Genomic DNA, 126120 nt, shown 5'->3' with positions numbered 1-126120 from the left:
TATGTCTATCATCAGCCAATCAAATTGTACAACTTGTATTCACTCTCCTCTCCCTCCGTCTCCCTTTGTCTCTCTCTCTCTCTCTCTCTCTCTCTCCATCTATCGCTCTCGCTCCCTCAAAGTGCGAAAGAGGGATGCTTACGTCTCTTGGGAAAAAAAGGTTGCCTTCTATTTAATTAAGTGGGTAAAACTTGGTAGTTCCTATGGGGTCCTCCTTGGCATGGAAAGATGTGGGACCCCCAGGCTAGAATCACAGTGCTCATAAATCCATCACAAAGCAATTCTGAAAAGGCAAGAAATCAAGATGTGATATCCAGTCTTCAGTGTGTGTCTTTGCTTCACTGACTCTGCAACTATTTAATTATATGCCCTGATTCTCCTTATCGGTATGATTCAACTCATGTAAAATAATTGTCTCAGATCAGCCTTGATAACACGCTATGCTGAACCAGAAACTATAGTGGGCTGTTCATTCTGAGTCTGAAATGATACATGTAAAAGGCTGTGTGCAGATGAATAAAAGCCAGAGTAGAAGTTAAAATTACCCCAGAAGTGTGAAATACCCCTTTACCAGTTAATTCAATTAATACAAATCCATAGTGAGTCCTACAGTGTGTCATAACTAATGATATATTATTATTGACCCCCATGCAGTAGTAAAACATAGGCAATTGGGCCTTTTTTAATGGCTATATAGTGAATGCCAGAATATACAGAATAACAAGGCATCAGAATCAAATTTATTGTAAAATGGTATATTAATATAGCGACTTACCAATGCATTAAATTAACACATTCACACATACATTCACACGGAGGAAACCATGCGAGGCACCAACCTGCTCATCGGGAGCAGTTAGGGGGTTCAGTGTCTTGATCATGGACACTTTGATGCTAAGCCAGGGGAATGGCTTAGAACCGGGAATGCATCTTAGGATTCCCAAGTGGCCGCTTTACCGCCGACATTTATTTACCGTATTGTCGCATCATGCATTTACAGGTGTAAAAGAGTCGGTGGAGGGGTGGCCACTGGCCTAGCGGTCCAGGTGCATACCACATAGGCTCTAATGCCTGACAGCGTGTCGTGGGTTCGAGTGTATTTATTCATTATTTTCTTTTATTTTTTTGTTTATTTTTTTCAAACAGTTACAGGAAGTGTCAAAAGAGGGAAAGAGCATAGAGAAGACAGTAACAGAAAAAGGAACAGAAATAAGAGGAAGCCACAGTCACATCAAATATACAAACTCCAATATCACACTTGTGGAAAGTAACTAGTACACAGTGATGTAAAGTAACTAAGTAGTAAGTACGTTTACTCAAGTGTTTCCACTTTTCTGTACTTTTACTTTAACTCCACTGCAGTACATCTCAGAGGCAAATTACTCCACTAGCCTCTCGTCTGTGTTGCAATTCATCCATTCGTAACTCTGAGAGTGTGCACACATGAATTCGTAGCCTACACACAGAGAATTTTGAGAATGAACACAGGAAAATTTACACAGCAGTGCTGCGGTAACTCACCATTCACGTTATTGCATTGGCCAGGGCCCACTCGTAGACCGCGAGGGTCCGCAAGTGGCCACCCAAATAATTGGAAAAACACTATGCGATTTTAATGATAACATAACACTAATATAACAAATAAATGGTGGAACACAATGGATTGATTGATCGATCAAATACACATGCTCTGAAAATGCACACCGCCCACCCATCCGACCACCGAACGGCCGCTGTGTTAAGTGGGCAGATGGGTGGGCAGATGGGTGGGCAATGGATGGGCAGACGGGCGGGCCGCGAATGCTTTCAAGTGGATAGTGGAAGCCACTGGGGGCCACTGGGTTTATTGCATAGCCTTCTCGGGGATCTCGAGGCTCAGTAAATTCCAAAAGATTAAGGGGCCCGAAAAGGGGTGCAGCTTATAAATGTGTACAACTCCTCCGAACAAATCGGTCCAAATGTGGAACACAGCCTTGACGGCTTTGTAGGGATTAACCTTTTTTGTTCCTTTGTCATCACATTGTTGGAACTTTTTGAAGAAAGTGCATTTGAAAGCAAAAGGTTTAAGATACAATGTAGGCTACAGATCTACTATGCATATGGACTTAAAAGCCTCGGTGTAAATTCATGAGTGTACAAACGTAGCCTACTGTGCAAATGGAGCAACAGGTCTTTCTTTTCATTGTGGTTCGATTGGTGCACTCTTTTATTTGGACAGGATTTGAACTGTGTAGCTACTATTGGGTTAGGGTTAAATTCAGTGAACCCAAACATTCTTTGGCGCAAATGGTGCCAGTTTCAAATGCATGGATTAGCCTCAGACTTGTAACTCTTATTATGTTCAGATTTTCATCCTCCCTTCATCTGTTTGTTTATTTTTCATTCATTCATTCATTCATTCATTCATTCATTCGTATATTTTTTTCCTATCAATTACTCACCCCATTCATCATTGCATTGCTTCATCAGAGCATTGCTCTGATGAAGGCTCATAGCCAATATGCAATGTAAGCGTTTTTTTGTTGGTGTGTGCCAACAAAAAAGTGGAAATGTTAGTAGGCCTACATTGTCCTGCATTGATTTGAAGTTTTGGATGTGCTACCTTTTTGACATTTTTAATAACTTTTATGTATCTATACTGGACTTTAGGTCTAGCACTCCAGTGAGAAAACTCATTGCTGATGTGCAACCTGTTTTTCTTATTTAAAGAAATATATATCCATGAATTCGAACCTCCATGGGGTGAGTAATCGATAGAAAAAGAGTATCTCTGGGGGTGAACTAGCCTATCTCTTTAAATAGGCTGTCTTTTAAGGCACAGACGCAGGCACCTCCCTGTCAAGTACAGTTTGAACACATGAGTTTCAATGTGCCCACAGCCAGCCGGCAGTGTGGCGACAGACAGCCATTGGTTAAAAGTAGGTCGACTTCTGCAGTGTTCACATGACCTTGTGCTGCAGACTGTTTGCGGTGCTTCCTTCATCGCGTCTGACTCCGGTTGGCCGGCGCTTTGCCTGATGTGAATCATGTGATTGTTATGGTGATGAGAAAAACAACACCCTCTCAGAAGTCTTTACCTTTTTTTTTTTTTTTTTTTTGATATTTACAGCAGTGGTTCTTTAAATTTCAAGGACCCCCGGGTTACTATGCATTAGGCCAGTGGTTCTCAACCTTTTCAGGTCATGACCCCCCGAAATAATCATTTTAACTGGGGACCCGGACCTAGCCATAAATCATAACTACCAGGAGATGTCGCTAATATCCGGACGTTAACGTCCGAATATTAGCGACTTCTCCTGGTAGTTATGATTTATGGCTAACCCGGACCCTCACCTCCTTGACAGGTGTTGAGGCATTACATCGGTTCCACAGCAAAATATTGTGAAAATAGCCGATCTACAAGCTCACAACGCGTCACAACGGGAGGTGTTGTGTGTGTATTGAACTCAAGTCTCCATGGCATGAGTAGCCTAATCAATAGAAAAAAAGGAATTTTGGTGGTGAACTACTCCTTAAAACTGCATCTTTGTTGTGTACATAGTTTATATTGTATATTGTACAGTGTTCAGTGTATTGTATATTGCTCATATAGAATATTGTATATTGTACAGTGTAGGCCTATAGTATATTGCACTCATTGTGTAGTAGTCTACACATTTTATATCGCAACCTGAGCAGTGAATCTTTATAGGCAACCCAATAACACATGGGTGACTTTATTTGTTTAATTGCTTGTTTACCATGCAATGGTCCATTCAACTAATCACAGCGAGACCATGCCTCCGTCCCCCTTGGTCTGAACCAATGAAACGCGGTCCCATCCCTCGGGGGAGGGGTTTGCTTTAGTTCTGACGTCACAGGACCACAGTGTCCGCACATGGAGAGAGAGACGCTCCTCCAGAGTCGGTGGTGTAAAGTAAAGTACATGTACTCAAGTAGTACTGTACTGTAAGTACAATAAGTACAATTTTTAGGTACTTTTACTTTACTGGAGTGGTTCCAATTTCCAATTATGTTACTTCAACTATCAACTCCACTACATCTCAGAGGCAAATTGTGTAGCCTATAGGGCCTAGGCTAACTGTCAAATAGCCTTTTATTTGACAGCCTAACTGTCAAATAGTAGGCCTATTTGACAGTTGGCCTACATGTTACTTTGCAGATTTTTGATTATTATTACAACACATAAACCACTTCAGCCGTCAGCCCTATATTGATTTTGATCACTTTTTGTTTTATATGCCTATATAGTCTACATTTGAAAAGTTGTGAAACGGGACTTTTGGTACCTACTTTAAGTACATTTTGATATCACTACTTTTGCACTTTTTATAAGTAACATTTTGAATACCAGACTCTTGTAAAAAGAGCATAATTCTACATAGCAGTAGGCTATTGATACTTTTACTTAAAGTAAAAACACTTGGGTACTTCCCCCCCCCCCCCCACTACTGCTCCGTAGGCTACACACAGACACACAGACAGACAGACAGACAGACAGACAGACAGGACACAGTACAGCACACAGATCGAGAGGGAACAGTACAGATTAGAAGGAACAGTACAGTCGACCCTCGCCCACCACCAACACAACACACACCGACTGAACGGAGCTCCCAACAACGCTGCGCCTCGCGGAGGTTCCGCCGTCCGTACGAGGAAATAAACGGCCGTTTTTTTCTTTTCCCCAGGAGGATTTTTGGACGACGCCACAACTTTTTATTTCTCCCCCTTTTTTTCTTCGCGGGGGCCCCGTGTGCGCTTCTTGCCCGTGCCCCCCACCCACCACAATAATAATATTAATATAGGCTAATATAAATTAAAATCATGGAGAAAATGGCCAGACCTCTGCCGATAAACCCAACTTTTCTGCCGCCGACGCACGGCGTGCTGAAGTCCCTGCTGGAGAACCCGATGAAGCTGCCCTTCCACCACCAAGAAGGTACCTGTGTCTCTATATCAGGGTTATTAATGCCAAAACTATATGTTTTCATGCATAATTATAGCCTGCCCTACACGAGTGAATATATTCCCGAATAAACAGGCGTTATTACTGTGTAGCTACACAGTAGGCCTAATAACGCCGGTTTATCGATAATATTATGAGCGAGAATACGATAGTGCAGCAGGCTAATATCACTGTTTTGACACTGCTATTAGATGTTAAACTGCAAGATTAACACCATTCTAATTTAACTCGGACAGTGCAAGATGTAAACCAATTAATGTGCATCTTCTCTCGCAGTTAAATTAATAGTTGCTGTAACTCAGTCTATAGTGGATTTTCTGTTTTCTGATTGTTTATTATCAGTAGGCTAAACAACAGACTTGTATTTGACAGATCATAGTGAGAAGAACTGAAGCAGCTGTTCCCTCATTTGTTACTTTTGTATTTCTTTGTAAAACATTTTTTAAAGGAATTTAGAGCCTTAATAGCCTACGGGGACAGATAACATCATGGCGATCTGTCCGTCAGACATTGGCTGTGGACTGTGGTTGAGTGACAAGTCGTGTTATGTGAGATACTTAAATGGTTTCCTATGGAAATAAGCTTATTCTTTTCTAGGATCTCCTTTTAGTAGACCTTGTACCAGTGAACTGTACCGTCATGAAACTGTACTTTTTCCTATGCAAACTTCTTCTAATAAAAGTCTTCAATCAATCAATCAATCAATCAATCAATCAATCAATCAATCAATCAATCAATCAGTCAAGCTTTGAGTATCTTTCAGGAGGCTTTTAAAAGCCGATCGCAGCTGCCTGGGGATCTCTCTAATCTATAGTCTATTATGAGATCGATACAGGCATATTGCGGTGCAGTTATATGGGGCTCATATTCATGTGCTGAGGCATATTAATTTCATATAGCCTAGGGTTTTACTTTTGACAGTAATGGCAGCGAATAGACTGGACTGGAGGTCCATAGGTAGACTATACATATGGCTTCATTAGGGTATTGTCGTTCCGGGAGCTGTCCATAGAGGGCGCCGTTTCTGTTGAACACGCCAGATTAGGCAGCTGTTTTTGATTGTTGACAGTTGATTAGCAGGTAATTAATTGCAAATCAGTACAGGGGGTTCATGGGGGAAATGTTTAAACAAAAACATACTGAGTTATAAAAAATAATAGCTGTCTTTTCAGATGGTAATTGCTGAGTGTTATGTTCAGTGGCAGGGGCGTCACAAGGGGTAGGAAAGTGGGACTGAGTTACCAGGGCCCAAGGTGGTGGAGGGGCCTTAATTATTTCATACTTTAGCTATTGAAAAATAGCAGATATACAAGCTCACAGCGCGGCACCGAGTGCCGCGCTGCAAGCTTGTAGATCTGCTATTTTTGAAAAGTCGTGAAAATGTGTGCAAATCTTTGAATATATGTATTTTTTAAGCGAACATTTGTAACTCAAATTTTGCTTCTGGGGGGTCCCTGGAACTAAATATTTTGAGATGGGGGGGGGTGGGGGGGGGGGGGGGGGGTCCTTCACATGAAAAAGTTTGAGCATCACTGACATAAAAACATAGGTTTCTTGGCACACATTTTCACGATTTTTCAAAAATAGCAGATATACAAGCTCGCTGCGCGGCACTCAGTGCCGCGCTGTGAGCTTGTATATCTGCTATTTTTCAATAGTTAACATTCATGGGGGCCCGCAGTGAATCCTTGTACCCAGGGCCCAGAATTTGGTGTGACGCCCCTGACGGGCTCTTCAGCTCTTTAATAAACTGAACATGCATTTTCAGGTGGGTTGCAAAATGCCAGCCAATCAGGAGAGAATGACCTACCCATTTATTATCAGCTTCACTTTGATAGTATTGCAGTTCCCATGTTGTCTCGTTTCTTTGTGTCACCTCCTGTATATGTGTGTCCCGATTGCCAAAACATTGGCACCCTGGCTTGAAAATTGATTTTCTCTTTGCTAAAGGGATGGAGAGATGGGGAGATCTATTTTACTGAACAAACACTCTGTACCAATGATTACTTTTTATAGCTATTTATTACATATTTTTTTACAAAAGAAAATCACTTACTCTAGGCCTACCTTAATTTTTTTTTCTTTTTCTTTTTACTAGTGTTAGTAATAGTGTGGGAGAAAAGTTTAAATTAAATATTGACTGTTAAAGGGGAAAACCACCCATTTTCAATATTGAACGATGTCATTAATATATCTTAGAGGAGTTGTGTGGAAATAAAAAAAGGTTCCCCCTCTTCTGTGTTGCCTAGAACTGGAGGATTGATTTTGGGGTTTGTATTGTAAAGTACAACTTGATGACATCACACATTGTACTTTACAATATAAACCCCAAAATCAATCCCCCAGTTCTAGGCAACACAGAAGAGGGGGAACTTTCTTTTTAATTTCCACACACTTTTTATTTCCAACTCCTCTAAGGTACATTAATGACATAGTTCAATATTGAAAATGGGTGGTCTTCCCCTTTAAAGGTTTGATATAGCCATACCAATAACAAATGATAAGCATGCTATTACTTAAATTATTAACTAAATCATACATAATGTTTCAAAATGTGCCAGTGGTGCAGAGGAGACATAACAAGCTGGAGAAACACATGCTCTATTACTATATGAAGGCTGGATGCATGTTGTGTTTACACACTGATTGTAAACATGAACCCTAGTCAATAAACAAGGTAGATAATCACACATAAATAGAGTGCAGAGGGAAAAATGTATTGCCTCAAAGAATTGAGCCTCGCATCTGTCTAACAATGTGCAAACTACAGAAACAACATTCTGTACATTTGAAACTATAGGCCTACCAGGTAAACAATGAACCTACTAGCATCTGATTAAATAGCATGCTATCTAAACCAGGGGTCTTCAACAGGGGGTCCGAGACCCCTAGATGGTCCTCAGAGTTACTACAGCTTGTAGATCGGCTATTTTCGGTAAAGAGGTTTGGTATAGAGGGGGAAAAGAGCAGGAAAGGTCAAGTTTATTAAGTATTGATGGTTCAAGTGGTTAAATATCTGAAAACACAAATTGACATGAATCCAAAATACACTGACAATCGTGCGGTCACACAATGAAACTATATGGAATCTATGGAAAGGTTGTGGGGGTCCCTGCTTCATCTCTCTCTCAACTAAGGGGTCTTGGCCTGAAAACGTTGGAGACCCCTGATCTAAACAATATTCTGTAGGTACATTTGAAACTATATAGACAGATATCTTGTGTTGTGTTTATAGACGGTTGCCTCCCCTTTCAAATGAGCACTTGCCCAGTCGGGCAACCTGAAAGCAAACTCTGCCTGCCCCAAAGTTTTATTGACCTGCCGGTGGCAGGTGGGCAAGCCTTAGGGCCCTATTATGATCCAGGTATTATGCCTTATGCCTTAACTTCTTTACCTTTTTTTCACTATTTTGAAAAACATTTTTAAATACTTCAAATGCTGATCTACATCTGCATGTTGTGAACTTGCAGATCAGCTATTTGAAATATTTTAAAAACAAAAACAAAATAGTAAAAAAAGGCAAAGAAGTTAAGGCATAAGGCATAAGACCTGGATCATAATAGGGCCCTTAGTGTCAATGCCTGCATATACAGTATATCTTACTGGCTGCTCTCTCTCCGTTGCCCCAGGCCTGGCGAAGGACAAGGAGAAGGAGCTCAACAAGAAGCTGGAGGATGAGAGCAGCGCCGGCAGCCACCCGCAGTCGGCCTTCCTGGGGCCCACGCTGTGGGACAAGACCCTGCCGTACGACGGGGACAACTTCCAGCTGGAGTACATGGACCTGGAGGAGTTCCTGTCGGAGAACGGCATCCCCTCGTCCCAGAGCCCCCAGGCACCCCTCGTCCCCCCACAGCAGCAGCAGCAGCAGCCCCCTGCTCCCCTGCCACAGGTGGTGGCTGCGCCCCCCGCTACGCCCACCGCCGTCACCAGCCCGTCCGTGGTGGACCTCAGCAGCCGAACCTCCTCCGTTCACACAGGCGGCCCCGTCATGGTGGCGGGCCCCAACTGCCAGCACAGCCCCAGCAGACCAGGTAAAAAGAATGTTCTTATTATGCACGCCGCCACGCGCACGTACACGTACACACACACACACACACACACACACACACACACACACACACACACACACACACACACACACTCTCTCACACGACTTGTGTGGTCATCAGTCAAAGCATATTAGGACGCACTCACACACACACGCACACACACTGTATTATAGGGGATATTCTGCACAGATATGAATACCGGGGAACAAATAGACTAAGTACGGGTCCATTTGGTCCTAGCCACCTGGCATGCACACTACAGCGTTTTCAATCACTGTTCTGTGCCTCCGCGAAACCACAGAGTAAAAAGTCTGAAGAACGCAACGTCACTTTGTAGTTTTCTGTTCTGATGGTTACCGTGTAAAGCATGGGTAGTGACAACTACAAGCATCCTTCTGCCATAGATGCAGCATACTGTACTGTACCTTGTAGCATCCTTCCAGGGACGTGCTGGGCCCCTGATACAGCCCGGGAAAAAGAGTTGGAGAGGCCCTCATTGCGCGCTATAGAGAGGGATCTCTCTCTATAGCGCTGCTGCTACTCGAGGCGTTGTGTGCTTGTAGATCTGCTGTTTTCACTACTTTTGTGCAACAGCCTTGTATGATGAAGCAGGGCTTTGCTTTGCTGTCCGACAATGACGATTTACTTTGTTGGCCGCCCAGCCCCCAAAATGGAATGAAGGCCGACATTTTATTTTTATTTTTTTCCTAATGGCCGGCCTGGACCGGACGGGAATGAACCGGCCGTTCGGGAGTTGTCCCGCTTTTCCCAATGTCCAGCACGTCCCTGCATCCTTCTCCCACAGATTCAGCATACTCTTCTTCTTCTTCTTTCGTGTATCATCAATTCATCATCCTTGTTGATTGTCACAAGATTTCTTGTTACTTGGGGTACAGCAGTGGTTCTCGAACCTTTTTATGTTGTAAAAGATTCATACTTTTCATAGAATTATTAATATTTCCCATGATAAATGGCAGTTATTGCTATGTCAAGAACCCCCAAATGTATATGTATTTGGCTGCGGACTCCCAACTGAAAATATGTTCTGCCGGGGGAGATTTGTGTTAAAACATTCTCAGTTATTCCAAAACGTGTACATTTAAAAAAAATAGCTGATGCACATGCTCACAGCCGGACGCAAAGCGCTGCACGCTTTTAGATCTGCTGTTTTTGAATAGCCAAAGTTTTAAAATAATTATGGTTAAAACTGGTTAAAATCAGTCTGCAATATATTCTGCTATATCACTCTGAGAACCACTGCTGCACTGTGTCTTTGCCAGAGGACCCGGTGACACTCGTCGTTGCCGTGGCGATGGCGAGATGACGCGTGGGCGGTGGAGACAGACAGTCTGCCAGATGAATAACATTATGGCGGCTGATTAAAGACTGTGTGCACAGTAACCAAGTACATCTACTTGAGGACTGAACCATTATTTTATGCTTTAACTATTACAAAAATTGCAGATCTACAAGTCGTTGTCGGGTGAAAACCTTGTATGTCCAAAACCGTTCGTTTTGCATTTATCATTTAAAAAAAGATTTAAACTATAGTGAAAACAGGCGATCTACAAGCACACAACGCCAAGCACACAACGCCTCGCACCGCGAGGCGTTGTGTGCATGTAGATCGGCTGTTTTCAATACTCTTGTGCGACGGCCTTGTATGACGAAGCAGGGCTTTACTTTGCAAAAGAACGTACAGATTTGAAACTTGGAGATACAAGGTTTCCACCCGACAAAGACGATATACAAAAATACATTGTATATGCAGTATATTACAATGTAACTTTTACAATTTTATAATACAATGCAAACAAATACAATATATTAAAAACACACACGCTTCTCGAGGTGTGATTAACGATAACAGTTATTGTACAAAGCTTATTGGCGTGGTTGTTTAGTCCAGCGGGGCCTTTGCGCCTCTGTTTGCTCATAGTGGAGCGTGCGGCAGAACTTATCGCCTTCGGCAAACAGGTGATCCTCAACTTCTGGGAGCAAGGCTTTGCATGACAACCAGGGGAGTGAACAAGTTGTTGCTGTTTGCCTTGCACCCTTCATCTCTGTTCCCTGAGATGTTATCTCTGCCTCCAAGTACTCTCTGACCTTCACCCAAACTATTTCCAGGGGCTGTTTTTTTCCCAGTTGCCTCGGGCTGACAAGCATGACCCTGTGTAGTCCACGCACGGCTGTGAGCCTCGCAGAGCTGTTGTTGGCCTCGGATTTATACACGCAGACAGGGGGCGTCACACCAAATTCTGGGCCCTGGGTACAAGGATTCACTGCGGGGCCCCCCATGAATGTTAACTATTGAAAAATAGCAGATATACAATCTCACAGCGCGGCACCGAGTGCCGCGCTGTGAGCTTGTAGATCTGCTATTTTTTAAAAATCGTGAAAATGTGTGCAAGAAACCTATGTCAAGGACCCCCAAGATGATATGTATTTGGCCACAGACCCCGATCTCAAAATATTTAGTTCCAGGGACCCCCAGAAGCAAAATTTAAGTTAGAAATGTTCGCTTAAAAAATACATATATTCAAAGACTTTCACACATTTTCACAACTATTCAAAGCTCGCAGCGCGGCACTCGGTGCCGCGCTGTGAGGTTGTATATCTGCTATTTTTCAATAGATACAGTTATTATGGCCCCTCCACCTTGGGCCCCAGTAACTCAGTCCCACTTTCCTACCCCTTGTGACGCCCCTGCACGCAGATAGTTGTGCCGTGGTGGTGTGCTGTAGCCGTGGACTTTGGCGTTACAGGGGTATATACAGCCTACTGCACTAGGCTAAAGTTCTCTTAGTGTACTGTTGTAACGCTGCATTTTTGGAAACCACCGTAGGTGATGTTATGAATATTTAGGAACTTTCTGTATTTTCTTTTAGCTAAGCTTACTTTTGTTGTACAACATATATTGAATATAGCTTTTAGATTGGTTATTTCTGTGACTTTTGAAAATCGTTCGACATTTTGGGGGGAACATAACATTTTAAGTTGGTTTTTTTACATATTCTTTTGCCAAAATTAGGGATGCCAGCCGGTTGAAAGTGATCTGAACTGCATACCTCTTTAGTCTGTAGAACAATTTAATAAATCCAAAATGCTCAAAAGCAATTACAATTGACAAAAAAATGAATGTCAAAAATGGTCAAATTGTCTTCAAACTAAGCACCAACTGTTCTTTCTCTGAGCAATAATCCTAAATATCAAAGATTGGTGGGGTTCAAACATTTGGCATAAAGAGCAATGATCACAAAATGTAATATGTTCTGCTGCAAGTCAAACTGTTAAAGTGTCCTGCTTTGCTATTATTTACAGATACAAAGTCAGCCAATGGACTTAATTTTGGCAACATGACCTTTGACCTTGAGTGACCTTGAAAGGTCAAAGGTCACTGGTCACAGCCCGGAGCTCACCTGGCGTTCTTTCTGTCCAAAATGTGGAACAACACAAAGTTCAACTGTCTTTTAGAAAGCAATCATGGCTGTGGCTGGCATAGCCCAGTTCTTCTCTAAAGTGGGTACGTACGGCGTACAGGGACCACCAAGGGTCCTTGAGGGGGTCCCAGGGGCTCAAAATTAGTTAATATAATAATCAGTTCAACCACTTTCACCCTATACACATCGGCTTTTTCAAAAATAACCGATCCGTACAAGCTCAGAACGTGTCGCATCTTGAACAACTCTTGTTCAAATATTGAATATCTTTTACAAATATTTTAACAGCACAGATCCTGGCACAAAATAGTTTCAGATGGGAGGGGGGAGTCTAATCCATATTCATCTGGGGGTCCTTGACATGAACCAGCTAGAGAACCACTGACATAGACAATCTCTTAAGTTTACTGATGGACACAAAGCTGTGGGTGTGTGACAAGATTAATGCAAGTCTGCAACAACATAACGGAATGAATAATTGAATCATTTCACACTTTTATGTATTTATTTTACATTTTTACACACATTTACTTGATATCGTAGGTAGCATTATGATCATTCTGTTGGAAGGCACACATTTTGCATAAGGTCTTTGTGCTTTTGCCAACGATGGCATCTTTACGTCGTGGCTCTGAGGAACCCGCTGCGTTTTGAGTCAAGTCTGTCTTGTGTCGGAGTGGGTTTTCATGATTTAATGGCCACCCTGTCAGAGCTGTTTAGGTTTGTAAGCAGGCCTGAGTAAATCGCTCTCAAGTACAAGCAGTGCCTGCCTGTACACACAAACATGCACGCATGTACTCACACACACGCACACACGCATGCCTCCCCCGTTCAATTCGTTGTGGTGCTGTAAAACCCCAGCCTCCCCGAGCCATCTGTCCTCCGGGCGGGTAAACACAAATAGCTGATCTATAAGCTCAGGACACGCTGCGCTGCGGCGTGTTGTGAGCTTAATAGATCAGCTGTTTTCGTCGCCGCCGTACGTCAGACTATAAATCGAGCCGTAATACTAGCAGGTGAATGAAGCCGCGCGTCTGTCTGACGGTATAGGTTAGGTACATCGTATCCCCAGCCGCGCACATCCGCGGCACGGCAAAACACGTGCTCGTGTGCAAAGATCAGATCAGACCAAACACCTTGTGTGTGTGTGTGTGTGTGTGTGTGTGTGTGTGTGTGTGTGTGTGTGTGTGTGTGTGTGTGTGTGTGTGTGTGTGTGTGTGTGTGTGTGTGTGTGTGTGTGTGTGTCTGTGCGTCTCCTGTTCAGGGGCGTCACAAGGGGTAGGAAAGTGGGACTGAGTTACTGGGGCCCAAGGTGGAGGGGCCCTAATAACTTTAGCTATTGAAAAATAGCAGATATACAAGCTCACAGCGCGGCACCGAGTGCCGCTCTGCAAGCTTTGTAGATCTGCTATTTTTGAAAAGTTGTGAAAATGTGTGAAAATCTTTGAATATACCGGTATGTATTTTTTAAGCGAACATTTCTAACTCAAATTTTGCTTCTGGGGGTCCCTGGAACGAAATATTTTGAGATCGGGGTCCGTGGCCAAATACATATCATCTTGGGGGTCCTTGACATAGGTTTCTTGCACACATTTTCACGATTTTTCAAAAATAGCAGATCTACAAGCTCGAGTGCCGCGCTGTGAGCTTGTAGATCTGCTATTTTTCAATAGTTAACATTCATGGGGGGCCCGCAGTGAATCCTTGTACCCAGGGCCCAGAATTTGGTGTGACGCCCCTGCTCCTGTTTGTGTCATTTTCACGTGAAAAAGGGCACACAATCAACCGTAGGATCTGAGGTGTCTCTCTCTCGTCTGTCTGTGGCAGCAGCAGCAGCAGCAGCAGCAGCAGCAGCAGCGTGTTGAGCCATGTGAGAGACACGCTACTAAGGCTGTTCACTGGAGCCTTGTCCTTGCCCCTCCCCTCCCCACAGGCAAATTCAAAGGAGGGAAAAGGGGGGAAAAAAGTTGTTTTGTAGGCGAACATTTAACGTGGGATCGTTTTCATTGCAGAATTGTATTTATAGAGGGGAAGTGTGCTATTGGGAACTTTTTTCATCAAAAAACAAACAAAAACAATGTAGGTCTATGGCACACACAGCAAATACACATTCGTTTGTATGCATCTGTTGATGTTAATTCAAGAGCTGCGGTCACAAACATGTCTCTAAGACTGTTTGTAATTTTGGGTGATGGGGCTGAATATCTCTCTCTCTGTGTACATTCTCAGAGTTGGATGATATCAATAGTTAGTACTGTTAGTACACTGCTATGCATTATTGTCCTAACTAAACCCTAACCGTAAGGTCCTTACAAATGGATAAAAACAACTAGGATTCTCTCTCTCTCTCTCTCTCTCTCAATACATCTCTCCCACTCTGTCTCTCACTCCCCCCCTCTCTCTCTCTCTCCATCTCCCCCTCCCTCTCTGTCTCTCACCTCCCCCCCCCTCTCTCTCCATCTCCCCCTCCCTCTCTCTTCCTCTCCGCCCGGCCCCTGTAGTTTGTCAGAGCGAGCTCAGAGCAGACCTAGCTCGCTCTCTCGCTCTCTCACTCTCTCTCTCTCTCTCAGCTGAGAGGCACAGTGTGTTCCCTGTGGGTGTGTGTGTGTACACACATCACATGGCTCTGGCCGTGCTCCGGTCACATGCGGGCAGCCACAATATTGAACACAAGCCTGGGAGTACATCTCTCTGCGGTACTCCAGTAAATGTACTTAATTACTGTCCACCCCGGACAGTGGGCAGTGGGCAGACTTTTACTCAAGTAGGGTACTTGTTTATTTTATTATATTATTATTATTATTATTACCCTTATTACTTTTTTGGAGCTGTGTGAAACACAGGCTCCCTATACGTGGCTGTGTGGGTCTGTGTGTGTGTGTGTCTGTCTGTCTGTCTGTGTGTCTGTGTGTCTGTGTGTATGTAGCCTGACTTCGGCGCGTAACTAGTGCCGCACCATTTACGCCACTCGCGCAATATATACATCAAAATGTGCGGCTCGGCCGGGAATGGTGTTCTATTACCTTTCGTTCCGATCCGCCTTACCATGCCGACGTAATCGGCAAAAAACGACGCTTAATTGTCCCCATTGACTTATAATGGGACAATGCAAGAAATCACTTTCAAGTATTTTTCTCTCGTAAACCATAGGAGCTACAGTTTCAAACCTCGGAGAGGAGATTCATAATGATTTTAAGAATGAATCAAAAAATAATTACATCACTCGGCCTCATGGTGGCGCTATAACGGCCCACTTTACGTTTTGCCCCGTAACTCTTGAACCGTGGATCGGAAAATTAAAATTCTTTTTTCCCTGGATTCCTTGGGTCAAGACGCATCTCCCCATATAGGCCACGCCCATTTGCGCCAGGATAGATTTTCCGCCATCTTGAATTTTCTCCAAAACACACTTTTTGCTCCTTTTCCTACATATTTTCTTCAAATGTCACAAAAATCGGTACACATGATCTACACACACACACACACACACACACACACACACACACACACACACAAACACACACACACAGCTCCACTTCACACGGGTGTGATTTTTTGAATACTCACAGAATTCACACCACTACATATCAAAGACAAATATTGTTCTTTTGCCTCCACTACATTTCTAGGAAGGATATCTATTTCAAATAAAATATCCAATCTGCTATTTGCACTGTTATTAGTATTTTTCAAATAAATGTCATATCTACTTATACATTTCAGTAAGAAACCCGCCCCCCCCGTACTGTATCCCTCTGCTCTCACAGACCCACCAGTCCAGTTCCCCTCAGATTTAGCCGACAAATCTGTCATACCTGTCGCTTTTGCGCCGTCGACATTTCACTGTTCCGTAATCCGTATATGTTCGTTTTTGTTGTTTGGGCCGATTTCTGTCAAAGCTGCTAAGCTGTAATAGCACATGACGTGTGCGGAAGTGCCTTTTACACCGCTGAACCCTATAGATCTCTCACTGACTGACTTCACCTTTGTCTTTTCAACCCACGTACTCACGATCCGCTGTTTTGACGATTCCACACTGCCCTTTCACACGCGCCGTTGCGTGTATGTGTGTAGCGCTGCTATTTCGCTCTTTCAACGTTGTGCGAGTGTGTATACGTTGTGTGCGTGCGTGCGTGCGTGCGTGCGTGCGTGCGTGCGTGCGTGCGTGCGTGCGTGTGTGTGTGTGTGTGTGTGTGTGTGTGTGTGTGTGTGTTTGTGGAGCAACCTTCCATGTACACGGAGAGAGAGAGAGAGCAAGCGAGCTGTTATTCTGTCCCGGACATGTTCATACTGTAGTAATATGATTCAGTACAAGCGCACCACTCTTCACCTGGCCTGAATGTTCGCGACCACAACACAGACCATCACACTGATGGACCACCACACTTGATGTCTTACGCGAGTACAACGCAGATTGTAACAAACAGACCTTTGGGAAGCCTTATTGCCCCAATACACAGATCGCACGCACACGTGGGGCGCATTCACATAACTGGCTCGTAAGGCTGCGAAACGCCCCTGCCTATAGCAGCATTACTCCCTTAACTTTTAACTTTCACACTTGAGCAGCTAATGTGAGGGTCAACAAAGTGACTTTCTTCCTGCGTTTAGGTCTGTCCCAGGGTGAGAGACAGTACAGCAGTGCTTAACCGTGAACCTGTATTCAACCCTTGAGCTCGTGACCCCACAAAGGCATAATGCCTCTTCGGTCAGAGACCTAACACCTCTTCCGGGTTATTCCCTTAACGTGGGAGTGGATGGGGATCAATGCATCTGTCTCTGACTGTCTGAACGTACCCACAGTCACACACACATGCAGCGATAACAATCACATTCCCTTCCCCCACCACCACCTCATACTCTGTGCTTTGCTGCTTGTGAGCACACGCTGGCACAGACAGGTGGCTGTGTTGCTTGGCTGACGAGGTCCTCAGCATCGGCGAGCTGTTGGCAGGGGGAGAGGTTAAAGGAGTAGTTCACCCCCAAAATGTTTTTTTTTCTATTGATTACTCATACCATGGAGAGTAGAGTTCAAAAATATTTTTGGGTTTTTGTCACATTCCTAAGACAAAAATTTGATTCGAGTAAATTTACCCCCATTGATTCCGGATGCCATCCGGAACGAATGGGGGTACATTTATTGTTATCACATTTTTGTCTTAGGAATGCGACAAAAAACTAAAAATATTATTGAACTCTAGTCTCCATGGAGTGACTAATCAATGGAAAAAAAGTCATTTTGAGGGTGAACTACTCCTTTAAAGGTTGTGTTGTGGTCGCGAACATAAAAGCGAAGGGGTATTTATTAAGGCCACCGCAAACACAATGCAACATGGCACAGGGGCCTGCACTCAGCAAAACACCAAAAGGGCCGCAAAAAGGGCCGCAAGCTAAAGATGACGGTCCTATTTTGGATGAATTGACAATGATTTTATAACACATTACATGACTATTTTGGATGAATTGACAATGATTTTATAACACATTACATGACTATTTTGGATGAATTGACAATGATTTTATAACACATTACATGACTAGTCTAAAAAGTAAGGAAACACAGAAAACAGACACATTTCCATCTATAAGGCCGAACCTCATTGAACAGAAGGATTGTCATGGAAAGATAATTGATGAAGTTTCTTCTTTTGGAACAAACAAAATGGCAAAAAAGTCTTGTATAAAACAAGACAATCAGAAATGACTTGTCCACGCTGAAAGTAGAAAAAATATATCTTTATTGCTATGACCATGACAGGGCGTATAGACATGCTGCAAGGGCTGCATGCGTCCCACAGGCCACAGGTTGAATAGTGCTGGTTTAGTATTAGGCTTGGGATGAGGGTTAGGGTTAGGATTAGGCTTGAGGTTAGGGTTTTGAGTATTGGTTTTGAGGGAACACAAGTTTAGAATGTAGGCATTTGGCAGACACTCTTTGTCCAGAGCAACTTAGCAAGGCAAACACATACATCAAACACGCAGAGACAGTGTAGTGCCTCAGTAATCAAAACTAGAACCCCCTCATTTTTTCCCTCTCTGCCAAATATAGCAGGTCTACAACCTCACAACTGAGCTTCTGAGTCTGCAGATCAGCAATTTCATGTTGCGTCCCTATTCTTTCTTTGGCCCCAGAATAGGAACGCTAGTGTTTAAATATTTAAGAATCCGCTGAATATATCATAACAAACAGCTGTTTTAGGATCACCACACACTTAAAGGAGTAGTTCACCCCCAACATGACATTTTTTCAAACGATTACTCACGCCATGGAGAGTTGAGTTCAATAGTATTTTTTTTCTCTTTTTGTATTTGTCACATTCCTAAGACTAGGAATGCAACTAGTAAATGTACCCCCATTGATTTCCGGATGGGGAACCAAATACATTTATTGTAATCAAATTATTAGGAATGCAACACAAAACTAAAATAATTATCAAACTCAAGTCTCCATGGCGTGAGTAATCAATATAAGAAAAGTCATTTTGGGGGTGAACTACTCCTTTAATGATCTGTCCTCACTGCTGTGAGGGGTGGGCGGGGGGGATAACACAGGTAACAACAACATTCAAATAAGTATTGGCTTCTTCAAGTATTTCCAGACCTCGCCGTATGCCACGTAATGTAGTCTCGCGTGGCCAGACTGTTGCCTCTGCGATTTGGGAAAATGCTCCCCGGCATACAGTCTGGCAAACCGGAATAGAAATGATGAGTGCGAGATAAAGCGGATGTGACGCAACCGCTCCCTTGGTGCAGTAGCAATAACATGTCCTACTGGAAGCGTTTGTCTCCTTTCAACATTTCTGGGGGCGTTATTTCGTCTTTTTCTGGTGTTGTTGGTGTTACTTCCATGTTGTTTTCAAACGTTTTCTAAAACTATACACCCATAAGAAGAATATGCCGCTCGAATGACTTTGTCTGAGCTATTGTGTTTCTGTTATGTTTCCAATGGGACTACAGTTCAGTGCAGCAGCGGCTACTTCCGATACTCGCCGTTCGGGAGCTGCCGTTCCAGACTCTATATAGCATTCGGAGATTGTGGAATAGTTGTCTGGCTACGCGAGACTACACGTAATGTGACCCGGCCCTTGTCACCGACTTACACATGGAGATATTTGGTCCAACAACACGTCAGCCCCCGGGGCGGTGACCTGCAAAACAAGCAGGGATGCTTGGCATTCTCGGACAGAGAGAGGACACCTCTCTGGTTACCTGGTTGTGAAATATTGCTGTACTGTTTGTGTTGTTGCACAGGCGAGCTTTTCTCAAGCCGTCCTGAAATCGTCACGTGGTTGTTGTGTAGCACCTTTCAACACAGGAGCTTAAACAGGCTCTGTGCACAGAGACCATTATTGGAAAGATATTCCTTCCTTACTTCCTTGCCGGTGATACTGATGAAGGTTCCATTTAGTATAGCGTTTACATTTACATTTCAAGGACCCACCATAACTCTGAGAGTTACACACCCGTAAGGGGCCATTTGGAACCCCCTCAAGGAACCATGAGCGTCCCTGGAGTGGACCATACTTTGAGACCCACTGGTGTAGCAGAGTGTTCCAGTGAGCCGACATGCACTATTCATGGGTTGCATTTGTAGTCCTACACCAGCCATGTTGAGGACCAACACAGGTGTTCTGATTGGCATAGAACATTAGTTCCATGCCAATCAAACAAATTGAAACACCTTTGTTGGTCCTCAACATGGCCATTTAGGACTACAAATGCAACCCATGAATATCAGACTCTGCTTGACCAGAACGGAACAGAGCCTTCATTAGTATCATCGGTAACACCTGTGAAGGAAGTAATAAGCAAGAGGCCCTAAGGAGCCTATACAGAGGCTTAAGGCCTGTCCATAGTATCTCCGAAATGTTCGGTGAGTTGGACTTTCAGACGTGGACATTTTCAAACTCTCATTCGGTATAATGCTTTTCAGAAGTCGCGAGTGACGTCATTTTGTAGTCGAACCGGACCTTTTGACCGAAAAGAGCGGTTTCGGTCAAAGTATGGACAGGCATTTACATTTGTCATCTGACATTCGCCACTGCTGCTGTGCGTCATCATTCTGTGACACACCGGACCTGCCCCAACCTGGCTGAGGCACGCTGGAATTCCGCCTTCTTTTATCTATGCTTTAAATCAAGGAGTAGAGGTCGAGTACTTTGTCCACCACCGCACGTTGCTGCCCGTGGTGGGTTCCTCTTCCACGGTATAACTTATCAGAACCTTCTTTAAAAAGTCCATCAACTGCCTTAAATGTGTTATCAGGACAGTTGGGTGGGCGGTGGGTATGAGGGCTAAGGTGGGGGTGAACTTTGCGACTGCATCCCTATCATTAATCACAGCGGACCGCATACCAAACACTGCCCCATACCTGTGTGTTTTGTCTCTCTGTCTGAAAAGGAGAGGATAGAGAAGGAAAAAAAAGGCTATTTAAAGCTTGTTAGAGAGCCACTGCCTTTGTCTTTGCTTCCCTCCTCGGCTGGCTGGCCGGCAGAAAGAGGAAGAACAGGCTTGTTTGTTGTTGCTGCGGCTGCTCGGGTCACACCCAGGGCAGAGTTCCATACATTTTCCCCCCTGCGCTGCGTTGCGCTGCGCAGGGGCGTCACACCAAATTCTGGGCCCTGGGTACAAGGATTCACTGCGGGCCCCCCATGAATGTTAACTATTGAAAAATGGCAGATATACAAGCTCACAGCGCGGCACCGAGTGCCGCGCTGTGAGCTTGTAGATCTGCTATTTTTGAAAAATCATGAAAATTTGTGCAAGAAACCTGTCAAGGACCCCCAAGATGGTATGTATTTGGCCACGGACCCCGATCTCAAAATATTTAGTTCCAGGGACCCCCAGAAGCGAAATTTGAGTTAGAAATGTTCGCTTAAAAAAGACAAAGACATAGATTTTCACACATTTTCACAACTTTTCAAAAATAGCAGATTTACAAGCTCGCAGCGCGGCACTCGGTGCCGCGCTGTGAGCTTGTATATCTGCTATTTTTCAATAGATAAAGTAATTAGGGCCCCTCCACCTTGGGCCCTAGTAACTCAGTCCCACTTTCCTACCCCTTGCGACGCCCCTGCGCTGCGCTGTGCTCAGCCCCGGCCAGGATATGGCTGGCTGCACGCCACTGCTTAAGCCTCCTTCATAGCTCGCCGTACCAAGGGTGTGTGTCGCCAGGCCAGGCCTGTCACGACTATTACATAACGACCCACACTGACTGTAAACCTATAGCAATCTTCTTTCAGAAGAAGCGGGAGAAATACTAGGGGCCTCTGTTTCCGTCCATGCCTTTCACCTTATCCCACACACATTTTTGAATATTTCAATAGCCGATCTTCAAGCTCACAGCGTGTCGATGTAGACCGGCTATTTGAAGTATTTTAAAATGTTTTTCAAAATAGTCAAAAAAGGCAAATAAGTATATGGAATAAGGGGTAAGGCATGGACAACAATATAGCTGTAGATCTACAAGCTTCACAACACCTTGCGTGTTGTGAGATTGTAGAGCGTTTAAACAATGATTAAGCGTCTCTGTCGGGTGGAAACCTTGTATATCCAAAGTTGTCACTTTTCAGGATTCAAATAAAAAAATTGTAAAAGTTGCAAATCTGCTACTTTTGATGCTTTTGTGTCGTATGATCAAGTAGGGCATTCATTTACGAAAAACACAAAAAGTTACAATATGGAGATAAGAGTTGTCAGTAATTTCTTTGTGTATAATCCATTTCAACATTTCTTTTATTGCAAACAAAAAAAAGGTACCCGTAATTGCCGGACTATAAGCCGCAGCTTTTTTCCCATGTTTTGAACCCTGCGGCTTATACAACGGTGCGGCTTATATATAGATTTTTACAGCTAACGGCCACCAGGGGCGCTCTAGCAGGAAGCAGGAAGGACACCTGCGGCTTATAGTCAGGTGCGGCTTATATACTGTATGTAAACATTTGTTTTTTGTTCTAGCTGGTGCGGCTTATATTCAGGTGCGGCTTATAGTCCAGCAATTACGGTATACAGAAATCATCAATCGCAAAGCCAGTCTACAAGCTGTGCGAGATTGTTGATCTGCAAGCTCGGTGAGCTTGTAGATTCGAATTCTTGTAGGCCTGTAGGCTTGTAGGCCATTCTAGGCGAGTGACACACTGTTGTGTAAATGTAAGCATTATTAGCTTAATCCCCAGCTTCTGCCTCAGGTGTTAAATCTATATGGATGAGGCAGGCTGCAGTCTGACATAATCCGGCTCTTAAAATAGGTGTGCTTGCAGTATGTACTGTAGGTATTAAAGAAAGCCTTCTCTATCATTGAAGCAATGAGCAATACTTTGCAAGTAAACACAGCAGTAAAAAAAATATATATAAGTATACAGTGGCCAAGATAGAGGATATCTCTCAAGTGACGATTTTATATATTTTATACCTTTTTTATACCTCAAAAAAGAAAAGATAAAGTCCCTTACTGCATCAAAAGTAATCAACAAACTATACTATTACAAGTAACACGCCGTAATGGCGAGAAGCGACCGGGGGAAAAAAACACCAAAAAACACACTTATTTTGAAGTCCACCGGCCGGAAGTCAAGCATTGACGTTCGTCTAACTTTCTGCCTGATAGTGTGTCACTACCATCAACTAGTCAAACATAGGCCAAATTGTAAAATTAAAGAAGCATTAACATTGTGAAAATACAACGCTAAAAGGGTGGGGGGTTCCCAGTTCATATGATTATTTTGGGGGGGTCACGGCCTGAAAAGGTTGAGAACCACTGTAATTTACCTCAAACTGGACATCAGAGCAGGAGCAGCTATTAGTAATGAGGAGTAGGGATGGAGCTTGTTAATTTTTATTGATAATATGCACCTTATCGATCCTGCTTATTGAGCCGGGCTTTTACCGAGCTCACTATTGAGCATTTTCTAATATTTTGTGGAAAGATGTGAAATGACAAATTCTGAACAGTACTGGTATCTTTTTTTTGTATTGGCCAGTGGTTGTGTCTGTGAGTTTGTGGCTGACCGCCATCTATGTCTATGAAGATGACAATTGACAAAAGTAACAAATAAGCGTTAAATGGCTTTATAATATGAATAGTACCGTAATAATTTCTTGATCTTGTCTTGATTGTTTAAACATGATTCATGGGCCACTATGCTCAATAATAGGGGTGTAACGATACATTTTAATAGCGATTCGATATTAGTACGATATTAGTTAATTCATGGCGATACGATACGATTCGATTCAATGATTTAAAATCTATTTAGCAAAGAAATTAAATCTGTATAGATAGACCAGTGTAGCTATATGGAATGGAAAGGTAATTAAACCCCTCCTTTAAAAAAATGTCTTCTTAAAAATACTAAATACAATGCACAAGTTGATAGTATCGATACAATCGATTATTTGCACTGCCGATTCGATACGATACAAAATTAAACGATTTTAGCTGTTTTCATTTCGATATACTTCGATTTTTTAAGCTAAAAATGATATTTTGATGCAGTGACTATATCGTTACATCCCTACTCAATAACAAGCTTGATAAGCCCAAAGCTTATTGATACCGGGTACTCAATACATTTTGTTATTGAGTTTGTAGCGGTCCCTTGTTTCGAGCTCCCTCCCTAATATAATGAGGAGTTCAAGGTGAATGAACAGAGGTGATTATGCTAGGCTTGCTATTCGTAGAGGTTGAGAGATTGGAGCCACACTGCTGTCTCTTAAGGCGTAGGGCGATCCACTATGTGTCTTAATTGAACCCTGTAAGAAGCTTGCTGTCTATTTGTGTGCCTTTACGCTCCTGTTTGAATGAATGGCTTCGTGATTAGCTTAGCCTATATCTGGCATGGCCTATCTAAATTATGTCTATTAATAAGAGCTGTGTTAAGTTAATTATGTCCTGGAGAAAGTGCTGGTAGAATCACTCCGGTTGTTTTTAACTTTTAAGTAAGAGTGGTAAGACCACAATGTAGAAATAATACTCTGTTACAAGTAGAAATTCTGTGTTTCATTCGCTTTGCGGGTGGTCAAAAAAATATTTTTTTCTTTTGTTATAAATACAGTATATATTTTTAAACATTTTAAAATAGTGACAATAGACTATATACAAGCTTACAGCGTGTCACGCCGTGTCGTGAGCTTGTAGATCTGCTATTTTCACTATTTTTGTGTGACATTCTTGTACTGTATGATGACGTATGGCATTAACTTATGAAAAAGTAGAAACATGGAGATAAAAGGTTTTTGCCCGATAGCACCGATTTGCAATATTACCAGAGTAAAATGACAGTATGAAAAGTATATTTGTCATTGAAATATACTTAAAGTGCATGCAGAATGGCCCATTTCACAACGCAGTGAGCCTGTAGATCTGCTTTGCTATTTGTCGTAGGACAAAGTATGTTTATAGGCTTAAGTGGTTAAATTCTATTCATTTGCACAGAGTCAAATGTGAAATTTGCACTTTCCTTTCAGTCTGACAGGCTGATAACGATCGCAACCTTTTTCTGGAAGCACCTTCTTTGCTTTTGAGTAATCAATGCATCTTCTTGTGTTCAGAAAACAGACTGGAATCTCACACTATCTAGATAATACAGTATCACAATCATTTTAACCACTTTAACCATATTATTTTATACTTACGCCAACATTTTTAACTCAAATATATAGACACATATTTTCATGATTGGAGGTCCGGCCAACTACATCTTGACATGAAAAAGTTTGAGCACCTTTTGTGACAGCTTTGGATATATGTCCTTTTCTTTCTACTACGAAGGGTAAGGACAAATTCATGCTTGAAGCGACTATTGTCAACCTAACCCTGTCAGCCTTCCATGACCTGCAATTGCAACATCCCAGAACCTGTAAAGTTCTGAGTTTCATTCATTATAACCAGAACCACCCCTGGATTGGGGCTTCCATTCTTAAATATCTGACTTCAGTTTCACCAAGCTCTGACATTCAAGTGAAGTATTAATAGCCTGGTATTACTGAATTGCTACTTGCTACTGTGGCTTTAATACGCTTTAGACAAAGAGAAAAATAAGAATAAATCAACATTATGTCATAAACTGAACCTCCTTAACCTATTTTGGACTGAAGCCGATAGGAAAAATGCCTTCTAAATCCTGGCCTAAGTTTTTTTTTAAAACCCCAAAAGGGGCTCCCTTCCCAAATGGGTTAAAAAAATGAAAAAAAGAAAATGTCAGATCTACAAGTTTTGTGATCAGGAGGGTGTACTGGAAGGAAACAAAGGCAGAGCGTTATGAAATGCATTTCACAGAACACCACTTTTCACTTCGTTTCTAGTAAGTCGCAAAAAAGATCCATTATGTTAGGACAGGCTGCTTCTAGGAGTTACTTAGCCTAATTTTATGCTTCGGTGAAAAGGGGTCCCCTCCTCCTCTCTCCCCCTTTCCACCGAAGCGCACATGATTTCCGAGGAGTCGGATGCTGCCCCATGGCAGTTGTAGCATAGCATTGCCGTGGTGACCAGGGCCATTGAGGTTGGTGTTAATTAAATGACTGGGGTTGGATTTGATAAGAAGCACTTCCACCCACGTCACATTTCCACGTCACACGAGAGCATCAACAGTATAGCAGATCCACAACCTCGTTCCAGCGCGTGGATCTGCTGGCTTTAGAATCTGAATCCAGAAAAATAACTGTTTTGGACAGATGGAGACGTTCAGCAGGCCTGCATGAGTCACTCTGATCTTGTCTTGAGGGACGACGTGTCTCTTTGTTGTGTCGCATCTCAAACCAGAGCCAGACCCTGTGTGTGTCTGTTTGACTGACTGGCTGGCTGGCTGGCTGGCTGGCTGGCTGGCTGACTGACTGGCTGGCTGGCTGGCTGGCTGGCTGGCTGACTGACTGGCTGGCTGGCTGGCTGGCTGGCTGGCTGGCTGGCTGGCTGGCTGGCTGACTGACAGCAGGCTAGCTGTGGTGACTGGTTTGTCATGGTGAGTCTACACTGAGAGACAGAAGAAGTTGCCAGCACTCAAAACACGCTGACGAAGACTAAGGTCGAAACGCTTACGTTTCGTCCTGTCCATAGAGGTAAATAAAACATGTGAAAAGGAAATTCCTTGAGTGCTGGCAACATCTTCTGTCTCTCATGTTATTTTGAGCTGTGCACCAAAAAGATTTCATCTAATTAGGAGTGTTGCTGGCTTTCTGCTCCATTGCAGATATCTCTCTCTACTGAGTCTACACTGAACAGTATGTGGATCAGGTAGACAGGAGCTGCTTGCACATCAACAGCTTTTTGAAAAGTTGCTTTAAAACATAAAATAATCTTGGGCCTTATCTGGAACTAGGCGCTAGACGGCACTAGGTGCAGCTCTGTTGTCATTTTCATGCCCATAGTATAATAATAATATATATATATATATATATATATATATATATATATATATATATATATATATATTTTGCCATCTTGACCTGCTCATTGGACTGAGTGGACTGATTGGTTAGAGTGCCCGCCCTGAGATTGTGATGTCATACCAAAGACTACAAAAATGTGACCCAGTGCCTCCCTGCTTGGCACTCGAGCATCAAGGGTTGGATCGGTGGGGAAGTCCCTGCAACCTAGCGTCATGTTCAGGGCGTGTACTGTACTTCATGCTACAGAAACGGGAGATAAGCTCCTGCCCACATATGGCTACCAAGGCTACATGTCTTGCAGGCCATCTTGCACCCATGGGAGGTATTGCATGGGAGGTATTGCACTGTGAGAATAGTCACTGCGCCCTGCACCATAGAACGATGGTTCTCAACCTGTGGGTCTCGGGTAGCCTAGCTCAGCTATACCATCCACCCATGTTAAAACTAACCCTAGATACTGTAGTTAATTAGCTAACTGCATTAGTATCTAGGCTCGTTATACCAGGCTAGGTCTCGGGACCCCCAGGGGGGTCCCCAAATTATTTTGGGGGCTGCCCCAGATGATTTAACTTAATGTGACACATTGTTTTCTCACTCAACAGTGAACAAACCAACACCAAAAAAGTTTAAGTGTATAGAGGGTATCTACACATTTCTAAAGTGATAATTTAAGGACTTTTTAATGCCTCTAAAATGTCAAATTAAACATTGGACAAATTGTCAAATATTAGAGGCAGAAATTGTGAAAATAGCCGATCTACATGCTCACAACGCCTCGCAACGCTATTTTCGCCATAGAACCGTGTTATACAAAATGTAATGCCTCAACTCTTAGTGCTCGTTAGGGTGGGGTGGGGGATCCCCAGTTATAATATGATTGCCCTGAAAAGGTTGAGAACCACTGCCATAGAAGGTCTAACTAAACACGGCCATGTGTGTTGTGTCTCGCAGTGGAGAGAGGATCTGTTTATGTTGCTTCACTGTCAGGTGATCCGCCCGCCCTGCATGGAGTGTGGGAGTGGACGAGTGGCATTCTAGTGAGGCATCGGCTTGTGTAAACACATCATTATTGAGTCATTAAGCAGGCTAATTGATTAAAACTAATCCTTCTCTGATGTTTGACCTGTGCCACACCAGTGTTCCCTTTGTCTAAGCTTTTTAGGTAAAATCTTTTACGGGCAAAGTCCCGTTTCTGAACAGAAACTGAGGAGGGGGTGGGGGTTACATGTTCTTACCCACTTAAGCCACTTAGGTTTACTTTGTTGGTCAGCAAATTGTGAAAATAGTAGATCTGCGTTTATGGCAATGTATTTGTTTTGTATAAATGGGAAATTTGAACACACACACACACACACACACACACACACACACACACACACACACACACACACACACACACACACACACACACACACACACACACAAACATTTGTATAAGTACGTACATATCAAACGTACAGTATCAGACAGTCTACGGGGGGGATCCCTTCTCTCAGGCAAATCCAGCCGGTCATTGCAAAAGGCAAAGTCCAGGCGGGGACATGCTGTAATGGTCTTAAAGTCAATTTAAAGACAGCATGTGACTGTGTGAGATCAGCTGATGACCCTGTAGTCCATGTCACTGTTTCTCAACGTCCGGTCTGTATCTATATGACTCCCATATATTTAACAAACTAACAAAAAGGAGAAGAAAAAGGTGTCTAAATGTCTAATCTTTTTCAAATTAAAATGGTTGAGAATAATTGCATATTTCTGATCCTGCACTGGTTTTAATGCCTGTGTGGTATCACCACCTGGTGGTTGTCTTGTGCAACTGCGGCATGCAGAGATTTCAGGAAAGAATTGTGGTTCTTTATGTCAAGGACTCTCACATTTATATTCAAAAGATTTTGTTCCGGGAGGGACTGTTCTCTCTTTCTCCCTTTCTGAAAAAAATAATAATACATTAATTTAAAAAATACAAGATAAATTATAGGACAACTTACACAAACAAATCCACCCACTCCTTTACACCAAGTTAATCCTTCTAGCAGATATACAAGCTCACAGTGCGACACGGGGGGCCACACTGCGAGCTTGTAGATCTGCTATTTTTGTATTGTAAGTATTTGAAATATTTTGACCCGATTCTATAAATGTGTTCTAAAATCCTTCTTCTAAATGTGTCTCTCCGTTTTCCAGCTGCGTTGCCGTCGGCCCGGGACTCCCCCAGCCCCATCGACCCCGAGTCCATCCAGGTGTCGACGGGCTACGAGCCCGACCTCGCCGACCTGGCGCTGTCCAGCGTGCCGGGCCAGGAGATGTTCGACCCCCGCAAGCGCAAGTTCTCCGCAGAGGAGCTGAAGCCGCAGCCCATGATCAAAAAGGCACGCAAGATCTTCATCCCCGAGGACTGCAAGGTAAAGTAGTAGGGGGGGAGGGGGTGTGACTCTTTCATTGGTGCGTTGCCCAGTTTGGGCCCTAAACCCCTAACGTTTAAAGGACAACTCCGCCCTAAACAACTCCTAGGCTTATTTTCCTACTTATATTGATCCCAAATGACTGTCCATGGGGTCTATTAGGCAGAAATGCCCCTGTTGTCTAGTTTCCCCTGCAGAACCCAGCAGCCCTCATAGCATAGAGTGGAGCCTATAAGCCTATCGCTTTTACACTGTTTGTTGTGGTCAAAAGTGTGTTTTTTCTTTCATCAATCTTGTTGGCTAAACAGACGTTATGTTGTTATGTTTTGCCAAGTCCCGGAAAAGACTCGCTGTGATTGGCCAGTACAGTCACCTTAATTTGCCAAATGCTCACCCCAAAACATGATTTATGAGATTGTGGTGGCTTGTTTGGGACAACCAAGGCATGGATGTGTTTGTATAGACAACAAGTAACGCAACACATTCATGGAAAAAACCTGCAACAAATAGTGTAAAAGTTATAGACTTATTTGTTCCACTCTATGCTATGAGGGCTGCTGGGTTCTGCAGGGGAAACTGGACAACAGGGGCATTTCTGCCTAATAGACCCCATGGACAGTCATTTGGGATCAATAGTAGGAAAATGAGAAAACTGAAATACATGAAAACTGAAACTGAAACTGAAGTGAAATCACTTACCCTACCTTTAAAGTAAAACATCATAGTACTCCTTCCATCACTGCATGGCATCCTGTTTTCTTCGCTGCCCTTACAACCGTGCCTCTGGTTTGTTTCAGGACGACAGGTACTGGGCCCGCCGCCGGAAGAACAACGTGGCGGCCAAGCGGTCGCGGGACGCCCGGCGCCTCAAGGAGAACCAGATCGCCATCCGCGCCAGCTTCCTGGAGAAGGAGAACGGCGCGCTGCGCATGGAGGTGGGCGACCTGCGCAAGGAGCTGGGACGGTGCAAGAACATTTTAGCAAAGTACGAGGCCCGCCACGGGCCCCTGTGAGGGGCGCCTAGGCCCGCCACGGGCCCCTGTGAGGGGGGCCTCGCCTCGCCATGCCCCCAACAAACCCCCAAACCCCGTCTCTGGAAACCCCCACCCCAACCCCACACAACAACCTCTCTTTTAAAGGTGCTGGAAGTGATTTTGTTTTAGTTAAAATAAGTGATAAATACGTCGATCTACACTCTGATAGTAGTCATTGCTATAGAGCAGAGGTTCTCAGCCTGGGGGCGGGACCCCCAAGGGGGTCCCCAAATAATTTTGGGGGGGTTCCCAGATGATTAACTTAATATGCAACATTGTGTTCTCACTCAACAGTAAACAAACCAACATTAAGTTTAAGTGTATAGAGGGTATCACATTTCTGAAGTGACAATTTAAGGACTTTTTTAATACCTCTTAACATTAAACATTGGCCGAATTGTCAAATCTTAGAGGCAGAAATTGTGAAAATAGCCGATCTACATGCGCATGTAGATTATGCTATTTTCACAATAGAACCGTCTTATACAAAATGTAATGCCTCAACTCTTCGTGCTCGTCAGGGTGGGGAGGTCCCCCGTTAAAATATGATTTTTTGGGGGGCCACAGCCTGAAAAGGTTGAGAACCAATGCTATAGAGCAGTAATTCTCAACATTACTTTTTTGAACCACCGGTTTGATATGCATTTGATACAAATATCTTTATCTGTGGGAATCTATACAGTAACATCTTCCATGTTGATTTAACACAATGGTCCATTAGGACCCCTGGTGGTCCCTGGACAGACCTAATATTGAGAACCAGCGCTGTAGAGTGTTTGTTCAGTAACAGTCCCCGGCCGCCTCTCCAGCTCTGTAGTAAACACAAGTAAACACAAAATACATTTTCAGGTTGGGATTAGGGCTGTCACGATATGGCATTTTACATGACGATTAATTGTCACTCAAATAATTGGCGATTAACGATTTAATTGTGTCTTTGTCGTTGATAATTACATTTCTGTTTGGCTTTTAGGCTTTGAAGTTGTACATGGTAGATATGACACATAACCTAAATATACAAAGAAACGTACTACTTAAAAAATAACTTTGATAGTGGAAATAGCCGATCTACAAGCTCACAACGCGTCGCGATGCGACGCGTTGTGAGCTTGTAGATCTGCTATTTCCACTATTTTTGACTTTTTTTTTTAAATATAAGAACATTTTTCAACATGGAAACGATTATGACGATTATGAAAAATAATCACGATTATGTCCAAAAAAATCACGATTAGACGATTATGTAATAATTGTGACAGCCCTAGTTGGGATGCCGGAGAGAACTCACGCAGCAGTTACATAACAAGTCACATTGGAGGTGACAAAACAAAATGAATGAGCAGATATACATTTAGAACTGGTCAACTGGAAACACTAAAATGGAAGCTGATGCGTGGTGCTTTCCCTCCCGATTGGATAACATTGGTATCCCGGCATAAAAAATGTATTTTCAGATTACCAAAGAGTTGGAGAGACGGGGAGAGCCCTGTTGCTGAACAATCTATAGCAACGATTAATATCAGAGGTTTTTTAGTTTTTAGTTTTTAACCACGAAAACATCACTCACACCACCTTTGACCACTTCGCCTCCAGCTTGAAGGACAATGCCCCCCCCCCCCCCTGCCCCCCCAAAACACAATTCTACATGATTCTGGTATTAATAATTGTCATTTTGAATTGTTTTGAATTCTGTCATGTAAGCTTTCTCGGGTGTTTGTCTCCTCTTCCGTTATTTCCGTGTACCACACTACACGACACGTCATTCAAATAAATAGTCACACACACACACACACACCCACACACACACACACACACACACACACGCACGCACGCACGCACGCACACACGCAATGATGAACCTCATGTTGAAAATGATGCCATGATGTCTGTGGTTTCGTTTCATACCCGTTCTTTTCTTTTCCTTATGTGCGTTCCAGAGCGAGAGAACTCTTCCTCACTCCAATCCCTACTACTATTTAAAAAAACAAGAAAAAAACGAATCATGCTGTGACCGCCTCGTTGTTCTTGACGAGAGCTCCCTCTGTTCTGCCATTTCACTTCACCTCTCTTCAATTAGCTAGCTGTTAAAAGAGCAAAAGGTCCTCTTCTCCACGCCCCAATGTGTCGCGTTTCAGCCCGTTGGTGCCATGGACCTTTTCTCTCAGAACCTTAATGTATACGTCGTAATGCTATGGTGTTGCTTGCCAAAGATTACGGAGCTACAAGTTGTTAGCTTGTAGTTTTTGTGGGTTTTTTTATGGCAAGTTTCACCATCACAAAAACCGGAATCAGTATTCATTTCGTAGACTAAAACTACGACAAAAGTTAGAAATCCAGTAGGACATCAACTAAGACAAGTTATTTGTATGTTTGGTTGCGCGTGTCACGCTCCGAAAATGGCCGATCTAAAGCTCACAAAGTGTTGCAGATGCATTGTGAGCTTGTAGACCGGCTATTTTCGGGCAGTATAAATCGACCATTATGACGGCATCAAGGCCTGCCCGAATAACATGTTGTCGACTAAATCAGCTGTAGATTAGGCGACTAAAATCGTATAATATTTAGTCAACTAAAACTAGACTACAAGTAAAACATTTAAGATGACTAAAACATGACATGATAATTGGTATGCCCACATTTAAAGCACCCTCTCGGTCTTTCTGTCTGTCTGTCCTCACAATCTGACCTCGTCTTAACAAGCTCAAATCTACTTATACGCGGACGATACGTCGTCTTTCTTTATTAAGTATTCAATAATTTTAAATGTTAGTGAAAACTAATCTCATTGTCTTTTTTTCTCTTTTGTACCATCCTCCTTTTATTCGGCATGATTTCTCTCCCGAGTTGTCGATCGCTCTTCATTTATTTTCGTTTTGTTTTCCGTTTCTTTTCGTTCTCTTAGCATGATTAACACGAGTGGCTATTTCTTTTAGAGAAATCGAGTAAGGTTAACAGATGTCTGTTATTGTGTTTTATTATTATTTTTGTTTTCTGTTATGTCTTGCCTACTTTTTAAGATGGCTGAATGAATGTAAAAGATGCTATAATCGGGGTTGGGATGTGGGGGGGGGGGGGGGGGGGGTTTAGGTGGCGTCGTTGTCCAGTGCTGTGGTTAACCCAATCAATTTGTTTACTGCAGACCAAACCGTTCACCACAACAGAGATATGCTATATTGGTTATAATAAGAGATATGTTTATATAAAGCTATTCTATAAGTTGTTCTTTTTTTGTACAGTATTTTTCCTATACTACATAAACTGACTATGTATTTTAAAGGCACAAAAGATCCAGAATATTATTAAAGAATGACTATTCCTCGGAAAAGCAAACAAAACCAGAGTGGTAATTTCGATATTATATTAGGTAGCGATGTGATGGCTTACTAAAGGGGATTTATTATTTTATATTTCATATCGTATTTTTCATAAAGTCACAAAAGCTGGGTGTGAAAATGATTGGAATTATCCAGAGGTAAATCACAATATGCTGTTTTTATTTTAATTTTTTTACCACAGGAGATGAAGACCTCTAAAATAATGTTTTCCGATGGATATAATTATATTAGCCTGTAGCCTATTAAAAAAAATAACAAATACATAAATGAAAACTCTAATTTGAGTTACCAGCTTGCCCCAGCGAGACGTCTGGAGGTGAACGAATGGACCAATTCCAATAATTTGTACACCCACCCTTCTCTTGTGGCCAAAAAGAACAAAACAAAGATTCCCCTTTAAGGTGATGGCTGTTATGAAAACAATGCTCAGTCATGCACGTACAGTATAGGTGCAACCTGACCTAGTGTCGAAAATAGCCGATCTACAAGCCCACAAGGCGCCGCGATATGACCCGCTGTGGGCTTGTAGATCGGCTATTTTAGACACATATAAATCAGGCCTTATGCGCTCACGTCAACTTTGCTGGAGTTCACACATTCTTTCCAAACGAGAGAATGTACAGAATGTTGTTGTTGTTTTTTCTTCTTTTCAGCCAAACTCCAGAAAAAGATTCTTGCTTTTGCTCTCCTTGCAAGAATTCCAACAACTTAACACTGTTTCACATTTTGGTCTTAATTCATACAGTACATCACATAATCAGTTAATAAGCAAACATGAAAAGTGTCTTTGCCTTACTTGAGGTTCATTCTATCAGGCTCTGTTACAGCAGCACACATCTCTGTGTAACTCACTTTGAATCCACCGGATGGATGGATGGATGGATGGGATAAAGGGATTGATTTGTTTTTTGTTTTTCTAGCTGGTGGTATATAACAATGGTTCTCAACCAGTGGTTCGCCAATATCATGGTCAGTATCCTGGAGTCAGTATCATGGTCAGTATCCTGGTGTCAGTATCATGGTCAGTATCCTGGTGTCAGTATCATGGTCAGTATCCTGGTGTCAGTATCATGGTTGGTCAGTATCATGGTCAGTATCATGGTGTCAGTATCATGGTGTCTGTATCATGGTCAGTATCCTGGTATCAGTATCATGGTCAGTATCCTGGTGTCAGTATCCTGGTATCAGTATCATGGTCAGTATCCTGGTGTCAGAATCATGGTCAGTATCAAGATAAATTCATCCAGGATTGATGGCAAATCCCAGCTTAATCTGCAATCTATCCACATACTAAATACTACACGTACACAGTACACAGTATACTGTTTTCAGCCTACTGTTTAGCATCTACTAAGCAGTAGTGTTTCACGGACATAATAAAACATAATTTGGCATACTAAATAGAACAGGTCCCAGAATTGAGTGTAATGATAGGCTTTGGGGTCACTCATTGTCGGCACTCTCTCAATTTTAAATGGTCTAGTTATTATTATGTGTGTGTCTGTGAGTGAGGGAGGGTGGGGAGACACACAGCAATGCCACTTACATTGTAGGTTCACATTACTTTAGTGTGATGCCCCACACAGTACATGTAGTCTGGGTGGTTGAGGGTGTGCATTTATTGCTCCTAACTCTCTCCCTGTAGTGAGCAGGGTGGGGCCTCATTGGTTTGATGATGGCTCATTGGGAGAGCACCTGGGCCCGGTGCCTTCAGGAGGCTATAAAAGCCTCCCTTCTCCAGTCTTCTGATGAGATCCTGGGGACAGACCTACTGTCTCCACCAGCTTCTACTCCAGTCTCCATGCCCCTGTTTAGTTATTTGTAGGAATGGAATATCTTCAGAAATAGTGTCATATCCTGGAATAAATTCCTTACCAAAAGATTTCTTCACCAATGTGTTTGTAAAGGTTAGTAACACATCTCACAAAGACTGAAATTCAGTTTCCCTAGGCCTAGGAGAATCTGTGACAGCTGCTGAAAGTTGGGGTCCCATTAAATTAACTATAGGCCTACAGGATAAAACAAATAAATATGCTTTAAGTAGCATGTGAGGGGTCAAACTAGGGTTTTTATATGATTCTGAATCCATTGCAAGCATTTGTTTTGCACGAAAAACATTCCTTGGTCAAAAAATGGCCCAACAAAACTATGGTTCATACTTTTTCACAGTTTTGTGGGTGCCACCTTCACCCCAAGGAATGTTTTTGGTGCAAAACGAATGCTGGCAATGGATTCAGAGTCATGAAAAATGTCATGTGTGAAAATCCTTGCGAATTATCATTTCTATTCATAATATGTAAAACAAATGCATTTTCCTTGTGTTGAGGGGAAATATTGTGCACTGCTAACAGTTCAATGCAAATGAGGCGTAAGGATTCTAGATAATTATGTTTAATTCATGTCTTTATTGTCATATCAGAAAGGTCATAGGAGGAGCGCTCTTTAATATGCAGCACCTTAATCATCAGCCAGTGGAATAAACAAGAAGCACCCACCCCCCCCCCCCCCCCCACCCCCACCCCTCATCCCCAGTACAAAGGCCAAGACAGTTTGAAGAATCAAAAACAGATTTGTACAAACATTACAAAACACAGTGGTTAAGCAATCAATGCTACAGTACAGTAGATCTCAGAGAGGAGCCGTGATATTTAAAAAAAAAATGAGCCTACATTGTTGAGATTTACAATACGAGCTCCACTATAATAATTGTGTTTGGGGGGTAAAGTAAAAGTTAACCAATGATCCATTTCTTGATTTCAAGACACAGGGTAAAGTATCCGCTAACCGAATCTGTCAAACCATTATGATTCCACTCTAAAAAGAGTGGATCTCAATCTTATGAGTTGCAAGGACCCCCAATTTGATGTGCATAGGCCAGTGTGGTTCTCAACTCTTTCAGGCCACGACGACCCACCAAAATAATCCTATTTCAACTGACAAGCACTTGGAATGTAGGAGTTGACTCAATTACCAGATTTCTATAAAGTACAGTTTTCATATACAGTTTGTTACTTATGTAGTAATGGGTCTTTTACCTCTCTTTTTTGGTATTAAATAAGGTCTTAAATTGTCACTAAATTAGAAACATTGATCAAAACAGGGTTCCCACACATTTTTACCAATTAATTTCCAAAACTTTTCCAGAATATTTAACCCAATTTCCAGGACTATATAACAATAATTCAGCTCAATAACAGGTCGCTTACTCCTATGCGCAATGCCCAAAGACAGGAAATGTATGCCAGTGGTTCTCAACCTTTTCAGGCTGTGACCCCCGAAATAATCATCTTTTAACTGGGGACCCCCCCCCCCCCACCCTGACGAGCACTAAGAGTTAAGGAATTTTGTATAACACGGTTCTATTGTGAAAATAGCAGATCTACATACTCACAACGCCTCGCGTTGTGAGGCGTTGTGAGCATGTAGATCGGCTATTTTCACAATTTCTGCCTCTAATATTTGACAATTTTGCCCATGTTTAATTTGTCATTTCAGAGGTATTAACACAATCAATAACCAAAGACAATGCAGAGACATTTTTTTCCAGGACCTTCCAGGACCCTTGATACATTCCAAAACTTTTCCAGCACTGGAAAAATATTTTTTCTAATTTCAAAATATTTCCAGGAATTTCATGACCGTGGGAACCCTGTCAAAAGAAATTGGTGGAACAGAACTCTTATTTTGGGACCAAAGCTCCATTGTTTACAATGGTTTGTAACGCAGGCTCATACAGACGTGTTGCCACCCCGTGTGGTGACGCAATCCAAGATGTACCGCAGCGTGAATATGGTCAGTTGGGGTTGCCGATTTGCAGCTGCAGTGGCACAGCTTGTGTGGCAAACGCTCAATAAAGAGATGATGTACAGTAAACCACGTAACACATTTCAATGTACGCTTTCTTTTCTTAATGCCCTGCTTCATCATCATACGAGAGTGTTTCACTAAAGCAGTGGATCGTCATTTTCAAATTACGATGAAAAGAAAGGACAAATGTTTTTGGACACGCAAGGTTTCTGCCAGACAGCAACGATACGCATACCGTAGTTTTTCTTTTTATCATATGATAAAAAGAAAAACTATGAGACACACTGCTGTGTGCTTTGCCGTTCTGACCACATACTGTAGGCCGGGGGTCTTCAACGTTTTCAGGCCAAGGACCCCTTAGTTGAGAGAGATGAAGCAGGGACCCCCACAACCTTATCATAGATGATAATTTAATCGTTTGACAGCACAATCAGTGTATATTGGATTCATGACAATTTGGGTTTTCAGATATTTAACCACTTGAACTGTCAATACTTAATAAAGTTGACCTTTCACTCTGTACTTAAGTCTGCTCTTTTCCCCCTCTACACCAAACCCCTTTGCCAAAAATAGCCAATCTACAAGCTCACACTGCCTCGCAGTGCTTGTAGATCAGCTATTTTTGGCTTAAGTTCTCAGAATATGGAACTAGGGTTCAAGTGGTTAATATAAAAAAGGAGAAAAAAAGTTTCTATCACACAAAGATTTGGAGGACCCCTTGTAGTAACTCTGAGGACCCCTAAGGGTCCCGGACCCCCTGTTGAAGACCCTTGCTGTAGACACACTGAAGCACTGTTATACAATGTCACTCTCCAAACAGAGGCTGTCATCTTGTCTTGTGACCTCCATCCCTCTGGCTTCTATCAGTTGGCTTAAAGCTCATTTATACTTGTATGAGGACACTTTTCACATTTAGTCTCCCCCCAACCCACAGCTTAAAATACATTACGGTATGTTTGTTGAGCAACCCGTAGGTCAACGTCGAAGAATCCCATGCCTCCAGCTCAGAATCAGATTATGCACTAAATACACAACAGAATGTGCTAAAGTATTTACAGAAAGGTAAAACTGAAGACCCAAATGTTCTGGTGTTCTTCTTAGCTAGCCAGCTAATACTCGGAAACAAAAATGTGACGTGCATGTTGATGCAACATTAAAGTCATACTGTGTAACAGCCATTTTAGTAGTCTTTTTTGGCAACACCTCTGATAACTTCCATCGACTGTTAAGAACCACGATTCCCAGAATTCAGTTTAAAAAAGCAAACAAGAAAAGCAAAACAAGTACCACTTCAAAATGAATGCTGCGGGGTCCCTAGCACCAAGGTTATTTTGGAACAACAGCGTTTTCAGAAATGGAATGTATCAACTTAAAATAAATTACCGTCTGTGCTTAGAGAAATTGTCACATTTAAGAAGAATGGTTCTTGTGAAAAATATACCAGTGAAAGATTATAGCAAGTGACTTTAGTTTATTTGAAAGTTACACAGCATGACTTTAACAACCCAATGGACCTCAGTGTGAATTACATTTGATCAAGAGAATATCATATTTGATTTTGTTCATATCGCCCAGCCCAACATCCAACTCAAACCAATAACTGACCCAAGTCTACTATCATTTGACAACCCCATTGTTCAGAGACTTCAGACCATCGGACAAAAGGAAAAAAAAGAAGGGGTGCCCGAAGAAGAGGGTGGCGGTCAAATATACCGTCACCTGAATGTACACAAAGGTGGAATGTGACGTCACTACAGCCCATAGCAAAAGAAAAAAAAAGACCAATATCAAACACTGCACAAAATGTCCAGGATCCGTGTGCAGAGGAGAGGGTACGAACAAACTGGAAATCGTGGTGATAAGATTCATTTTACAAAAAAAGTACGCTTTTCTTTTTGGTTCCGATTGAAAAACCAAAAAGTGGTTCGTATACAAAACAGCTTTGAAAGTTAGCTTTTCCGAATGAGGTTCGATTTCACACAGACCGGGGGTTCGTAGGAAAGGAGGTAGCAGTCAGAAAGAAAGACGCCCGACCCCCCCACCACAACGTTAGAAAAAAAAAGAAAAAAAAAAGTAAACAATGCATGGTCTTTTTTTTCCGTAAACTTTCCAAGGTGTTGTGTTTTTAAGTAAGTGGTTTCTCAAACTCTTTGAGGAGGTTTGGTATTTATTGGGGGCCATGTCCACAGAAAGCTTTTTTTTATTTTATTTTTTAAAGCTGGCAGTGCCCGTCTGCCATGCACTCCTATGGTGAAGACACGCTTGGTGCGCTCTCCTTCTAATCCCAGCAGCCCCAGCATCCAGCATTTTCTTTTTCTTTTATTATTTGGGGGGCAAAGAGAGCGCTCTGGGTGCTTCAAACAACAAACAAACAATAAAGAACGCACATCCACTCACTAAACAAAAACCCTGGGCTGGGCTGAGGTCAGAATCCAAGAAGAATAAAGTCCACGTTTCCAGAAAAAAAGAAAGTGTAGTTCAACTTGGCCGTGTCCACAGTCAATTCCACTCACTTTGGAGGATCGTTGACCACTGCCGTGAGAAGAAGTCTGTTCACCATTTCAGCTAAGCCGTTCGTGCCAATAACGCAGCTGACACAACGTTGTTCCAAGCACAGCCAGTGAATGTTGAGCGACATTGGGGTCAATAAAATGCTCCGTGCGAGCGTTACGGAACGGGATGTCCAGAGACCACTGCGGAAACACTTTTCTGTGGACACAGCCCCCCTCAGGCCATGGAAACCCCAGCATAACTCTTGAGAGTGTACAAATGTGTTTTCATCAAGGAAGCAAGCACGACTCCAATTTACAAGAGAAATCTCTAAAAGAGAATATCAGCACTCACGGAACTGTCATTTAAGGCACTTTTATTTAAGTCTATAACTTGGCATATACAGCGCTGATGAAGGCTTGACGCCGAAACGCGTACGTTGTCCTGTTTGCTCAGTGGTATGCCATGCCAACTTATACACTTAAATGAACGTGCCTTAAATGACAGTTCCGTGAGTGCTGGTATTCTCTTTTAGAGATTCTCTCGTAAAAGTGTACAAATGTGTACACTTGTACGCTCTCAAGAGTTAAAACAGACCTGTAAGGGTCCGTTTTTGGTTTCCATCGGTACACTCTCAAAGAGTTACAGACCTGCGAGGATCCAATTGGTACCTAACTATCAATCATTTAGCTGGTGACCTAACTATCAATCATTTAGCTGAGGACCACCGGAGCGAAGGGTGGGTGGGCGGGTACCGGGCGGGCACCGGGTCAGGAGTCGGCGGGGCTCTCGCCGCCCGCGGGGTTCCTGTAGAGGTATTTCCAGATGGCGTAGTAGTGCACGCCGGCCGCCAGCGCCACGAACACGTGCCAGATGGCGTGGGCGAAGGGGATGACGCCGTCCGACTTGAAGAACAACACGCCCAGGCAGTAGATGAGGCCTCCGCACGCCAGCTCCCCGAGACCCTCCGTGTTGCTCTGCAACACAAAACAAACACGCCCAAACGGGTCAGTAGGACTGTCACGATTAGGACATTTTACATGACGATTAGTTGTCACTCAAATAATTGCGATTAACGATTTAATTGTGTTTTTGTTGTTGACAATTACATCTCTGTTTGGCTTGTAGGCTGCACATAGCAGATATGACACATAAATGTCCACTAAATTTACAAAAACTTGACTGACATATTTGACAACTTTATACTTAAAAAAACATGTCGCATCGCGGCACGTTGTGAGCTTGTAGATCTGCTATTTACACTATGTTTGAAAATATATATGAACATTTTACAACATGGAAACGATTAGGACAAAATAATTGTGATTAGACGATTATGTAGAAATTGTGACAGGCCTACGGGTCGTATTATAAATAAGTTTTATAATGCATTACAGATGTGGGCTTAATAATCCAAGTGTTGAACTCCAATAGAAACGCATTGGATATAAGGCTGTCATTTATATGACATCCACAAGGGGGAAGCAGAGATGGCAACATTCCACAGTAATCAGAGACAGACCAGACAGACCCCTATGGGAAAGTACACAATGTCTTCCTCTCATACAATGGTGAAACGTAACCATCAACTCGAGTACTTTTATTTTTAATATAAACTTTACTTCAGTAGTTCTATTTCTTGAAATGTATTCTACACCACTACATCTCAAGGGCAATTATTGTACTTTGTACTCCACTACAATTATTTGATGTTAGTTACCAGTTACTTTGCAGATTTAGATGAATACAAAACATACATTAAGTGAATGAAGATTATTTATTATGGTTTAAACTACCCAGCAGCACATAATTAAGTCAAATTAAAACTGCACCACCTTTACACACTAAAACAAATGCGTCATTTTGCATAATGAGACAAGTTATTTTTTTACTTACACTAACATAGTATTTCTACATTGTGGTATTGCTACTTTGAAGTTATTTCTCTTTCTCTTTTTATGCAACCGGGAGCCAACAGAAGAGGAAGGAAGCAACAGGTGTCAACATGTCATGTCGTGACTGTGGCTGCATGGGTGAGGGTAAAGAAAGAAATAACCAAAACAAACAAAAAAACGAATTAACGTTACCATCGACGTCACGACCGATGCAGGTAAAAACCCCATTGCCAAGTAGAAGGCCAGTTCAACAAGTTTATACCTGCAGGGGAGGAAAAAGAGAAATGTCACATTCAGACACTTGTCATAGTTCAGTGGTTCTCAACCTTTTCAAGCCGCGACCCCCAAAATAATCATATTTTAACTAGGGACCCCCCCACCCTGACGAGCCATAGTTCACCTTTTCCGGTAGTTTTTGCACACGTTGTATTTTACAATCATACAGATCGTCACTGAATTGCTGAAGTCTATTAAAAACTGAGACGCCGGATGTGACGTCCACATAGAATTTAAGTTAAAAAGGTAGTGCAAGAGTGATTCGTTTCTTTTTTGGGGGTTAAAATAGCTCAAATAATTAAAGCTCTATTATATCTGATAATACTCTTTTCTGTAGAGTGTTCCCATCTCTCCAGCTCTTTAATAAAACAGAAAATACATTTTGTTCCTTCCGGTTCGCCCTTCGTCACCATTCACCAATAGATATGGGTATGTAGAAGACCTGGCCCCATGAAGTGAACGGGAGAGGCGCGACTCCCTCTAATACAAGGCTCTGGTAGAGAGACCCGTTACTGAACACTCTATACAGCAATGATTAGTAGGGACAAATAGAGATATTTAACACAAAAGTAAAAAAATAAAATAAAAAATACATACAAGCAGATGCTCTTAATCCAGAGATTTACAATAAGCAAGCTGCTACATCAATACAATAAGCAAGGTAAATACATCAATACATCAACATCAGTACATCAAATGCATAGAAATATCAATCTAGAAAAAATAACGTAGGTAGACCAAATACCTACAAACTACAATTACAAAAGTCAGAGTGTGTGCAACTGTAAATGTATTATGTAACGAATGTGGTTGTGTTTGTGCACTCTCAGATGTACAAACGGACACACTGACACAGAGGATTTCACTGGGTGGCGTGCGGTCACAGGCTAGCATGTGCGCTAGCGGAGATTAGCACTGCTTACGGTGCAAACTGAAGGAGCAGGTGGAGGACTTAGTGAACTCGCTGGACGTTCACACGTTTTGACCAGTGAAGCCGGGGACCACCGGTAGGCCGTGAGGATATTGCAAGTGGGCTCCATTTCATTGGGGAAATAAAACAACAATATAAGATTGATATGAAGAAAAAAATATATATATACACGTGTATGTAAAAAAAAAAAGGCCTTGTGCATACTACATGATTTCTTCTTTAAGCCATGAAAACTGGGAAATCCTCTGTATAATTTTTGATTTTTGCACTGGCTATTCAAAAAGAGCAAATATACAAACTCACAGAGCGTCACTTTGTTCCACACTGCGAGCTTGTACATCTGCTATTTAAAAAATAATAATAATAATAATCTTTTAGGTGTGAGAATCGATTGATTGAAAATTCACTTTTTCAGCCCACCCATCACGCCACTTAGGCTAGGGCTCCACCAAAAAATGAACTGGGGTGAATTTGAACGTCCGACGTTGATGTCGACAGTGGAGCACCCTTCATTAATTAAAACGGAAGTGTTCCCAGCGTTGGCGTTGCCGCGGCGCTCGACACGCCCAGATGGGTTTCAGCCCACCCATTTGACCACTTATGATATAATATGATGACTTTGACACTTTAACTTACTTGTTTTAAGTTAATTTGGGTGCATTCTATTAAGCCTTTATAAGAGAGTATAAGGAAATAACCGGGGAAGCGGGGACTCAATGATCAGGGCATTTTGCGCCCGTGTGGTCGGGTTGCCCCGTTAAATGATTATTTTAATGTTTGGTATTGCACTCCATTATAATAGCATGCAAGCGCAACCTCTAACCTTGTTTTAATAGTTTCTTGGCGGGTGTACAGGCTAAAACAGGTCCCTGCCAATCATAGGGATTAGCAACGCCCACGGAAATGTCCTTGGGGCATTTCTATTTGGTTGGCACGGGCCACCAAGCAATGGACGCTTCCAGGGATTAAGAACAACAGCTAAATAATCTCTAACCATATTTTGCCGATTTGTGGAACAGTGTGAAAGAACCAACAAATCAGCACAATATGTAAAGAAATTCACGTTTTGGTATAAAAACCCATGTGTTCTACAAAGAGATGACCTGTTGAGGAAATAACAGATTGAGACTTAAAGGGGATATTTCACTTTCATTTTATTTTTATTATTTTATCCTCTAATCAGGCTTTTGTGACCACTTTGTTTTTTTGTTTTATTCTGGTGACTCATACTACCCTCCTAATACGTGAGCTAGGGTGTTTTCAATGAATCTATCATGGTTAAAATGTAGTTTGAAGTTGGGTGAATACTGAATCAAGCAACTTCAAATCTGTCTAGGGTGGTCACAAAAGCCTGATTAGATGATACTTCTTTTTTTTAAAGTGAAATATCGCTTTAACCTTTTGCTTATATGAAATTAATTCTAGGGTTTAAAATGTCCATTATTAGTGTGCAGGGCTTGACTTTAGGGCACAGATCAGCAGTGTGTAGACGGGAGTCCAAAATGCGTCACAGCGAGACTGAGGTCTTTAATCCATGCGTTTCTCTGAATGCTGCTCATTGCCAACTGAATACACAGTTTACACACGCCTGAAGGACATGTGGTAATCCCCATGATTGACACTCTACTACTGCACAATAAACACATGTCGTTGACAGCCGTGATGCTACAAAGGCAACCGCTGTGCACAAACCATGTAAAAAAAAAGCAGATTCAACAAAATTGCCTTCTAAAATCTGTAGTTCTCACACTTTTGAGATTTTTCAAAAAAATGCAAACGCACAAGCTCGCAGATGAGATACAGTAGGAGATATATGTGAGCTTGTATATCTGCTAGATTAATTTAACCACTTAAGGGGCGCCCGCTGGCCTGGTGGTCAAGGCGCATACCACATACTAGGCTATGATGCCTGCTGGCGTTGCCGGTTCGATTCCCGATCCGGACGACCTTTGCCACATGTCATTTCCCCGTCTCTCTCCCCATTTCCTGTCGGTCTACTGTCCTATCGAATAAAGGCATGAAAAGCCCAAAAAAAAAAAAAAAACCCCACTTAAACCCTCGATGCTTTGTTAACTTGAACTTTGGCTCTGTACTCTTGTGCCTAAAATAGCCGATCTGCAAGCTAACAAGTCGTGTCGCAGCGCAACACGCTGCAAGCTCTTAGATCGGTTGTTTTCTGCAAATGCAGAAGTTGTGGAAGTTGTGACATGCTTCACTCACTTTTCATGATAGTTGAAAACGTAAATGGTGCCGGCAGCAGCCATCAGCCACACGAACCAGCGCATGTTGGCAGCCAGGGGACCCAGCTCACGCAGATTCAGCCTGAGAAACAACGTCAAAACATCAACATCAAACATGAACCTTTAACACTCTGTCGCACGACAGCCCAAAATATCCCACCTAAAAAAAATGCAAGCGCAAGGTGGGGAACGCTAAAGTCTGAAGAGGTGGGTTTTGAGGGTGATTTTGAACACGGCAAGTTCCAAAAGGGAGTGGGGGGCTGCAACTGAGAAAGGCCTGTACACCCCGCGTTGCGTTTCTTTGTCTTGCAGGAGGTTGGCATAACAAGCTATTTACAGATGTCTGCTGTCAAATGGGGGGGGGGGGGGGGTGTTCCTTGACATGCAAGTAGGGGAGGCTTATTGACGGTATTTCACAAAGCGATAAACCCTGGGAGATGGATTGCAACACCTACCATGAGCTCCCAGTACTTAACCACATGACTTGCCACACATAAACCGTGTGGCAACTCATACGCAGAGTTGGAGGTTCCCGGTATTGAACCCACGACCTTGTGGTCAAATAGCGAGTGCTCTACCGCCCAAGCTACCCGGACACAAAATCCCCCCCCCAAAAAAAAAAAAAAAAAAAAAAGTGGGTCTTACCATGGCGTGTAGGAGGCAGCAATGAAGATGTAGATGACCACCCTGTCACACATGTGGCAGCAGTGCTCTATAGACCTGCAAAACACACACACACACACACACACACACACACACACACACACACACACACACACACACACACACACACACACACACACACACACACACACACATTACTATACTATACTGTACTGTAAAGCGTTTTAACACAAGGAGCAGAAAGATTTTCCTCACAATGTGTTATTCCTCAGATGCTTGATTCTGATTCTATTATACTTGTGGGGACATTTGGTTCTCACAAGCATAGTAATAAAACTACACACAGACACACACACGGACACATACACACACACACACACACACACACACACACACACACACACACACACACACACACACACACACACACACACACACACACACACACACACACACACACACACACACACACACACACACACACACACACAATCACAGCATACCACTTCCTGAAATAGAATTCACTTGATGTCACCGACATGCAAAGTGACAGTACTGTCCCTGTCACAAGACCCACACTAACAAGCCAGCCAGTGTCTACTGTGATTTAATTTAAAGCAACGATTCCCAAACGGTGGGTCGGGACCCATTTTTGGGCTTGTGGGACCTTTTCTGCTATCTTTGTTATCTTTTTTCTGTTTTTCAAAAATGTAAAAAAAAAAGATTTTTTTTTTTTTTTTAAGAATTTCATGAATAATATAAAAGAAATACAAAAATAGACAGTTCGTGTTGCAACGTGTTTTGAGCTTGTAGATCTGCTATTTGGTGAAGAGATTTGGTACAGACAGTAAATCAGACCAGAGTTGCAATAGAGTGTTTTAAGTGGTTGAGAACTGTAGTGTAGACCAGCGATACTCAAATGTGGCCCGGCCCGAGGGCCACATCTGGCCCACCAGCTTAATGTCCTCGAAGTCACGCATCCAACAAGCTTTAAACTGAGCAGATTGGACCTTCCGTTCCAGAGATAAATACATCTTGAAAGCAGCTATGTTTTTTTTTTCTTTTTTTTACTAGTGGCTCTGCCCGACTAATTAGCATACCCAAAATGACATCGTAGGCCTAATGCAAATCAAATGAAAGAGAGATGTAGCCTACTGTAGCATTAGCCATTTGGTAGCTAAACAGTCTGGGTAGGCCTACTCTATTTTAAAGGACCTACACCATGAATTTTCACTTTTTCTATTTTAAAACCTTTTTTTGGGGTCCCACTGGCACCTTCTATCCTCACAAAGTCCTATTTCTGACCATTGTGTCTTTCTCTGGTTTTGGGAAGACAGAGATGAAAAGCTTTCCACGGGTTCTCAGCTGTTCTGAGAGTTGATCCGTGTGACGTCACACGGATTCCCGTTTTTTTGTTTGTTTTTTTCAAAAAAAAAAAAAAAAAAAAAATTCCCAATTTTTTCAAAAAACTTTTTTTTTACTCTAGACTTTTGCGGCAAACTTCTAGTTTTTATACATTATACATAAATACAATGCAGGTGGGGTTGATTGTCTAATGTAGATTAACTTTCTGTAATGTCTGGTCTAGCAACGGTCGCCCTGTGTCATTTGACAGTAGGCCTATAACATACAACATAGGCCTACAGTAGGCTATAATCAGAGCTGCAACATTATCCTATTTTTGTATTGGCCCAATATTAACATTATTTGTTGTCAACGTGGGGTCCGGGGAGGAGTGAAGAGGAGGGGAGGGGGGAGGGGTGGAAAAACCCCACTAGATGCGCCCCTGAGCAAACAGAGGCCGTTTTGGTATTGCAGCTGGAGAGCCTCATTATAGTAGAGCTAGAACAAACAAAAGGAATGGTCAGAGTGTTTGTTGAGGGTTAAAACCTGTCTAATGCCTCATTCACACTACAGATATATAGTTGAACGTTTTGCTTGGTAATTCAATGTAATCTCAATGGAAACCAGCTTTAAAGGCTGGGCGTGTCGGCTGTCCTTGGAATCCAGCCTTTAAAGCTGGTTTCCATTGAGATTACATTGAATTACCAAGAAAAACGTTCAACTATATATCTGTAGTGTGAATGAGGCATTAGACTCAATTTTGAGCATATATTTATACAAAAAATATAGTTTTAAAAGCATGGTGTAGGCCCTTTAAGAAGATTGTTTGATTTTATTTTCCTTAGCCATAACTATCTACAAGTTTATTTTCTGTAAAAAGCCATTTGTGTTGAATGTTGGCCAATTCATAAATAACACTGTGAAGCAATTGATCTTTAATTACAAATTGTGTCATTGACAGAATATAAATGGAATTCCAAGCCAAAAAATAATGCACATTGCACTTGTCTTAAGTTATGTGGAAATAAAGCAAATAAAATAGAGAAGTTATCAAGTAATGTCATTTTATCAACTGGCCCGTGGCCCCTTGACATTGTTGTAATGTGGTCCACGGGTTCAGAAGTTTGAGTATTCCTGACTATCCGATTGACATGATTGTGTTCAGTCATGCACGTCACTTAGACGAAATCTAAATGGTAGGTTATATTTGGCACAACACAGACACAACACCTGCAGACAGTTAATGCCATAAAAGATCAGGGATTATGTTTGAACAGTAATGGCCCGGGACACCATGTACTTTGGGGCCATCTAAAATTGAAACGCTGGCTCCCTGCCTGATCACATTCCTGAAGAAACCGGTTCAGCGGGAAGCACAAGAGATCAGAGATGATTTGGGTCAAATGGTTTCCTCTCGCTCTGTTCAAAGACACGTTGTGCCTTCCGTGTATATTGCAGTGTGGAATCGTTCTTATTGTTCATATAATTAAGAACGGGAATGCATCTGTGTCATGTAACTACTTCATAAATAGCAGATATTCAAGCTCACAGTGTGTCACCAAGTGCCGCGCTGCGAGCTTGTAGATCTGCTATTTATGAAAAGTCGTGAAGATTTGTGCAAATCTTTTAATATATATATTATATTAAAGCGAACATTTTTAACTCAAATCTCTGCTTCTCTGGGGTCCCTGGAACAAAATACTTTGCGATGGGGGTCTGCGGTCAAATACATATAATTCAAGGGGTCCTTGACATTGAAAACTTTGAGCATCACAGATAAAGAAACACGTTTTTCAGAAAACCATTAGGATTTAGAAGACATTTTTAGGTATTTTTCAGTGTGTCCGTCATATAGAAACATTACACATTATGCACAGTAGAATCCTTAGTGTTCATTCTTCCATTTCCATGTAACTTGGCTGCCCATTTTACAGCTTTTAAAAACGGCATAATTGCCGCCTAACAGACACAAGCGGAAATAAGGGAAAGGTGCAAGTGTGGTTGCCTATTTATATTATATATTGTGATGTTACGTGAAGCATGACGAAGATGGCGCCGTTACAGGGCGACACGCTGAGAGCTGCTCTCGCCTTATTGCTTGTCTTAATGTTGTATGTCACTGTCTTTGCACGAAACGCGTCTTGTACGATGACCTATGATCGCCAGACTTTACTGGACATGAGATTTGTTGCTTCAGACGTTTTGATGCCTCGGGATTTGCCGAGAGAGCTACACAACAACAACAACCCGGTTCCACCATGGCGTGGTCACAGGAGGAAGAGGGGAAAGCGAGGTGGCGCTCTAGTGAAGCTACGAGGACGTCCCTCTCGACCACCCATTCCCAGCATATTGTTGGCCAACGTACAAGCGATCGACAACAAAATGGACGACCTCCGAAACCGGGTGCGCTCTCAAAGGGATATAAGGAACTGCTGTGTGTTTTGTTTCACGGAGACGTGGTTGAAAGCTGACGTCCCTGACAGGGCGGTACAGCTAGATGGCTTCTCTGTGTTCCGCACGGACCGTTCCAGGGAAAACACAGGAAAGACAAAAGCGGGCGGTGTTCTGTTTCACATCAACGACTCTTGGTGCACTAATGTGGATATAGTCTCCCAACACTGCTCGCCGGTGTTGGAACATCTAACACTACGGTGTAGACCGTTCTACCTACCCAGGGAGTTTCCTTGTGTGTTGCTAACGGCTGTATACATCCCACCAGAAGTGAATGCATCGGAGGCTATGGACGAGCTGAGCGATGTCATCGGCAAGCAGGAGAATAAGCACCCGGAGGCCATATCAATCGTGGCGGGGGACTTTAATCACTGCAACTTGAAATCGGTGTTGCCACACTTCTACCAGCACGTTAAGTGCTCAACAAGGATCGACAAGACGCTCGATCACTGTTATTCCACCATCAAGGCTGCCTACAGAGCGATCCAACGGCCCCACTTTGGGAAATCTGACCATCGAGCGGTGTTACTTCTACCTGCCTACAAGCAGAGAATGAAGTCCGAGCAACCCAAGGTGAGGTCTGTTCAGTGCTGGTCCATCTAAACTCCAGGGCTGCTTTGAATCGACAGAATGGTCCATCTTCAAAGACTCAGCCACAAGTTTGGATGACTACGCTGGCACTGTCACCAGCTACGTTAAATTCTGTGTGGATAATTGCATCCCAGCGCGAACCGTTCGCTCCTATCCCAACGAGAAGCCGTGGATGAACTATGACACTCGTCTGAAGTTGAGAGAGCGCCGAGCCGCCTTTCAATCTGGGGACGAGGAACGCTATAAAAAATCCAGATACGACCTGAGAAAGGCGATCAGAGACGCTAAGAGACAATATAGGGACAAACTGGAGAACAACTACAGTGGCTGTGACGCACGGCGTATGTGGAGAGGGCTGCAGGCGATTACGGATTACAAACCGAAGCCGGCTGTTATTAACACCTCGGACTCTCTACCGGACAAATTGAATAACTTTTTCGCCCGCTTTGAAACTCACAACACGGACCCAGTCACACCGGTGCGGGGAACACCCGGTGCGGTGGAGCTGCAGGTGACACAACGAGATGTGAGTAAAACTTTCAAAAGCGTTGGGACTCATAAGGCGGCCGGCCCTGACGGGATAGCCTCACGTGTCCTTAAGCTGTGTTACGACCAGCTTTCGGGGGTCTTTACTGACATTTTTAATATGTCCCTGTCATTGTGTGTGGTACCGTTGTGTTTCAAGGAAACCATAATTGTACCCATAGCAAAGAAAAAACCTGTCGCCTGTCTTAATGATTATCGCCCTGTGGCTCTGACCTCTGTTCTTATGAAGTGTCTGGAAAAAATGGTTATATCACATATAACGCACATTATCCCTGCCAATACTGATCCACTACAGTTTGCATACTGTGCTAATAGATCAGTCGATGATGCTATTTCTCTCGCACTACACATTGCCTTGAAACATCTGGAGAAAAAGAACTCTTATGTCAGACTACTCTTCATAGATTATAGCTCTGCCTTTAACACGATTGTACCATCTAAGCTTGTGTTGAAACTCAGGGGTCTTGGTCTTGGCAGTAGTATCTGCAACTGGCTGTTTGACTTTTTGACAGGCAGGCCACAATCTGTACGAATAGGGAACAAGCATTCATCTAAGATATTGACCAGGACTGGAGCGCCCCAGGGCTGCTGCCTCAGTCCCTTGTTGTATAGTCTGTTCACCTATGATTGTGTTGCCAGGTGTGGCAATAATTCTATTCTCAAGTTTGCAGATGACACCACGGTTATAGGACTAATATCCAACGATGATGAGAGGGCCTATAGGAGGGAAATTGAAGAGCTAACCCTATGGTGCCAGAATAACAATCTCTCTCTAAATGTTAGTAAAACAAAAGAGATCATCGTTGACTTTAGGAAGTCTAAAGTCAATCACAGTCCCTTAACCATAAATGGTTCACCTGTAGACATAGTGGACAGTTTCAAATTCCTGGGTGTTCACATAACAAACTCACTCACATGGTCTCTAAACAGCAAAGGTATCCTTAAGAAAGCGCAGCAGCGATTGTACTTTCTGAGGCGCCTCAGGAGATTTGGCCTGAGCACCAAGGCTCTTGTAAATTTCTATCGCTGTACCATAGAAAGTGTTTTGACAGGATGCATCACAGTGTGGTTTGGTAACGTGACTGTTCAAGACAGTAAACAGTTACAGAGAATTGTGAAGAGAGCTGCCAAAATCATTGGCACAGAATTACCACAGCTACACACAATCTATAACACACGCTGTAAGAAAAAGACAGAGAACATCTTAAAGGACAGCAGTCATCCTATCCCGCCCATTCCCTGTTCTATCTCCTCCCATCCAAAAAACGTTATCAGAGCATCTCATCGCACACCACCCGTCTCAGTAATAGTTTTTATGCTCAAGCAATCAGGTTGCTTAACGAAGAGATGAAAGCGAGACCTAGGTAGTCATGTGCACTGTACGCAGTTTTTAAACTGTACACTGTTACACTGTATGGTTTTTGTTGTTTTTGGGTTGTCTTGGGTGACTTGTTGTTGTCTTGTTGTTGTGGGTTGATGTTTTTGTGTGTAATAAGGCTGAGAGTGCTCCTGGCACAAGCATTTCATTGTATGTCTGTACTTGTATGGATATGCATGTGACTAATAAACCTAAACCTAAACCTAAACCTAAACCTCAAATACATTGTATTGTCCAATCCGAAAAGGAACAGAAAAAGTCAATGGACCTTTAGGGTTTTGGGGTGTCTATAATCAATAATAAAATTCATCAATTACTAGTTTTGCCATTGATCGGAATATATATTAAAAAATATATGAGTTAATTGTGGGCTCGCTTTAGCTCCCAAGTATCCTTGCAGTTGCACGTGACCGTTGGCAGCCAATAGCCTTCCTTGGGTACCATTAATACAATGATGGCGGACACCCATACGATGGCCAAACAAAAGCTTAATTTTCGCTCTGATGGAAACCAATGGTGACGTTATCACTTCCCACGCTCCATATTTTCTACGGTCTATGGTCCTCTCTCTCTCACCTCATATGGCTCTTCTTCCAGGTGACCACGTGGAACACGGTGGACACCATGAAGAGGGCACACAGGCCTGCACCGTACACCAACGCTGTCATCCTCTCCCAGCCGTTGTCCGACAGCCGGTGGAGCAGTGACATCCCCACCATGGCCGGAGCGATGAGGACCTATGGACATGTCAGGGATGATGGGACGATAAACGTTTATCCACGATAAGCCTTTATCCAAGGCGCTTTACATAGACCCATTCACACACACACATTCATACAGAGTCTTGCTCAAGGACTCTTCGACACCAACTCTGGGGGAGCCCGGGATCGAACTGGGATCCCTTCGGGAACCCTCCGTGTTCTAATGACGGTTTCTCTACCCCTGAGCCACTGCCGCCTCTTAGTAAAACAGACCTGAATTGCACTGTACTTAATGTTCTTAAAGTTCTTTTTTGATTTACCCAAACTCTCTTCACCAAAAATATCCGATCTACAAGCTCACAATGCACCGCGTTTTTGGTGAATGTCGCCTCCCAGATTAAGGATGCTAGTGTTCAAGAGGTTAAACGCCAAGTATAAAGGTTATTTTCAATCTGTCCTAATGGAAACAGATATTCTCTCAAACATCCTTGTGACTTTACTGCATCTTAGGGGGAAAGATTTACACATTTGACATAAATGTAAGGTGCTGTAAAGTAGCAATGTAATTCAGGGGTGCCGTGGATGAAAAAGCCATTTACAGGGGTTCACTGAGCCAAACATGTTTGAGAACCACTGCTCTACAGCATGGGACCACAGGGGTTAAAGCCAAAAAAAAAGAAGAAAAAAAAGAAAGAAATCCCAAGACTGAAATGTATTTTCAGGACATGTGTCCCAAACGCCCAATAGGTGATTTTTGAAACATGGCGTGCGCAACACACACCAATATTTGGGGTGTTTCCCTGAGGTTCTGAACTGCCTTCACTGAATGTGGGTGTGCCAATCCATGCTTCATTTTATAGAAGTATCTTTTCTGAAGTTCTGTTGTATTCTACAGTATGCTAGCCTGGCCAATTCAAATACTCATATCTTGAAATTATAACTGCGTATTTAGTTTGGAGATCACTTGACTAGTGTTTTGACGACTTCATTCACGCCGGGGCCATCGCTACACCTCCCCCTTATTTTATTTTTTTTGAGGATCTGCACTGATCTCAGAAATATCCCCTATGGAATCCTCAAGACTGAAATCAGTTCCCAGGACTGAGAACATTAACACCTGGGACCATGACTGATCTCGCTCTTTCTTCAGCATGGGATGACTTCTGGGCTGGAGACCTTTCGTTCCCTTGCTGAGAAAGCTCCCCGGGGGAGCGCGAGCCGTCTCCTGAGTTTCAGCTGGCTTCTCCCAGTCCACTGCAGTGTGTTCTTTCCCCTCTCCCAGAAGTCCTTTCACCCACAGCCCTCTGACACAGTGGATGAAGCAACCCGCTCACTCACTCCCCCCTGTCCTGTGGTTGTTTTCTGTGATGTGCTTTTAATCTGTTGTGTGCTTTCACGTGTTGTGCTGCCTTTGTGCTTTTAATTGCTTATGTACGGTACGTGGCGTGCTGTACTTTCAAATTACCTCTCGGAGGACAGCCGCTCTGAAGTCTAAAATAAATCCTTCTGGACAAGTTCATTAACCCCATTAAAAATGTACTTGTCCGTTGGACAAGTGGCTCTTGGATTCACTTTTTCTGTGATACTCCAAGCAGCTTTGTCCTGTATGCAGACTATGGACTGCCCATACTGAGTGGAGGGTGGAGGTAGCAAGGGGGGTCGTTAGCTTTCCTTTTGCTATTCATTCTATTTCAATTAAGGCCACTCCTTTAAAGTTATACTATGTAACTTTTTTAATAAAACAAATCTTAAAATTTTCCTAACTATTAAATCGCTAAAGTTTTAGAACACCCACTCCGTTAATTTCAGCCCCAAAAGCCTTTTCTTTATATGTTTTCTACATACCCTTGACAGGGGCTGTATTTCCCGGCAAAATGATGTCATCTCCCACATGATACACTACCGGCCAATCACAGCGCCGATCATACACCACCGGCCAATCACAGCGAGTCTTGCTGTCTCTTCAGAAAATAGCTTCCCTTAGCAACTGTGTTTACATTGGTGAAGGAATCTTGCATGCTACTCCCTCAATCCTGGTCTAAAAATGCTCTATGGATTCGTATCGGCGAGGCGGAGGCAGTCGCGGGGGTCGCGGCAGCCGCGGACCCCCGTTCCGGTGGTCCGCGGCGAAAAACGGCCGAAAAAAGCAATACCGCTACTGACCACTAGTTGAGCAGCTTCCACAGTACAGCTTTAAGGAAGAAATTACTGTGAAATGTCAATTTTTTATTTTGTCAAGTGACTTTTGTGCCACGACAAGTGAATGGGACATTTCTCAAAAAGTTAATGTCAAGCCCTGTTAGTCCAACTATCAATGACGTTTTTAATTGTGATTACCTGTATATTGATTGGCTTTTTGATTAATTAACTGGCCAAGATGCACTTTATTGTTGATCCCTTGTATACTTCAACTAATCGTGATTATAATTTACTAAAGTGATAAGACTAAATCGATAGGCTCATTGACCACTTCGGGTAAGTTACTAGGAAAAGCTCCACTGGCTGTCTGTCCGTCCGTCTGTCTGTCCGTATGTCCGTCACGTCATACATTTGCCCCTACTCTATCTCTGGCACCGTTGGCCCTATCGATGCCAAACTTTGCGCGCACACACACTCCTTGGATGGCAAATCACAACCCCCGCCCCTGATTTCTCACATGGCCCTCCTCTAGCGCCACCATCAGGCCGATTTCTTTTCGACATTTTGGACACTGCTCCTACAGATTTTGGCCTAAAATCACACAAAGCGGTACACAAGTCATGTCATCAACATCCCACTAAGCACGCCGTCTAAAAGTGGTCTAATAGTGGTATAGATTTGAAAGTTTTTTAGTTGTCTAAACTTAGACTAGACGACTAATAGACTTCTAATAGTCGTCTAAATGTAGACGACTATTAGAAGTCTATTAGTCGTCTAGTCTAAGTTTAGACAACAAAAAAACGTTCAAATCTATACCACTATTAGACCACTTTTAGACGGCGTGCTCAGTGGGATGGATCTGTCCCATTTCCCATATTTCCTCCTGATTGGCTACGATTGCCTTCTAAAGTTTGTGTATGCGATGTGCTAGCATGAACAGCTAACAATTACTGTCACTTTACTATTACTGTCACTTTACAAGCATGGACATTTCAGACAGTATTTTCCTTGTTTTATCATTGTGCATGTGTAGCCTACTGTCCATTTGACACCTATTGAACGGCCAAGGCACGTCCACCCTGGAAATGGGTCCCCTCTTTGGTGATCCAAGGTTCTTTCCTTTTTCCTGTTTATTTTCCTGCCTTTTTTTTTTTTTTTTCTTGGCTGATTGAGGGTTTAAGCACAAGGGTTGTTGTTTCTTTCAAAACGCTCTGTCTGAAGAAGGCTCTTTTCCGTTTTATGTTATGTTTTGTTTTATTACTTAAAATAGTTTTGAGAACTTCTGTAAACTAGGATTGTTACTGAAGACACTAGATTATCCACAATGTAAAAACAAAAATCTTTTGAAAAAAATGTGTAATAAAGTGAAATGCAAGTAACAGCCAAGAGATGGAGGTGCTTAACACAGCTCTGATGACAGTGAGTATACCGTGTTCGATTCCCAGAGTCCAGTGGACAATAGGCTCTATATGCACAACAGCCACGTTGAAAAGAACTTGGGCCTGCAGTATTTCCTATTCTAGTGATCACAAGTAAAGCAACACAATGCAACTTGTCTTTTAATGAATAAAATGTCATTTCAATCTCTATGGTAGAGTATGTTAATACAATATAAGTATATAACTTATATAATTGGGGTGGTTGTATTTTGTCTCCCTGCACTTCTATTGAGACATTTAGATGGTGTCAAATGTCATGACTCACCTGGACACAGGATCTGACACAGATTTTGACCTGATGGTCAAATTTCAATGTATAGCCGGAGCAACAATTAGGTCAATGGTAAAAATGTCAGCACTTGCACAGGAAACCAGGTTCTAATAATAGCTACCTTCTTATCCCATGGGGGACCTTCAGTTTTCAGCTTCACCTGCATGCCCACAGAGGAGGGTGGGGGTGGGGGAGCAGTTAGGGGTTAGGTCAGGTGTCTTGCTCAGGGACACTTCGACACATTGCTGAGAGCTGGAATCGTACTTGGGACCTCCGGAGTGCTAGGCGGCTCACTAACCATTCAGCTTAAGGCCGACCCTTACGGGTCCATATGGGTCCATGTACACTCTCAGAGTTGTGGGGGTCCTTGAAATCAAAAGGTTTGAGAACCCCTGTGCAACGCTAAAATGGAACGATTTCTTTCCAATATGATGCTTTCTCCCCGTTTTCTGTCTCTCTTCACTGGACTATCAATAAACCCAAGAAAACCCATGAAACGGTACAGTAGCTTGTACATCCGTTTTGGGAAATCTTTAACAGTTTTGATTTGGAGGTCCGCTGTCCGCAGCATTGCTGCAGGAACGAGGCGGAGCCGAGTTCCAAACTTTTTTTTGTGTGCGCAGCGATAATGCTCGTTATTCGCACAGATAGATAACCATTTCAACCAATCAGATTTCTTCGTCAACCTGTTGTATAATTCATATTAATTTGGGGGTCCGTGACACAAAAAGGTTTGAGCACCACTGATATTCAGAAAACCTAGCCTAAAAAAACATGGCAGGCGAGTACACAACAGCTAATTAATGTGATGAATGTGTGTGTTAGATGTAGGTGCGTCCAGACAGAGCCATGGGTGTGCCACTGGTCCATGCCTGTGCACAATCGCACATTCACACACCTACAGTATATCCAAATTGGCTGTAGCCGTGTTGCTTACAGCAGGGGTCTTCAACGTTTTCAGGCCAAGGACCCCTTAGTTGAGAGAGAGATGAAGCAGGGACCCCCACAACCTGTTCATAGATTCCATATAGTTTCATTGTTTGACAGCACAATCATCAGTGTATTTTGGATTCATGTCAATTTGTGTTTTCAGATATTTAACCACTTAAACTGTCAAAATGTAATAAACTTGACCTTTCACTCTGTACTTAGTCTGCTCTTTTCCCCCTCTACACCAAAGCTCTTTGCCAGAAATAGCCGATCTACAAGCTCACAACACCTCGCGCTGCGAGGCGTTGTGAGCTTGTAGATCTGCTATTTTTGGCTTACGTTCTCAGAGGGTTCAAGTGGTTAATATAAAAAAGGAGAAAGTGGGGTTTACACAACGATTTGGAGGACCCCCTGTAGTAACTCTGGGGACCCCCTAGGGGTCCTTGACCCCCTGTTGAAGACACCTGGCTTAGAGTATAAGCTTGTATGCAGTCCGCTATGTTTTTAAATCGACTGTAGTTTTTGGAGCCGTGTGCAGAGCACATGGGCTCCCTCTGAGTGGCAATGTGTGTCCTGTCTCACCAGAGTCTGTGTCCAGTCGAGTTTGAACAGGATCTGCCCATGCGCAATTTTTTGGATGGGATTTATGTCACTTTGAAGTGAGCCGATTTTTTGGATGGGATTTATGTCACTTTGAAGTGAGCCAATTTTTTGGATGGGATTTATGTCACTTTGAAGTGAGCCGATTTTTTGGATGGGATTTATGTCACTTTGAAGTGAGCCGATTTTTTGGATGGGATTTATGTCACTTTGAAGTGAGCCGAATCTCTGGGATCCGTTCTTTTCAAAGAGCCGTTCAAAAGTTATTTATTTTGTAAATACTTTGTAGATTTTGATTATAATTACAAATCACTTCAATCAAAAACATAGACCTGGAACTGCTCAAATTCACGGCTCCACTTCGAACCGAGGTTTGATTTTTTTTTAACCGGAACAGGAAAACAAAACTGCAGAACGGGCCTTGGCTCGGTTTCAACCAACTTTAAGCATTGTTGAGGTGCAGCCTCATTTTCTAACGCGGTGCGGTTTGTTTCCTCTGTCAAACGTGGGCCTGTCTTTACAGGCCCTTCGACTCGGTGGAGACAGAAACAGTGATTAAGAGCCAACACTCCCACGTAAAGTACACACACGGAGGAAGAACTCTTTTCATGCCATTTCAGGAGCATTTTGAGCTTTCAGAGGACATGATGCCAGGACTGGTCGGGCAAATATATCAATATCGTCTTATCCCCTGTTCAGACTGGTGGCAGCTACAGTAGAAAATAATAAAGATACAAAGCAACGCCGCATGTCCGACTGTCTGTCCAACGAGCGAGACAACTATTAGACAGGTCTAATCCTATAATCTTTCGATAAAAGGGTGTGCCAAACTTTTCTCAGTTGATTCTAGTGTGTTTTTTCCTGCAGAATCCATTTCTGCCATGTACATTTTTGTATCATGCATAGTTAACAATATAAAAATGTACATGGCAGAAATGGATTCTACAGTAAAAAATACATTAGAATCAACTGAGAAAAGTTTGGTACACCCTTTTATCGAAGGACTATAGGATTAGACCTGTCTAATATAAAGCCTGGGGTTAAAAAGAACATAAAACTGGATGACGTAATTATTTTTATAGGTTTTCTCCCTACCATTGCAAGCAGGAATTGTGCGAAGAGAGGAGGCGACTAACATTCGCCGAAATTATTTTCTGCAAAGAGATTTGGTGTGGGGGGGACAAAGAGCAGACCAAGTACAGAGGTCAAGTTTACTTTAAGTAGTCTAGTGAGCGTTTAAGTGTTTAAATTTCTTTTTAATATAAATCCAAAATATTAATAGAAAACACTGGTGATAGTGCTGTCAAACACATCTATGAAACCGTCTATGAAACCTATGAAAAGGTTTAATCTGCAACATAATTTTAAACAATATGTAGTGGGAGGGACTGGGAGTCCCTGCTTCATCTCTCTCCCAGCTAAACCTTGAAGATGTATATATATAGAGAGAGTAATGTTATTTGCTAACCGCATGTGTGTAGCAGTTTGCAGCATGCTCATAGCAGGTGGGCTGGTAGCGGCAGTTGGCAGAGGCAGGCCTGTTCATAAACCTGCAAAGACATGAAAACAACACATAATGACCAACTCAAAGAAAGCAAGCTGCCTGCATGGGCCAACCGTTGTTTATTATGTTAATCATGTTGAGCCTGCAAACATCAGCAAAGTGGCTAATGCCTGTTATTGTCTAGAACCAAAGTCTGACATCACTGGCGCTATCCCCCTGGTAACCGGAATGCTCGTAGATCACTATTGACTTTTTATGTTGTTGTTGAACCTTTTCACCAATAATGATAATATTGAAATATTGATCAACCCCGGCTGGGTCACCTGAATTAGGGGTATGATGTTGCAAGACCCGAAACCCCGATGACTTCAGGCTACATCACTGATGATACATCCCAGGTGCATTTTTCCCTAAATCCCTAAATGATTATAAAAAAATTGATTATAAAAGAAAAACAGTACATTGATTAGTCCAATGTACTGTTGCATGGATACACCTGTATTGCCAAATATCTATATCATAAAACAATGACCTGCACTGTACATTACATCAATATTACACAGTTGATAATTACTCAAATCTCAAACAAAACTGGCATCATATCTCGTGCATGCCTGAAGTTTGAGTTTTTACATGAATTATAACAATGCATCATGCCATTGTAGATTTCTCATAAAGGTTTTGTCAAATGTGTATAGGCTACTAGGCTATCGTCCATACGATGCATTTTTCAGCATAGATGTTTAGTATTATTATTCACAAGCATTATTATTAGTAGTAGTATTCAATTACAGGCTTTTGCACTACAAAGAGCTCATGCAGTTCTTCTCTTAAACACCATGATCATGGTGATCAAAAACAACCATTTAATCTTAATAGCATACATTTGACACCGAGCAACGTTAATGTAATGCCTATCCATTATCCATGTGTAACTTCGAGAGTGTATGGTAGGGGTCAGCAACATTTTTGAATTGAAGTGCCATGTTTTTATGTTCTAGATAGTCAGTGTGCCACGTCAACATTTATTAAAATGACACCCCAAAGTCTGACATCATTATGATTAGCAGGACATTGTTATAACGATCATTAGACCCACCTATCTTCCCCACTCCCTACCCAGTCAAAGTTCAGAATTTTAATGAATGCAGAATTATGAGCTGGATGTAATTTGCTGCAAATTGACCACGTTTAAAACAATATTTGATTTTAAAATATAAATCCCTCTCTCTCTCACTCTTCTGCCAGTGTGCCAGTGATCACCCTCCCCTGTGCCAATGTTGGCACCCGTGCCTAAGGTTGCCTACTAAATGTAACCAAATGGACTGTATGTATACAGCCTAGCCTATACACTCTCGAAGTTACATTTAATAAATCAGTAACCTGACAGGAGGACATCAATCAATCAATCGATCAGCCATAACGGTAGGTTCCGTACGGAACCATTGTTTACTTAGATATGGAAGGATGACCTCCCACTTGGGTAATGACGCCCCCTGGCGATCATTCAGAGAAACTACTTCAGCTCCCGTACTAACGTAGGTAGGAAGGGCCTGTCACTCAAACCGGAGTGACCCGCCTCCAGGCTATATAAGCCCCCGGAGGCGGAAGTAACATCCTCTTAATACCACTCTCTGCCACATTCAGTGAAACAGAGGGGCATTACGTGGGAGGTCATCCTTCCATATCTAAGTAAACAATGGTTCCGTACGGAACCTACCGTTTACTGTCAATATTCCAGGATGACCTCCCACTTGGGATTCTTAAACTCCCCTCTAAGCCACAACCTACTCTCATACCCCCACACACCCCTCATACGGGTGAGCACAGCCCAAACGGGCGTGACCCATCACCCAGAAGGTCCCAGGCCCACCGGACCTGGGTGTGAAGGCATGAGAAAATAAAGAGAGACCCTGACAGACCGAAGTCCGCCTCATTCAACTAAATGAAAAGGACAAGTCCGCCTTATAAGTAAGACACACTATATAAGGAAAACACAGGGTCCCCCCAAAATACCCCAGGTGGCTACATGCCCACCTGTGGGAGGGGAAGATCCGACTCCTCTATGACGTAGAGGAGGCAACTGCACCCAGAACCGAATGCGCTAGCGAAGAGGATTCGATATCCAGGTGATAGTAGGCTGCAAAGGTAGAAGGCGAAGACCAATTCGCCGAAACACAAATCTCCTGAACGGAGACTCCCTTTGCCAGTGCCCACGAAGTAGCCACACCTCTAGTGCTATGGGCTTTAAGTGCCGCCGGCACTTCCACACCCGCACTAGAGTAAGCCAGCCTAATAGCATCCACAATCCACCTCGAAAGAGTGGGTCTAGACACCGGCTTTCTGACAAGAACATTGCCCATTTCTACAAAGAGCTGAGAAGAAGCTCTAGAACCAGCAGTCCTGTCACAGTAGGCCTTCAATGCCCTGACAGGACAAAGGCAATTCAGCCGCTCATCCTCCGCCGAGACAAACGGAGGAGGATGAAAAGCCAGAAGAACAACAGGCTCCTTAGGGACCACCATGTTCTTAGGAACAAACTTAAGATGAGGCTTGAGCAACACCTTGAGATCATTGTTCATAAACTGCATGCACTCCGCAGACACCGAGAGAGCTTGCAGGTCACCAACTCTTTTAGCCGTGGCCAAAGCCAGCAAAAGAGCCGTCTTGAAACTCAAAAGTTTCAAAGGCATCCCTACAAGCGGCTCAAAGGGAGCCCGACATAGGCCCCCTAGAACCACCTGCAGATCCCAAACTGGGAACAAAGACCTAGTCACCGGCCTCAAACGTTCAACTCCTTGCATGAACTTGATGACCTCCGGGACTTTAGAAGGTGCCTTGCCCGCCACCCCCAGGTGACAGGCATTAATAGCCGCCAAATACCCCCTAAGGGTAGAAAATGCTAGACCACTTCTCAAGCGGTTCTGCATAAATTCCAGAATTTCCTGGGCTGACGCCACATGAGCCACCACAGGTGGAACACGCGACTCGCACCAGTCCTCAAAGGCATTCCACCTTCCATCATAAGACGCCCTCGTAGAGGGCGCCTTAGCACTCTGAATGGTATCAACCACTTCAGAAGAAAAACCGGCTGCCAGCAGGTTTAACCTTTCACGTGCCAAACCCACAGGTCTAGGACCTGCAGGCCTTGGTGGAAGATCTCCCCCCTGGCCTGACTCAACAGGTCCCTGCACTGAGGCAGCTGCCAACCCGGTTCGCAAAGGAGAGGGGCGATCGCCGATCTCCACGTGCCCTTGTAGGGAGCCACCAGGAGCATCTCCAGACCGAACCTCCTGACTCTCTCCAGAGTGGGTCGGATTAAGTCGAAGGGGGGAAACGCGTACAGTAGACCTCTCGGCCACGTGTGCGCTAAGGCGTCCAACCCCAAGGGAGGACTGCCCTTCACCGCGAAGAACAACGGACACTTCGTATTCTCCGCTGACGCAAACAGGTCCGCCACTGGCTGACCAAACTTGCGAAAAATCTGGCTCACCACCCTGGGGTGGAGAGACCAATCCTCGTAGCGAGGACCTCCCCTGGACAGGAGATCTGCTCCGCTGTTGAGGAGACCTGGGACGTGTGAGGCCCTGATCGACTTGAGGCGCGACAAGCACCAAACCGTCAATTCTCGAGCCAGACGGTCCAGTGGCAACGACGACAGGCCCCCCTGTTTGTTGACATAAAACATGGCCGTCGTATTGTCTGTCCTGACCAGGACGTGACAATGCAAAATCCAAGGCTCGAAATGCTTGAGCGCCAGGAGTATAGCCATCAACTCCAAATAGTTGATGTGACGACCCCTCATCTCCAGAGGCCAAAGCCCCTGCGCTGTGCGCCCCTCGAAAGTGGCTCCCCATCCACTGAGACTGGCGTCTGTCGTGATCGACTTGTGGGAAACCACCTCGCCAATCGAGACTCCGCTGGTGAGGAACCCCTCCACCAGCCACGGAGACAGGGCGATCGCGCATGAAGGGGAAACCGTAACCTTCTTGTACTTCAAGGAGGGCGGGATCCCGAGGGATAACATCCATCTTTGAAAAAGGTCTCATATGAAACCTGCCCAAACGCAACAGATGTACTGCGGAAGCCATCATTCCCGTCAGTACCATGCAACTCCTGTAAGTGACCTCCTGGCCCACTTGAAAAGAGTCGAGACATTCCCGAAACCTGTCCACCCTCTCCTCTGAGAGACGGGCCGACATGTCGGATGAGTCCAGAAGGACCCCAATGAATGTAAGACGACTTGCTGGAGTCAGCATGCTCTTGCCGTGGTTGACTATGAAACCTAAGGCCTTCAGGTGAGCCAAAACCACTTGTGTGTGACGCGCCACTTCGTGGGCGGAGCTCGCTGAAATCATCCAATCGTCGATGTACGTCGCCAACCTGACGCCCTGCCGTCTCAGCGGGGCGATGGCTGCTTCGGTCACTTTCACGAAAACCCTCGGGCTCAGTGACAGACCGAAAGGGAGTACTGTATACTCGTACAGGCGACCCTCGAAGGCGAACCGAAGGAATTTCCTGTGTGGGGGATAAATCTGGACGTGCTGATAAGCATCCTTCAGATCCACTGAACAGTGGAAATCCCCTTGCCTGACCGACCGTAACATGGTGGGTACTGTTAGCATCCTGAAAACGTACTTCTTCAGGTACACGTTTAGTGCCTTTAGGTCCAGGATGGGACGTAGCCCCCCCCCCTTTTTGGGCACCAGGAAATAACGGCTCCAAAATCCCATGCGGGATTGGGTCCTGTCCAGCTCCACTATAGCACCCTTGCTTAGCAATGAGCTGATCTCTTCTCTCAAAAGACTTGCTTTTAAACCACGTGCTCTGGTATGAATAACCCTGCTCGAAAGCGGGGGTATGTCTGCGAACTGTAACCTGTAACCCCTGGTTATCGTTCGAAATACCCAATGGCTCGGGTTGCATAACTTCCACTGGCGCGCACAGCGTGCTAGCGTGTTTTGAGCGAGAGAAACCCCACCACTGTGCTTCCGTGACGGCGGAGCTTTTTGGCGGCCGGACCGGAAGTGGGGAACCTGCGTATCCGTATCCGGAACGACCGGATGTGGAGCGCAAGGGTTCAATAGGCCGCATGGCGGAAACACCTTCTGGTTGTACCGCTTGACTAGCGGAGCTATTTTGCGGCGGGACCGGAAGTGGGGAACCTGCGTATCCGTATCCGGAACACCCGGATGCGGAGCGCAGGGGTTCAATAGGCCGCAAGGTGGGAACACCTTCCGATTGTACCGCTTGACTAGCGGAGCTCTTTTGCGGCCGGACCGGAAGCGGGGAGCTAGCGAATCCGTATCCGGTGAAACCGGAAGCGTTCGGTTTTGGCTCGATAGAGCGACAGGAAGAGCAAAGCGATTCGACTGGTAAACAGACTCGCCCACAACTAAAGCATTCTCCCCTGACAGGAGAGGAACTTTTACGTTTAATACCTGCTCTAAGGCCTTTATGCTTGTCCCTTGACCCGGGCTCATAGTAGGCCGACAGAATTTCTGACTCAAGGTTAAATTCATAGCATCGCTCACGCGAGGGAAAATCCACTCGCGCGCATGAGGAACCATATAATTGTTTGACGTTAACATTACTGGTTGTTGATAAAACCTCTGACTGATTAAAGAGTCCTGACGGGACTCCATCATTCTTACAGGAGGCATGCATAAAGGATTCATATTGTCGACGCGAGGGATATCCCACTCGCGCGCTTGAGGAACCACATAATTGTTTGACATTAACATTACTGGTTTCTGATAAAACCTGTGATTGATTATCGAGTCCTGACAGGACTTCATCATTACTACAGGAGGCATGCACGATGGGGTCGTCTGTGCTAGTGCGAGAGAGTTGGACAGAGACAGACTTTGTTCTTTCAACATGTTTATTGCCGACACAGGAGGCATCAAAATTAACATTTTCATTTCCCCGACACGGGGTACCGAAAAACGCCCTCGTTTGGGGGGAAGGGGACCGAGAGACACCTCGGACCCCCGCCCCAGCACAATTCCCCTCTTCAGAGTGTCATTTGCGCTGTCCCCTACCGCGGCCACCGCGGTATGAAGACTGCTGCCTGCCATCCTTGGACGGGCGGCGCGGCTGAGCGCGTTCGGGAACCACAGCCTTGGTGCGGGGCCTGTCAGGCGCCCTGGCTGCAGAGGCTCCCCTGGAGGAAGACGAGTGCTTCTTAAAAGAAGCAGAGCGGCCCCTTTCCTTGGCGCGGGAGGAGCGGGACGTCCTCCTAGCTTGCTGCGGTTCATCCTGTGGCACTGTGGTGGACTCGACGATGTCCTTAGCCGCCTTGAAGAAGGTAACTCTACCCTGCAGCAGCTCCAAGCCCCCACCCATGAGGGTGGTGGGACTGTTCTCCATATTTATGAGAGACTTGTACATCTCCCCGCGAGGACCTAGAGGCTTCTCGCCCACGTCCCTCTTAGGCTCGAGGTCGACATAGTCGAGCCAGCGGGCTCTCTCAGACTGGAGGTTGTAGTCCATGGACCTGCCCATCCACTTAACCGCATGCCAATTGACCTTCAGCATGATGTCAAATAGAGTGTTCAGTTCAGCTGTGTGCTCCCCCGTGGGCAGACCTTTGACCAGGTCCTTGGAGGAAGCGAGCAAGAGCTGGATCAGATTTAGGTCCTTAGCGGCCAGAGCAGCGGACCGGTAGGCGTTACGAGCCCTGTCCGACTGCAGCTTGTCCTCCAGGACAGTGAACCCCGGCGGGTTGGTGCCGACGGGGCCAACAAACGGCCCGTTTTTAGCCGTGCCTACATCTTTGTACTGGGGTCTGACGGAACTCAGAAAAGATTGTGCCAACAGGTGGTCCAGGTTAGGGCAGGTGGACATGCCTGCCTCCGCACCGCCCACCAAATCCAGCACAGAGAAAGGCAGCTTCCTGGGGTCTTTATGTGTCTTCCATGAGGAATGGAGGGCCTTGGTGAAACCTTTCACCAGCGGCAGCCTGGAGAGGACATACGGGGCGGGAACCGAAGGCTCCTGCCCGGGCATTTCATCATCATCCTCTGCCTCTTCAGAGGGGAGAGGAGGTGGCAACTCCTCTCCAACTCTGGCCAGAGCTCTCATGTAGACTGTGAGATGATCCAGCATTTCTGCTGCAGAATCGACGTCCTCTGCTCCCGCTTCACTCGCTTGACTGGCGGGTGGAGGGGCAGTGGTGCCTGAGGAGGCCTGGGAGCTCCCTGCGGCGTCCAGTTGACGTGCTGGAGCCGCAGGGGCATTACCTTTCACAGTGACCGTGAGTCGAGAACCCTCGTCCTCGACGGAGTCCTCCTCCTCCTCGGCCGTGTATCCAGAGTATTCAGAACCAGAACCCTCGCTCTGACCGGAGCTCAGGTCCGACTCTCGCCTGAAGGTCTGGACTGTTTTGGTGATGCTCACGTCGAGGGGGACGTCCCCGACGGTCACATCCAAGCGTTTCTTTTTGGGCACCGCGCCCGAAGGGGAAAAGGCTACCGGAGATTTCGTCTGGGTGTTAGCCTTCTTGGTCGCCTTCTTAGCGGCGACTTCACCAGACCCGCCAGCTCCAGTGACAGTGGAGCTAGCTGCGGTCGGTTGCGCGGCAGGCGGTGTCTCATGTAGCACGGCGCCATCTTGACTTGGAATGGCGCGCTGGTTGTCAAGCGGATCTCCGGAAGGCAGCGCCGCACCTTGACCAACGGTGCGGGTCGCCTGGGGAAGGAAAGACTGGGCTGTGGGGTTGAGAGCAGTGGACCCACCTGGTGGAGCGCAGGCCCCGAGGCCTGCCCTGGCTAGGAAGAACCGGTGTATCAGTACATCGTGTTCGTAGGCCACGCAGCAGTCACAGAAAGGTCCTGCTCTCCCCTGAGGACTCAGTGCAGAGAAGGCGTGTGCAACGCCCATGCAGCCGACACAGAGATGGTGAAGATCCTGTCCGTCGATGAGTCCTGGACAGCCTGGACATTGCCTCGGCAGGAAGGCCAGAGGATCCATGGCGAAGCACTGTAGATAGAGTTAACTAGAAGCAGACGAGCTAACAAGCTAACGGCTAAGGCTAGGCCACGCTTGATTCGGGCAGGGCCTGAACAAGCGGTGAGCAGTGTAGCTAACGTTAACAATAGCAGACGAGCTAACAAGCTAACGGCTAATGCTATGCCACGCTTGCTTCGGCGGAGGCCTGAACAAGCAGTAATAATCCTTTGTTATAAAAGGAAATAACCGTCGATTTAGGACGGAACAAGAATAAGTATTCTTAAGTACGGGTTAATTCAACACTCGCCAGTGGGCGACTCCTAATGCCACCGCTTTAGGCTAATGCGCGAAGAATAATAATACAAAGGCTGAGTTTCAACTTATCTGAATGTGATATCGCAGAGAGTGAAAAGAGGATGTTACTTCCGCCTCCGGGGGCTTATATAGCCTGGAGGCGGGTCACTCCGGTTTGAGTGACAGGCCCTTCCTACCTACGTTAGTACGGGAGCTGAAGTAGTTTCTCTGAATGATCGCCAGGGGGCGTCATTACCCAAGTGGGAGGTCATCCTGGAATATTGACAGTAAACAGTGTTAGCTCTAGTAGACACTGTATGGACATCCTAATTTCATCATTTTTTTTTCTTTTTTTATAATAACCAGTGGTGGAAAAAGTAAGGCTACTCACATATTTTACAAGTAAAAGTATCAATACTGCAATATAGAAACAAGTAAAAGTAATTTAGAATTCAAAATGTACTTGAGTAAAAGTATGAAAGTGTTGGCATCAAAATGTACTTAAAGTACCAAATAGCTAAGGTAAAAAATAGGGCTAAAGTGGTTTACGTATGTTTTATAATATTATAATTTATATTTGCAAAGTAACTACAGTTTTCAAATACATGTAGTGGAGTAAAAGTACAATATTTGTATCAGAGATGTAGGCTATAGTGGAGTAGAAGTGGTGTATGTATGTTTTATAAAATTATAATGTATATCTGCAAAGTAACTAGCAACTACAGTCTTCAAATAAAATGTATAGATGTAGTGTGGAGTAAAAGTACAATATTTGGATCAGAGATAGATGTAGGCTATATAGTGGAGTAGAATAAAAGTATTAGAAATTGGAAACACTCAATTAAAGTACAAATCCCTCAAAATTGTACTACGTTATGTATTTAGTTACTTTACACCACTGCTAATAACACCCACCTCTGGAAGCTGATGTTAATACTCTTCATCTTTCAAAACGTGAGGAATAAACAAGGAATAAACAAATCACCCCAAAAAAATTATACAAAATATATAAAAAAATACTAATAATCAAAAAGCAACAGCTGATCAGAAGAGGATCATCAGATCATTGAATAAAGGGCCTGGTACAGCAGCAGCAGCAGGAGCAACAAAAAAAGGCAGCTTCCACTTTCACTCTGGTCTGAAACAGCCAACACTCCTCCTAGCAGCAGCCAGCAGCAGCTTTGAGTCTCTTCCTAAACAACACCATCTTCCTTCATGCGACTCCAGAGTCCCTCTTTAAATCCACATGGTACGGTTCACAACATCCATGACCGCCCGCTTCCAAAACACCGGTCCGATCCCCGCTTTGCAAGCCGAGGAGGAGAGCTCTACCGCCGGCCTTGTGGCTCCGCTCCGTCCCGGAATGAATGATCCGCCGGAATCACACACATAATAGCAGTTTTTACACGGTTGCCAGGTTTTGTGAGAGACAAGCAGGGGCGTCATTTGGGGCATCATTCAGGTATGGCAATTTGACCAAAATATTGTACAATTAACGACGTATTAAACACTTTTAATGTGGCATCTCTATTTTGGGAATGTCATTATTTAGGCGAACATTTTCAAACCATTTTATCTTTTCGCTACCAAACAAATTGTGAAAATAGTTGATCTACAAGCTCTCGGCCGAGTCGGCATGTAACTTGTAGATCCATATCCACTAAATGTAGGCTAGTTACTTTCCACCACTAGTGAAGGGAGAAAAAAACAAGTCTAATGTTTTGAATATTTCTGGAAATGTTTAACCACAAATCTTGTATGAAGATGAAGGTCCGTGGACAATGATATTAATTTGGGAGTCCTTGACATGGAAATAATGTTTGAGAACCACTGCAAAACAACATTAACCCCAACTAAGCTAAACTTTAGAAACAAGACCCCAAAAGAAAAGAAAAAGGAATCTTTCGAGTGTCAGATCATCCTCGATCTCAGCAGCTGAATCTGTCTTGAGGGATTAATTAATAATAATAAAAACGAATGGTTCCCAGATTGCAGGAAAATAAACCCCAAATCACTTATAGTAAGCAGACTTGGCAACACTGATCAGTTTCTGGAGAAAGGCCGTGCTATTCGTGACGGACAGCCACTTCGACCAATGAGTGTGTTAAACGTGAGTGACGGAATGGCCTTAGAAGCCAATCAGGGATTGAGGTGGGCGGTAACTACCGGAAAACGTAGCGTAGCAGCCATGGTAGCAGCACAAAGAGCACATTTTTTGGCATCAGGCTGTTAGTAGGCTATATTAGGCTATAGAATAAAAAAAGCGAAAAACGATTGGGTCTAAGGTTCAATGTCACACAGAAGATTATTATTATTATTTACTGAAGTAAAAATACCAAAGTATTTTTGTAAAAAAAAAAAAAAAAAAATCCTACTAAGTGCATATATACAGCTAAATCTATTTAAAATAGTAAATACAAATTGCCAAAGCCCATCTATCTATCTCTGTCTGTCTGTCTATCAAAACATCTTGAATCTATCTGCAAGTAAACAGAATCAACATTTGATATTTGCAAGACAGAAACTCACAGAACCCTGGGGCTCATTCTCAGATGATAGAACTGTACAATAAGCTTATTTTGAAATAAATATGTAGGCTAATAGCCTATACAGCAATGCAATTGTTAAACTCTGTCAAATGTGTGGGAGGAAGTGTAAGATCTGCCTTCGAGACAGAGATAAAGGCCAAAACTATGTGACAGGCAGTGATACTGACAGAAATGTAGTTTAATTAAACAAGAGTGAGTCTTTTCTCCACAAAGGTAAAACCATGTGTCACTGTGATCCAGAAATAGAATCAAATCAGAGTGCAACCTCTGGCATATGGGATCTAGACCTTATCACGATATGACACACTTATAATATAATAGTAATGGAGGGATATATTCCTTTCTCACTGTTGGAAGAGGCGGTGGAACACTGTCAATGAATGAATTAAATATCAATAAATCAATCAGTCAATGATCCTGGCATGCTACTGCTCAATTCCTATAATGGAGACATTTACAAGTCAGCAAAAGTGAACAGGTTTCAGGGAATTAAATCGTTTCTCTTTTTGCTAGACAGGTTTATCACTTAAGCCCTTGAGGGAGGTACCAGGATATTTTCAATGAATTGAGTACACAGATCTACAACAACGCCTGTCGGCTAGTTTCACAATTTCTGCCAATTTGACAGTTTGGCCAATGTTTAATTTGTCATTTTAGAGGTATTAATATTTTGCGAGTCATCGCGGGATCAGCACTAATTCAGTCCTTAAATTGTCACACAATGTGCATTTACCCTCTATTAAACTTTATGTTGGTTTGTTTACTGTTGAGTGAGAAAGAAATGCTGCAAGTTAAGTTAACCATCTGGGGACCCCCCCCCCCCCCCCCCCCCAAAAAAAAAAAAGAAGAAAAAAAAAAACAATTGGGGACCCCCCCCCCCCCCCCATGTTGAGAACCACTGGGCTAGGGGGCTGTGTCTACAGAGAGAGGTTTATGAGAGGGGTTCTTTGGATAATCATGTCCATATATTATAGCACAACGGTTATTGACACTCGCATCACTCAAACCTATCAGCCGTTGCTGTGCCATGTGCTCTTAAAGGAGCAGTTCACCCCCAAAATGATTTTATTTCTGTTGATTACTCACACCATGGACGCCACGCAGTTTGATGATATTTTTTGTGGCATTCCTAAGACAATAATTTGATTACAATAAATGTACCTGCATTGATTCCGGATGGGGACCCAAATGCATGTGGGTCCCCATCCAGAATCAATGGGGGCAAATTTACTATAATCACATTTACTATAACCCAGAGCAGCGCTCCCCTGGGAGCACTGATAGAATAGAATAGAATAGAATAGAATAGACTTTATTTGCCCTTTGTACAAATGTATTGGAAATCTTGGAGCTCAGCTCCCAGGAACAAAAAGTACAGTACAGTACAGTACAGTACAGTAGGCCTGCATACAATACTACATTATGCCTCTACCATACTTCATATTAAAATCCGGGGCATCATAGTGCAATTCATCTATCATGAATCAGTTCATTGGTCGTGATTCAGTTCACCTAATATTTCCTATGTAATGTATATAGGCCTATGTGCTTGATAATGATCAAGCACAATGGTCAGGCGGCCCTGGTAAGAGGAGTATTTCTTTACCATTGAAATGCATGGCAGACAGGCACTGCCAGAGAACCATGCAGTAAAATAGGTAATGGAGCTTCATTACATGGTGAATAGAACATGAGGTGCTGTAGTTACAGTATCTGATGAACAGCTCGGTTACATAACGGTGTCATTTGATCATTTGGCATTGAATAACACCGAGCTTTTAGCCTATATAAGACCCTATGTAAGTCCAATCCCTACATGCCCTTAATGCTGTCAAAGACAATGAATGCCCTGCGCGCTTACTCCCTGTCTGTCATTATCAACCGAAAAGCCTTTTTTCAATGATTATCGCCAAAAGATTGGAACGAAAATAGCTTTTTGAGCTTGTAGATCAGAAATGTTATTCCCCCCTATTATGACACGCGCAAAGTATTTTATTAAATGATCAATTACAGTTTAATTGACTGTTGCAGTCCCTAAACGCAACCATTTGCACCATGAAATGTGGAACATCAAAGAGACTCTGTCATCACAACACATCCATATCATAATCTGATACATGCCTTATCTATGCATCCGCCATGCATTATGAGCTTGTAGATTGGCTGATTCTGCAACATGTTATGATGGAGAGCAAATGTAGGCTATTGTAGGGATACTGTGAGGTGCTTTTACTAGTATTAAAAAAAAAGAAAACACTTAACTACTACTCCACTAGGCCTACAGAGGCAACTGTTGTTGTTACTACTCCGGTATAATTATTTGACAGCTGGAACAGCGAGTTCCAGGTTAGATCCCCTAGCCCTCTGTGGTAGTGTTTATGACAAAGTGTCCTTGAGCAAGACACTGAACCCATAACTGCTCCTGAAGAGCCGGTTGGTGCCTTGCATTGTTTCCTCTGCCAACAGCATGTGAAGTGTGTGAATGAAATTAATGCAGTAAATGCACCATACCGTTTAAAAAAGACATGAGTGTGCTGCTCGCTGTCAGTGTGATGCTGAAATGTCTGGCCTGTACGTCCTTATGCTTTCTCCTAGTCTCAAGACACGATAAAGCAAGCATTTAATCACTTGGAATTGGCAACCACTATACAGCAACAAACAGGGGAAATAAATACTAGGCCATTTCTTTTTATTTTGTAACCTTTCACCCGGTGCCAATTCCCTAAGCTGTTGTCCTGGGCGCTAATCTCCCTCTGCCAACCTGGGGAGTGAGCAGGCCGCATCTTATCACCTGACAGGGAGGAGTTGCCCCGGTAGGACGTAACTCGTGGTAGGAACATGTTGTTCCAACCAGTTCCTTTCCCCTCCATCAGGCAGTATCATAATTAAGTAGGCCTAAGTAAGTACACTTTATTTATAAAGCACCTTTCGAAACAAAGTGCAATGTATAGAGACCAGGATTACTGCATGTTTTTTTGGGGGTGGATACCTACCCTAGGGGACATGGGAAGAACATGCCCACCTAGTTTATGGGCACTGATGACATGGAGTAGAGAACACGCCCCCAGCGCCCACATGCAGCGTCGCCAGCGGGAATCGAACATGGGACCTTCTAGCTGTGAGGCTGCAGCGCTACCGACTGCGCCGGGCCGCCTTGCCCCCAACAACAAGGCTATTGTACTTCCTGGAGCTCGCCCCAGTTTGAATCCAACCCCTGACAGCAAACTGCATGTCACCCCTCCCTCTCTCTCTAGCCTTTTCTGTCTCTCTCTTCACCATCATCATAAAAAAAGCAGAAATGGAAAAAAAGAAAAGGTAAAGAGAAAATTCTTCAGAAAATGACACACTCACACTCCAGTCACACTAACAGAATCCCTTTTATGCCCATATATGGAGTTCCCTGATATCATCAATATTAATGATGCCCTGTTAGAGGGATCCCTGTGATGCCAGGGGGAACAAATGCCTTTTATGCCCATATATGGAGATATGGAGATCCCTGTGATGCCAGGGGGAACAAATGCCTTTTATGCCCATATATGGAGATATGGAGATCCCTGTGATGCCAGGGGAACAATCCCTTTTATGCCCATATGGAGATCCCGAATGTCCACATCCCTTTTGTCACCCTGAGGCATCTCACTATAGCCATTCTACAAACTCACATGTTTTGACCATGTAGATCTAGTAGTTTTTCTTTTACCTTTTACCTTTTTTTACAAAAAGAAAGGACTATTTATTTGCAACATGCTTTTGCGCTAGCTCCCTGTCCCAACAGACAAGCCCTCCTGATCGTTGGCATCACGCCAAGTTTAGGAAACACTGCTGTATAGTTCCCGTTGCTTTCAAAAGGCTGCTCACCAAAGGCCTCACAACAGTAGATCCAGTATGTGTATTGTGAACGCATTAAAAGCACCTAGCAAGCCTAAAAAGTCAAAATGATGCTACATATCTGACACACACACACACACACACACACACACACACACACACACACACACACACACACACACACACACACACACACACACACACACACACGCACACACACACGCGCGCACATCTATTGTCCGTAAAGGCTAAAGAATAGCATTGATTCACAGCGTGAGAAAGAGCTTTTTGTTTCGGGCAACGGCAGGTTTTTTAAAAGAGACATTAGCACTGTCAACAGGAGAATGCCAGGGGCCACATTTGAGGTTTTATTAGTAGGCTATAAATAGCTCACGGCGAATAACATCGCAACTTGTGAACTTGTTTTGTTTTTTTGCTATTTGCGAACAATTTTCACATAATGACATGCCAACTAATGCCAACTGACGCCAGGTCAGGCTGTGACCCCCCAGAATAATCATTTGAATTGAGTACCCAAAACAGACAGACAGACAGACAGACAGACAGACAGACAGACAGACAGACAGACAGAGAGTCAGACATACACACACAGACAGACAGACAGACAGACAGACAGACAGACAGACAGAGAGTGGTGGGAATATTGCTGGGCTAAAAGAGGCTTTCCTTGGCCCATGTGACCCGGGGTTAAACAGCTCTGTAATTGGTTTACCGTGTCATGTCATGACAGAATGCTACACAACCTGCTGCTGTACCTTTGCCCCCGGCAGCGTAGGAAACCATAACACCACAAAGTACAGTACATGCAGTACAGTATGCAACACTGTTTACTAAACCAGTGGTTCTCAACCTGTGGGTCGGGACTCCCCAGGTTGGTCCCCAAATTATTATTACTATTATAGGCTAAGTGTATAGATAGATGCACATTTCTAAAGTGACAATTTAAGGACTTTTACTTCTAAAATGACACATTAAACATTGGCCATATCGTCAAATATTAGAGGCAGAAATTGTGAAAATAGACAATCTACATGAGCATGTTGATCGGCTATTTTCACAATAGAACCAACCGTGTTATACCAAATGTTATGCCTTAACTCTTAGTGCTCGTAGTTAAAATAGGATTATTTTGGGGGTAGCGGCCTGAAAAGGTTACAAACCACTGTCCTAAACAGCATGGGTCGCAAGTAAATTAATACCTCTTTATTTTTTTGTTTCCTACATTTTGTAAAGAATCAACACCACCACACTCACACCTATTCCATTTCTACACCTGCATGCACTATATGACTCGACTCAACAAAAGGCTTATACAGTTATAGCCTATAGCTGTTCTACTGCTTATTAAAGTCCTCAGACTGAAACCAGTGAAGCGCACTTCTCTCACAGTCTCACAGGAGGGGTTAAATTCTCTCCTTGCTAGCAAGCCGTACATAGCGTGTTCATTTGCAAAGCACATCGCCGCTTTTGGTGCGGGATTACACACATAGTGTGCATGATGCCAGCCACGCAGGTGTGTGTGCGTGTGTGTGCGTGTGTGTGTCCTGGGCATGCCGTTAAACTGCTCGTTGTAAATACCATCGTCAACCGGAAAGAGAGGCCTTCCAGCGGTACGTATGTCCGTCTGCTGTCGGAATAGCAATGGGTGAACTTCCAGGCCCACGAGAGCAACTACAGAGAGCGCTTTAACACCAAGCAGCAGTGCACGACTAAGACATACCCGCGGACTGGTTGTTGGAGGGTTTACCGGTTTAACCTTTACTGTAACTAAAATATTTGTGTCGGCCTGTATGCTTTCCCTGTGTGACTGTGCAGTCGGACATAAATAATTGTTAAGCCGTGTGTGTGTGTGTGTGTGTATGTGTGTGTGTGCGCACACTGCTTTGCTTTTACCAGTGAACCGTTCCAAATATAAGCCAAATATTATTTGGTTCACTGTAAATACAGTACTACTATAAATGGGTCTGTAGTCTTTAGTTCACGTATCTCGAGAACCGATCGATGTCCAGGATAGGCAGTTATCCAGAAGTTATACAGATTGCAACAGTACGGTATCGCAATGGTGATATGCGATATATTTGCCACATGGGATAGGGCCAATAAAAATTATAATACTTGTGGGGTATAGGCTATAAACTACATAGGCATATGTGTACTGTAAGCCTACAGTTATTCCTTATTCCAGTCTCTAGGGAGGCTGCCATTGCCTTTTACAGAGGGCGCTATAGAGTTTCTCTCTGTGTGCTGCTTCATTCAACATCTTTCCACTTCCTCCCAAGTATGTTGCCAGATTTTGTCAAAGAAACAAGTGGCCAAGTCTATAAAAATAAGCCCAATAGAAGCAACTATAGGCTCAGTTTTACTCATTTACATTTGAAAATAGCAGATCAGCAAGCTCACAGTGTGTCACATTGCAACACATTGTGAGCTTGTATGTGTATCTTCTATAAAAAAAAAAAGAAATTAAGAGAAAGAAAAAGAAAAAGAAATATTTTGAATATTGTTTAAACATTTTAACAACACAAAACTTGTGTGAAGGTCCCTGGCACCAAATATTTTCAGATGGGGCTCTGCGACTGGACAAATAAATTAATCTGGGGTCCTTATGAAAATATTTAGGAACCACTGGTTTAAAAAACATTAGAAAGCAAGTCCAATAAGAAACTACACACTATTTTCTTTTTGTAATTGGAGACCCCCTCACCCCTCAAGTACTTGGAATTGTAGGCATTGAAGACACAAATCGCTTATTATAAGCAGACATGGCAACACAGGTTTCACCCAGAGTCCAACATCATTGAGTTTCCTGTTTACCTTTTTACCAGGTGTTTCCCCAAGCCCAGGTGTTTGGCCCTACTTCCTGAGAGTGCCAGTGGCCAGGAATAAGGTCAATACACTGACATGTTATGATCTGCGTCTGTGATCTGCAGTGATGACCCACCTGAATTTGAGCGGGAAATGGAATTGGACCTGTTTGCATGCACACACATTACACACTGCTGCTCCCTATAACAATCATCACCAAGCCGGCTGGTAAGTGTCTGTGTTTAGTAGTGTTTGTGTTGCATGTTTTCTTTACATGTGTAGGCTATACAGTACATCTGACATGTTTAGCTAACAAACACAAAGGACTGCAGCGGTTTTGATATGTTTATTTATTCACACACGGTGCGTGTGTGTGTGTGTGTGTGTGTGTGTGTGTGTGTGTGTGTGTGTGTGTGTGAGGAGTTTCATTGTTGGTCACCTGTCCCACCTCCAATGGTGAACTGGGCATCTGACATATGAAAAACATTTTAAGATAGTTCCAGTAATGTTTTGGCTGGGCGGCCAATAAGTGGAGGGGGCCAATCCTTCAGTAGCACCGGCCCACAGAGCAGAGAGACATCACACGATTGGCCCACTGGCTTGTCTATCATCTGAATACTGGCCTAGTAGCCCAATCACAGCCTACTGTCATTTAACAGCATACTGTACAAGCCCACAACGCGCTGCTGACTTGATGCGTTGTGGGCTTGTAGATCTTCTATGTTCTGTTCTTGCCGGTTGTGGTGGCCCGTTCAGCGCCAAGATGCCAGGGACGAATTTATGTCCCAGTCCGGCCCACCTCTGCCGTGCTGGCATGGCAATGCTGATGGGGAAGGTGCCGAGTGCTATGTGGTAAGGAGGAGGATGGCTGTTTGTTATCATGAGTTAGGATGATTCCGTGATTTGGCGCCTGGAATATGTGTTTAGAATTTGTTATGTAAAACTGTGTAAGATAACTCATGGGCTGTTAGCTTTGTTATGAGTTAATGAAATACCAGTTAATAATTGTGTTTTGGCTATATAATGGAGGCTGGAAGTGGAGTGATGTCATGTGTTCATTTATGGCTTGGACTGAGTATACACCAGGAGAGAGCAATGCCCCTTGCCTTATACAGTACTTGGTTCTTGGTTTGTATATACATTTTTTGTATCCACCTGTTTCCGCGAGAATTTACTGTAGCATTATCTGCGGGACACTTCTGGTTAACAGCAGACATACTGTACAAGCTCAGGTCGAGTTGCAACCGTTGTGAGCTTGTAGATCACACTCGGCTGCGGCGCCGGAAGCTGCCGCACAACTTCTGCGCAATGCACGATGGGATGTTGGAAAGTTGTGGATAGCCTCCATGTTTTCCCTTTCTTTTTTGAATATTCTTTTGCTATTGTAAAATAAAGTGCTGATCACAAAAACAGTGGTGGCTGGTGGCAAGATGCTGCTACAGTACAATGCTCCTGTTGTATTTATGTGTGTCGCGCATGGGAATCAGACCACAGGCAGGAGACCATTGTTGCTGTCGGGTGGAAACCTTGTATGTCCAAAACTGTTACTTTTTCAGGAAATATGATGTATTTTGCATAGTACTGTGTATACGGTATTTGTCTGGCATTTATGTCTCTGAATTGAGTATTACTACTAAAGGACCCCAATGTAAATGAGCCATTGTGCTTTCTTGGATTTAAATTATTTTAGTAGACCTTGTATCTGAATTCTACTTTTCCTACAGTAAACTGCTCATAGTATTAAATCAATCAATCAAAACAAAGGACCTGTGTTACAATTGATCTACTGGCTACTACAGTTTACTATTTGGTCACATGCTCTTGTTAGTATGTTTCATTGGTTCAATATTTATAAAAACCCACAGACCCGCTTACACGCTTAGCGTGTCTGTGGAATGTATGGGCTGTCAAGGCCAGAAAGTAGTTGTTTGCCACTCAGTAGGCGTTCCCGCATAATCTCCGGGTATGATGATGATGTCACGCGCATACCCTCTATTGGACGATCTACAAGTTCACGAGTTCACGAGCTGCATTCTTATTTTGTAGCTGTTTTGTATGACGAAGTATAGGGCGTTAATAAAAAAAAAACAAAAAAAAAACACAATATATGGAGATACAAGGTTTCTGCCAGACAGTGACGATATGCTCCTTCAATACAATGGAGGTCTTGTGGTGGCACAGTGAGGTATTGACACAACAAACACAGCTATCATGTGTTGGTTATCGTCATGGATTACACTACAGGACTCTCCAACACTTTGTTTGCATATGTGTGTGTGTGTGTGTGTGTGTGTGTGTGTGTGTGTGTGTGTGTGTGTGTGTGTGTGTGTGTGTGTGTGTGTGTGTGTGTGTGTGTGTGTGTGATAAATACAATGCCTTTGGCCTGCCCCCCCTTTGTTAACATAAACCTGTATCTGTTATCACATCCTTAACCGATACTGTAGATGTAGAACATATTTACCTTTGTACCTTGGGAGTATTTGCTTTCTTGTGGCTATATATGCGCAGAGGTGGTTGAAGTAGTCAAACTGTAGCCTACTCAAGTAAAAGTATCACATGGCCTTATTGTTTGAATAAACAGAATGTGTCACAGTCCATTCCTCAGCCGTTGGACTGAATAGAGTGTTTCTCTGTTTTGGACATTTATTGAATTATTGCTGGATCATATTTTGTAGTAAGTCCTGGTGCTTCTTGTCTGTCCTGTTGCCTGGCTTGTCTCACCTTCCTGTGTTAATTTCCCAATTGTGTTCAGCCTGTGTATACAGCATAGCAATGGGCGTGGTTTACTGGTGCCACTAAAACTAACCTCGCGTCACCAGGCTTTCCGCTGGGGGAAAGCCTGGGTTGGAAACAAATGTAAAATAGTAAAAGTCAGACAGCTATATCATATTCAAAGAGTTGCACATTTTACTGTGAGAGTTAAGGGGGGACCTTGAAATTTGAAAGTTTGAGAAACACTGGGTTAAGACCTGAGTGCTGCCTCTATACCTGGCTGTCCTGTTCTAAATTAGAAAGTGGGCCTCACATGCAGGTCAGGAGCTGATCTCCACAGAGGGCTCAAGGCGTATATCTGGGTCTTCCTGGAAGCCACAGCACGTTCCACCCATAGAGTTATATATAATATAGAGCAGTGGTCCTTCTCAACCTTTTCAGGCCGTGACCCCCAAAATAATCATATTTTAACTTGGGACCTCACGTTGCGAGGCATTGTGAGCATGTAAATCATCTATTTTCACAATTGCTGCCTCTAATATTTGACAATTTGGCCAATGTTTAATTTGTCATTTTAGAAGTATTAAAAAGTCCTTAATTGTCACTTTAGAAATGTGCATACGTGTACCCTCTGTACATTTAAACTTTATGTTGGTTTGTTTACTGTTGAGTGAGAAAACAATGTTGCACAATAAGTTAATCATCTGAGGACCCCCCAAAATAATGTGGGGACCCACCTGGGTTGAGAACCACTGATATAGAAAACGGACAGCCCGCCCCCAGCTATTCATTTCAATGCAAGTTGCTCAGTGGCGTTTTGAGGCACCCGGAAGAAACTAATCCAGGTACATTGTGGCGGAAATTGGCAATTAAAAGTTTGCCAATTTTACTTACGTCAATACGTAATTACATCACAAACGTCACTCGACGTCCATTGAACCCTATCGTAGACCCCAGCGGCGCGCTCTTATGCTCGTGCATGTATTTCACCCCGTCTGCTTTTCCAGGTTTGGCCAGTATAGGGTGGGCCGCTTCAATATTTACAAGCCGTTCTGGGGGCTTGGTTCCAGTTCCAACACACTCAAAAAGGGCTGTCACGATTATGTCATTTCATGGCGATTAATTGCGAATAAAGATTTAATTGTGTTTTTGTCGTTGACAATTACATTTCTAGGCTTTGAAGTTAGTTGCACATGGCAGATATATAGGACACAACCTAAATATACAAAGAAATGACTGACATATTTGATATAACTGAATACTTAAAAAAGAAGATTGATAGCCGATCTACAAGCTCACAATGCACATGTTAGGGAGTTGCGGAATCTTTATAATGTTTATGCCTGCAACTGCTTGTTTAAATTTTTGTTATAGGCTATAAATTTGCATTTTCACTCCGGCCAGCTTTCTGTGTCGCAGATACATAATTAAATGCACGCTAAAAATGCCGCCCCCTCGCCCCACAACAATAGATATAGCTATTAGAAGTAAGTACAGCAAATGAATTTGATTGGCACTGTGCATTCCCACAATTACATCATCAAAATATTAGCAAATAAAATAGGCATTTCTTTCCATTTTTTATATGTCAGCGGCCGTTTAAGTAGATGTACTTGGTTACTTTACATCACTTGAAAGCCCTTTCACCACACTAATTCCCAGTCCAAGCAAATGCTGAGGGTTCTGTACAATAGCTTTTCTGGTACTCTTGGTCTAATCCCCATGCAATTCTGAGGACAACAAAATCTAGTTCCATTCCATTATATAAAAGATGTAGAGATGAGGTGGGGAACTTAGACAAGATCCAAGGCAACTCTGTTAATTGCAAGTAGAAAACTATTTTATTTTAAATCATGGCAGCAATATTAAAAAACGACCGACGCGTTTCAGCCTCGTAGGGCCTTCATCAGGGTCCGCTAGAAATGACAAAGACAGACGTCATTAAATTTATAGCGCCCACAATCAATAGACAAGACCTCACCACTTAGTGATTATCAAATACAATACATATTACCCACCTATTACAGACAAGGTGCTTACCACAAACCATTAAAAGGCAATACAAAAAAGAAAAGAAAAAGAAAAAATAATAAAATACATCAGGTTGGATTGAGGGGCCACGTGGAACAAATACAATAATTGAGAGCTAGGCATCACAGCATATGATGTTTCTATCTGTGTAGGGTCACAATAACCCCATGCAATTCTATCTGATTATTCCCTTTTTTCCCCTCCTTCTTCTACTCTATCATGTCAACTGAATTTCCCCTTCGGAATCATGGGTCTGATTTAGAGAATTATCAGAGCTCGCCACAAGACTAAAACAGCCTCATGCCATGCAGTATAAAGGGTTAACCAACTGTTTGTGTACACTTTGGTGCTATGCCGATTCAGGTGCAAAGTACAGTGACCTCAAGGTGGGACAAATATATTTTCCTGGACATCAAAAGGCAATAAAAAAAAGAACAGAAAATGGTTGCCAACTAAGAATATAACAAAAAGCTAAATGCACTTTGACTGCTGTGACTTTTCTATTCTTTCAATCCAACTCTGTTTATTCCTTCCCAGTATAAATCCATACTCACGTATACATTTGTAACTCTCGACAGCGGACAACATGCAACCGTTAGCACACTCTTAGTTATTTCCCTTATCAATTATCGGAGTCAAGACTACATCAGAGAGAGTAAAAATGAAACAAAATGAGCCTTGCGGCGCATACAGGTCCATCATTTGGTTACTTTTGCACACGCTCAGGTATATGTTTCTGCAGCGTAGAAAGTGCCACTTCTGTGCTGTGACAGTTCTAGGGGGAATGAAGAGGGATTTCACGTTCATGAACACAGCATTTAAAGAACACACACACAAATGCACGTACATGCTTACATGCACACACACATGCACACGCACACAGACACACGTCTCTCTCTCTCTCTCTGTCCTTACCGTCCAAATCTGGTCCTGTGTAGATCAAACCCAAGCATTGTCCCGGCAGCACAGCAAAAAAAAGTCAAAAAGTTCTAGTAAAAAGATATTTATAAAGATAAACATATACAAAAAAAAGGTCCAATATATACAAAGTTCATGCTTTATCCAACAGCCAGAGAGAGAGAGCAAGAGAGAGAGAGTCTCCTTATCAAGAGTCCTTAAAGGGCCAGCTGCCACCTCTCGGTCCGCATGTCCCGTCCGTCCTTTCCTTTCCCTCTCTCAGACCATGGTGCTCTTCTTCTCGTTGAAGTCGGCACGGGCCGGCTCGTGGTAGGTGGCGATCATGCTGGCGGTGGCGGCGTCCCAGCGCGCCACCGGGGGCACCACGGGGGCACTCTGCATCACCACCAGGCGGATGGGGGACTGCTGGGCCCCGGGGGCCGCGTCGCCGGGCTGGGGGTCCGGCGCGTACTCCTTGGTGGGGTCCTTGCCCCGGCAGTCGTACATGATGCACGAGATGAGGAAGACCAGGAGCAGGATGACGTAGCTGGCGATCAGGATGCACAGGTTCAGCGTGACCGGGTCGATCTCCTGTGGCGGGACGGGATAAAAGTGATTCAATTTAATTCAAATAATAACAAAATGGTTCTATGTTACTATAGAGCAGGGTTCCCCAATTAGTTTTCCCCAAGGGCCGAATTATGTCTAGGGTGCCAAGCCGAGGGCCACAACATTGCAGGGGGCAACGGTGGTGTTCCCGCTACTCCAGCGACAGTTCAGATATCGTCATTGTCGGGTGAAAATCTTGTATGTCCAAAACCGTTCGTTTTGCATTTATCATTTAAAAAAATATTTAAACTAGTGAAAACAGCCGATCTACAAGGACACAACGCCTCGGACCGCGAGGCGTTGTGTGCTTGTAGATCTGCTGTTTTCACTACTTTTGTGCGACGGCCTTGTACGATGAAGCAGGGCATTACTTTGCGAAAGAACGTACAAATTTGGAGATACGAGGTTTCCACCCAACAACGACGATATACTAGTGTTGTTGCTGCTCTTATACCACCATTATTACTGGGGTTGGTGGGGGCCAGACAGTAGCCCCCGCGGGCCGCCTATTGGGGAACCCTGCTATAGAGTGTTTGGTCCATATTTGGACTTCAGCCTTATCCACTGTGAGGAGAAAAAAAGCAGTTTCAGTTGCTCCTCCAAAACTTGACAGGTTTTCCTCCAATCAGGATAGAGTGGGGCCTTCCTCCAATCATGGCCAAGTGCATTGATTGATTGATTGAAGACTTTATTAGAAGTTTGCATAGGAAAAGGTACAGTTTCATGACGGTACAGTTCACTGGTACAAGGTCTACTAAAAGGAGATCCATGAAAAGACTAAGCTTATTTCCACTGGAAACCATTGAAGTATCTCATATAACATTGAATGACAGACAAATAGAACACAGTACTATGCAGTAGATATGTAAAGAAAAACAAAAAAAAGACAGTAAGTCTAAAACAAGCAGTTTTAGGCTCACCACACCAAGGCCCGCTCCCACTTGATCATGTTTGGAGGAAGGAATAAATGAAATTGAAACTTAAGTGAAATCACTTACCCTACCTTTAAAGAGGTGGTGCCATAGTTTCGTGTACTTTTTCCTGTTTTGTATGTGTCTATTGAGTTGACATTACTCTACTAGACCCCACAGGTGTGGTTTATAATGTGCAAATATGTCTTCCCTGTGTGTTTTTGGTTTCTTCCAGAAAGCTGAAAGCCTCTGAGTCAAAAGGCCCAACTGAAATACACCACTTTAATGGCATGATAAAACCACCCCTCCGACATCTGTGGGTGTTGCTAACTTCAGCTGGGTCGGTCACCACCCTCCTGACAACCAGGTATACTTCATGAACAGGTGGGTGTGGCCATAAAAACACAATTTTACACTTTCTGTACACTCTTTTGAAAATAATCTTCCTCCAGGTATGGGTGGGGCACAGGATCACGGCACCCTGTCTTTATGTAAAAGGTATCAATACTGAAATACTGATCTGTAAAAGTCTGGTATTCAAAAGGTATCAAAAGTAGAAAGTGTTCATCATGCAGATGGTCCCATTTCACAAGTTTTCAAATGTAAAAAGCTTGTAGATCGGCTATTTTCAAATGGCCAAAATGTACTGTATATACGGTTGAAGTGGTTGATGCATGTTTTGTAATAAAAATCAGTCTATTTAATAGAGATGTTACCGAGCAATCGGCAATGGATCAGATCGGGCCGATCAAAGCGTGATCGGCGATAATCGGTGGTTTAGATCAAAAGGTAAATTCACCGATCCGATCGGATAGGTGCATCCGATCAACCAGCCGTTCAGTATGCCCACTTGAGGCCATTTTGGGGTATTGATTTCCACAGTGCTGAAGGAATAATTAGTTACTGCTATGATAATAAATACATAGTAATGCTGGTAAATAACTATAAGGCAAATATATAAATGAATTCATGAGTGAGTGAATGAATGAATTAAAGTTAAAACATTAACATTTAGAAAATATAAATAATAACTTGATCGGATCGGTGATTGATCGGTATCGGGTGATCAAACTTTTGTGATCGGTGCTCGCTGATCGGTTCCAAAAAACCTGATCGGACCATCCCTACTATTTAAAGTAACTAGTAACTAAAGTTTTCAAGTAAATGTAATATTTGGACCCGAGTAGAGTAGAAGTAAAAGGTTTGGAGATGGGAAATATTCAAGTAAAGTACAAATAACTCAAATTGTCTTAAGTACAGTACTTGAGTAAATGTAAATACTGTATAGTTACTTTACACCACTGTGTCAAAAGTTACATTTGTGCAACACCCCAAACATATTTGTGGTAAACTATATCTTCGCAATGTTCAAAAATATGCTTAAAGTTTAAAAAAAATCCCAAGATTGAAATATATTTTCAGACGATGTCCCAGTATGTGATTTTTTACACCAATATTTAAGTTCTGAACTGCCTTCACTGAATGTGTGTGTCAATCCATGCTTCATTTTATAGAAGTATCTGTTATATTCTATTGCTAGTCGGGCTAATTCAAATACTCATATCTTGAAATTATAACTGCTTTTTAGTTTGGAGATCACTTGAATCCTCAAGTGATATCAATCCTCAGGACTGAAATCAGTTCCCAGGACTGTGCTTAAAACGGTTAAAACGTCACTTTTTGTTAACCCCTTGAACTCCCAGCATCCCTATTCTGAGAAGAACGTTCGCCCCGGAAATAGCCGATCTACAAGAGCGGCTATTATTAGCGAGGAGATTTGGTGTGTAGAGTGCTCCATTTTTTACTAAGTATAGAGACTTTAAGTGGGTACCGGATATGCAGCTCTGCAAAAGCGAACCGATCCCACTGAATGACGGAAGACAGTTTCCCGCTTTCCAGCCCTTCCCGCTTTCCAGTTTTTTTTTTAAATCGCGGTAAACGACAACGACAGTGGTCCCGTGCTTACCTGGAAGTTCTCCAGAAAGCCCATGGCGCCTGCCTCATGCTGCGTCGAGGCCCGCACTCCGGGGGTCCTTGAGGGGAGAACGAGGGGCGGACGGAGGCCAGGAGTTGGATGGAGATAAAGTACAGCGATAGAGAAGTAGAGAGAGATAGAGTGTGATTGAGATGGAGAGATTGAGCGGAGAGACGGAGAAACGCCAGACTGGACAGTTGAGCGACAGCAGGACTCTACGTCTATCCTCTTCAATCTGTCACACACACTCTCTCTCTCTCTCTCTCCCTTGGTCACTCTCCCTGTCAATCAGTCTCTCTCTCTCTCTCTCTCTCTCTCTCTCTCTCTCTCCCCCGCAACCCTTGGCACTCAGATCAGCGTGGATACATGGCTTTGTGGTAAAAATACTTTAATCCAGCACACTGCTCCTTCTTCCAACCTTGAATTTCCGCAATCTACGGCTCCGTTTAATAACTTAAGCCTGGGGGTGGGTGGGTGGACGGTGGTGGGGGTGAGAGATCTGTCCCTTTGCAAAGCCTTGCTGCTATATACTCTACGGACTCTATTAAGTGTCAGATGTTATCATCACCCATCAGTATACAAATGAAACAAAATGGACCCTGCAGAGTTGTTTCCCTTATTTCCCAGAGTCACGTCTAACATCTAACATTAGGAGTAGGCCTAAGCAAATGGAACCCTTAATCATTGAAACTCTCGATACTTAGTCAAATATCGGGTTTCAACTGTATTTGATACACTCTTTATTTTTCTCACTCAGGTGGTTATGGATGTCCAGAGTTATTTCCCATATTATTTGCCTATTGCCTTCATTTCCCTTATTTCCCTGAGTCATGTCTAATTCCCTGCAGAGTGCATAAACGGAACTGGAATGCATTTGATTCCATTCTCCGGAATGGAACCAAATTCTCTGAAGATAAAGTGATCAGTGCAGGGTTATGCTGATCAGTGATCACAGCCCAGAGGGACTGCGTGGATCAGTGTAGCTGCAGTATGCGGAATTAAAAGTCAACTCAGGATAGGCACACTGTGTTACCACGTGTGTGTGTGTGTGTGTGTGTGGCACTTGTGCGTTGAATGTTGTGCACCAGAGCGTGTGTGTGTGTGTGTGTGTGTGTGTGTGTGTGTGTGTGTGTGTGTGTGTGTGTGTGTGTGTGTGTGTGTGTGTGTGTGTGTGTGTGTGTGTGTGTGTGTGTGTGTGTGTGTGTGTGTGTGTGTGTGAGTGTGTGTGTGAGAGTGTGTGTGTGAGAGTGTGTGTGGCTGTGCGTGCACACACGGCGTAATCTTAATCTTGATTGTGGGAGGGGATTGCAACACAGAGCCATCTGGCTAAATGGAGAGAGCACACTGTAAAATCCTCAGGGCTGATTTAACTCTGAGAGAGTTACAAATCTGAATTCACACTGAGTGTGTGTGTGTGGGGGGGGGGGGGGGGGGGGTCTAAAAAGCAAGCACTGGCTTTTTCCTTTACCAATTCTCTTTTACCAATTTATTTCTTTTACCATTATACTGTTTGCATATTGCATTCTTTGGCCCCTGTAGAGCTGCTTGCAGCTATTTTAATTCTTCTTCTTCTTATTCTTCTTCTTCTTATTTTTATTGAAGCTGATGGTTTGGGTTGGCCATTCATTCGATGTAGCCTAGTAAACGACCAACTTCCGTTCTCCAGGAGGATAGGGGCGGGTACGAGGCTACATTCGATGCATATAATCTCCCAAAATCAGAACATTTCGCATTTTTCTCAGACCCGAGGGTCGACAGATACAGTTCGGAAACCACTGGTCTGTCCGAGATGTCATTTGGCAGCGCAGTCTGCGCGGACCTCTGGGTCATACGAGACACCCACGCTAAGAGTTGTTACGCCAAGGACAGACAGACAGACAGACAGACAGACAGACAGACAGACAGACAGACAGACAGACAGACAGATAGATTTCATCAGTGATGTCAGTTATCTCCATCAGTGATGTCAGTTATCTCCAAATTTGGGCACTGATTACTAGTATCAGTGATGTCAGGCATATCACACAGACATCGGACAGACAGACATTCCCCCTGGGGTTCAGAGAGGTGGACCTCAAGGATGGATTCATATATTACGATAAGTCATTACTTGCACCAGCAGAGCGTGCAAGTACTGCGTTCGGCTGTGTATGTATATAGGTATGTTGTGTGTGTGTGTGTTTATGTCTGTATCCCAATCACGGACCAGCATCTCTGGCAACCTCATCATTGGCAGCCAATGAGGGTGAGGATGTCAGCGGAGTTTGGTATAGCCTATAAGAGCATTCCTGCCTGGTAATGTCATCATTAACAGTCAATGAGGCCAGCAGAGCACACCTCATGGTAGGCCTTACATGGCCTAGTTGGCACCTCGAAAGAGTGCAGTTCTGGTTCATTTTGCATTCAGTTTGCGGGAGGGGCCCGTTGTTTTACAAATAATGCCAAAAAACATGAATGCAGCATCCTGTCAACCCCAAATTTGAATCACACATTGGGCGGCCCCTAAACAACACAGAGCCATTTTGCGATTTCAATTGACCGATCGCTATGCCCCTCCTAAAGCCGTCCTCGTCCAATGCCAAGTTAGCAACAGGTTACTAACGCAGCAGACTTGGCAAGCTGCCATGGCGGCGCGCATCGGTGTACCGCTAGTCTGGCTGCTAGATAGAGATGGGATTTATGGTTCTTTGAAGTGAACCGGATCTCTGAGATCCGTTCCTTTCAAAGAGCCGTTCAAAAGACTGGCTCATTTTAGTTAGGCCTACTGGTTACTTTGTAGATTTTGATTATGATTGTAAATCACTTCCACCCAAATAGGCCTGTACATTTTGGCCATTGGATACATTTCTGGCATTTGAAAATAGGTGATCTACAAGCTCACAATGTGTCACGTGTTGCGATGCATTGTGAGCTTGTAGATCAGCTATTTGCAAATGATTTTTCTACATTTTACTCATTAGAAAACCTGTGAAACAGGACATTCTGCATAATGAGTACGTTCTAATATTGGTACTTTAAGTACATTTTGATACCAATACTATTTTACTTTTACTCTAGTAGCCTACATTAATAACATTCCAAACTTGATTGCAGTATTGATATGTTTACCTAAGTAAAGAAATTTAGTACTTTTCCCACCACTGTTCATAGAAAGGAACGGCTCCCTACTGTGAACCTAACCTCGCCTACCAGGCTTTCTCCCGGGAGAGAGCCTGGTGTTCGTTCACAACAGACCGTTTGGTTTCCGCCTAAAGCGCGGAAACCACTAGAAGAAGCGGCGTCGCTTTGATTTGGTTCCCTCCGTTTGTTTCCCCAATCCCTTTTAAAATGCTGGAGTAGCCTACGTAGTCTTGCCAGTCGCTACGAGTTGGATTAAAAGATGCACATACCAAACGAATTTTTCGAAAGCAAAACTACGCCTCATCAAGGTGTTTATTAGGTCGGCCCTAAAAGTATGTCCTTGGGTGCAGGGGAATATTTTGGGTTAAAACTGAATCCGGTTGATAGTTCCGGCCAAAGTGTAGTCCGTCTAGGTCAAGAGTCTAGGACTACAACATGACGTAAAGTGGTTTCCGCTCCCGACCGGATCAAACCCCGTAAAGTGAAGTGATCCCAGACTACTGTGAACCGAATCATATCGTTCATTTCAAAGAGCCGTTCAAAAGACTCGATTCGTTCGCGAACGTCCCACCCACTCGCTTCCGTGTCACAAACACTGAAACAAAAACAGAACGGATTGCACTGACCTACACAAACCAACCCACGGGAATAATTTAGGAGCACTTCATGAGAAAATATAACTGGTAACACTTGTGTACTGTATGTTAATCTGACTTCAGTATAGGCTATTGTTTTCTTCCTGGACGTTTGTGGCAGGTTAGTCTGCAGCTGGGTGCTATTGCTGCACGCCGCCATGGCAGCTTGCCAAGGCACCCGCCTTAGTAACCTGTCGCTAAACGTGGCATTGGGCAAGCACGGCTTTAGGAGGGGCATAGCGATCGGTCAATTACAGTACACCCATGAGACTCACCCAAAAATGCTAAATGTCACTATTCTTTTTGCAGAAACATGTTTGTTAGTTTTTCCTGTGCATGGGGAAGTAGGCTGACAGCCTGCTCAAGCATTGTGCAAATCACTGTTGTGAACTTGTTAGTTAATATGTACTGGCACAGACAGTATTATTGCTTGTTAAAAGCAACATTTAAATTCAGCTATGAGTCTATGACACGTAATTTGTCTGCAGAATCCAAATGTTTTAAAACAAGATGTACATTCCTCAACGAGGCAATTGACCTGAATTCATAGTTTATACCCACTGAGAGGCCCACAGTTGAGAATGGCTAGTGTGTGCATGCGTGCAGTAAAGCCCTGCCTTAAGTGTGCATGTGCAGTGTGAAATGTGCATAGTTGCTTTCCTGTTTGTGCATATCTGCATGCATGCTGCTGCTGCTGCTGCTGCTGCTGCTGCGGTGTTTTTATATTGTTTGTACATATCCATGTACCTGTTCCTTTGCACATAAATAATAGTGCCATTACATTTCAGCCAGCAGAGGGCAGCAAACAGCAATGGAGAACAGCAGCCTTGAACCAAAACAAGCTCTTTATGAGCGAGAAATATTGATTAAGTTCAAACAGAAACAATGACAATGTTGCAAAAACATTGTAGAATATGGGCTGCCCACTGATTATAATTTTTTTATTTCAAGTTCTTGAAACGATTTATTTTTCTCCCTCCCCCTGGAATCCATGGATCATACACCCATATGGGCCATGCACTTATCTGCCTTCATAGATTCCCTGCATGCCTTTCTGCAAAGTTTTGCTCCTATAGCCTATACTCCTACAGATTTTGTTCAAAAGTCATTCAAATCGCTACACATAGTTTTTCATTCACAATCTTTCATATATTATTTGATATCAAAGTGCTTGTGGAAGCATTCATCATTGTAGCTGAATTTGTAGTCTTTCAGACATGGTCTGGAAACACGTGTGAGCTAGCTATGCAACCAAAAGTGTTTACAGGTATGTGTTATTTAATTCAGTGGAGTCAAAGGTTAATAGAACAAATACTGTATACGTATGTCATGAGATGTTATACCTATCAACACATCACTGATCACTCTATAAAATCAACCCATGTACTGTATGTTATGAAAGGAAGTTTTTGAAAATAAATGTATACGTATGTCATGAGATGTTATACCTATCAACACACCACTCTATAAAATCAACCCATGTACTGTATGTTATGAAAGGAAGTTTTTGAAAGGGAATTTCTGAAAGGGCTTAAATATTCTTTGGGGCAATATTCCCATTTCCAAATATGACTACAGTATAGTGACTGAGTCCATATTTAAACTTTGTATGTTTCTTTCATAAATGAATGCCCTACTACTGTTAAAGAAGCCATCCATTGGAACACATGGTCTTTTTTCCCCCCATTTCCTGAACAGTAACAGCTTGAGACATTACACAGTTTCTGCCAGACAGTAAGAAACAACAAATTCGGACGGTCTTTGAGACTCAAAGGGCTGAGAATCACCGCTCCACGGTGAAGTCCATCTTGATATCTCCTAAACTGGGTTCAAAGGTCAAGCTGTAAGACACCGCGGCCCTCCTGTCCTCTAAGCCCTCCCACGGCGACCCGAGGAAGTAGACCCCCTGTTTCCTGTGCCGGCTCCACTCGCAGACCCCCTGCTCGCCGACGGGCGTGCTCAGCCCCGCGCTGACGCCGACGTCATCGGTCAGCTGGTACTCCATCCACAGTGCCACCCCGTGGCATCGCCCGCTCCGTACGAGGGGGAGCGACCCCCGGCTGCTGATCGGCTCCTGAGGGACGCAGCGCGTGAAGTCGAAGGTCATGGCGGCCCTGGTCTCGGTCAGCGCACGGCAGGGGTACTCCCACAGGGGGTGGGGCTCCGCCTCGCGGGCCTCGCGGAAGTCCAGGGACCGCTGGACCATCTCGTCCATGGGCCCGACGTCGAAGCCCTCGCACGTCCCGCACGGCGCCCGGATCCTCCACAGGTCCCGGAACTCCAGCGCCACCATGTGGAGGGTGGCTGCGCGGGGAAGGATGGTGGCGTCTGGCCGCAGGAGTCCCACGAGCGCGGTCCGACAGTACCAGAAGTACAGGGAGTGCCACGGCAGGAGGCTGGTGCTGAAGTAGGGCTCGCCGAGAAGCAGGGAGATCTGTTCCCCTGCCAGGTCATCGCTGGTCAGCTGGTCGGGTCTGGTCAGCAGCAGCTGAACGCCTCCCGCCATGGAGCTGGCTTCTAGCACCTGTTCAATCACCTGCCTGGACCTTCCACTGTGCTCCAGACTGAAAACCTTCTTGGCTCCGAGCATGTGGGCGAAGACGGGGAGGAGGCTCCCGTCGCTGACTCCTAGACACACGCTGTCTGCCTGCAACACACTGCGCAGCGCGCTGACGTAACTCTCTGTGTGGTGGCGGTCGTTCAGCTCGCCGAAACGCGGCCAGGTCCAAACCAAGTGGGCCTGGCAGGTGCAACAGGGTCGACATGGAGCCGCTTCGGTTGTTGTGTCCTGTTGGCTGCTCGACCGGAGGCTGTACCACATGCTGTAGTCATCGTGGCAGACAGTCAGAGCCACCTCCTCCCCCTCTGTCACCCTCCTCTCCACTGGCAGGAAGTGAACGCTCTGCATCCAGTGGTCCCGCCACGGAGCGGCCTGAGCGTCTGGGTAGGTCCAGCTGGGAGCCATGGAGCAGACGATGGTTCCGCCGGGGTCCATGTGGATGTCCCACCAGGACAGCACCACCTTGGCCCGCCCGTCAGACTGAACCGAGAACCGGGAGGAGTGGCGCCGGGGAGCGCTGCCCACCGGCTTACTGAAGTCCACGCTGAACATGGTGCAGAGCGGACCCAGGGGGGTGAAGCTGGCGGGGGTCAACCGGCTCAGCTGGATGTTACACACGGAGGGGACTCCGGCGCAGCGGGCCATGGCGGACGGGGGCACCAGCCGGCTGCCCTCCACCTCTATGGGCTGCAGCTGAGCCCAGCTGCACAGCAGCTCCGACTCGACCAGCTGGGCGTAGACGGTGGCCCGGTGGGGCACGGCCTCGCAGCCCTCTTGGACCAGGTTGCGGTGGGCGTGCTCGTAAGTGGGCAGCGCTCCTTCTCCAATGAGTTCGGTGTCGAACAGTTCTGTGACCAGGACGTTTGCTCTTGTGTGCATGTCTCCGTCCTGCCCTACCGTGACCTCGGTGGAGTGTTTGTTGATGATCTTGATCTTGTCCGAGAATCCGTTTTTCTCCACGATGCGCTGGGCCGCGTCGGCCATGGGCTTGAACACCTCCACAGCGTAGCAGAGGTCAGCCCCGGCTGTGAGCGCCATCATGGACAGTAGCCCTGTTCCCGTCCCAATGTCCAGAACGATGACTCTCTCGCCCCGGGCCTTGACCCTGGAGACGGCCGCGCGGATTCCCTGGTAATACTTCTCATTCCTATCACGGTCGTGCAACATGTCCGCATAACGGGACCGGGCGATCTCTTGGTGATAGTCGTATTCCTCACCCTCCTCCACCCAATCCAAAGCACCAGAGATTGGGTTCGTTCGCCCACTGAAAACCTTCATCGCCCCGGTAGCAACTCACCCCCTTACTGTAATGTAAGGAGTGTATGACTTCCGTAAAGCCTAAACTAAATTGGATTCCCTGTGGACTATTGATTTATCTATGATGTAATGTATAACACCATATTTGGGCAAGGTGTAGCTCACCTCCACGTACACTGTACACAGACATTGTGTACAGTCTGCATACCCGAGAACCATCTGACTGATCAAACAGGGCTGTATCACAGAGGACTCAAGGGTGTGTTGTGCCGAGTCGAGTGGGAAGTCGGCCCGGACAGGTGGTTGTCCAGAACCAAAAATCAAAACATCGCTGTCTATGTCTGTCTGCCTGTATGTCTCTCTGAGTCCCTTGTATGCCCATATACAGGGATTCCTTGATGTCATCAATATAACATCATACTTACATCATAGACTGGCATCCGATAGTGTAGACTACCAAGAACTCTGACAATGGGTACAATGCAAATGTTTGTTGCTAAAGCATATTAACGTTGTTTAATTGAAGTAAAAATGTATAATTAGTTAATAGTTTCAGATCAGATGATTGTGTTTGTGTTTATCTACTTCCATATTGGCATTGTAACCAAATAGTCGGGGTTGAAATGCGAATATTAATCTATTAGTCCGGCTGCCCCTGAGGTGGGGTATGACATTTGGTATACAGTTTTTTTTTATTGGCCTAAAATATTGTCTATATACATACAGTCATGAATCCACCTGCGGACCGCCTGTCAGCATTGAGCAATTTCTTTTATAGGGGGAAAATGTTTGGGGCCCATCACTTACAATACACTACCTTTATACTATAAAGGAAACAAATGCCCCCCAAACCAAAAAAATCTGCTTTAAGTGTCAAACTAGGGTTTGTGAGTGTGTAGAATGTGTTGTCAATATGTCCTGCATCAGTCAATTCAAGGATTTTATTTCTGTACTCGCTGGATCTATTGATATGAATTCAAATATATTGTAAATGTTCCCCTGCTGTTATTTCAATTTCTCATGTTCCTCATGAAAGAACATTTCTAGTCTCAACTGAATATATCAGTAAACACCTTTTGAGTGTCACATTATTTAGACAAGTGGCATTATAAAAAGTGCCATGTGACAAAGTCTAAATTAACCTTTAGACCCATAATGCCTCTAGCTGTCTACATCTCAGAAACACACTGATATTGTACATTGAGTTTTACAATCTGTTTTACTATTTAAATATGATGGTATTTTCAGTGATTCAAGTGATAATTCCCCTGTAGAGTTCCTACCTCATCTATTGTGGTTTCATGAAATTCAATTCAATTAATTCAATCCAACTTTATTCTTGTGCAGAATCATAATATGTTTTCTATAGGCACTTTACATATAGACCCGAGACAAGAAAAAATACAAAAACATAATAACACCCTTTGAGATTAATTAAATTCTATATTTTATGATGAAACATAGATGTAGGCCTAGAACATCATAATAGTCTGGTACATTTTATAACAAGACAAAGTCCTCAACATTATTCCTGTTGATTTCATGTATACGTTAAACCCCTAATATTATAAAAACAAATCACCATTATTATTAACACAATATTAATATGAAAATGTATAATAAGACAATGCACGCTAGTGGTCCGTGACAATCATAATTATTGATTATAGACAGTATTATGCTCCATAACATGGCAATGACATCACAGGTCAGAGTGTTGCTTTGGGAGACGCTGGTACATGCTGACTGTACTCGCTCAGCGACCACAACACAATCATAGATCACCCTTTAAATACTCCATGTTTTGTCATCGTCATCATCATTATCATGTCTAACTATGTTGTTCCAGAGTTACAATGATCTTCCATGGTAACACATTAAGAGGTTGAGTATGCGCAATACCAATGAATGGAAAGAGTGTGTCTGTGAAAGTGTGTGTGAAGGTGTGTATGTGTGTGTTAGTGTCATGATCAGAGAACGACAGCTTTCCTTCATTCCAGTCCAGCTGTACTCTTATCCTCTGGGGTTTCTGCTTTAATGTGAGATCACTATCTGACCCCAATGAAGATTCTGCTCTGTATTTACCTCCAGTGAACAATATGCTCCACATTTGACCGCCTCTGTCTTCCTTCCTCTGGTGAGACACACCCAGTCTCCAGGTTGTATTGTCTCCAACCTCAACATCCCAACTGTGAATCCCTGAGTTGAAGCCCTCAGAACCCAGGACACGGCAATTGTTCTCAAATCTCTCTGAGTTGTCAGGAAGCTGTTGTCTGTTTCCCCATCTCACACTGGTCAGATCATCAGACAGGATGAGTTCTGGGTGGGCAGTGTTGGGGTCCAGCATGACAGGAGTGTAGGATACAATGTCCTTCATCTTGTCCCAGACTCTGAAGGCGAGGTTGTCCAGGTGTTTGGACACGTCTATCAATGCTACTGAGACTGGCTGTGGGTTCAGCAGTGTGAGCTGGACTCTTTTCATTGTGGTTTTGTAGTACTGAGGAAATGAGATGTGTTCAGCTCTCAGATCCTCCTCTATAGCTCTGATTGTGTCTGAAAGGGATGATATGTCTCTATTCAGTCCCTCAATCTTCTCCTTCATCATCTGACTCTTCTGCTGCTCTTCCCCCTTCAGTGCTTTGATCCTGGCCTCCTCTTCCTCTTGTAGAAACGTATGAAGCTTCTTAAACTGTTCCTTCATCTGCATCTCTGTGTGCTGGGCCTGGAACGTAATGTGTTGTTCTATTTTATCATACTTTGTTGTAACTTCATGAAAGACCTCCAGTTTCTCCTGTAAGGCCTTCAGTGATTTCTGGACTTCCTCCTTATGGTCCAGTGCAGCTTCATCGATGGGTCTGAATCTGTGGTTGGTGTGCTTTTCTGAATGAAGACACACAAGACACACTGGCTGTTCACATTCCAGACAGAACAATTTGAGTTTCTCGGCATGCAGACTGCAGAGAACCTCAGACCCTTTTGAATCTCTCTGATGTTTCTCCTGTATGAAGGCCTCACACAGGTTCTTCAGAGCGAGATTTAAGGGTGGTTCCATTGAATTTGTCTTCTTACAAACTGGACATTCCTTTATTTTCTTCTCTGTCCACCAATCCTGCAGACAGGCTTTACAGAAGCTGTGGCTGCATGACAGGATAACAGGATCTTTAAAGATGTCATGACACACAGGACAGGAAAAATCATCTTCTGAGAGAGATGACTTGTAGGCCATTTTGTCTGTGAGTGAAGCTAGATAAACTCTGCTCAAGAAATCAGCCAGTCCGTTTTGGTAACACTCCCTCCTCTAGAATGTTCCCTGTAGTTTAGTTTCACTTTGAATCCTAGTTCTTTTTCAAGTCCATTTAGCTGACAGAGTCTGCAGGTTCCAGTGGTCTGTGTCAGTATTCCCTGCTGTAGCCGTGAAAGTTCTGTCTGTCCGCCCTGAAACTTGTGTGTTTGATCTGTAAATCTCATCGTCTGTCTCTGTCTGTGTCTTCAGCGAACAGTGTAAGTTTCTGTTTCCTGGTTTCTCCTCTGCTGAGTGTAGGGGAGGAGCATTGACAAACCACAGCCCAGACCGGTTGCAAAGTTAACACACACACACACACACACACACACACACACACACACACACACACACACACACACACACACACAGACACACACACACACACACACACACACACACGCACACACACACACACAATGTAAATGACAATGGCTGACAATGAAATATTACGTTTGGGGGTAGGATGTGCATTCATGATGTTTCTTTATGTTAAAAAAAACTGCTAAACTGCTCCACTGTACAACATGCATGTGCACTACTGCACTACTCCATAAACACCCTGATTTATACATTACACTTACAAAGTAAACGCAAGGCATAATTATTTAGAAAAATAGTATAGTCGTCAGAGACAACTTGGAAGATGACAGAGCTAACAGAGTCAGCATGGACTCCAGCTGTGGAAAGACTGTCTGTCATCCCTCACTGGAAGTTGAGTCTGGTATAGGGGTGGCCCTTTGACACACCACAGACCTTTAGCAGGTGTTTATCATCTCAATGTATACCATTCAAAGGGCTTTACAATGAACACCTCACATTTAATCCTTTCACACACTGATGGCAGGCAGCCATGCAAGTCACCTGCAGGGGCGTCACACCAAATTCTGGGCCCTGGGTACAAGGATTCACTGCGGGCCCCCCATGAATGTTAACTATTGAAAAATAGCAGATATACAAGCTCACAGCGCGGCACCGAGTGCTGCGCTGCAAGCTTGTATATCTGCTATTTTTGAAAAATCGTGAAAATGTGTGCAAGAAACCTATGTCAAGGACCCCCAAGATGATATGTATTTGGCCACGGACCCCGATCTCAAAATATTTAGTTCCAGGGACCCCCAGAAGCAAAATTTGAGTTAGAAATGTTCGCTTAAAAAATACATATATTCAAAGATTTTCACACATTTTCACAACTTTTCAAAAATAGCAGATCTACAAGCTCGCAGCGCGGCACTCGGTGCCGCGCTGTGAGCTTGTATATCTGCTATTTTTCAATAGATAAAGTTATTAGGGCCTCTCCACCTTGGGCCCTAGTAACTCAGTCCCACTTTCCTACCCCTTGTGACACCTGCCTGCCAACCAGGTGCATATAGGGCCTACAGTGCTCCTGACACTGACTGGCCCCCACATTTCTAGCAGTCAATGTCTTGTTCAAGATGCTTCCATTTACACACAATGGAGTGCTTTTTCAGCACAAAATATATACTCAGACATCCAGACAGGAGAGAGAGAGTCATCTGTTACTCTGGCACATGTTAGATAGACCCTGTGGACTTGTGTTTATGTTTAGGCATACAGTACATGGCAGCATTTTAAGTATATAAAATCTCCACCAGGAGGCACTCTCCAATCACTCTGTTGTTGTGTGTGGCGCATGTATGAACAGTTACAGAGCAGGCGATTGGGGGAAAAACACTTTTCCTTTACACACAAAGGAACTATGCATTGTAAATGCATTTCTCATGAAAATCTATTCAAGGCTTTCAATGTATTATTATTATTATTTTTAATATGCTTTATTTCAACTTTGAATTTCGAGAAATTGCTTCCTTGGCAACTAGGTTCACCGTGACCTCAAACAATTCCGAGGTTATAACCTCCTATCTTAATATTGTTGACTTATAATTGGAGACATCAGACAAAAACAAAGTTGAAGGCAACCAGACAGTTCAACCATTTAGGCCCAGGGGGCACGGTGGCGCAGTGGTTAGCACTTCGCCTCACAGCTAGAAGGTCCTGGGTTTGATTCCCGCCGGGGGATGCTGTGGGCGCTGGGGGCGTGTTCCTCCACTTGCGTCATCAGCGCCCACACCCTAGGTGGGGTTGGCGATAGGGCCTTTCTGTGTGGAGTTTGCATGTTCTCCCCATGTCTCCTTGGGTATATGCCCTTACAAAAACATGCAGTAGTCCAGGTTTCTATACTACCTCCCTCTAGCCAGCCAGGTGCTCCCCAACCTCCCGGGCGTGGCAGGGGGAGAGCGAGGGAACCAGTTAGGTAGTTGGCACGGGGTGAGAAAAATGGGTTGCAAAAACCGTGGGATGAAAATATAGAGAAGGAAAAACCATTTAGGCCTGAGGCCGATTCTAAAAACGCCTTCTAAAGTTTTCTGAAAAACCTCAAATATGATAATTTTTTTTTTACAAAAACAAATACTGTATGTTGCTAGTTGCTACATACTGTACATGTACAAAATGTGTTCCTGGCCTGAGGGGTAACAGCACAAAAAGGGGTTTCTGTCCATAATGGGTTAAAACATGGTACAAAATAAGATCTTTCACAGCCATCAATATGTTATGTACATCAATCATTATGGTGATTGATTAGGTATTCAAACAGATACAGAACATGACGGTGACTATATACTACTGCCAATGCTTGGATAGGCCTATATCATTTTTGATATATGGGTTATTGTTATTGATCACAACATGTGAATATATATTTTTAAACAAAATCACACCTTTTTTTCTGATACTGTATGTCATTTGGAACATTTATGGCTTTTCAATTGGTTTAATGCATTTCTTTTCCAAAAATAAACCCTTTTAGTTTGCATTGTAGTAGCCAACAACAATACAACAATACAGTTTATTTCCTTGTTCAGACATTTGTGGACTTAATACATTTCTCAAATTCAACTCTAAAAACTATATTTGCTCTAATATCACATATCAATTTTTAATTCGTTTAATTACATAATAAAAACAGTGTATTCGGATATTGATATGAATTCAAATACAGTTTAATGTAAATGTTCCCCTGCTGTTTCAATTTCTCAGGTTCCTCATTAAAGAAAATAGTTTGTGTTTACTGAATATATCAGTAAATACTTTTTGAGTGACACATTATTTAGTCAAGTGACTAGTGATTATAAAAAGGGCCATATGACAAAGTATAAGTTAACCTTTAGACCCACAATGCCTCTAGAGGTCTACATCTCAGAAACACACTGATATTGTACATTGAGTGTTACAAACTGTTTTACTATTCAAATATTATGGTATTTTCAGTGATTCAAGTGATAACACATGCATTCCCCTGTAGAGTTCCTACCTCACCTATTGTGGTTTCAAAAAATTCAATTCAATTAATTCAATCCAACTTTATTCTTGTGCAGAATCATATGTTTTCTATAGGCACTTTACATATAGACCAGAAACCCGAGACAAGAGGGGAAGAAAAAAGACAAAAACATAATAACACCCTTTGAGATTAATTCAAGGTGGTGATTCTATATTTTATTATGAAACATAGATGTAAGCCTAGAACATCATAATAGTCTGGATTATAACAAAGTAGACAAAGTCCTCAACATTATTCCCGTTGATTTCATATACTGTATGTTAAACCCCTAATATTATAATAATCACCATTATTATTAACACAATATTAAATGAAAATGTATAATAAGACAATGCACGCTAGTGGTCCGTGACAATCATAATTATTGATTATAGACAGTATTATGCTCCATAACATGGCAATGACATCACAGGCCAGAGTGTTGCTTTAGGAGACGCTGGTACATGCTGACTGTCCTCGCTCAGTGACCACAACACAATCATAGATCACCCTTTAGTTTAAATACTCCATGTCTATTGATGCACTCACACTTGCTATAGAAAAGATCAAGGCACAATTATGAACTGTGAAACAAGGTATTTTGTGTTTTTGTTTTTTGCCACCATAAGCCTTATATCCACGGGTTTCCAACGCCCCATAGTGCATTGCGCAGAAGTTGCACGGAGCTTCCGGCGCCGCAGCCGAGTGTGATTTACACGCTCACAACGGGCTGCATCTGCGATGCGACGTGAGCTTGTATGTCTGCTGTTAAACCGGAAGTGTGGTCCAAATAGGTCCAAATAACCTCCAGTAAACTCCCGCGGAAAGAGGTGGATAGACTATGAGGTCAATTGTCAGTGCATTGTAATGTCTCGTTGGTTGTGTCAGGGAGGGAGGAAGGAGTAAGTGGAGAGAGGGTGGCCCTGCACACACACATACTAAGGTAAGTGACAGGACGTGATTTGTGGACATATTTTCTTTTTTTTCTCCGCATCTGTAACCTGCATATATCCGAAATGAATACTGTATACTGCCCAAAGATGTTGTGAAAAGGGGGCTGCTTTTTTCAATGTAAAATGAAAAGTTAATACAAATTTGGTAAAAAAAAAGAAAAAAAGATCATCAGTCGTCATCATCCTCATCATCATCATCATCCTCATCATCATCATCATCATCATCATCATCATCCTCATCATCATCATCATCATCATCATCATCATCATCATCATCATCATCATCATCCTCCTCCTTCTCCTCATTATCCTCATCCTCCTCCTCATTATCCTCATCCTCATCCTCCTCATCATCCTCATCCTCATCCTCATCATCATCATGTCTATAACTATGTTGGTCCAGAGTTACAATGATCTTCCATGGTAACACATTAAGAGGTTGAGTATGAACATTACCAATGAATGGAAAGAGTGTGTCAGTGAAAGTGTGTGTGAAGGTGTGTATGTGTGTGTTAGTGTCATGATCAGAGAACGACAGCTTTCCTTCATTCCAGTCCAGCTGCACTCTTATCCTCTGGGGTTTCTGCTTTAATGTGAGATCACTGTCTGACCCCAGTGAAGATTCTGCTCTGTATTTACCTCCATTGACACATATGCTCCACATTTGACCGCCTTTGTCTTCCTTCCTCTGGTGAGACACACCCAGTCTCCAGGCCCTATTGTCTCCAACCTCAACATCCCAACTGTGAGTCCCTGAGTTGAAGCCCTCAGAACCCAGGACACGGCAATTGTTCTCAAATCTCTCTGGGTTGTCAGGAAGCTGCTGTCTTTTTCCCCAGCTTACACTGGTCAGATCATCAGACAGGATGAGTGCTGGGTGGGCAGTGTTGGGGTCCAGAATGATAGGAGTGTAAGAGACGATGTCCTTCATCTTGTCCCAGACTCTGAAGGTCAGGTTGTCCAGGTGTTTGGTCTCGTCTATCAGTGCTCCCGAGACCGGTTGTGGGTCCTGCAATTTTAACTGAAATATCTTCTTTGTGGTCTTGGAGTTCTGCAGCAATGAGATATCATCAGCTCTCAATACCTTCTCTAGGTCTCTGATTGTGTCTGAAAGGGATGATATCTCTCTTTTCAGGCCCTCAATCTTCTCCTTCATCATCTGACTCTTCTGCTGCTCTTCCTCCCTCAGTGCAGTGATCATGGCCTCCTCTTCCTCTTGTAGAAACCGATGCAGCTTCTGAAACTGTTCCTTCATCTGCATCTCTGTGTGTCGGGCCTGGACCTTAATGTGTTCTGCGGTTTGATCATAGTTTGTTTTAACTTCTTTAAAGACCTCCCGCTTCACCTGCAAAGACTTCAAAGATCTCTGGACTTTCTTTTTGTGATGCAGTGCAGCTTCATCAATGGGTCTGAATCTGTGGTTATTGTGCCTTTTAGAATCGCGACACACAAGACACGCTGGCTGTTGACATTTCAGACAGAACAGTTTGAGTCTCTCAGCATGCAGACTGCAGAGAACCTCAGACCCTGAGGTTGAAGCTCTCTGATGTCTCTCCTGTATGAAGGCCTCACACAGGTTCTTCAGAGCCAGGTTTCTGGGTGGATCCACTGAATGTCTCTCCTTACAAACTGGACATTCCTTTATTACCTTCTCTCTCCACCATTTCTGCAGACAGGCTTTACAGAAGCTGTGGCTGCAGGACAGGAGAACAGGATCTTTAAAGATGTCACAACACACAGGACAGGAAAAATCCTCCTCCGAGAGAGATGACTTGGAAGCCATTTTGTCTCTGAGTGAAGCTACGAACACTCAAAACAGGAAATCAATCAGTCTTGGTCCCTCTGAATGTTCCCAGAAGTTTACTTTCTCTTTGAATCCTGGTTATTGTTCCAGTCCATTCAGAGTATAAGCAGCAGGTTCCAGTGGTTTGGGTCAGTATTCTCTCCTATAAGACAGTCTGTCCTCCTCACGGGAAGTTGTGTGCTTGATATGAGTGTGAATCTTATCGTCTGTCTCTCTCTCTGTGTGTGTTGACAGTGAGCCGTGTGAGTTTCTGTTTCCTGCTTTCTGTCAGCAGTCGGTAAGGGGGCGGACTTTGACACTGACGCACCACAGAGCAGATGTGACTATATATTTTGCATGCAAACACACACACAGTGTCAGTGTCTTGTTCATGATGTTTCAACACACATAGTGTAAGGGGGAGTATTTTCCCAACACGTTGCAGACGAGGGCATCGAGCCTCACAAACCTGCTAGACCAGTGCGTTTCACAGTATGCAATTAAAGCTTATTGTTAAAAAATAAAATAAAAATAAAATAAGGCTAGAAAAGGAGGCAGAGCATTTAAGTATCAGGCACCTCAGCTGTGGAACGTCCCAGTTTTGGAACTTTTGGTGCGTGAAGCAGACACTAGTATATTCGTATATTCGTATATTTAAGACTAGAATAAAAATGAGGTGTGATAGTTTATACAGATTCTAAATGTATTAATCCACCATGTGTTTATAAGATTAAACACTAGAAATAGGTGCCAGTAAGACACAAATCTGAGAATCTCTACTGGGAGGCACACCCCTCTCTCCTGCACTGTTGTGTGTGTGATGCTTGTGGTGACATTGTTTTGGTGTGCATTTGTGAAAAGGGCAAGGCACAGGCAAATGGGGTTAGGGCTATGATATATGGTGGTGAACATTAATGCCCTTTTCGATTATGTTTGTACAGGGTCAGATTGGGCACACAAATCAGGGCTGGATATTTAAGTATTTGGAGCAGTCGGCCCAAATGCAGCAAACAGGTAGGGGATCAGTCAGTCTTTGAAAGTAATGCAAACAGACAATGTTGAGAAATGTCAAAGTGTGTGTGTGTGTGTGTGTGTGTGTGTGTGTGTGTGTGTGTGTGTGTGTGTGTGTGTGTGTGTGTGTGTGTGTGTGTGTGTGTGTGTGTGTGTGTGTGTGTGTGTGTGTGTGTGTGTGTGTGTGTGTGTGTGTGTGTGCACGGGGCGGGCTATGCGGAGGAAGCCAGGTGTGGTTATATTGGACCAGAGTGATCTAGCATGAGAGTGACAACACTAGCATTGACTCCCATGGTAGGAATGGAATGAGGAAATTCTTGTTCTTTCTCAATGGGAGAGTTCTAATATTTGGAACTACAGTATGACACTGAGCGTGTCGTAACTCTCTTCCTCCACATCTCTGGTTTCCAACCAAACCTCCCTGTCAGCCCAGACGATCAGACTCTTCAAGGCTCTGAACAGACAGGTGTTATCGACTGCGTTGTCCACGGGGTAAAAACCAAATAAGGTAATTCACACTCAAACTCCTAAAATGTTGTTTAGCCCATTTAGGCCTAGAATTATTGAATGCTTTAACCAGTGAAAAATATAGCAGATCTACAAGCTCACAGCGAGGCACTCGGTGCAGCGCTGTGAGCTTGTATATCTGCTGTTTTTCAATAGTTAGAGCATAAAATAATAATACACTATAATGTGTAACCTTTCTGAATTGGTTAAAACGATAGTTTCTTTCGTTTGTTTTCTTGTAGTAGGCCTATGATCCCTGTAGGAGCCAAGGTTGTTTTTTTTCCCAGGCTTTGTTTTGATGTCTCACTTCCTAATGTTATTGAGCACCTGCTGTGTTTGTCCCTCTGACATCACTGTGATGTTTCCTCATTCATTCATTGTGACCGAAGGTCGCAGTTTAGTATGTGAACCGGCACATGCTGACTCTGTCTGTGTGTCTGTCTGTCTGTCTGTCTGTCTGTCTGGACTTGTACACTTTTTTATGGTCTCATGGGTTTGTCCCTCTGACATCACTGTGATGTCAGGGGAACCACACTAACAGAATCCCTTTTAATGACCATATATGGAGTTCCCTGATGTCATCAATATTAAGCCCATATCTAACATGACTTCATATGGGAATGCCCATATATGGAGGACACATGGCCACATACCACACTAACAGAATCCATATATGGCCAAGACAGCCCACATCTGTGTGGCTGGTTCTTCAGACAGGGATCCCCATATATGGGCATAAAAGGGATTGTATGTATGATGCCAGATGTGATAGACATCATAGGACTTTCACATAATGAATAACTGAGTAAGCATGTTTGGGCTCTCACAGCATATCTCCATATACAGTACATGGATCTCCATATATGGGTACCAGGGGTCTCCATATATGGGTACCAGGGGTCTCCATATATGGGTACCAGGGGCCTCCTTATATGGGTACCAGGGGTCTCCTTATATGGGTAACTGGTCCCATATACATCACTGGTCAGATGGCCAAGACATGCCCTGAGGCGTCTTACTAGTTATCTTTAGTTCAAGTCAGGTGTGTCACATGTTGTTGATCTAAGTCTAATCTTAAATCTTAAAAACAAATATAGTATATACCAGTAAGACTCCCTAATCGCTGTCACACTGCTGACATCAGTATGACATCACACCGTACACAAATGACCCTTATATAAGACCGGCATTATCTACCGACAGATTAGTAACAAGATGTCAAAATCATTGAAGGTTTACCCTACTAACCAACTGTTTACCATAGCAACCATGTTTTTTACCTTAGCAACCAACTGTTTACCCTAGCAACCAACTGTTTACCACAGCAACCATGTTTTTTTTACCCTAGCAACCAACTGTTTACCCTAGCAACCAATTGTTTACCATAGCAACCATGTTTTCTTACCCTAGCAACCAACTGTTTACCCTAGCAACCAACTGTTTACCATAGCAACCATGTTTTTTACAGGGCCTGGGATTGATGACATCAGAAATCTCCATATATGGGCATGAAAGGGATTTTGTTTCTGGAAATATGTCTGTGGGGTGCCACATTTGGAATACAACACTTACATCACACATCTGGATATCCATACAGCCCATCTAGTTTGCCTGTGTCCATTTATGCCCATATATCTGATGACATTGGGACAATGATCTCCATATATGGGCATAAAACTTATGTTAATTAGTAAAGCCTGGGGATCTCCATATATGGGCATGAGGGGTACCCTAAAAGGGCATCATCTGGGAATAGCAAATATAGTTATCCTAGAAAGTGAAAATCTTACATCAAAGGCCATAACTACCTACCTACCACCATACTGCATTCCTCATTAAACTACCTACCAGTAAAATGCCTAAGGGAGAAAAGCAAAGGGTGAGGTTGCACCATTTCTTGGTCTTCTGGCCAGTGATGTATATCGGACCATTTAACCATATATGGAGACATCTGGTACCCATAGATATTCACAGATATGGGCTTAATATTGATGACATAAGGGATCTCCATATATGGGCGTAAAAGGGATTTGGTTCCCCTGGCATCACAGGGATCTCCATATATGGGCATAAAATGGATTTGGTTACCCTGGCAACACGGGGATCTCCATATCTCCATATATGGGCATAAAAGGATTTGGTTCCCCTGGCATCACAGGGATCTCCATATATGGGCATAAAAGGGATTTGGTTCCCCTGACATTACAGTGATGTCAGTGGCTGGTTCTACAGAGGGGATCTCCATTTATGGGCATAAAAGGGAATGTATGTATGATGATGTCAGATATCATAGACATCATAGGACTTTCACATAACGAATAACTGAGTAAGCATGTAAACCCGTAAAATCTATATTTGGGCATGGCTGATTTATGACCTCATCATGATGACACGAGCAAACACAGCTGAATTGTATAAATGATCAGTGCAGAAACCAACAGAAGTATTTGACCAAGACTCTTGATCTTCAAGAACCCTGAGAACCTGTATTGTTTGGTATTTTACCATTTTTGGTGTTTGAAATGTTGAACTGGACTTTACATCGTGAAAGTGGATTCAATATATTGAGACTAGGGTAAAGAAACATGGTTGCTATGGTAAACAGTTGGTTGCTAGGGTAAACAGTTGGTTGCTAGGGTAAAACCATGGTTGCTAAGGTGGTTGCTAACGTACACTAACAGACCAGCAACAACAGACTGTTGACACAGCAACGTACACAAAGGTTTGTGTACACATGTGGTGTGATGTCATACTGATGCGGAGATATGAGCAGGGCAAAGGTGTGACGCGTGACGTGTGACCGACCGACCGACCGACCGACCGACCGACCGACCGACGGCCGGTGGAGGTTTTGATACTAAACTGCGACCTTACGGTCGCAATACCAGTAAGACTCCCTAATCGGGAGATAAGCGACCGTTGGTCGCTTATCTCCACAATCTGTCGGTAGATAATGCCGGTCTTATATAAGGGTCATTTGTGTACGGTGTGATGTCATACTGATGTCAGCAGTGTGATGTCATACTGATGTCAGCAGCTATGTCTCTATATATGGAGTTATATGTTGTTCGTGTCCAAATATGGGGCTTGTGAGGTCAGACTTAGTGAGATTCGTCGGTTATCTCCATATATGGAGGGATGTAGGGTAAAAAACATGGTTGCTATGGTAAACAGTTGGTTGCTAAGGTAAAAAAACATGGTTGCTATGGTAAACAGTTGGTTGCTAGGGTAAAAAAATGGTTGCTATGGTAAACAGTTGGTTGCTAGGGTAAAAAAAACATGGTTGCTATGGTAAACAGTTGGTTGCTAGGGTAAACAGTTGGTTGCTAGGGTAAAACCATGGTTGCTAAGGTGGTTGCTACGGTCGCAATTACACTCTATGTGAACATTTACATCAACAAATCCCAAGTACTGGTTTTTAGGGGTGTAACGAAGGCTCTCAATTGCGCTCAAGACATACGGGCAGTTCACAGTTTGCCATGGTTACTCATTGAAGTTGAATCTCCATATATGGAGATAACCTACGCATCACACTAAGTCTGACCTCACCAGCCCATATTTGGGCATGAGCAACTTATGTCTCCATATATGGAGATATGATGACATCACACAGTCCTCAGCCGATGATGTGGCGTGATGTCATACAATACACAAACGAGCCCTACAGTATAAAGGGGCAATTCTTGCCAGGAAAGAAGCATTTCTTCGACTCAGACCTTATCGCCAGGGTTGGCTTATAGCTGAGATAACATGGTAAAAAACATGGTTGCTATGGTAAACAGTTGGTTGCTAGGGTAAAAAAATGGTTGCTATGGTAAACAGTTGGTTGCTAGGGTAAAAAAACATGGTTGCTATGGTAAACAATTGGTTGCTAGGGTAAACAGTTGGTTGCTAGGGTAAAACCATGGTTGCTAAGGTGGTTGCTAACGTACACTAACAGACCAGCAACAACAGACTGTTGCCACAGCAACGTACACAAAGGTTTGTGTACACATGTGGTGTGATGTCATACTGATGCGGAGATATGAGCAGGGCAAAGGTGTGACGTGTGACGTGTGACCGACCGACCGACCGACCGACGGACGGACGGACGGCCGGTGGAGGTTTTGATACTAAACTGCGACCTACGGCCGCAAATAACGGTCAACGATAGTTATTTTTATGCTGTGCTCAGTGGGAATGGTGCTCGTGCAACTGGTGGCGGCCCACATCAAGTCACCTTTGGACCAATGTGGCCCCCAACCCAAAATGAGTTTGACACCCCTGATCTAAGAGTTGTCGGCGCACATTATTATTATTTTTTTTTATACACTGTTTAGAGCAGTGTTTCCCAAACGTTTCGAGACCCAAAAGAGGAATTAGACGTTTGCCCGGGACCCAAATAGAAAACAGCCGATCTACAAGCTCACAACGTGACACTTCACATCACGTTGTGAGCTTGTAGAGCGGCTATTTTCACTACTCTTAAATATTAGTTTTCTAATTTATGGAATTTCTTAGATTTTTTATTTTATTTATTAATGAATCATTGCGTTTTTCTTTTATTCATGACAATCTTAGCTTTTTAGGAAAATATTTTGAAATAATAAAATTAGGAAACAAAAAATTTAAGGGACCCATAAAAATATATCCGTGACCCCCAAAGTTTTTGGGAACCAGTGGTGTAGACTGATAATAGGTTCTTAGTTATTTCACCCCCCCCCCCTTTTTTTTTACATTACGACTGAAATAGAGCTCGATCACTGGGCTCTGACGTTAGGTTCGTTCTTAACCTGCAAGCCTCTAAGAGGGTCTTAGCGAGACTCTTCAGATGCCTTTCCCAGTCCCTTAGTAAGCCGTTCGATCACTGGATGGGATTCTGCCCAGCCCAACCGATACACTGGGTAATATAGTTGATTTAGACGCGTGGCGTGATGCAACGCGTTCTCTTAGAAACCACTCCTTATACGGTCATTGCCATTGTACGGTTATGACATCATCCCCGGCAACGCATGCTGTCTATATGGCGTTAGTCTCATGTTAGTCCCACGGTGACAACTGATGAAGTGTTTAAAAAACTGCGCACCCTACCTCAATTCAAGGCCGCTGGCCATGATAAAATCGCCCCCAAATTTCTCATAGACTCAGCTGCCACCATTGCCCCAATCATTACCCATATTATTAATCTATCTATCAAGCAGGGTTATGTCCCCCAGGACTTCAAATTAGCCAAGGTAACCCCCCTGCACAAAAAAGGCAGTAAACTTGACCCTGGCAACTACAGGCCAATCTCAATCCTTAGTTCCATCTCTATAGCCGGGGAGCCACTGGGCCAAAATGAGAGAGGACCTGTGATGTCATGACATACTCCAAATTTTTGTTTGTCCTATTAATTTGATCAATAAGGTACACATAATGAGAGGCCTGCTCTGCCGGAAGTCCTGCGAAAAAAAGTTTCCCATTGACTTCACTATACTGGAAAAAAACACACCAAAAAAAGTAGCATGTGAGGGGTCAAACTAAGGGTTCTTCATGATTCTGAATCCATTGCAAGCATTTGTTTTGCATGAAAAACATTCCTTGGGCTAGATTTCAGCCTCTCAAACCTGTGAAAAGTGATGAGTCATCACTTTTCACTGTTATTTTGGTCCGTTTTCTAGCCCAAGGAATGTTTTTCATGCAAAACAAATGCTTGCAATGGATTCAGAATCATCAAGAATCCCTAGTTTGACCCCTCACATGCTACTTAAAGCATATTTTTTGGGTGTGTTTCTTTCCTTTATATTGAAGTCGATGGAGTGAATATACAAATGGCCATAACTTTTTTTCGCAGGATTTCCGGCAGAGCAGGCCTCTCATTCTGTGGACCTTGATGACCAAATTAATAGAAAAAACAAAAATTAAAAGTATGTCATGACATCACAGGTAACATCCTATTCTTTGAGCTTTTGGGCCTGTGGCTCCCCGGCTACTAAGGTAATGGAAAAAATTGTCTATGAACAGGTGGCTAAATATCTTGAAGAGAATAAACTGATCTACGAGTTCCAGTCTGGCTTCAGAGAGTCCCATTCCACAGATACATGCCTCATCTATTTGAATGATTACATCAAACGTGAAATTCACGATGGCAAATATTGCGGCATGGTCATGCTGGACCTCCAGAAGGCATTTGACACCGTCGATCATTCTATTCTGATTGAAAAACTCAAAGCTATTGGTCTTGATAGCACAGCAGTGAGATGGATGCACTCTTACTTGGTGGGGAGGGAACAGATGGTGGAAGTCAACGGAACCCTGTCCCCCCCCCTCCCAGTAAACTGTGGAGTACCTCAAGGGAGTATACTAGGACCACTGTTGTTCTTAATATACGTAAACGACATGTCATCTGCTTGTGACTGCAATCTGTTTCTGTTCGCGGATGACTCGGCTCTCCTAGTCTCAGGCAGAGGGGTCAGTGACGTGACGCCCCAAAAAATGTGTTTTTAAAAAAACTTTAAATTGCAGGCATAAAAGTTATTTACTTTTGTTCTACTCACTCTCAACCTTATGGAAATACATTTTGTTTTTAGATATTTTATTGGAATCAGACTTTATTCAGTAGTTTGTTGTACTTGTGCCTAAAATCGTCATATGGTGTGACATGAAAATAATTGTTCATAAAATGAAAATGGAGTACATCTTTCTTAAGTTACTCACTTTATCGAAGTCCTTTATCATAACTAACCAGTGATCCACTATAGTTTTTTGAAAATTAATTATATCTGTATATTTTTTTCATAATCGACACTGTGTGAGGCCCATGTTCATGATCTTACAACATATTTTAAATGTATTCTGTCAAAACTTTCTCTAAAATTACACAAATATTTGTGACTCTTCCTGATAATATTCTCTATGTAATCCATAAACATTTTTTTGGTTTAATCATTAATAAAGGTATGATTTTTCACTATTTGGAATGTCACACCAAATGATTTAGTGTCACACCGTATGATCATATCTTCATGTGTCAAAGCAAACTGTGTTTTAACCTACCTATTAGTGAGTACTGAACTTTACTGATTGATTAAACAATTACCCAGGATAACATGGCCTTAATATTTCTGAACAGGATATTATTGTAGGGCTTTAACATGGGATAAGAAAGAATTGTAGTAGTAGATGGATGATGTGCACAGGAATGCTACGCACACCTAAGTCTTCTGCCGGCCCACGGCAGAAGGATCCTAAAGAGACAATAAGGCGCATAGCCACACTTGGAGCCAAGGCAACATTTTATTAACACCAATTAGTGGAAACAGAACTCAGCATTCAGGTAAATTGCTTTTTTCCGAAGTCTCCTGAACTTGAACACAGCATTTTGTGTTGAACAAATGTAATTAGGAATCATGACATTACACCACATCTCCACTAGCTAAAGAGTGCTGGGTTGCGCAACTCCGAAAATAGCTGATCTACAAGCTCTCGCAGCACAACGTGTTGAGAGCTTGTAGATCAGCTATTTTCGCTAGTTTTGTCTCGGGTCCTACCTTAACACTGTCCACTGTCCAGTCCAGTGAGTGAAAGTACAAAAGTATTAGATCAGATTAGATTATACATTTAGACTGTATTGTACGTCAGCCAGTCGTATTTGGTGAGGGTAGCAAACCGGCTGCCTTGTTGCGGTTCTGCTATGCCACAGACAACCTCCTGCTCTTCGTAGAAAATGCAGTCTCGCCCCTTTGGCTCCTCTCTCCTTGCTGGGTCATTGTTTAGTTTCTCCCTGTACTTTCTCGTTCTCTCAGCACTTGTCATTTTCCAGCTGACAAAAGAAAATGGAATGTATAGTTTAAGACAAAGAGAAAATATTGTTTAGATTGAAACAATATGTTAAGGTTTCTGTGAAGGGGTTTCTGCTCTGTCTGATGAATTTGAAGTATCACTGAATGAAGCTAAATTACATTTTATGTAAAAATGTTTAAAACAAATGTTTAAATGTACAAAAGAAACATGGAACTTTGTAATCTATTGTTATATCTGTAGTTAAATACAGTATAAATCATATGGTGTGACAATCAAGTCATATGGCGTGACAAGCAGACATGTCAAACCATTATGATTAAGTGTCACACCATATTACGTTTTCTGCATTTAGGTTTACCTTGAGGCTACTATGTACACATTAGCATGCTAACAGCATGCTAGCTATAACAAAGCAACCTAGATCTACATGGAAATATGACCAAAACTTCAAATAACTTAAGCTTTTTTTAATGAAAAGGTGTCACACCAACAGACATCCAAAGTGGTGAGTTTGTCAAAGTTTCAACAAGATGGCATTTCATGAAAATGTTAAAATCATAACTCACCTCAGACACCTGTCTTGCAGTTGTGCTGGGAGTGCTGAATAGCCTTACAGAAGAAGGACCTCTCTAGCCAATAGGTGTCCAAATAATTGCCTGTTTAATTTGTCCAAACTAGTGTCACACCAAATGATTTTGGTTTGGGGGACAAAATGTTTTTGATCAGAAATGACTGAAAACATTATGCTTTGACTTTGAAAAGATATAGGCTCACAAATAGACATTTTTTTTGCCTAAATTCATTTTCAAATGATTTTTAGCAATTATTTTTCTTAGTTTTATTCAAGTTCCCACTTTGAGAAACAAGGTCAGGACAGTCACACCATATGAGTTTTGCCATGTTTGGTTGAAAATTCTGAAGAAATGAGGAATGAAATGTTTTAATCTTGAGTAAGTTCACATAAAGCTTAATGTCCTGCACAATATTCAGAAGGTTTTTGACAAATATATTTTTTATTTATACATGTTTGACACCGAGGACAGCGAAAACGTTACGTCACGTCACCCACCCAGAGACATATTGCAGGTTGAAAAGGCCCTTAACTGTGAACTTAACAAGATCTGCACCTGGCTCAATGACAACAGACTCTCAATTCACCTAGGCAAAACTGAATGTATCCTCTTTGGATCTAGTCAGAAACTTAGCCTAGTTGAGAACTTCACAATTAAAGTAGGTGACACTGTGATAGAAAGAAAAAAACACATCTGCTACCTGGGTTGCATCCTGGAGGCTAACCTATCCAGTGAAAAGATGACCACCAAGGTAATCAATAAAGTCAATCAACGAATTCGCTTCTTGCAAAGAGTTGCCCCGTGATCAATATTAAATCCCGAAAGACACTAGGAGGTGCTCTTATTGGGCCCCTCATTGATTACGGAGTCCTTGTCTGGTATCGCGACGCCCCAGCTGCCTTAAAGCTAAAGCTCCAAACAGCCCAAAACAAACTAATTAGGGTTGTGCTTGGTCTCCCTCCTCTGACCCACCTTACCGAGCATCACCACGAAAGCGTGGGGTGGCTCAAAGTAGCTGACAGAGTACAGCATCTTGCAATGGGCCTGGTGTACAAGATACACTACACCTCCAAGATTCCCATGTACCTGACAAACTACTTCTTAAAGGTCAAGGATGTTCACGATCATAACACCAGAGGCAGCTCCACTAATCATCATCAGCGTAGATTTAACACTAAACAAGGCGCTAACTCGTTCTCCTGCTATACCATCAACATGTGGAACGCCCTTCCACAAGCCCTAAAGGAGAGCAAATCCCTAGCCTCCTTCAAAATTGGTATGAAAAGTCACCTTCAGACAGCAGCTACCCGTGACTTGTAAATAGACTAAGCCCCCATGCTCCCCCCCCCCTTTTCTTTGTATTCTGCCTTTTGTATTTGATGTTATGCTTTTGAAACTGATATTATCCTAGATAAAGTACTATGTTCTATCCGTCTGTCTTTCAATGTTATATGAGATACTTAAAGTGTGGTTCCTGTGGAAATAAGCCTCGGCTTTCTAGGATCTCCTTTTAGTTGACCTTGTAGGCCTACCAGTGATTTGTACTGTCATGAAACTGTACTTTTTTCTATTGCAAACTTCTAATAAATTCTTCAATCAATCAATCAATGACATGCCATCTATATGTGACGGGTGGGACATTAGGACCTGGGAGCCTAGAGCAGGCAGGGACTAGAGCGGAGCCTTCCATATAGGAGAGGTCTCGTGAGAGCAGCTGTACTAGCGTTTGTTCTCGTGCGTCGAGGCTGTCTGACTGTGAGGAGCGCGGTGCGCTGGTGTTCAGCACCTTGTGTGTATTCTCCCAACTTAAACGGTATGTTACCAAAGGCATTGACACTTTAGATTTGGTATCTTCTGTTGGTTTTATGAGTCACATTACAAGTACTTACTTATGTTACTGCACTTCTAGACTCCGGGGCTGTGTCCGAAATACGGAACACGTTCCCTACTCCCTAACCCTAAATGAGGGATCCAGATGTAGTGTACTACAGTAGTGAACAAATCAGCGCATTTCGGACACTACTCCGTCGCCATCTGGTTGCGTCATCGCTGTCGCACAGTTAAAACGCTCTAGCGCTGGCTTTTGGAGCAATAAATAATAGCCGATCTACAAGCTCTCAACAGGGGGCGAAGCGACGCGTTGTGAGCTTGTGTAGCGTCCGAGACGGCGGTGTATTATATGTGTAAGCTTAATGATCTCTTTATAAAGACAAGATGACCAGGAGGTAACTCTTTGGAACGCCAACTCGGCTAAACCATTTATTAACTCTGCACACACGTGTCTCTCTCCCACACCACAGAACAACAACGTCCCCATCTTATGACATCATCCTTTAGGCATAACCAAACAATCCCAGAGTGTACAATGGAAACCCTACATACGTCCCCCCTTACAAAAAGAAATGTCCTCATTTCCATGTGTCTTTCCTTCCTCTTTTTTTCTTTTAACACATTCAACAAGAGAGGACCAAATGGAACAATGTAGAGAAAAAAATAAAATAAAAAGATAAAGTACACCAGTGCATAAACCCAACATCAAGGCACTGTAAACACACATTATTCAAAATTCCACATGACCCAGTGAGACATGTAAATAAGGCTCAAAAAGTATTACAACCTCACTGAATGAACTCTTCAGAACACAACAAAAACAGAAAATACTGCAGCATGCACCCATCACTTCACATAATCCCCAAAACGTATAGGGGCCCGCACAGGCCTCCCAACCCGAGAAACCCTAGGCGGGGCAGGCGTGTGAACAGGGGACTCGAGGGAGCCATCCCCCACTCCAGGATCACAGCCCACCTCCGCAGGAGGCGGAGAATAGCCTGTACGGTCGTTCCGAGGGACAGCCTCTCCATCACACGTCCATAATCCCACTGTACAGTTCCAGGCAGACTGTCCCACAACAGGAACGCTGCCCCGTCCAGCCTGGTAGGCAGAATGTTGGCCAGAGTATCATTGTAGCCCGCGGACGACGCCCCCCTCGTCTGAGCGCGGACCGCGGCTTCAAACTGCTTTATCCATGTAGCAAACGGCTTCTGTCCGTCACCACGGAACGGCGGCGGGAGCTCCACTTTGAAGCCACTCACAGCATAATTCCCCGCACGTCCGTAATCTTCTCTCTCTCCGTCCATATCCCACGTCGTGCTCTCTTTCTTACAGTCCTCACTCTTACGTCCACCAAGCATAGTGCTCGAGTCCAGCGTAAACAAAGACAAAGTAGAAACTCCAAGTAACTGTCCACGGAGAGAAAACAGTCATAAAACTCCACACTCCAACTACCGCTGCCACCAATGTAGCGTCCGAGACGGCGGTGTATTATATGTGTAAGCTTAATGATCTCTTTATAAAGACAAGATGACCAGGAGGTAACTCTTTGGAACGCCAACTCGGCTAAACCATTTATTAACTCTGCACACACGTGTCTCTCTCTCCCACACCACAGAACAACAACGTCCCCATCTTATGACATCATCCTTTAGGCATAACCAAACAATCCCAGAGTGTACAATGGAAACCCTACACTTGTACATCAACTCCCCAATGCTTGTGTTGTGGATTGTAAATAACATACCAACATGTTGCGGTGTTATTATGAGAAATAGGCCAAATATAATTTTTATTCATCACAATTCAATAAAATAATGTTGAAAAATATATAGGCCTATATTTTTTTAAAATTGTATTAATTCATTGGTGAATCAATGAATGAATAATGTTTATGCCACATTCATTTGTCTCACATGCAGACATACACCCATGTTTGTGATAAAATAGGTTATTCTTGCTAATTTAAATAACATTATTTTATCATGATTATTATCAGCTGTGGAAGGTTGGGAAGAAAAGATCGAAAAACAAAAGCCTCCAGCGTCTATTCTCGTCTATTCTCTTCATAAACAACTTTAGAGCTGTTTTCATCATTAAATGATGAAAAACAAATGTTGTTCTCTGGTGACAATGCTGTGGACATTTATACGAGTTGTTTTCTTTAGCCGGTGGTTCGGACGGCTCTGTTGCGTTTGCTCAGCAACAGGTGGCTACTCCTCCTGCCCAGAGACGCAGAGACGAGCCTGCAGTATGCGTGTGCGCGTGCACACCACATGTGCGTGCTCAAAGCGCGAGACAGCGGCCGCAGTGCAGTGCATTGTGGGGCGGCAGGGCTTGAATAGCGCTTGAATAGTGACATCGAATGCTCACTACAAATCCAAATGCATTGTGGGATACTTCAGTACACTATATTAGGGTACAAAAATGCTCACTATACATTCGGACACTAGTTCAAAATGGCGGAGCCCCCTTTTAGTACACTACATTAGAGAATAGGGTGGATTTCGGACGCAGCCCTGGTGTTGCTGTGCTGTGACTTGGGCTGTGATTTATGTGGGAGCCAGAAATCACCAATGTACATGCTAGACAAGGAAGAATTTCTGAAAATGTGCTTGTATAAAGTCCCGAAGGCATTTTGCGAATATTTATTATATACAACTGTTCTAGGGGTATTAAGGGATGCTGAATCCAAATTTGCTGTATATAATGCTCAAAAATGTTCCTAAATGGCTCAAAATTGAGAAATCCAACATGGCCGCCACTGCAAGGCTGAAATCTATTTAAGTGCAAATCTTTTTGACTAAACAAGGTAGAAACTTGAACTAAATGTGTTTTTCTAGGTTAGCCTACATGGGGAATTTGAAATTCTATCCTGATTTTAGATCAGACGTGAATAAATGGCTTGAAACTCATAAATTTAGCAGGATGAATCATGGTTTTATTCATCAAAACTATTTTGATTTAGATTTTGCTATCATCCATCCATCCATCCATCCATCCATCTTCAACCGCTTATCCGGAATCGGGCCGTGGGGGTAACAGTTCCAACTGAGACTTCCAGATTTCCTTATCCTGAGCAACTTTCTCCACTCCCTCTGGGAGTATACCGAGGTGTTCCCAGGCCAGTTCGGAGATTTAATCCTTCCATGTGGGTGCCTGGGGGGCATCTATCAACAATGCAAATTATATATAGTCATCAATATATCGAGCAGATGTCATAGGTATCTTGCCGCTGCATGCATCCAATTCCACTTTTCCTGAATAGAATAGAATGGATTATAATATAATAGTATTTTACCATATCAATAAAAGTAAATGTACATGGGAATACTTCTTACTGTAATCCTTACTGTGGCAGCTTATTCACAGTCTTCCTCAGTGTTCCGGCAAGTGTTGAGTTTTTTGCAGTTACAACGTTTATAGCCAACACAAGTACATCAGGGTAGGGTTCATCAATCTGTCAACATCTAAGAGACTAGAGAGTATGCAGTCTAGTAGGCTGATATTCTCTAAAATTACCAAATCCCACTATAGTAATGATGCGTCGTTCTATATCCTAAGAGTCCAGTTATGAGACGTTACACAGGAGCACCAGTTCAGCTATTAAAACTCAGCATTGTTTAATGATTACACAGGGTAGGTTCCCCACATGAATATATAAACATATGAACAGCAAATGCATGAAAGTAAATAGAATACAAGCCTGATATTTCACAACATAAAGTTGCATCCACAGCAAGCTAGAAGACAGTGTCCAACCGAAACCAACAAGTTTCAGCTGCACTCCGGAGAGATCTCTGAGTCACTATCTAACAAAGTCTATATATCAATGCTGTCCAGCATGTGTGCTGGAACGGCCCTTCTTCCTCTGATTGGCCAGTAGTGCTCAGGGCACACTCTAAAGAGATATGGTTGTTTGAGGCTTAAAGGAATAGTTCACACATTTTTACACATTAATCCCTCCTTGATCACTCTTAGTGATCACCCAGTTTAAAATGTTGAACACAGTTTTATCCTTTCAGGTAACATGCTGAGTATTGAACAATAACACTGTTTTGCTAAATCTTAGGTAATCATTTGGGTTGGTCCCACAGATTCCTTTACAAGCTTTACAGAATAAAATTACATCTAAATGTGTAACATTGAATATATTTTTCTTCGTTGCATCTTCAGAGAGACAGACGGGTCACTTGCTGGTCCCTAGATTGGATTCCGTGCCCCAATATTCCATGTGCAAAGGGGACTGCTGCACATTGTGTATTGCCCCTCCTCGATCAGAGATAACATGTATAAGTGTAGAGAGTGTTGAGCCATTGTTTTGTTCAGCGGAATCTGTAGGTGCTATTACTATGACAAAATGTGATGCGATGAGTGAGGAGTGTCACTATGTTAAAAACTAAGGCAATAGACTGTGAACTTGAACTATTTTAACCCCCATGTCCTCTCTATGGTCCTCTGTATATCCGGGACTACAAACTCCAGCTGTACTGTAATACTTAACAAAAACAAAAAATATGGACAGAGGAACAACAAGGCTGTATATATCGTTATATCTACTGATATAACGAGAAGTAGGGAGTAAAAGATTACAGGAAAGCAGAAAGTTACCCCCCCCCCCCCCCCCCCCCTTTTATGACTCACATAAAAGCGAATAACAAGACGTGTTATTCTTTACCCCAATTAAAATATTTATAGCTGAGGAATATTGTATCTTTCTACCTCCCTCCTTGACATGCCAATTATATGGCATGGCACATGTATAAATATATTACTTTGTTTAACTCATAGAGCACATAGTTTTGTTTACCCCACCATCGAATAACTAACAAAGTACAGGGAGACACCGCACCATGGGTGAAATTATTGACAGGGTCACGAATGCACCTGTCAATAACAACATTATCAATTATTGTCCTCAATGTGAGAACAGCACAAATCCAAATTTACTATAGGCAACCGTCACAATGTTGTACCACAAGCTGGAGGTCTTTTTTTTGCAGATGATTAGACCTGCAGGGCCGTTATGTATTCTCTGAGAGACCTACCGTACACCCACACAACCAAGGCGTATATTCCTTATCAAACTGCACTGAAGTTCTTTAATTTAATCTGTACACTTGAGTCCTTATAATCATGGCCTAAGCCATCAGACCGTACGTTACGCCTCAAGCAGTTGTTGGGCCTTTTTTGGCTCCCAGAAAGAAGAATGGCATGGTGACCATGGCCAGACAACAGCAAACCTCGCCAGCTTTTTTCCTGCACAACCAGAATAAAGGCAGCATCAACAGCATGATAAATTGAATAATAGTTGGCTGCCAAGTGAAACTACAATTTGTACTGTTACACTTAGGACAAAAATAAAAATAAAAATCTTTTAAAATAACCCAACATGGTGTGTGTGCCCACGTAAATCTTCAGATCTGTCCACAAATAAATGACTACAACTAGAATTATCCCAGAGGTAGGCAACCTTAGAGCATTTCATTGCAGTTCCGGAATTGTTTTCTGCAAAATAATTATCATAACTTACTGGAAATGGGTGTTTTCACATGCCCTCATTGGCAGCAACAATACAAGTATAAAAGACACCATTCTCACTAGACCATTGTAGTGCCATGAACATCATAGCAGTAAGGTAAAGACCAGTGTTGCCAGATTTTGCGAGAGAAATAAGCAACAAGGTGTACAAAAATAACACTTGAAAGCGATCTATAGGCCTATAACGGGAAAAATCTTGGAGGTGTCAAAAGAGAAATTGGAAATAAATATGACTCAAAGAACACAATAAAGTAACACTGGCATGGCAACGTTTTGACCGGGTACACTATACAACTCAGCGTATACAACACCTTTCTTACTTATAGAAATGTGTATAACAAAATACTGCACTTAAAACACAGCAGATCATATAAATGTCTCAATTCACTACGTTGCCCATAAGGACTATAGTATATTGACCCTCCTTGACAAACAAAGTAAAATAAACAATGAAAAAAAATAACAAAGACCTCTCTAACTGTGGTTCATGACATTTCAGTTATATATAAAACAAATGTCGCCATTCAAACATCTTATTTTTCATCAGTATTATTCATGTAACCTGGTGTGGTTCGGCTTATCCATTATAATTATAAAATCTAAATGATTTATCACACATTTTCCACCGCGGATCACTTCCACATTTAGCCTACTCAAAGCAGTCAGCCTTCCAGAGGACTGGAGATGAGATTTATGGCTCTTTGAAGTGAGCCGGACCTCTGGGATCCGTTCCTTTCAAAGAGCCGTTCAAAAGACACTCTCATTTTAGTTATTTAGTTACTTTAGTTATTTACCTCTACATTGCAATAAAAGAATGTCAGTAGGCCTACTTTTTCCACAACTACTCATTCGAAAAGAGTGGCCCCCTCTCAAAGAGCCTTTCTAAAGACTTAACTTGTCCGCAAACGTCCCATCTCTAAGGAGGACCTGGTGAAATTTACCGGGGGCATAGAATGTCAATAAAACCCTGACCTCTGGCCGGGGACTGGGGAGGGAGTCGGGGAGATGTTTTTTTTTTTTTTACTGTCCCGACATCAAAACATGAGAGATCTTTTTTACTATGGGGTGTCATTAAAACTTTGTTGACACGGCACATCCGAAAAAGAAAAAGATGGCCCTACTTTTTCAAAAAGGTTACAGACACCCTCCTTTATAAAATTCAATGAACTTAAATTATCAACTGGGTTACGAAAACAAACAAACAACAACAAAAAATAAACTAATAATAATAATAATAAAACTTAAAACTACAAAATAACTATTGTGTCATTGACATTAGCAGATCTATGCATATACTGTAGTTGTAATCATCATAGGGAGAGAGCCTAAGAATGGGTATTTTTACCATGTTCCCTCTACTATCTGAGAGAGACTGATCAAATGACACAAGCTTACAAGTTTGGACACAGCAAACCCATGGATAACTGTCCACTTAAGTTAACTAACATCTACAAAATGGTCAGGGCTCAGAAAAACACAAACAAAATGAAATAAAATACAACAATACAATTATTGCCAAACAAAAACAAAACAACCTCGTCATGTGGGTCTAACCAGGAATGTGTATGTAGCTTACGCATGTCCAATGCACAGGACATTTCCCTATAAGCCCCTTGGCTTCTACACATCTTCTGCCCCATATGGGACATATAACCCCTCCGATTGCCCTGCCGTGATCAAACACAAGTACATAGATGAAATAAAAATAACAATACCACCTTGTATATGATAGTAAGGAACCACAGTAAGCAACATAGGTATATAGCCCACAATATAGTACAGTCACTGCTGTGCCCAGTACTTGTCTCCATGGCAGTTGTAAGCGCGTCTCCCCTATTCTAACTTATCTGCCTGTACACTATGGAATGCAGGGAGTAGGCAGGGACTACATGTGCATGGGAACACAAAAGGGAAGGGGAAAAAAATATATAAAAAACTAAAAAATAAAAAGGTGATTGCCCTCAACAATACAGCTCTGTTTGCATCGTGTGATTTATACAATACTTGAAAACGCAGATCTGCCGCTTTTGAGAAGCACTGTGATCCCGCAGATCAGTGCCCCCAGAGCTGAACCCTAGCACATTCTTATCATACAATTCAGCCACTAAATCAGAAGCGAGCCTGTCCTGCCTTGAGTATACAACAGCAGCAGGATTGACAGTTGATGCAATTATCATTTCCTTTAAAATGTTATACCATCTATAAATTACAGCTATGATTGTTTTGATCTGAGGCTAATAAATCTAATAGTCATTGGTCAGTAATTCCATAGGCTACTTTTGAGATTCTTGTCAAGCAGCCAGACAGCTGTCACTATGGGTTCTTACAAGTTAAATACACTACAGCCCTGTTAGAAGTAGGCCGACATATTGTTGAATCAAATGAGTTTCTTCTTCATCATTATGGGGAATGATACTACACATAAACTGAGCAAGTGGTTACAATGACGGGGGGTAGATTTCATTTATGGGGGGGGGGGGGGGGGGGGTAGAGTTCACTTATAGAAGTACCACTAAAAGGTTTTAAATCCACAGAAACATATTGGCTTGTTTGCATTGGGGCCCCTTTGTACTCAAATCACAAAATAAAATAAAATAAAATAAAATAAATAAAATCTATTATTAACAAGGCCACACACAGTATTGTGCTGAAAGTTTCCATGGCATTTCTACAAGCATATTCTAAATCTCCTGCCTGCACTGTTAGCTGGAATTTAGGGAGTACACGCTTGTGTGGGGGAAATAAAAATCACACCTGTGTGTGTGTGTGTGTGTGTGTGTGTGTGTGTGTGTGTGTGTGTGTGTGTGTGTGTGTGTGTGTGTGTGTGTGTGTGTGTGTGTGTGTGTGTGTGTGTGTGGATCATGTGTACCGATTTTTGTGACATTTAAAGAAAATATGTAGGAAAAGGAGCAAAAAGTGTGTTTTGGAGAAAATTCAAGATGGCGGACAATCTATCATGGCGCAAATGGGCGAGATGCGTCATGGCCCAAGGAATCCAGGGAAAAATATTTTTAATTTTCCGACCTACGGTTCAAGAGTTACAGGCCAAAACGTAAAGTGGGGTGTTATGGCGCCACCATGCGGCCAAATGAGACAATTATTTTTCATTTAATCCTTGAAATCATTATGAACCTCCTCTCCAAGTCTTGAAACTCTAGCCCCTATGGTTTGCGAGAGACAAATAATTGAATGTGAGTTTTTGCGATTCCCATTATAAGTCAATGGGGAAAATTAATTCACTAATAAATTAATATCAATTAAACTATAGAACCTTTCTCTTAGAAAAGTAATAGCCCACGATTCCCGAGTAAGCCGGTCGATTTGACATATGGCGCGAGTGTGTGGTGGCAAAACTGTGGGACTAGTGGCGTGCCGAAGTTTAGGAAGTTCAGGCTACATACACACACACAGACACACAGACACACAGACCCACACAGCCACGTATAGGGAGCCTGTGCTTCACACTGCTCCAAAAAGGGAGGGACGGGTCCCACAAACCAAGCACTGTGGGAAGCCCATGACTGACCTTGAATAAGTTCTGCACCTATGCACAGATTCTGAGGATCTGTACTATTCTACTTGTTTCAATGCTTATTACTCTTACTCGTGTACATTTCCAAGACAAAATATTTTACTGGAGTAAATTTCTAGGAAGGCTGAAAAGTACTGAGTACATTTTGGTTAGCTGTTGTTTCTAAAATGCAACAAGGCTTCTCAATCTAGTTCCAACTACCGGTATATATGTTTTTAAATAATAACAGACACGGCTACTGCATGGCACTTGGCTCCCTTGTCTTTCTTCCATTTACACCGTTTAGTATGTAAAATAAATAAACATTATTGTAATCCATTATCTTACCCTACAGTAGTGATCATACCAGTTCAAGGTCTCTGTATTATTACATCTTGTATGGGCGTGTAGTTACTGTAGCCCCTAGGTAACATGAATTCAATATTTCTGATTCCTCCATAACTGCTATGTTTTATATGTGTTTCTACAAGCTTTGTATAATGTAGCGGTCCTACAAACACACTTGATGTGTTTAGAGAATTACTTCCCTGGGAAAGGAAACAAATAAAAGAAAAGAATATAATAATGATTAAGGGTCACATAAATCACTTATGTGAAAAACTAAGAAAAGTACTTCCTATACTTCTAATTGTCCTGATAAACATTTTGAACCAGTATACATAGAATTTGGGTAATCATTAATTCATACGAGCACATTCGTGCACTTAATTCCTCTATTGTTTTCACATAACTGTTAACTTACATGTGGAGAGGGTTTTTTTTTTTTTTTTCTTTTTTTTTTTTGAATCACATATCCCAAATACATTAATTTTGCTTCTGAATGATTTCATAAATTATTAGGTGGGACACCATGGCCAAAATAAAGCAGTGATGAATGTTGGGGCCTGCAGTCCCCAACACTATAACACTCTCCATTCAATCTATAAAGTATAACAGTATCGTTATGTTGTTTGAATTTCACTCAATCATGCATTAACACTACACATACAAGGTTTTGTTAGTGACAGGAGGAATGCAAAGGAGTCCTCCCCCTGCTCTCTCTCTCTCACACACACGCATGCACTCACACACATCAGTAATGAGTGTCTCTCACTCACTCTCTCTCTCTCTCTCTCTCTCTCTCTCTCTCTCTCTCTCTCTCTCTCTCTCTCTCTCTCTCTTCTTTCTTTCTTTCTCTCTCTCTCTCTTTCTTTCTCTCTCTCTCTCTCTTTCTCTCTCTCTCTCTTTCTTTCTCTCTCTCTTTCTTTCTTCATACCACTTGGACACACTCAAACACAAATACACACTCTGACTGTAGGCCTACACACACAAACATTTAACACTCAACAAGACTCAAAGGGACCACACCCTAAACTGGTTCTCTAAACAAGGTCAGGAACTCAGCATCAGGCATGTGCTTGTCTGAAAGGTGCCCTTACTAGATGTGACAGTGTGTCTCAGTTCAGCGGCCACGGAAAGAAGACAGCCTGGCAGGTGTTCGAACATCACACTGATCTTGCTGGCCTTGGGAAGGGCCCTTTCACAGAAGATATCGTGACATCATCAGAAAGATTCATTTGTAAGATCTATGGTGTGCCTGATTCATGCAACAAAGCACAAGTAAAGTTATTCTGCAAAAGTCGTCCCCAAGAGACTCTGCCACCAACCACAGATGCTGTGAGGTTCCATATCATGCGTGCACACTATTAAGCAACTATATGGAATCCAGCTCACCTGCCACACCCCAATCTTCCTCCAGTGGAGGAAATGGGATGGATAATCAAGGAAGGCCAGTTAGTGCCACAGCTACTCTCTCTGCCACTTATGCCCAAAGCCTGCAGGGAGTTCACTTCATGTGGGTGTACAAAGGAGTGCCTCAGCCAACACTGCAGCTGCAGGTATGTATGTATAATAGATTGTACTAAAGGGATTTGGTAATTTTAGAGTAATATCAGCCTACTAGACTGCATACTCTCTAGACTCTGATGTTGACAGATTGATGAACCCTACCCTGATGTACTTGTGCTGGCTATAAACGTTGTATCCCCTTCTCTTCTCTTCTCTTCTATTCTATCCATAAAGAGTCATATGGCATGTATGGAA

General features: G+C 43.2%; 5 protein-coding genes across 6 annotated transcripts; 1 reads left to right on the top strand and 4 right to left on the bottom strand.

The window, feature by feature from the left end:
* Nucleotides 1-4510: 4510 nt before the first annotated feature.
* Nucleotides 4511-31298, top strand: hlfa (HLF transcription factor, PAR bZIP family member a). The gene is made up of 4 exons (XM_080724116.1): nucleotides 4511-4942; nucleotides 8599-9000; nucleotides 29022-29239; nucleotides 30037-31298. The coding sequence occupies exons 1-4, from the start codon at nucleotides 4828-4830 to the stop codon at nucleotides 30250-30252; spliced, it is 951 nt and encodes a 316-aa protein (XP_080580242.1). The 5' UTR covers nucleotides 4511-4827; the 3' UTR covers nucleotides 30253-31298.
* A 5733-nt stretch (nucleotides 31299-37031) lies between these two features.
* mmd (monocyte to macrophage differentiation-associated) lies at nucleotides 37032-83094 on the bottom strand. 2 transcript variants are annotated; one of them, XM_080724815.1, is made up of 7 exons: nucleotides 82877-83094; nucleotides 59730-59811; nucleotides 52758-52918; nucleotides 45893-45967; nucleotides 45228-45329; nucleotides 41993-42062; nucleotides 37032-40882 (listed from the first exon to the last, which is right to left on the bottom strand). In XM_080724815.1, exons 1-7 carry the CDS (start codon nucleotides 82912-82914, stop codon nucleotides 40676-40678), a joined length of 735 nt encoding a protein of 244 aa, XP_080580941.1. In that variant the 5' UTR covers nucleotides 82915-83094; the 3' UTR covers nucleotides 37032-40675. The 2 variants fall into 2 exon arrangements, with proteins under 2 accessions (XP_080580941.1, XP_080580942.1); XM_080724816.1 differs by lacking the exon at nucleotides 82877-83094 and adding an exon at nucleotides 68928-69307.
* An 8797-nt stretch (nucleotides 83095-91891) lies between these two features.
* LOC308282665 (protein arginine N-methyltransferase 7-like) lies at nucleotides 91892-93946 on the bottom strand (the record flags this gene model as incomplete). Its single annotated transcript, XM_080723054.1, has 1 exon — nucleotides 91892-93946. One exon carries the CDS (start codon nucleotides 93944-93946, stop codon nucleotides 91892-91894), a length of 2055 nt encoding a protein of 684 aa, XP_080579180.1.
* Nucleotides 93947-95756: 1810 nt separating this feature from the next.
* LOC308282664 (E3 ubiquitin-protein ligase TRIM35-like) lies at nucleotides 95757-97151 on the bottom strand (the record flags this gene model as incomplete). The annotated part of the gene is made up of 1 exon (XM_080723053.1): nucleotides 95757-97151. One exon carries the CDS (start codon nucleotides 97149-97151, stop codon nucleotides 95757-95759), a length of 1395 nt encoding a protein of 464 aa, XP_080579179.1.
* Nucleotides 97152-100843: 3692 nt separating this feature from the next.
* Nucleotides 100844-103295, bottom strand: LOC308283700 (E3 ubiquitin-protein ligase TRIM35-like). The gene has a single exon (XM_080724168.1). The coding sequence runs from the start codon at nucleotides 103282-103284 to the stop codon at nucleotides 101671-101673; it is 1614 nt and encodes a 537-aa protein (XP_080580294.1). The 5' UTR covers nucleotides 103285-103295; the 3' UTR covers nucleotides 100844-101670.
* Nucleotides 103296-126120: the final 22825 nt, after the last annotated feature.

This window comes from Nannobrachium achirus (assembly GCF_963921795.1).
Source record: "Nannobrachium achirus genome assembly, chromosome: 4".
Lineage (NCBI taxonomy): Eukaryota > Metazoa > Chordata > Actinopteri > Myctophiformes > Myctophidae > Nannobrachium > Nannobrachium achirus.
Note: the sequence above shows the minus strand (reverse complement) of the source record. Positions and strands in the feature narration are given on the sequence as shown.

Excerpts from the sequence above, each read along its gene's own strand:
- hlfa (XM_080724116.1), top strand. The coding sequence starts at position 4,828 with ATGGAGAAAATGGCCAGACCTCTGCCGATAAACCCAACTTTTCTGCCG. Across the intron at positions 9,001-29,021 it reads GCACAGCCCCAGCAGACCAG|CTGCGTTGCCGTCGGCCCGG; the intron begins GTAAAAAGAATG and ends TCCGTTTTCCAG. Across the intron at positions 29,240-30,036 it reads TCATCCCCGAGGACTGCAAG|GACGACAGGTACTGGGCCCG; the intron begins GTAAAGTAGTAG and ends GGTTTGTTTCAG.
- LOC308283700 (XM_080724168.1), bottom strand. The coding sequence starts at position 103,284 with ATGGCTTCCAAGTCATCTCTCTCGGAGGAGGATTTTTCCTGTCCTGTG.
- mmd (XM_080724815.1), bottom strand. The coding sequence starts at position 82,914 with ATGCTTGGGTTTGATCTACACAGGACCAGATTTGGACG. Across the intron at positions 52,919-59,729 it reads CAAACTGCTACACACATGCG|GTCCTCATCGCTCCGGCCAT; the intron begins GTTAGCAAATAA and ends ACATGTCCATAG. Across the intron at positions 40,883-41,992 it reads CATCGGTCGTGACGTCGATG|AGCAACACGGAGGGTCTCGG; the intron begins GTAACGTTAATT and ends TTTGTGTTGCAG.